We start from the raw sequence: 141,465 nt of genomic DNA on the forward strand, positions 1-141,465 counted from the left end.
ACAGCATTGAAGAAAAGGTATGAAACCATACATTCCTGAAGCAAAAGTTGACATTTTTTTAAATGTCTTATTTTATCGACGAACAATTGAAAACTTGATAGTCAATATACTTTTTTTGCCTTGCAATACTTTGATTTTTTTCTACCTTGCTGTGCTATGAAGTTTTCATGACATTTTATACTATGACGTTTTTATTCCTTCCTTAGTATACTAAGGCATAAAAACGTCACAGTATAGTGTGATGTTTTTCTACGTTTTTATGCCTTATTTTACTATGTGTTTTGATATTTGTATGCATTACTATACTCTGACGCTTTCATGACATTTTATTCCTAACCATACTATGATGTTTTTTGAGATTTTATGCCTTACTATACTAAGACTTTTTCATGACGTTATGCCTGAAAATACTAACGTATAATAACATCATATTATAGTATGATGTTTTCATTTATGCCTTACTATACTATTTTTTTTATATTTGTATGACTTACTATATGATAGTGTTTTATGAAATTGAATGCCTGAGTATACTAGGCATGAAAACGTCATAGTATACTAAGACATTTTTTGACGTTTTTATGCATTACTATACTATGATGCTTTCATGACACTTTATGCCTTACTATACTATGTTTTTTGATATTTGTATGCCTTACTATACTATAATGTTTTAATGCTTCAGTATACTATAACGTTTTCAAGAAATTTAAAGTCTACTAAGGCATGGAAATGTCATAGTATAGTATGACGTTTTTATGCCTTACTTTACTATTACATTTTTTGACGTTTTTATGCCTTACTATACTATGACATTTTTTGGCATTTTTATGCCTTACTATACTATATTTTTTCATATTTGTATGCCTTACTATACGATTATGTTTTTTGACATTTTATGCCTTACTATAATATGAAGTTTGTTGACATTTTTATACCTTACTATACTATGACATATTTTGGCATTTTTATGTCCAACTATACTATGTCGTTTTATGCCTTACTATACTATGATGATTTAATCATGTTTTATGTCTTCCTATTGTGATGGTAATCTAAAAATAAAAATTGGACAAAGTTATCAAGTTGTATTTGTGTCTTTTAAAACCATCTTTACAAAAGATCAGGCTACAGTCCCAACACAGTGTAACTTCAAACTGAGGTTGAATAAAGAGTTTCCATGCACTTTATAGAGAAAGGAATAAAGGAGGCATTTTTATGCCATACTATACTATGAGGTTTTTTGACATTTTTATACCTTACTATATTATGTTGTCTTATGTCTTACCATCCTATGAGGTTTTTAAGACCTTTTATACCTTAACATACTATGATATTTTTTTGACATTTTGTGCCATACCATACTATGACGTTTCTTGGCATTTTTATACCTTTCTACACTATGTCGTTGTATTCCTTGACTTACTATGACGTTTTAAAGGCCTTTTATGCCTTAATATACTATGACGTTTTTCAACGTTTTTATGCTATACTATACTATGATGTTTTTTGGCATTTTTATACCTTACTATACTATGTCGTCTTATGTCTTGCCATACTATGAGGTTTTTAGGACCTTTTATACCTTAATATACTATGACGTTTTTCAACGTTTTTATGCCATACTATACTATGATGTTTCTTGGCATTTTTGTACCTTTCTACACTATGTTGTTGTATTCCTTGCTATACTATGACGTTTTTTTGACCTTTTATGCCATAATATACTATGATGTTTTTTTGACGTTTTATGCCATACTATACTATGACGTTTTTTAACATCGCCTAATGTCTTACCATCCTATGAGGTTTTTAAAACCTTTTATACCTTAATATACTGTGCTGTTTTTTTTTACATTTTGTGCCACACTATACTATGACGTTTCTTGGCATTTTTATACCTTTCTACACTATGTCGTTGTATTCCTTGCCATACCATGACGTTTTTATGACCTTTTATGCCATACTATACTATGATGTTTTTTTGACATTTTGTGCCATAATATACTATGACGTTTTTTAACATTTTTATGCCATACTGTACTATGATGTTTTTTGACATTTTATGCTATACTATACTATGTTGTCTTATGTCTTGCCATACTATGAGGTTTTTAAGACCTCTTATACCTTAATATACTATGACGTTTTTTAACATTTTTATGCCATACTATACTATGACGTTTCTTGACATTTTTGTACCTTTCTACACTATGTCGTTGTACTCCTTGCCATACTATGACGTTTTTATGACCTTTTATGCCATAATATACTATGATGTTTTTTTGACGTTTTATGCCATACTATACTATGACGTTTTTTTTGCATTTTTATGCCATATTAAACTATGACATTTTGTGAAATTTTTATGCCTTAATATACTATGTTGTTGTATTCCTTGGAATACTATGACATTTTTATGAGCTTTTATGGCTTAAAATACTATGATGTTTTTTTTTTTTTCAAGTATATTTTTTGGGGCTTTTTATGCCTTTATTTGACAGGACAGTAGAGAGACAGGAAATGGGGAGGCAGAGAGGGGGAATGACATGCAGCAAGGGCCGTCCGATGCGGGACTTGAACCGAGGCCAACTGCAGCGAGGACTGTAGCCTCTACATATGGGGCGCCTGCTTAGACCACTACACCACACAACGCCCCAACCATGATGTTTTTTTGACATTTTGTGCCATACTATACTATGACGTTTTTTGCAATTTTTATGCCATACTAAACTATGACTTTTCTTGGCATTTTTGTACCTTTGTACACTATGTTTTTGTATTCCTTGCCATGCTATGACGTTTCTGTGACCTTTTATGCCATAATATACTATGATGTTTTTTTAACGTTTTATGCCATACTATACTATGATGTTTTTTGGCATTTTTATGCCTTACTATACTATATCGCCTTATGTCTTACCATCCTATGAGGTTTTTAAGACCTTTTATACCTTAATATACTGTGATGTTTTTTATGACATTTTGTGCCATACTATACTATGACGTTTCTTGGCATTTTTATACCTTTCTACACTATGTCGTTGTATTCCTTGTCATACTATGACGTTTTTGTGGCCTTTTATGCCATAATATATTATGATCTTTTTTTGAAGTTTTATGCCATACTAAACTATGACATTTTGTGACATTTTTATGCCTTCATATCCTATGTTGTTGTATTCCTTGAGATACTATGACATTTTTATGACCTTTTATGCCTTAATATACTATGATGTTTTTTTGACATTTTATGCCATACTATACTATGACGTTTTGTGACATTTTTATGCCTTCATATACTATGTTGTTGTATTCCTTGGCATACTATGACATTTTTATGACCTTTTATGTCTTAAAATACTATGATGTTTTTTTGACGTTTTATGCCATACTATACTATGTTGTCTTATGTCTTGCCATACTATGAGGTTTTTAAGACCTCTTATACCTTAATATACTATGACGTTTTTTAACATTTTTATGCCATACTATACTATGTCGCCTTATGTCTTACTATCCTATGAGGTTTTTAAGACCTTTTATACCTTAATATACTGTGATGTTTTTTTTGACATTTTGTGCCACACTATACTATGACGTTTCTTGGCATTTTTATACATTTCTACACTATGTCGTTGTACTCCTTGCCATACTATGACGTTTTTATGACCTTTTATGCCATAATATACTATGATGTTTTTTTGATGTTTTATGCCATACTATACTATGACGTTTTTTTTGCATTTTTATGCCATATTAAACTATGACATTTTGTGCCATTTTTGTGCCTTGATATACTATTTTGTTGTATTCCTTGGCATACTATGATATTTTTATGACCTTTTATGCCTTAAAATACTATGATGTTTTTTTGACATTTTGTGCCATACTATACTATGACGTTTTTTTGGCATTTTTATGCCATATTAAACTATGACATTTTGTGACATTTTTATGCCTTTCTACACTATGTCGTTGTATTCCTCTGCATACCATGAGGTTTTTATGACCTTTTATGCCTTAAAATACTATGATGGTTTTTTGACATTTTGTGACATTTTATGCTATACTATACTATGACGTTTTTTAAAATTTTTATGCCATAATATACTATGATGTTTTTTGGCAATTTTATGCCTTACTATACTATGTCGCCTTATGTCTTACCCTCCTATGAGGTTTTTAAGAACTTTTATACCTTAATCTTCTGTGATGTTTTTTTTGACATTTTGTGCCACACTATACTATGACGTTTCTTGGCATTTTTATACCTTTCTACACTATGTTGTTGTATTCCTTGCCATACTATGACGTTTTTGTGGCCTTTTATACCATAATATATTATGATGTTTTTTCAACGTTTTATGCCATACTAAACTATGACATTTTGTGCCAATTTTATGCCTCAATATACTATGTTGTTGTATTCCTTGAGATACTATGACATTTTTATGACCTTTTATGCCTTAATATAATATGATGTTTTTTTGACATTTTATGCCATACTATACTATGACGTTTTTTGCAATTTTTATGCCATACTGTACTAAGAAGTTTCTTGGCATTTTTATACCTTTCTACACTATGTCGTTGTATTCCTTGCCATACTATGACGTTTTTTTGACATTTTGTGCCATACTATACTATGACGTTTTTTTGAAGTTTTATGCCATATTAAACTATGACATTTTGTGCCATTTTTATGCCTTGATATACTATTTTGTTGTATTCCTTGGCATACTATGATATTTTTATGACCTTTTATGCCTTAAAATACTATGATGTTTTTTTGACATTTTGTGCCATACTATACTATGACGTTTTTTTGGCATTTTTATGCCATATTAAACTATGACATTTTGTGACATTTTATGCCTTTCTACACTATGTCGTTGTATTCCTCTGCATACTATGACATTTTTATGACCTTTTATGCCTTAAAATACTATGATGTTTTTTTGACATTTTCTGGCATACTATACTATGACATTTTTCAAATTTTCATGCCATACTATACTATGTGGTTTTTTGGTATATTCATGCCTTACTATACCATGTTGTTGTATTCCTTGCCATACCATGAGGTTTTTATGACCTTTTATGCCATACTATACTATGACGTTTTTTGCAATTTTTATGCCATACTGTACTAAGAAGTTTCTTGGCATTTTTATACCTTTCTACACTATGTCGTTGTATTCCTTGCCATACTATGACGTTTTTTTGACATTTTGTGCCATACTATACTATGACGTTTTTTTGAAGTTTTATGCCATATTAAACTATGACATTTTGTGCCATTTTTATGCCTTGATATACTATTTTGTTGTATTCCTTGGCATACTATGATATTTTTATGACCTTTTATGCCTTAAAATACTATGATGTTTTTTTGACATTTTATGCCATACTATACTATGACGTTTTGTGACATTTTTATGCCTTCATATACTATGTTGTTGTATTCCTTGGCATACTATGACATTTTTATGACCTTTTATGTCTTAAAATACTATGATGTTTTTTTGACGTTTTATGCCATACTATACTATGTTGTCTTATGTCTTGCCATACTATGAGGTTTTTAAGACCTCTTATACCTTAATATACTATGACGTTTTTTAACATTTTTATGCCATACTATACTATGTCGCCTTATGTCTTACTATCCTATGAGGTTTTTAAGACCTTTTATACCTTAATATACTGTGATGTTTTTTTTGACATTTTGTGCCACACTATACTATGACGTTTCTTGGCATTTTTATACATTTCTACACTATGTCGTTGTACTCCTTGCCATACTATGACGTTTTTATGACCTTTTATGCCATAATATACTATGATGTTTTTTTGATGTTTTATGCCATACTATACTATGACGTTTTTTTTGCATTTTTATGCCATATTAAACTATGACATTTTGTGCCATTTTTGTGCCTTGATATACTATTTTGTTGTATTCCTTGGCATACTATGATATTTTTATGACCTTTTATGCCTTAAAATACTATGATGTTTTTTTGACATTTTGTGCCATACTATACTATGACGTTTTTTTGGCATTTTTATGCCATATTAAACTATGACATTTTGTGACATTTTTATGCCTTTCTACACTATGTCGTTGTATTCCTCTGCATACCATGAGGTTTTTATGACCTTTTATGCCTTAAAATACTATGATGGTTTTTTGACATTTTCTGGCATACTATACTATGACGTTTTTTAAAATTTTTATGCCATAATATACTATGATGTTTTTTGGCAATTTTATGCCTTACTATACTATGTCGCCTTATGTCTTACCCTCCTATGAGGTTTTTAAGAACTTTTATACCTTAATCTTCTGTGATGTTTTTTTGACATTTTGTGCCAGACTATACTATGACGTTTCTTGGCATTTTTATACCTTTCTACACTATGTTGTTGTATTCCTTGCCATACTATGACGTTTTTGTGGCCTTTTATACCATAATATATTATGATGTTTTTTCAACGTTTTATGCCATACTAAACTATGACATTTTGTGCCAATTTTATGCCTCAATATACTATGTTGTTGTATTCCTTGAGATACTATGACATTTTTATGACCTTTTATGCCTTAATATAATGTGATGTTTTTTTGACATTTTATGCCATACTATACTATGACGTTTTTTGCAATTTTTATGCCATACTGTACTAAGAAGTTTCTTGGCATTTTTATACCTTTCTACACTATGTCGTTGTATTCCTTGCCATACTATGACGTTTTTTTGACATTTTGTGCCATACTATACTATGACGTTTTTTTGAAGTTTTATGCCATATTAAACTATGACATTTTGTGCCATTTTTATGCCTTGATATACTATTTTGTTGTATTCCTTGGCATACTATGATATTTTTATGACCTTTTATGCCTTAAAATACTATGATGTTTTTTTGACATTTTGTGCCATACTATACTATGACGTTTTTTTGGCATTTTTATGCCATATTAAACTATGACATTTTGTGACATTTTATGCCTTCTACACTATGTCGTTGTATTCCTCTGCATACTATGACGTTTTTATGACCTTTTATGCCTTAAAATACTATGATGTTTTTTTGACATTTTCTGGCATACTATACTATGACATTTTTCAAATTTTCATGCCATACTATACTATGTGGTTTTTTGGTATATTCATGCCTTACTATACCATGTTGTTGTATTCCTTGCCATACCATGAGGTTTTTATGACCTTTTATGCCATAATATACTATGATGTTTTTTTGACATTTTATGCCATACTATACTATGACGTTTTTTGCAATTTTTATGCCATACTGTACTAAGAAGTTTCTTGGCATTTTTATACCTTTCTACACTATGTCGTTGTATTCCTTGCCATACTATGACGTTTTTTTGACATTTTGTGCCATACTATACTATGACGTTTTTTTGAAGTTTTATACCATAATATATTATGATGTTTTTTCAACGTTTTATGCCATACTAAACTATGACATTTTGTGCCATTTTTATGCCTTGATATACTATTTTGTTGTATTCCTTGGCATACTATGATATTTTTATGACCTTTTATGCCTTAAAATACTATGATGTTTTTTTGACATTTTGTGCCATACTATACTATGACGTTTTTTTGAAGTTTTATGCCATATTAAACTATGACATTTTGTGCCATTTTTATGCCTTGATATACTATTTTGTTGTATTCCTTGGCATACTATGATATTTTTATGACCTTTTATGCCTTAAAATACTATGATGTTTTTTTGACATTTTGTGCCATACTATACTATGACGTTTTTTTGGCATTTTTATGCCATATTAAACTATGACATTTTGTGACATTTTTATGCCTTTCTACACTATGTTGTTGTATTCCTTGCCATACCATGAGGTTTTTATGACCTTTTATGCCATAATATACCATGATGTTTTTTTGACATTTTATGCCATACTATACTATGACGTTTTTTGCAATTTTTATGCCATACTGTACTAAGAAGTTTCTTGGCATTTTTATACCTTTCTACACTATGTCGTTGTATTCCTTGCCATACTATGACATTTTTTTTGACTTTTTGTGCCATACTATACTATGACGTTTTTTTGAAGTTTTATGCCATATTAAACTATGACATTTTGTGACATTTTTATGCTTAATATACTATGTTGTTTTGTTCCTTGGCATACTATGACATTTTTATGACCTTTTATGGCTTAAAATACTATGATGTTTTTTTGACATTTTGTGCCATACTGTACTATGACATTTTTCAAATTTTCATGCCATGCTATACTATGACTTTTCTTGGCATTTTTATACCGTTCTACACTATGTCGTTGTATTCCTTGCCATACTATGACGTTTTTATGACCTTTAATGCCATAATATACTATGATGTTTTTTTGACGTTTTATGCCATACTATACTATGACATTTTTCAAATTTTCATGCCATACTATACTGTGTGGTTTTTTGGTATATTCATGCCTTACTATACTATGTTGTTGTATTCCTTGCCATACCATGAGGTTTTTATGACCTTTTATGCCATAATATACTATGATGTTTTTTTGACATTTTATGCCATAATATACTATGACGTTTTTTGGCAATTTTATGCCTTACTATACTATGTCGCCTTATGTCTTACCATCCTATGAGGTTTTTAAGAACTTTTGTACCTTAATATACTGTGATGTTTTTTTTTGACATTTTGTGCCACACTATACTATGACGTTTCTTGGCATTTTTATACCTTTCTATACTATGTTGTTGTATTCCTTGCCATACTATGACGTTTTTGTGGCCTTTTATACCATAATATATTATGATGTTTTTTCGACGTTTTATGCCATACTAAACTATGACATTTTGTGCCATTTTTATGCCTCAATATACTATGTTGTTGTATTCCTTGAGATACTATGACATTTTTATGACCTTTTATGCCTTAATATACTATGATGTTTTTTTGACATTTTATGCCATACTATACTATGACGTTTTGTGACATTTTTATGCCTTCATATACTATGTTGTTGTATTCCTTGGCATACTATGACATTTTTATGACCTTTTATGTCTTAAAATACTATGATGTTTTTTTGACGTTTTATGCCATACTATACTATGTTGTCTTATGTCTTGCCATACTATGAGGTTTTTAAGACCTCTTATACCTTAATATACTATGACGTTTTTTAACATTTTTATGCCATACTATACTATGACGTTTCTTGGCATTTTTGTACCTTTCTACACTATGTCGTTGTACTCCTTGCCATACTATGACATTTTTATGACCTTTTATGCCATAATATACTATGATGTTTTTTTGACATTTTATGCTTAATATACTATGTTGTTGTGTTCCTTGGCATACTATGACATTTTTATGACCTTTTATGGCTTAAAATACTATGATGTTTTTTTGACATTTTGTGCCATACTATACTATGACATTTTTCAAATTTTCATGCCATGCTATACTATGACTTTTCTTGGCATTTTTATACCGTTCTACACTATGTCGTTGTATTCCTTGCCATACTATGACGTTTTTATGACCTTTTATGCCATAATATACTATGATGTTTTTTTGATGTTCTATGCCATACTATACTATGACGTTTTTTTTGCATTTTTATGCCATATTAAACTATGACATTTTGTGAAATTTTTATGCCTTCATATACTATGTCGTTGTATTCCTCTGCATACTATGACATTTTTATGACCTTTTATGCCTTAAAATACTATGATGTTTTTTTGACATTTTCTGGCATACTATACTATGACGTTTTTTTTGCATTTTTATGCCATATTAAACTGACATTTTGTGAAATTTTTATGCCTTAATATACTATGTTGTTGTATTCCTTGGAATACTATGACATATTTATGCCATACTATACTACCTTAATATTCTGTGATGTTTTTTTTTTACATTTTGTGCCACACTATACTATGACGTTTCTTGGCATTTTTATACCTTTCTACACTATGTTGTTGTATTCCTTGCCATACTATGACGTTTTTGTGGCCTTTTATACCATAATATATTATGATGTTTTTTCAACGTTTTATGCCATACTAAACTATGACATTTTGTGCCATTTTTATGCCTCAATATACTATGTTGTTGTATTCCTTGAGATACTATGACATTTTTATGACCTTTTATGCCTTAATATAATATGATGTTTTTTTGACATTTTATGCCATACTATACTATGACGTTTTTTGCAATTTTTATGCCATACTGTACTAAGAAGTTTCTTGGCATTTTTATACCTTTCTACACTATGTCGTTGTATTCCTTGCCATACTATGACGTTTTTTTGACATTTTGTGCCATACTATACTATGACGTTTTTTTGAAGTTTTATGCCATATTAAACTATGACATTTTGTGCCATTTTTATGCCTTGATATACTATTTTGTTGTATTCCTTGGCATACTATGATATTTTTATGACCTTTTATGCCTTAAAATACTATGATGTTTTTTTGACATTTTGTGCCATACTATACTATGACGTTTTTTTGGCATTTTTATGCCATATTAAACTATGACATTTTGTGACATTTTTATGCCTTTCTACACTATGTCGTTGTATTCCTCTGCATACTATGACGTTTTTATGACCTTTTATGCCTTAAAATACTATGATGTTTTTTTGACATTTTCTGGCATACTATACTATGACATTTTTCAAATTTTCATGCCATACTATACTATGTGGTTTTTTGGTATATTCATGCCTTACTATACCATGTTGTTGTATTCCTTGCCATACCATGAGGTTTTTATGACCTTTTATGCCATAATATACTATGATGTTTTTTTGACATTTTATGCCATACTATACTATGACGTTTTTTGCAATTTTTATGCCATACTGTACTAAGAAGTTTCTTGGCATTTTTATACCTTTCTACACTATGTCGTTGTATTCCTTGCCATACTATGACGTTTTTTTGACATTTTGTGCCATACTATACTATGACGTTTTTTTGAAGTTTTATGCCATATTAAACTATGACATTTTGTGCCATTTTTATGCCTTGATATACTATTTTGTTGTATTCCTTGCCATACTATGATGTTTTTATGACCTTTTATGCCTTAAAATACTATGATGTTTTTTTGACATTTTGTGCCATACTATACTATGACGTTTTTTTGGCATTTTTATGCCATATTAAACTATGACATTTTGTGACATTTTTATGCCTTTCTACACTATGTCGTTGTATTCCTCTGCATACTATGACATTTTTATGACCTTTTATGCCTTAAAATACTATGATGTTTTTTTGACATTTTCTGGCATACTATACTATGACATTTTTCAAATTTTCATGCCATACTATACTATGTGGTTTTTTGGTATATTCATGCCTTACTATACCATGTTGTTGTATTCCTTGCCATACCATGAGGTTTTTATGACCTTTTATGCCATAATATACTATGATGTTTTTTTGACATTTTATGCCATACTATACTATGACGTTTTTTGCAATTTTTATGCCATACTGTACTAAGAAGTTTCTTGGCATTTTTATACCTTTCTACACTATGTCGTTGTATTCCTTGCCATACTATGACATTTTTTTTGACATTTTGTGCCATACTATACTATGACGTTTTTTTGAAGTTTTATGCCATATTAAACTATGACATTTTGTGACATTTTTATGCTTAATATACTATGTTGTTGTGTTCCTTGGCATACTATGACATTTTTATGACCTTTTATGGCTTAAAATACTATGATGTTTTTTTGACATTTTGTGCCATACTGTACTATGACATTTTTCAAATTTTCATGCCATGCTATACTATGACTTTTCTTGGCATTTTTATACCGTTCTACACTATGTCGTTGTATTCCTTGCCATACTATGACGTTTTTATGACCTTTAATGCCATAATATACTATGATGTTTTTTTGACGTTTTATGCCATACTATACTATGACATTTTTCAAATTTTCATGCCATACTATACTATGTGGTTTTTTGGTATATTCATGCCTTACTATACTATGTTGTTGTATTCCTTGCCATACTATGATGTTTTTTTGACATTTTTATGCTTAATATACTATGATGTTTTTTTGACATTTTATGCCATAATATACTATGACGTTTTTTTGGCAATTTTTATGCCTTACTATACTATGTCGCCTTATGTCTTACCATCCTATGAGGTTTTTAAGAACTTTTATACCTTAATATACTGTGATGTTTTTTTTTGACATTTTGTGCCACACTATACTATGACGTTTCTTGGCATTTTTATACCTTTCTACACTATGTTGTTGTATTCCTTGCCATACTATGACGTTTTTGTGGCCTTTTATACCATAATATATTATGATGTTTTTTCGACGTTTTATGCCATACTAAACTATGACATTTTGTGCCATTTTTATGCCTCAATATACTATGTTGTTGTATTCCTTGAGATACTATGACATTTTTATGACTTTTATGCCTTAATATACTATGATGTTTTTTTGACATTTTATGCCATACTATACTATGACGTTTTGTGACATTTTTATGCCTTCATATACTATGTTGTTGTATTCCTTGGCATACTATGACATTTTTATGACCTTTTATGCCTTAAAATACTATGATGTTTTTTTGACGTTTTATGCCATACTATACTATGTTGTCTTATGTCTTGCCATACTATGAGGTTTTTAAGACCTCTTATACCTTAATATACTATGACGTTTTTTAACATTTTTATGCCATACTATACTATGACGTTTCTTGGCATTTTTGTACCTTTCTACACTATGTTGTTGTATTCCTTGCCATACTATGACGTTTTTATGACCTTTAATGCCATAATATACTATGATGTTTTTTTGACGTTTTATGCCATACTATACTATGACATTTTTCAAATTTTCATGCCATACTATACTATGTGGTTTTTTGGTATATTCATGCCTTACTATACTATGTTGTTGTATTCCTTGCCATACCATGAGGTTTTTATGACCTTTTATGCCATAATATACTATGATGTTTTTTTGACATTTTATGCCATACTATACTATGACGTTTTTTAAAATTTTTATGCCAAATTAAACTATGACATTTTGTGACATTTTTATGCTTAATATACTATGTTGTTGTGTTCCTTGGCATACTATGACATTTTTATGACCTTTTATGGCTTAAAATACTATGATGTTTTTTTGACATTTTGTGCCATACTATACTATGACATTTTTCAAATTTTCATGCCATGCTATACTATGACTTTTCTTGGCATTTTTATACCGTTCTACACTATGTCGTTGTATTCCTTGCCATACTATGACGTTTTTATGACCTTTTATGCCTTAAAATACTATGATGTTTTTTTGATGTTCTATGCCATACTATACTATGACGTTTTTTTTGCATTTTTATGCCATATTAAACTATGACATTTTGTGAAATTTTTATGCCTTCATATACTATGTCGTTGTATTCCTCTGCATACTATGACATTTTTATGACCTTTTATGCCTTAAAATACTATGATGTTTTTTTGACATTTTCTGGCATACTATACTATGACGTTTTTTTTGCATTTTTATGGCATATTAAACTGACATTTTGTGAAATTTTTATGCCTTAATATACTATGTTGTTGTATTCCTTGGAATACTATGACATATTTATGCCATACTATACTACCTTAATATTCTGTGATGTTTTTTTTTTACATTTTGTGCCACACTATACTATGACGTTTCTTGGCATTTTTATACCTTTCTACACTATGTCGTTGTACTCCTTGCCATACTATGATGTTTTTATGACCTTTTATGGCTTAAAATACTATGATTTTTTTTTTTTTCAAGTATATTTTTTTGGGCTTTTAATGCCTTTATTTGACAGGACAGTAGAGAGACAGGTAATGGGGAGGCAGAGAGGGGGAATGACATGCAGTAAAGGCTGTCCGATGCGGGACTCAAACCGGGGCTAACTGCAGCGAGGACTGTAGCCTCTACATATGGGGCGCCTGCTTAGACCACTACACCACACAGCGCACCAAATATGATGTTTTTTTGACATTTTGTGCCATACTATACTATGACATTTTTCAAATTTTCATGCCATACTATACTATGTGGTTTTTTGGTATATTCATGCCTTACTATACCATGTTGTTGTATTCCTTGCCATACTATGACGTTTTTGTGGCCTTTTATACCATAATATATTATGATGTTTTTTCGACGTTTTATGCCACACTAAACTATGACATTTTGTGCCATTTTTATGCCTCAATATACTATGTTGTTGTAGTCCTTGAGATACAATGACATTTTTATGACCTTTTATGCCTTAATATAATATGATGTTTTTTGACATTTTATGCCATACTATACTATGACGTTTTTTAACATTTTTATGCCATACTATACTACCTTAATATTCTGTGATGTTTTTTTTTGACATTTTGTGCCACACTATACTATGACGTTTTTTGCAATTTTTATGCCATACTATACTATGATGTTTTTTGGCATTTTTATGCCTTACTATACTATGTTGCCTTATGTCTTACTATCCTATGAGGTTTTTAAGACCTTTTATACCTTAATATACTGTGATGTTTTTTTTGACATTTTGTGCCACACTATACTATGACTTTTCTTGGCATTTTTGTACCTTTCTACACTATGTCGTTGTATTTCTTGCCATACTATGACGTTTTTTTGACCTTTTATGCCATAATATACTATGATGTTTTTTTGACGTTTTATGCCATACTATACTATGACGTTTTTTTTTTTGCATTTTATGCCATATTAAACTATGACATTTTGTGACATTTTTATGCCTTAATATACTATGATGTTTTTTGGCATTTTTATGCTTTAATATACTATGTCGCCTTATGTCTTACCATCCTATGAGGTTTTTAAGACCTTTTATACCTTAATATACTGTGATGTTTTTTTTTACATTTTGTGCCACACTATACTATGACATTTCTTGGTATATTCATGCATTACTATACCATGTTGTTGTATTCCTTGCCATACTATGATGTTTTTTTGACATTTTTATGACCTTTAATGCCATAATATACTATGATGTTTTTTGGCATTTTTATGCTTTAATATACTATGTCGCCTCATGTCTTACCATCCTATGAGGTTTTTAAGACCTTTTATACCTTAATATACTGTGATGTTTTTTTGACATTTTGTGCCACACTATACTATGACGTTTCTTGGCATTTTTATACCTTTCTACACTATGTCGTTGTATTCCTTGCCATACTATGACGTTTTTTTGGCCTTTTATACCATAATATATTATGATGTTTTTTTGACATTTTATGCCTTACTATACTATGACATTTTTCAAATTTTCATGCCATACTATACTATGTGGTTTTTTGGTATATTCATGCCTTACTATACCATGTTGTTGTATTCCTTGCCATACTATGACGTTTTTTTGACCTTTTATGCCTTAATATACTATGATGTTTTTTTGACATTTTGTGCCATACTATACTATGACGTTTCTTGGCATTTTTGTACCTTTCTACACTATGTCGTTGTATTCCTTGCCATACTATGACGTTTTTTTGACCTTTTATGCCTTAATATTCTGTGATGTTTTTTTTTGACATTTTGTGCCACACTATACTATGACGTTTTTTGCAATTTTTATGCCATACTATACTATGATGTTTTTTGGCATTTTTATGCCTTACTATACTATGTTGCCTTATGTCTTACTATCCTATGAGGTTTTTAAGACCTTTTATACCTTAATATACTGTGATGTTTTTTTTTACATTTTGTGCCACACTATACTATGACATTTCTTGGTATATTCATGCATTACTATACCATGTTGTTGTATTCCTTGCCATACTATGACATTTTTATGACCTTTTATGCCATAATATACTATGATGTTTTTTGGCATTTTTATGCTTTAATATACTATGTCGCCTCATGTCTTACCATCCTATGAGGTTTTTAAGACCTTTTATACCTTAATATACTGTGATGTTTTTTTTGACATTTTGTGCCACACTATACTATGACGTTTCTTGGCATTTTAATACCTTTCTACACTATGTCGTTGTATTCCTTGCCATACTATGACGTTTTTTTGGCCTTTTATACCATAATATATTATGATGTTTTTTTGACATTTTGTGCCATACTATACTATGACATTTTTCAAATTTTCATGCCATACTATACTATGTGGTTTTTTGGTATATTCATGCCTTACTATACCATGTTGTTGTATTCCTTGCCATACCATGACGTTTTTATGACCTTTTATGCCTTAATATACTATGATGTTTTTTTGACATTTTGTGCCATACTATACTATGACGTTTCTTGGCATTTTTGTACCTTTCTACACTATGTCGTTGTATTCCTTGTCATACTATGACATTTTTGTGGCCTTTTATGCCATAATATACTATGTTGTTGTATTCCTTGAGATACTATGACATTTTTATGACCTTTTATGCCTTAAAATACTGTGATGTTTTTTGACATTCTGTGCCATATTATACTATGACGTTTTTTAACATTTTAATGCCATATTATACTATGATGTTTTTTGGCATTTTTATACCTTTCTACACTGTCGTTGTATTCCTTGTCATACTATGACATTTTTGTGGCCTTTTATGCCATAATATACTATGATGTTTTTTTGACATTTTATGCCATACTATACTGTTTTTTTGACATTTTATGCCATACTTTACTATGTTGTCTTATGTCTTGCCATACTATGAGATTTTTAATGCCTTTCATACCTTAATATACTATGACGTTTTTTAAAATTTTTATGCCATACTATACTATGACTTTTCTTGGCATTTTTGTACCTTTCTACACTATGTCGTTGTATTCCTTGCCATACTATGACGTTTTTATGACCTTTTATGCCATAATATACTATGATATTTTTTTGACGTTTTATGCCATACTAAATATCAGCATTTTTTGACATTTTTATACCTTAATATATTATGTTGTTGTATTCCTTTCCATACTATGACGTTTTTATGACCTTTTATGCGTTAATATATTATATTTTTTTACATTTTGTGCCATACTATACTATGACATTTTTCAAATTTTTATGTCATACTATACTATGACGTTTCTTGGCATTTTTATACCTTTCTATACTATGTTATTGTTGTTATTTTTTGACATTTTTATGCCGTACTATACTATGACTATACTACAAAATAAATGTGTGAAATATATGATTTCAATTAAAAATAAACAATCCTGAAACCATTTTCTAAAAACTTGCCAGCTTTCAGAAACATGACTGGAGAATTTGGAGGATAAAAAAACAACACTGACACTGATGAGCGACATATTTCTCTATTATTCCTCATGAAATCTTTACAAAATTGACATTTACAGGGTCATCAGTGCTAACCATAGAGCAAAATCAAAAAGTATTGTACTGTTCTGAAGTCATAGCAAAAGGTAACAGTCTTTTACATCAGTCTCATTATTTACAGCCTTGACACCTGGACCACAAACAGATGACGGAACAAATGCACAATGCTTCTGATGAGACACGCATTACTACAGATGTGTACAGACATGATAATGGGTGGAACAAGCAGATAATAAACATCATTTGCTTATGAAGACAGTCTGATGGCAACGTGACAGGAAGTTGATAAAAACTGGAAAGGCATTTCTCAGCCAGTGTGGTTTAGAGTTTTTGGCTGAGGGAAAGATGAGTTACCTGCAGAGTTTAAGGCCAGTTTCACTATGTTCTTATGCTCATTACAAGATCATTTTAAGTGCAGACAAAAATAATACAGTCTGTGGGGACAGTCAGAGGCAGACAAGGACAGTTCTTTTTTTTCGTCTTGTCATTTTTTTGCCTTGCCTTTCCCTTTGCCTTTCCCTTTGCCCTTCCCAGACTCTTCTTTCTTCTCCGTCTTTGACTCCTTGGTGGCCTTAGCCTTCTTCTGCTGCAAGGAGCAACAAAAGACAGACGAGATATAAACTGAGAAACATAAAGAACACAATGTGGGTTTCAGTTTGCACATGCTTATCGCAGTTGGAAAGCTCTTACCTTGATCATAGCGTCAGCTTTGAGACCTTCTCCTTCATCCTCAGACTCCTGAACTCCGTTGTCCATGTCCTCTCCTCCCAGCTCTGATTCCCCACCACCTCCACCACGGCGGCCCTTCTTCACAGCTTGCAGGGAGTACGGCGTCAGGTGAACTTCTTTGTTGTACGCACGCGTGAAAGCTGCTTTGACCTGGGAGGATAGTGACAGCATAGATGTCAAAATTCACTGCTTGTTGAACATCAACCAGGGAAGAGATAAAGTCAGTGTATTTTATTTTCTGACGTGCGTTAGAAGGCGTAGGATTTGTTGAACGCAGATGATTGCAAACATGATCATCACAAATACTAAAACACAAAGCGGAGTGCAACACTGTGGAAATCAGCATGACAGTGCCAGTATCACACTGTAATCTTTGTATTTTACACCGCGATACATGCAGCTGTTCATTGTCATATCTTGGGTTACTTTTTGTGAGTTGTTATGATCTGCCTATATGTTGTGATGCTGACTCTGTGTACTGAGCATTTTTTTCTTCCATTTTGTACCAAAAACAATTTCCAAGAACTCTATCAACATTAACATAGGGCTGCAACAGAAAATCATTTTCATTAAGGATTAATCTGCTAATTATTTTTTTGACAAATTGATGAATCATTCTGTCTAAAAAAAATATATGAAAATATTTACAAATACCTGTTATAATTTCCAACAGCCCAAGGTGATCTATTCAAAAGTCTTGTTTTTTTTGACCAACAGTACACTTAGATATTCAGTTTATTATCATATATGACAGAAAAGTATCAAATCCTAACATTTAATAAGCTGAAACCGGCAAATGCCAAACAAAGAAAAAACTATAATGATTATTTAAGTAATCAATTAGTCAATGAATTGATGCAGCTGTGCTGCCAGCCAACCAAAAAGGCCCAAACTAACTATGGTATCATTCCTTACATTTCATTTTTAACCACTGTTTCAAAGCCAATCACTAGACTCCAAACTATACCCGACCCCCACCTCCTCCTAACCTTAGAGTCCAGTTTGGAATAGGGGTCAGGCTGTCCACCCCAGACGCTGATCTCCATGATGCTGTCCACGTCCTCCTTTATCAGCTGGTAGTCGTTCAGCAGCTGCACAGCTTGACCGGCGCCCTCTGCTCCGTGCCTCTGAAGTGGGCTCAGCAGCGCCTGCCTCAGGTAGTGCAGGTAGTCCAGGTTCACCGCCTGTCTGCTGCTGAACGTCCTGCAGGAGCCAAACAAGTTAAATATTCCGTGTGATTTTGTAATTGATGAACTGTAAAAAGTTTTTCTTTTCTTTAAAAAAAAAAAAAAAAAAAAAAAAGGTTCTACTCACTTTAAACTCATGTGTGAGGCCAGCTCCTGAACAATACGGGAATGTTTACTGGTGGAGGAATACTTGCCAAGCCAGCTGGGGAATGTGGGGAACTGACTCATGTAGCCTCTCATGAGCTCCCCTGGTAACACACTGGCATAGATGGCCTATGAACACAGAGCAGCACAATGATGAAGCTCTGGTGCCCCAACGCATGAGCTTGTGTCTGCTTAAATGCCATTGCAAGGTAATTAGGTCAGTGCAAGAATAAACTTGTGATAAGGTGCAAGTGTGTATTTACAATAATGTTATATTATATTACTTTTAGTGTTTGTTTTAAAAAAAACAAAAAACAAAAGCCAGTTTAAAAAAAGTAAATGCCAGACATCACATATCAATCTCACACAGAATAAAGAAGAGTAAATATAATGACAAGCTGTACTTAGAGTATGTACTGTTGTGCATTGAAAAAGAGCCTATTTCTGAGGCCTTTGGTTAGTCGATTATGTCAAATTACTGTTATCAAAAATATGCCATTCCTCCGCAGTGTTCCTATAAAGCATCAGAGACAAAAATGCAAACAGCTGCAAGTTATGTGGACCCCAAAACTGCAACTACACTTCAGAGCTACGGCGGCAATGTAGATACCACATGGAGACTGGTCTTAATGGTCCCAGACTTGTGAAGAGCTTTTCAGCCACATTATTCAGTCGTCTGTTTCATGCCTGTTTGACAGGAGAGATACACTTTTATTGTAAATCAAAATCGTGTTGTGCCTGAATGCATCCTGTGTTAGAGGGTGGAGTCGGATGAAGAATTTAGAAAGGATGTTCAGGTTCGTTCTCATAGGCCCTTTGACGGTCATTTACAAGGTGGCTACCCCAGGGTAAACAGGAAAGCTGAGATCATGGTAACAACAACTGCGTGACAGGGTAACACAAACTCAGTGTCTCAGCTTACACTAACGGCGTCAGGCTCGGTTCGGGTTTGGACATAAAAACACAGAATGCCTGACAGAATGGGGCCAAGCTCATGTACAACTCTCTCAGACTTGGGTCAGGTTGGTCTTGGCAGAAATATGCAGCCCGCACTGCACTGTATCCTGTGTAGACACTGATGGAGGACTGAAGCTGCTGCTGCTAATGTGCTGCTTTCACTACACCGCCTGTGTAGACATGCGTCTATTGTCTTCTTTTCAGTAACAAACAACTAGCATAGGCAGTTCCACTGCAAACTTTCAGCTCAGTAACCATCGCTCTCCACCACAGTGAATAAAAGACCATTAGTCTCCTCCTGAGTGGTGAAACAAGGCCAACTGTTCCATCACCATTCTATATCAGTAAGTGAATGAAACAATGTCATGTTTCCTTTGGGGTACATAAAAAAGCACATTGTGGCCTGATAATGAACAACACAACCATCTACTTTAATGTTAAAATATACATCGGTCCTCACACCAGAAAATGGAAATGGATAATTTCCCCTTAACCTCTTTTGTTTATATGTGTGCGTGCGTGCGTGCGTGCGTGCGTGCGTGCTACCTGGGTAGGCAGCAGTGACCAGTTCTGCCCAGAGCGGATCCGTCTGTCCACCAGGTCTCCGTCAGAGATGGAGTCCGCTGTCTTGCTGAGCAACACCAGGTGGGACTTCAGATCTCCACTGTGGCAAGAGAAAAGAAAATGCAGGAACATTAAAGGAATAGTTCATAATTTTTGTGAAATATGATCATTTGTCCTCAGCTGGAAGCAGCTGGCCTCTCTCACCCGGCAGCCGCTGGACGGACATGCAGGTAGTTCTCTTGGACGAAGAGTGGTGATAGCGAGTAGTCGTGGAAGAAGAGGTCGGACTTGTCGATGAGGCTCATGTGGGCAGTCTCCTCCCCCTTGGTAAACACCTTCCTGCAAACGTCAAATGGCCCCAGTTTCATGTCCTTGCGAGCTCTGGCTGCGTCAGACTTGCACTGGTCATACGTCATCACCTTGTCTTTAGCTGACCACATGCTCAGGTTGTGGATCACCTGGAGAAAAAACAGCAAGCATGGTTAGAGGGCAGACTGAGGAGTTAAAACCTCGGTATAAATGGACTTTTATGATGCTTTGTCGTCGTTACCTGTCGGACATCCTGATTAGAAGCGAGGATAATTTCATTAAGAGCTGGAGGTGGGATTTTAATTCCTTCTTTGAAAGCGATGGACATCATGGCTCCCTGAAAAATTGAAAAGGAAAGGGAGAGGGAAAAGAAATCATGAATCATGCAAACATCAAAGTGTAAGGAGACATCTGATTCCAAATGTCTGTATTAATAAGTATCTTTAAAAAAAACAGCATTATTTTATAGCCTGTTTTAAGATATTATCCAATTGCACCAGTCATTAAATACGCTACTTGGATGCACTCAGCGTTAGTGTCTTGTATCAAGTTTTAGGCGTTTTATTTGAATTTACTAACAGAGGTTGGACAGAATATTTGTGTGTGTGTGTGTGTGTGTGTGTGTGTGTGTGTGTGTACCTTTATCTGTTCCACTCGCGGCCTCTGGAAGCGCAGATCGAAGCAGTAGTTGGCCAGTGACCTGATCTTCTGGTGGTTACGATCGTTGCACATGCAGATGATGGGAATCTTTGAACTTCTGATCAGGCCGATCATCTCCTTCAGGAGGCAGGAGATCAGGAGGTCAGTATCAAGAACTCATTAGAAGCTTAAGGGCAGCTGGAGTGGACTTATTATCAGACTGAATTTCTATTTTGTGTCACTTCATTATTCAGTCTGACATTTTGCTAATGTTAGTCGTTTTCTAGACAGAGTTTGGAGAGAATTTTGCAGTTAACGATCAATAGCAAGTGATGTATCCATCTCCTAGCTGTTGCTAGGAGAAGGTAATTTTAATAAAACAGCCTGATTACAGAGTTTTTATTTCTGGAAGTGGAAATTTCTGGTCCGACTATCAGAAAAATATGTTTATTTACCTGAATTCCTCCTCGGTCCTCATTGCCAGCCATGCCATCAACCTCATCCATGATCAGGACATGTTTAGTGCTCACAGTCTGAGACGTGCCTGCAAAACACACACACCAACAGTTACATACACCACATAGCGTACACTTGAATGAATTACATGTTGCGTTAATTCTCCAGGAGAAAGGAATTTAACCTCTGCCTGAAAAAAACACATGAACAAGACAAATTTCTGCAAATGTTTAGATTTCAGCAGCAGACTGAAACACTAAGACAGGAGATGTGATGTGCTATAGTCAAAGTACTGTCAGTATTGTTTTTGCTCCCTTAAAAAACCTTGGGGAAAATATTAGCACACTGCATCACAGGAACAAGATGCTTTGCAGGAGTTGCAGCTTCACAATAAAAACCTTTCAATGTAAATTGTTTTTCTTGTGAAACAAGCATGAAAAATGTTGTTACAGTCAGTGGAGTAGAAGAGCTCAATGAAAAATTAACAATTTAAATCTGTAAAATTTAGCAGATAATACAGTGAGATTAAGCATTAAAATGTACATGAACCACTGTTTCTTTATTGCACAGTTATCCATCCATACCACTGTATTTTGGAAACACAGCTTGTCATTTTTATGTGCATTTGTATCTATTAAGGCTGATGTAGGTTCAAATGGACAGAAACACAGAAAGAGGCACCACCTTTGTAAAAGTTCTCGATGCTGGTGTTGTTAAGTGACTCTGCGACGACTTCCTTCAGACTGTTTTTGCTGCGAGTACAGCTGGCATTCATCTCCACATAGCTGAAGCCCAACTCCTACAGGCCGACACACACGCACCACGCGCACACACACACAGACGCACAGTTAAAAGGAGGCTGAGGTCAGAGCAAAAATAATTCCAAGGTTAAAACATTATTTGATATAGCTTGGAGTAATGGCTGCAGCAATACTTCAAAAGCACAAAAATGTGGATGTTTCCAGACTGACCTCACAGACCAGGGCAGCAGTGGTGGTCTTCCCAACCCCCGGAGGACCAGAGAGCAGAGCAGCTTTAAATCCTGATCCATCATCTTTCCCTCCTCCAAACTTACCAAACCTTGCTAATGTGCATTAAAAAAAAAAAACAGCACAAAGCACATAGTCTTTAGCACAGGTACATTTTTCAGGGCTAAACTCATTGAAACAAATTGAGTTCTTGTTTTTAGTTTGTATCATTGATACAAACAAAGATAAACTGCTAATCTGCTACCTGCTGGTTTGGAAGCAGTGCTCTGGTTGTTGTGCCAGTTCTTCAGCCAGCGCAGCAGTTTATTGGCACAGCTCTGGTCACCCTGCTGGCCAATCACAGTCTTCAGAGAGTGTGGGCGGTACTTGTCCACCCACAGCAGACTGGCATCCTCCCCGGTCGGTGAGGGGGAAGATGATGAACAGGTGGAGGAGGATGAAAGGCCCAGCCCCCTCCTGGCCGTGTGACCTGAGCCTCTCCCAGGTGGAGTGCTGCCAGCTCCAGTCTTGCCACCATAACCTTGTGCCAGGCCGGTCTTTGACGGGCTCGGGGTGTGAGGGGACCTGGAATTACCCTTGGAGGGAGAAATCTTCTGGGCTTTGGGGGTGCTCTTTGAAGTCCGGCTGGGTGGAGTCCTGGTCTTTGAGGCTGTGCTCTAATTGACAGAGGGGTAACAAGAAAACATCCCAAAAACAGTTACAGGACATCTGAATAAAATCCATCCATACATGTAGAGGTGAAATAATTAGTCATTTGATGAAATCACAGGAAAATGATAACATAATAAAAGCAACTATTTTCAATAATTGATTAATCGTTTAAGTCATTTTTCAAGCAAAAAATTCAAACATTCACTGGTTTCTGTTTTAAGTTTGACTTTACCATCTGTTGGGTTCAAATTTTGACACCACAACTTAAATTACCCTGTAGACAGCATGATACACTATATTTCAGTAGATACTCTGAGTGCTGACCTCAGCCTCTGCAGCAATCTCATACTTGGACTTCTTTCCTGGTTTGGTTCTGATCAGCTCCAACAGACCATCCTCATCCAGGATCTTGGTACCAAGACTCTCCGCCTGAGCAGAGTGGGACAACAGAGTATAAAGTCGAGCTCTAACAGGAGGACAGATACAGGGAAATAGCACAAGAAAGAGGCAGGAAAACGAAACAAAGTCTTAAACTGGTGTGATTGCTGCTGCTTGTGTATTTCTATTACTCTACTATCCGAGTCAAAAAACATAGATGCTAAATAAACTATTCATATATCACTATGCATGTAATTTCTTGCAGTTTGCTGGCTTTTAACAATATTTGCACAACAACCACAACATTTGAAAATTAGTAACTGCTGTAAGTAAAAACCCTGTACACATCCAGTGTATTTCCAACAGGTCACTTGTGTTCAGTAGAAACTAGACTCAGATTACAAAAACACTCAGTATTGCATATAGTAACTGAGTAAGCTCATTATAATGGCATGTACATCTTATCAGTTACATACTGTGAAGTATTAAAGCCTAATGTAGAGATATTTTACGCTCCCGTTCACTCCCATTGCATCTATAACTCAGTCAAGACATTAAGGTTGATTAGTTTTCATATGATTATAAAGTCATTAACTAGAATTACCGCCTTGCAGTTGTAAGCCTCCGCCAACCAGCCAAGTTGCAGGCATGTTCACAATCTCCCTTTCCTGTGTTTCAGCATTGAAATAATGGCCAGAAGTACATATGTCACAGTGAAGTTGACCTTTGACCATTTGGATATAAAATATCATCACTTCATTATTTTCTTATTAGACATTTGTGTTAAATTGTGTCATAATTAGTGTGTGAATTCATGGGTTATGGCCAAAAACGTGTTTTGTGTCGTCACAGTGACCTTTGAGCACTAATCAGTATTAATAATTCTGATCAGCTCATCTTTGAGTCCAAATGAAAGTTTGTGCCAAATTAAAAATTCAAAATTCAAAATTTCCTCAAGACGTTACTGAGATAGAGTTCACGAGAACGGGACGTACGTATGTACACACATATGGACGGACATGGATACCTCTGGCTGTCGCTGGCAGGGAGGCATAAAAAAATCATGCCAGTCAGTATCAGTGCTCACAGCAATCACACACATTTTCTTGAGGAAATTAATTTGTTTGTTGAAGCCAGGTTGGTCACCTTCTCCAGCTTCGAGACTCCGCTGTCCCTGCCCTGCACCACATAGGTGGTCTTTTTGCTGACGTTGCCCGTCACTTTGCCTCCATAGCGCTCAATGAGGGATTTGGCGTCATCTCTCTCCATGGACTCCAGGACCCCCGTCAACACAAACACACAACCCTCCAGACAGTTCTCTGCTCCCTGGAAAACACACACAATATACAGTCAGAGATTAAGACCGAGACAAAGACGGTGGTCAGCAGCTTTTCTCAAGGTTGATGTGTGCGTTGTTACCTGCGGGATTTCCTTGGAGCCCAGAGCTCGTGGTCCATCTCTGTTGAGGTAGTTTCTGTAAGCGGAAGAGTTGACTTTCTTCTTCTCAGGGTCATCAGGACTCGTGTTTGTGCTCTGATGAGAGACAGATAGGAGGACATTTAACTTGCTCTTTTAATTGTTTTAATGTGTACTTGTGTAGATTTTCACTACGTGTTTTTATGTTTAGTATTTTATCCCTAGTTTCTGTTTCAGTGCTGCACAGCCAATTGGCCTTTGGGGAAAAATTAACTGATTTTTTGATAGATTATGTCCATTATTGATCTGGATACGATACATTTCAGCTGTCAGACGAGGCATTTGCAGAACTCACCTCTGGTTTCTTGGGAGAAGTTTTAAGTGCAGTGGGTGTTGTTCCTGTTTTGGGTGTGAACTTCATGTCTGAGCTCGACGAAGTGAGGGGCTCCTTTCTGGGAGAGGTTTTAATTTTTGTGGGTGAAATGGGGGTTTTGCCCTTTGTCCCTACATCTTTCTCTTCATCCTTCTTCTTCATCATGGCCAGTTTGGAGCTGGCTTTGCCAGGGGCAGGGTTCTTCTTAGGAGACGGACTGATCACATCCTCCAACACGCTGCGGTTGGTCTTCGTGAGGCTGCTTGTGCTGCCAGCAGCAGAGTCTGTGCAGCTCTTTTTGGGAATTGTGGCAGGTGCTTGTTTTTCATCAGAGCCTTTACGAGCCTGGATGAGGACACACACAAATTGATATTTACCAACCACTAACATCAGTAGTCAGTTTGCCTTTTAATCGTTGTGTTCTTTACCTTCTTCGCCTGTGGCTCCTCGTCCAGCATGGCCAGTGTTTTGGCAAACTCCTCGTCCTCATGGACCTGCTTTTCCATCTGAGTGAAATCAGAAGAAGAAAGCGAAAGCATGAGAATGGAAAAGCAGAGGCCAAGTTCAACGACAATTAGCAGCAGCAGTAAGAAGATTTTCTTTCTTTCAAGTATTCAAGCAAACATTATATCCCCATTTAGAATTTCAGGATTCCTCTAAATGATTCATGACAACTTTTAAACCTTCACAAACATTATCAGGCTTGGGAAACACAGACTCCTCCAGCCATCATACTCCAACAGACACAAAGGGTCATTTTTAATTAGACAGTAATAAAAATTCTTTTCATTATCATTTAATCTGCACATTATTTTTTTCAGGTTAATCATTCTGTCTATAAGTTGGTGAAAATTTGTTCACAGTCCAAAGTGACTTCATCAAATAGCTTTTTCTAACCAACAGTCGAAAAAGAACAAGAACTGGTTCAACGAACAAGCAGCTGTTACGCCGATCAGCCTACCTCCATGTCCTCTTCCATCTGCAGCTGTCTGGCGATTTCCTCATCACTGATCAGATCATCTGTGTCCTGAGTTGGCTGTGGAGGAGATGAGTTTTTACAAAGTCAGTTGGTTGTAAAATAATGATTCATTTAAAACAGTAATGAAAGACTGACAAAAGCGGCTCAATAGGGAATCAGTGGGTAACACTCAGAGACAGTCATGACCTTGATTCTTTTGGATATAGAATCAGTGCATTATCATTAGTCTGTACTCACAGCCTTTCGTTTGGTGCTGGCCACCAGCTTCTTGTCTGAGCGCTGGATGGTCCCTCTACCAAAGTAGTCAAATACTGAGGTGGGGGTTTTTTTGGGCTGAGGGGGTGTAGCTGATTTAGGGGTGACAGGTTTGGGAGGAGACTTCACCCCAGTTTTCCCTTGTGTGGAGAAGGGCTTGACAGGAGTCTCGGCCCCTGAACGAGGACTCCCTGCATCTGACTTTGTCGGTTTGGACGTGTCGTTCTTCTTGGTCTTGGAGACCTTCTTCAAGGATTGAAAGTTGTCACTGTCCGAATCTACAATCAAAAAAGAGAAATACCCTATTAGAACAAAGCTTTTCCTAAATGAACCACACATCATTCCTCAACTTTAACACTCTTGAGTCTCCCCAGATTTTAACATGAATGTTTGAATGCTTTTATTTTGTTCATTGCAATTCTTTACCTATTCATTTTCATTTAAAAGCTGTTTGAAATTTCTCTGTAGTGATCGTCATTTTTATTTTTATATGTGTGCTAGAAATAAGATGGTGGATTTGACAACAGTAAGTAAATATCCATAGCAAGGACAGAAAAATCATGAGTGGAGATGTATCTAAGAAGATATATTTTCTTTTAAGTTAGCCAGGAAAATATGAGAAGTAATCAGAACAGCTCCAGCATGTACAATAAGTCTGAAATATGATGACAAACCATCACCTGTTTCGGAGACATACTGCACAGGATCTTTTTTGGGAGGTGGTGATGTCTTGCTGGTCTTTTGTTTCTCTTTGGGGGATTTCTTTGACTTCCTCACTGGCTCCTCCTCCGAGTCTGGACAGAAAGACAAAGACGAGTGGTGAAGAAAAGACACAGGGACGATGAAGAGCAACGTGTCAAGCTGATGCTGGTGTAAATCATCGCTGATGAAAAAATAGTCCACTAAGTGGGCTTCACTTGAAGTATCAGCTTTTTTCCAAAAACAAATCTCTGACAATCTTTAAAAACTCAAGAGATAGTTCAACAGCACTTCCATGTGTTTTAAGGTTTTTTCCAGTATCCTCAAAGACTCTTCAAACCATCTGGATGAAAAACAGTCATAAGGGGAATCATGTAGCAGCTCGAAGTCACACTTACCTGACTCTATGACTGCATGCTTCTTTCTTTTTTTCTCACTATCCTTGCGTTTCTCGTCAGTTTTGGGGCTTTTGACCTAAACATCATAAACCAAATTTAACCCTGATCAATACAACAATGAAACAGAGGAATCCTTATACAATAACGAAGGCAGAACATAACAATGATGCAAAGGTTATCTCACGATGCAGGAGTTAATAGGAAAGTTTAAGGACACTTTAATGACAATATGGAGCAATGGATTGTCAAAGTGTGCTAGAAATCTGAGTTAAAGCCTTAACCTGTTAGTTTGGTGAAATCTTTATTTTTTTGAAGATAAAATATACATATAATTTCTCCATCCAGACCACAACAGACCTCGTCTAGCTTAAAAAAACCTAAATTTATACATATCAGACCTGGACCTCCAGACAAGTCCAAACTAGACTGTTATAGAGTGTAAAGACTGTTCAAAATACAATTTGCATAATAGATTTGTGGCAGTGTCATAAGTCAATATTATTTCCTTGCCTTCTTGGTCTCTTTCTTTTTCTGTTTTACCACCTCATCTGGAGACTGAGGCTTCTTCTTCTTCTTCTCCTCCTCTGCCCTCAGGTTTCCATTGGGGGCTGGTTTCTGCACCGCAGCCTTCCCTGCAGTCGGTGCAAAGAACCGCCTGATGTCCTGTGTGCACACAGACAACATGTATGAGAAGTTCTCCATGAAATCAAGCACACAGCCAACCGTGTCCATGTGTTTACATTTTGAGGGGTTTCACTTTCTGGCGTGGGTTGAGGAGGAAAACGTATAGCGTTTAAATGAACACACCAGCAGATAAATATCAACACGAACGAACACGATCATTATGTTTTCATGGCTAAACTTAAAATAACAGGTTGATAAGTCTATCCTCTTTAGCTGCAGCTAACCCCGCGCAGCGTCGTTTTCACTTGAATTAACCGTCTACACATGTACGGCTCACCGTCAGAGCTGTGGCGTAGTATTAAAATCTGTAACGTACCATTGTGAAGACGTTTTTGTCGCAGCTTTAGTTTCAGGTTATTTATCAGAAAAGTCTGACAATCCTGTTTGCAGCCGCTTGGCGCGAAGCGGGACTCTGTGGTCGCCCGGAGATGACGAACAACCGGGAGTAGGTCTGTGTGCGCGTGGTGCGTCATGTGAGTCACTTAGCGTGTGTTTCGTTTTTTAATAAATGCAATAAAATAAGGAATCTCCAGATCAGTAAATGTCTCATTGTCACTCGGTGTCACAAAAATATTACCAAGGATTTGCAATGTATACACACACATATACATATATACATTAATATATGCACATTTATTATTAGAGATAATGATATATGGAATAAACTATACAGTAACAGTCACATAAACCTTGAACTATGAGTTGAACTATGTTACATTTCCTGCAAAAAGGCATATTGGTTTTCTATTCTGGGCGATATACAGTAGAAAATAGGCTTTCTGTATTCAAAACAAAAACTAGACAACTATAGATTATGTTTATGATTTTTTTCTATCAATAGGAAATGGGAATTAAAGTGCAGATTGGTGTATTTGATGTGATGATGTCTATTGTGAAGTTGTATCTTGTGGTTAGTGCAATACAAGTGAATTAGTGAGTTATTGTTGAACTCAAGCAATATGGCACTGAGAAAACTTTCATTGATTAATTCTCTTTCATTCACCAAGTGAGCGTGGCCTCACTAGACAGTTCGACGTGTTGGCTGGTGCAAACTTGACTGACTCCTGTGTGTTTGGTGTTTAAAGATGGCAAATGCTGGGACGCAGATACTGGAACCATGTGCCAGGATATCCTAATGATTTCTGAGATGACACAGAGGCGTTTTTTACCATAAAACACACATTACACATAAGATACTGTAACTGTTCAATGACTGGTACACGCCAAGATGCTCACAATGACAAAGTTGACATGCTGATGTTTAGCAGGTGAAATGTTTTGGCCATACTCACATGCACCAGGTGTGTTGTCATGAACCAAAGTATTGGACAAATTCGTATTTTGACCCGATGATGTGCTACATGAAAGATCATCCTAATAAAACATGGACGTCTGTCATTTGAACGTCAAGACTTCTGAAACATTTTAATTTAAAACCAAATTGTCAACCTCATAATGGGGCTAGAAGAAAGGTCAGGGAACCACCAAAGTATGGAGAATACATCATCTAGGGGCCACATATGTCTGTACAAAATTTAATGGCAATCCATTCATTAATTTTTGAGATATTAGACCAAAGTGGTGGGCAACTGACCAACATTGCCATTTCTAAAGCAAAAAGCAAAAACACTCCCAATTACAACCCTGTCTTAAAGAAATCACATTTGAATTAGATTTTGTAGTTTATTTTTTGAGCAGTGACACTGTTCTGAACTTTGGGGGGAAGCTGCATTACTGCCAGCGAGTGAAATGACATTCAATTTGTTTGAACATTTATCTACTGCAGCTACTACAAACAATCACTAGAGAGATGGGACTGAACTGTTGTTCACAAAGTATTGATGGTATGTAGCCTTGTTGATATAACCTCATAGTAAAATAGCACAAGCAGAAGAGAGGGGACACTGGGATTAGAAGGAGTTAAATCTGACTGAAGACTGGCCATGAAGATGGTCAGCTACAATTTACTTGGCCTTAAAAGTTGTCAATGAAAAAAAAATTATATTGTTTTACATTTGATCCATAAAAGGGTGAAATACTTTTAGGAAACAATCATAAATGTTCCTGTTTATTCACATTCACATGTCTAGGACACTACAAATGTGAACAGCAGTAAAGCAACAGGTTAATATCAGTTACCCTAACTTTTGATTCTAGGCTGCAGATTCAGTTTCCTTTGTTCATCATTTAACTATAATTTTGTATTAATAGTTTTGAATTGATGTCCTTTTTGTTCCATTTGTATATTACCTCGCATTTTTGTTCTTGCAAAACTAATTTCAAAAGGTGCCGTTTTAATTAAACCCACTTTGACCTGCAGCAGAGTGAGTTAAATAAAAAAAGGTGACAAACAACCAGGAGAGATAAATTGGAAAAGTTGGTAATTTATTGGTCATGAGAGAACATGGTGAATATTTATTCGACTTCTGGCTCCACCACAGTGGTCTTCTCGCTGATGTAGATGCCATCCAGGAACTTCCTGATGTCCTTCTTTCTGACCGTGGTGGCCTGTTGGATCAAGGCCGCTGAAAAACAGAAGAGCCAAGTGTGAGGGGAGAAGAATGATCACATGCAGCAAACGGGCCTGCATGGCATGAGCACCATTTAAGATGAGATGTTGAACTAAACATCAAAAACAACAGGGCATCTGACAGAGAAATAGGGCTGGGCAATAGTTTAATATTAGTAATCAGACAAATAAATAAATAAATAAATAAATAAATAAATAAATAAATAAATAAATAAATAAATAAATAAATAAATAATCAGACACTTGCTGACTCTTTTCTCAAATGTGAGGATTCACCACTTTGTAATATGAGAACCAACTGAATGTCTACGTTTTGGATTGATGGTCATTCAAAAAACAAATACATTTTTCTTTGGGAAATTAGAAAATCGGATGGAAAACAGTATCAGCATATTGTTTTTAATCATATTGCCCTGCCCTAAAATCAAAATAGAAACAGTTTCTTTGAAAAACCAAGAAGTTAGAGCCACAACACTTTGCATAACTTGAAATTGCAGACATCTCTGGAACAGAAAAGAAAAGAAACATGCCTTTACAATGACAGTGTAAGGAGCATGCCAAGGAAAAGAAAAGAGGGCTCCCCTGTAGGCTACAAGGGAGAGTTCGACGGCATTGTCTAACCTCTACGACTGCAGATGTAACTTTTACTGATCTGGTTCCACTACTGTTCCCTTCTCAGACACGTAAATACCGTCCAAGAACTTTCTGATATCCTTATTTTTGACTGTGGTTGCCTGTTGGATCAGAGCAGCTGGAACAGAGAGAAGTTGGGGCGATGAGCAGCACATCACAACACACAGGGATCACAATAATTACAGAGGGTTGAGGAGAGAGACAATGTCAGTTTTGTTGTTTAGGCTCTGTAACCAGGTATAAGGAATTTAAAATGAAACTACTAACGTTTAAGATGCAGCTTTAATGTAAGGCTATTTATAAGGAATAATTGTAATTAAAATATATCATGTTTTGTATTTTAGAGTCAGTTGTACTCAGTTTCTTTCCTGGTGATGCTCTGCCAGGCCTCTACAGCACATTCACTCACTGCTTGTTGAAATACACAGGTTACAGTCAAGAGATTACATTTTGGTCTTTGTTCAGGATCATTGTGCTGCTGTTTTCTCACTTCCTACACTGTTGACCTACAGCTCCTATAAAGCTGAAAATCAGCACGTCATCCACAAAGCAACTGTTGTATTTTAAGACCAATGTGCTGGAGTACAGAGCCAACAAAAAGGAAACATGTCACTGTCCTACTTACAAACAACAAATAGTACAGTTCTGTATACCAGTGGACATGGGGGGTGGGTCACTTCAAAATCTACATCAGTTGTGAAGGTGTTGGATTCTTACAGTGAAGTCTTACTGACTTGGTAAGAGAAACTGAACTGAGGTCCACTGATGGCATGTTCGTACAATATGTTCCAATGTAGAGAATTAAAACTGAAGTTAGTAGTTCAACCAGGGATCCAGGATCACAGCCCCCAAGAGGCAGCGAAGTACATCTGAGGCTTTGAGATGATTAGCAATTTCGTTGAGTGGAATTTTCAATTTTTTTGGACATTTATCATTAGTTTTTCCTGGTGAAATGATTATTATAAACTGTCAAACACCAGAAAAGTTTAGGAACCACTGACTTCTGATAAACACTAATATTGCTGGAATTAACTGAAATTTTACATCATGAACACCAGATCACAATTTTACATCTACATTCTACATCATTGTTCATGTCTCCTGTCATAAAACCAGAAAAGTAAAACTCAGTTCAGGGGAATAATCTGTTCTGTAGAACAAGAGGAGGGAGGACTATACATGAAATCAGGATCTGACAGGATTAATTACTACACCATGGGACTGATGTGAAATCACTCTGCCAATCACATGCCACCAAGTTCTTCATTTGTTTGATAAAACTGAAATTATTTCAGGTAACCTGCTTGAAGAATATTGATAATCTGCAGCATTCTACTGAATGGGGGCTCAAATATTGGGAAAGATATCAACAGGGAATAGTGCCGCAAATCATTCTTGTTCTAATGTGCAGATAAATTATTGTGCCATGTAGAAGATGAACAACGTACATGAGTTTGACACCAGCTCAACGTCGTTGCCCTCCAGCACCAGCTCGTCCTTCTGGGCGGCTGAGACTGAGCAGATCACACCTGAGATAAGGACAGGAAAAATGATCGTCACATGTGATCAAACAAATTATAGGAAGTGGGACAATTTTCAACCCAAAAACAAAAAATAAGTTGCTCAAAAACACCTCCACATGTTGACAGGATGCCCTGAGGATCTAACTGCAAACCCTCAAAATCTTAGCCACAGCCACCACAAAGAACTGACTCAATGGAGCATTGTAATTAATGACTTCTCAAGTATTTAATTCTAGACCTGAAACAATTAATTGGATTATTGAACAAAATATATTAAATTTATCACACCTTACAGAAAACACTAGTAGTTATGATAAGAATGCAAGTTCCAAAACTACAATATTACAATAACTGGCACTCACCAGGCCTCATTCTGACACGGCGGATGTACTTCTCTCCCAGGAAGTTCCTGATCTCCACCAGAGTGCCAGTCTCCTGAATGACAACGTTGATGGGGAAATGGGCGTACACGGAGCGCATTTTGTACCGGAAACCCTGCAGTCAGAGGACAGGGAGTCACTGAGACGGACTGTAAAGGCTAACAAAATAAACTGCTCAACAAAAGCCAACATGATTTTTACAGCTACACAGCAGAAATCATGACTACAAAATTATACTAACTTCACCATCAAGGCTGGGGTATAGAGATTATTATACCAGTTTGACACTTGTCAGTCAATAACTCAAGACACCATCAGAGAAGCTGAACTGAAATCTCACCAAAGTGACTCCCTTGATCATGTTCTGGACGTGGCTGCAGATGGTGCGCACTGTGGCCAGCTCCTTCCTGTTTCCCCACCATTTATCCACACGAAGCTGAGGAGGACAGCACAGCAACTCATGTCACTTTCATTAAACTATTTATCAAGTTTTATTGAACAAAATATTCATGTTTTAATCTATCAGACTGTTAACCCATTACAATAGAATGGATCAATAAGCTGAGAATTTCCAAATCAAGTAACTTCTTTCTAAACAACACTTTTGAAAAACACCATCTACCTGCCACTCTGCTCAAGTTGAGAAAATGTTAAGTTCACTTTAACGGTCATTTGTCTTTTTAAATAGCTGATTATTAGCTACTTGGGCAGAACAGAAATAAGCTGCTAGCACAACATATCATTAACCTTTAGGCTGATATAATCAACCTGTCAAGTACATCTAGAGCAACAGTACATTTGGAGTTGTGTTTCTGGGGACCTGGCAAATCTAAGCTCAGTTTTCATTCTTCAACGTTTTTGTCTCCAAACAACTCCTGAGGAAAATATCAGGCTATTTAGCTCCGACATGCTCTACTGTTTTCACCAGCTAGTGCGTGTGACTGCTCTTTGGTGCTGGACAGGTGTACAGTGGGTTATAAGAACTTTTTTTTACACTGAAAAGAGCTGCCTGCAAAAACAATGCTATGAGAGCTGCAGGCCGGACAACTAAACAATGAGCTGAAAGTCACTATAAAGCTGCATAAAGCCAAGGCCAGCTGCTGATTAAGGTGATGATTCTTTGTAGGTTTGTCACTACATGGGATCCCTCTAACATGGACACTTAATCTAAAGTACAGTATTTTTCCAAGTGCACTATATTTTCATGACATCTGCCTTCTTGCTCTTACCTTCTTCTGTTTCTTGCCCAGCAGGCTGAGCTCCAGGTTGATGTGGTTGAACTCCCTGACGAGCTTGCCACGGGGCCCTTGACAATCACTGTCCGCCCCTTCAACCTAATCTCGACTGCACCACCACACAGGAGCAATCAGTTAAAAAAAAAAACAACAAAGACAAAATGGATGAGAAGCCACTCTCCATACAAGTTATAGAGATTATAAACAAACTCTTAGGATCATCACGATTGACCAGTTTCTTACCATTGTCGGGGATGTCGACAGTCTGACTGCTGAGAATGGTCTTCATTCTGTTAAGAGACAGACACAGTGTGTTTAATGCTCTGAAGCCCTTTACACCTCACATGTACCAACTGTCTTATCTTATAAGCTATAACAGTGTGAGGTCAGGTTACAGCGTGCAGGCAGGTTATGAAGGGGTGGACTGGCATGTTGAACACCTGACAGCTAGAATATATAGCTTGATCTCATGTTTACTGATTTCTGATAGAAATGTGCTCAGTGTCAAACTGAATGCAGCCAAGCCTCACTGCGATACCTCAACTAGCGCTAATGCTAACGTGGAGCTACCGAAGGTAGTCAGACCGGTGTTTCACGTGTTATTACTACACAGTTAAACTTCTCTCAACACGTTAGTGGCCGTAAATGACAACTGGAGCCACCCGAAGGTCATCTTATATAAATAATATTGTTCAACAAGCTGAGGCCTCAGCAGCGTCAGGCCTGAAACAAGACAGCGGAAAACTACTAATATATTTCCTCACAAATCTTCAAGTAAAGCCAAAATACAGCCTGTGTTGTGAACCACAACGCTCTCCGTGACTGACGATTTGAAATTAAAACAAAAATATGTTTAATTGCCACAGATGGAGTTAGATAAAACCCGGTGAACAATTTCTTGGATATCCTCACCTCGCCGGTAGCAGAGGAAAGGAAGAAGGAAGGACGTCACGACGCTGTTGTAGAGCACGTACGTGTCGTCATCAGGCATTACCAGACGATCTTAGTGATGATCACAAATTGACGAAGTATGGATACATAATACTCCCGTCAAAAGTGTGGCCAAACCTTTTAGAGGTAAAACTGGCCGCAAATACCAACTAAACATAGAGAAGCTGTTAATTTATTTCTAGTTATTAGCAGCATTTTCTTCCACTTACCTGTGCCGCGTTCAGGTCATATCGGAAAAACTGCAAGCTCAGTGCGATCTTTAGTCTTCAGGAGATATCCTGATTTTTTTTTTTGTTGTTGTTTGAGCTGTCAACTATGTTTTGTATGCAACTTTTATGCTGCTGTTTTGATTGTTTTTAACCGTAAGACGTATTGATATCGATTAACTCGGAGGTTTTCATATTTTCCTACTCTGCAGACATTACGTGAATATAACACCAGACCAAAGCAGCCGTTCGTCCAGGGTTTGTGGCTAATGACAAGTCGCCTGCTAACTAAAGTCATGGCGTTGCTGAAACGAAGTTGCTGCGTTGCTGGTCGTTTCTCCACAAACCATCTGTGGCTGAGTCCCAGATGCATCCCACATGTGAGTATTACCACTCGGACATTGTCCAGTTCACGAACAGCGATGGTGTGGGTGATCTGTTGACGGGATCCGTCGGAGGTGAAGCCTGTGTCACGGGCCTTGAAGTACAACCTGCAGTGGTGTATGTTTTGCACCTAAGCTGCAGTGACTGTTCACATCAAAATAAGTTGCCGTGAACATTATGACAGTGTGTGAATTTAAGAAAAGACTCAGTAAAGTTGAGATACCAGAACTAACCCACCGGTCCTGCCTCTACAGGTTTATACCAGCAGTCTATCAACTGTGGCCAAATCCTCCCCAGACCGGGCTGACAGAAAGAAGGAGCTTCTGAGCGACGACGGGCCTGATCTGCAAGACTTTATTTCAGGGGATCTGTCTGAGAAAAGCAAGTGGGCTGAGTACAGAGGCACCCTGAAGAGACAGAAGGGAGAGAGGTAAGACAGCAGAGACATTGCAGCTGTGGTAAACAGGAGAGAGACAGTCGGGATTTCCAGCTCTTGCAGGTTCAAGAAAACCGTCTGTGAAGTGCGGTATGTTTGTTATCAGAAGGGTTCAAAGACCAGATCAGACTAAACCTTATCCCAGACTGTGTTCAACATGAAGGTTAAGTGTCCTTGAAATCATAGTTTTAAGAGAAATAGTTGAAGGCGGGATATAAAACAGGATATAACATTACATTGATGCAATCGTTCATAAGCAAGCAGACAAAGTTTTACCGCTCCATTTGGCATCTTATTTCTAGATCATCATTGTTATTTTAATTATTAAGTTGGACTCCTTCATGTCAGTATGGATACACAAGCTTTTTTAATCAGTGTAAAAAAAAATTCCTCATTGATTTACATGATTTTGAGGTTACATTACCATCTGATTATTTTATCCTTAAATATTTTTTCAGTTGAATTTCCACAAAAGTTACCCTACCACAATGCGTAGGGACATATACTATGATAGCACCGATGTCCACACATACATTGCACATTTACTGAATAGCTCTGTTATATCAATACAGGCTACGGCTTCCTCCTTGGCTCAAGACAGAGATCCCCATTGGAAAGAACTACAACAGGCTGAAGAACACGCTAAGAAATCTCAACCTGCACACTGTAAGTTTCATATCTGTGAGTGCATGAATGTCAGTGTTGTCCACTGTCCCAGCTGCTTTGAGCTCACTTAAAAATATAAACAACTAATGGTGTGCACAGACATATTGAGACGTCTGAAATATGACTTTGGTATACGAGAGGCCAGGCGATTACAAAACTACTTGCCTTTCAAATACAGTTAACAGTTTGGATATTGTTTTTCCACAGGGTGTCTGCCGGTCTTGAAACGTGGGTTTTGTAGTTGTTAAGTCTGTCTTTTGTTCGTTTTGTCATTTTACACCCTGGGTCAAGTTCTTGGGCATTTGAAGATGTGTTTCTCTCGTCTTTGTCCTCAGGTGTGTGAGGAGGCCAGATGTCCAAACATTGGGGAATGCTGGGGAGGAGGAGAATACGCAACGGCCACAGCCACCATCATGGTCAGTCTCCTGACAAACGGTGACTCTTTGATGTGCAGCTGAATTCACTGCCAGTTATGGATTAACCTCTGATTTTCAACAAAGGAGCACTTTGATATCGTTTTCTGTACACTTGCTCTCTCTCTGTATACAGCTGATGGGAGACACATGTACCCGTGGATGCAGGTTTTGCTCCGTAAAGACGGCCCGTAAACCCCCACCTTTGGACCCAGACGAGCCATACAATACAGCCAAGGCCATCGCTGCCTGGGGGCTGGACTATGTGGTTCTCACCTCAGTTGACAGAGATGGTAATGACCTCCTATAACAGTGTGTCCTCCCAACTCTTCCCTACTGTTACTGCTACTTTACATCATTGGCAGCAAAGAAACTCTCAAAGCTGGAAGATAAACTGATGTAAAATGATTATGTATTCTGGACTATTCTTAGCCAAGTAAACTCAGAGCTTCAGTCCATCTCTTTCCACACTCTTTTCCAACACACCATGCTTTATGTCCAAATGTTGTTGTTTTTTTTGCCAACAATATCTTCATCAGGATGGAATCTGGGGTTGTTTCTGATTTCTTTAGATCTGTCAGTCACATGACTTATAAATCAGTGTAAATACCAACTATTCAGAGACATTAGTTATTTTCCCACAGATTTTAAATAAAGTTCACAAAAAATACAAATGTCTACAAATTCAAAATAATGGCATTAATGGCCTGTTCTAATGCCAGTTTTTCCTTTTTGTGCAGATATTGCTGACGGAGGAGCAGAGCACTTTGCTAAGACTGTCTCTAACCTGAAGCAGAGGTAAAGTGTCCCATCCCTTTTGGATATATTGGGAGTTTGTATCTTAATATCTGTGCAAAATTAATAAATAAGCACCTTTGTCATCCTCATCCAGAAATTCTCAGATCCTGGTTGAATGTCTGACCCCTGATTTTCGTGGTGACCTAACAGCTGTAGAGAAGATCGCACTGTCTGGGTTAGATGTGTATGCCCACAATGTGGAGACAGTGCGTGAGCTGCAAAGGTACTTAGACTTTACATATTGCTTCTGTATTTTACCAGCTTGTAGTTTCTGTGTTTTTATAACATAATAATGCACAAAGTTAGAGGCTAAGAATCTATTTTCTGTTGAAAGTCTTAATGCCTTAAATTCATCAGATGTTCAGGCTGATATTAGTGAAATGAATCAAATTCATTGGATTAATGACAACAACAAACAGTTTCATTGAATTGTCTTTTGGTATCCTCCAGAGATGTTTCAAGAAAGATAAGAAATAATTTGCTCAGCAATATTATTTGTGTCTGATAGGTTTTTTTTTCTCCAAAAAGTTGAGTGAACTAGTTAAAAAATCCTTAAAATGAGATTTGCTCTTTTTCCCTCATTGTAATATCCAGAATCTATGAAATTTATGAATATGCGAATATTGTTCATTTCAAAATTTTAACTACTAGAGACGATATTTCCCACTGAAAAGTCCGTTCTCAGTGTATGTGAAATAGGGATTGATGGTTCCATGTCGCAGTTGTTTAAGTTGCATCTTGACCGCAACTGGCTCCAAATTTGTTTTGATGTCACAAAATCATCTCATACGCATCTTGTTAAACAAATGAAAACAAACTCTGCACAAACCTGAGTTTGCACAGGGAAGATCAAAGTATCCAAAGTATCTGTCATCAAGCCCAGCTGGTAAAAAATATAGTTAATATTTTCAAGATAGTCTTTTGTGTAGTTTTAGTCTGTGTATAAATAAAAAGTTATAGTGTTGGTTACAGCCCTGCCACAAGAGGGACGTCTGTCACATAGAAGGAAAAAGGTAATACACACTATGACCAGCAGGTGGCACACAAGAGCCATTTCCCTGCTGTTAGTATAAATACTAGATGAACTGCAGAAGTGGAAACCCAGAAAAAACACATTGTAGTGGTTTAGTAATCTTGGTATATGTTATCAGTGTAAGGATATACAGGATATTTACCTTCTGGATGATTTATTTCAATGGCTCAGGATGTTGTTCTGTCCCATCTCTTTCCAGGCATGTTCGTGACCCCAGAGCGAACTTTGACCAGTCTCTGAGTGTCCTGAAGCACGCTAAAAAGGTCAAACCCACTGTGCTTACCAAGACTTCCATCATGCTGGGACTGGGGGAGACTGATCAACAGATACGCGACACCTTGACCGGTGTGTACTTTCACTAGTCACACACACAGACACACTTAAAACATTCTGACGTAAACTACAATGATTTCCTGATCGCGCTGTTGTGCTGATGTTGCAGAGCTGCGAGAGGCAGGAGTGGACTGTCTAACACTTGGGCAGTACATGCAGCCCACTAAACGCCACCTGAAGGTAAGCTCCTTATTCTCTGTTTGGGATTCTCGATTTACTACGGCAGCGTGGAAAAAGCACTTTCAGTAAAATGACAACACGTGTTTTGGTTTAGGTGGAAGAATACGTCACTCCAGAGAGGTTCGCCCACTGGGAGAAAGTTGGGAATGATATGGGCTTTGTTTACACAGCCAGCGGGCCACTGGTGCGATCCTCCTACAAAGCAGGTGAGAAACTTTACATAGCACATACACCATACATGCACAAGTCATACAGAGCCCAGTCCAGTGCCATAAAGGACTACCTTATTTAAAATCCATTTTATTCTAGCTGAAACTCATTGCTAAGATTGAAGCAGCAGCATAAAAGGTCAATTTCCCCAAACTGGAAAAAAAAACCTTTGTTAACCCACAGTGACATCTAGACATGCAGTTAGTTTGAGTTTGTTTTGCTCAGGTTTTGAGATTGAGACCACGGTGAGGTCTGATACTCAAGACTACCATTAGTTATACTGATGTAGAGAGAAAAGGTGCAAAATACAAGAAGACTAAATTTGTACATTTTTCTAAACCAAATCCATCAGTTTTATTTTGAAAGGTGATACAGGGTTGTGGGGAGGGTGGGGGAAAGAGGCATAGAAATTATGATTTTCTGATTTCTTTGGGAAATTTCTTTAATTATTGTACTGAATAATAACTATAATAGTAACTATAAAATGAAAAGTCTCACTACGATAACACTAGCCACTAGACATACGATTCATGTAAAACTGAAAAGTAGAAGAGTCTAGAAGGACAAAGTTCATCTTTCTAATCAGTTTTTTTTCTTTTTACAGGCGAGTTCTTCCTGAAGAATCTACTTGAGAAGAGAAAAGCAGAAGTCACTATAGCAGAATGAAAACCAGCAGCTTCTACAGTCCGCCCTGCATATTACCTTCATATATACTTTTAACTACACGCATTTAGTTACAAAATCAGCTTTACACTTGCAGCGGCACAATGCATTGTTGTAAACCATAGCACAGGAAACACATTTATCATAATGAGTAGGAACAACTTGTGCAGTTAAAAAGAAGAAGCAGGTGGCAGTAAATAAGGGTACGGCAGTGAGTTGTTACTGTCTACCTGTGGCAACCCAGAGGTCTCCTGTACATTTTAGAAGGAGATCAAAGAGAACAAAGCAGTAAGAGGTCTGCAGATATGTAGATAACCAGGGTGCAGACTGTGTCCACGTGACCCTGCCAGGAGAAAATACAACCTGGTGTGAGCAGTAGCTGTAATTTGCCATCTCTGCACCTCAGGGGCCCCTAAATTACACCCAACATCAACTCCCTCCCCCTCAGGGGCCATGGACTTCAAGTAAAGAGCTACTGACCTTTCACAGCGAGCACTCTGTTTATGAGTGCTTTGATGTCTGCAGTTTCAGGACCAATGATTTAATCAAGCAAGAGGGGTTTTTTGCTGTTGGTTTGATGATTCTTGCAGCAAGTCAGAGGTAAAATTACATGATACTATAACAAATCTATGCCTGCTAAGGACTCCCTTTAAAAAATTTCTATTTTATTACACTAGGAAAAAGAACAAGTTGAGCCCAAATTGGCCTCTCGTCAGGTACTTCATATCAAAAGAGCGACTTTTGATACATCTGTATGTAAAGAAGAGATCATTTGGGCTCAAACAGTGCTTATTCTAATGTACTAAAATTTTAATTTTACACCTGGACAAGAAAGATGTATGTTTATTTTGCACACTGACTGTTTAGACAAAACGAATCTTTAAAATGTACATTTATATTTAAAGAATTAAAGCTCCTCAGTCTACATTTGCTGGTTTTCACTTCTGTGTCAGTTTTTTAAAAATCAGTTTAGAAGGAACAACACACCCAAATTAAGGACTCACATCACATTTTATTGCATTGGCCCTATTAGTAAACAGTCACTGATACAGAGGAGACATATTGATTAACATACAGTAAGATGATTTATAAAAATATTTTAAAATATAGTATAAAAATTTGCAATTTAGCAATAATACTTGATTATATAGTAAATACTGTAAGAAAGTAGACTAACACTAACTAGTGTTCCTTTAAAAATGACTACAACAGACTGAGCACATACGCTAAGTGCATCTGAAATGTTTGGTTCATAAAGGCTATTTAACATGAAATGTATAAAATGAACTGTTGCTGGAATGATTTATCACTGAATTTCTTCCACACAATTTCGTACCGAAGGCTTAACAAACCTCCCCTTTAGCAGTAGGCGTGTACTGACGTTTCACCAACAATAAAAAGGTTGAGAGAGGAATGTGTGTGTGTGTGAGACTGGTGAGGTCAAGTGAGGTTTAGACTTTGGCTTTCTTGGTGGGAGGTTCAGTGGCACTGATGCGAGGACAAACAGCTGCCGGGGTGTAGGGGATTCTTGTTGCTGTCACCTTCTTACCGATGGTCTCGATCTGTGGAGAGAAAACGTGGTGAACGGCAGATGTTACTTGTGGCAGTCAGTTCATCAGCTGACTTTTTTATATGAGAAGCGTGTGTGTGTGTGTGTGAGAGAGTGAGTGAGGTGTGTTTTCTGTCTTCTTACATGGAAGCCAATGTTCTGGAGGTGAGGGTGGAGGTGGTCCAGCACTCTGCGACCATCAAATATAAAGGCTGGCTTCAGCATTTTCTTATAGATCTTCTCGTAGTCCAGTTCCTATGGTGGAATTAAGGGGGTGTGACTTTGAAATTCATGCTCGCAGATTCCTCCAAGATGAAGCAATTCATAAGATGAAAAAAATAAGTTATTCTGACCTTAAACATGTCCCATTCAGTGCAGATGACCAGTGCATGTGCACTCTGGCAAGCCTCATAAGGGTCTGAGGTTACAGTCACCAGCTCCGACACTAAGAAAATATCCAAAATAAATGAGTGAAATGTTTGAATTCTGAACATCAAACAGTGTAGTATCTACCAAATCAATTACTGAGCAGTAAGTCGAGTGTCTGATTTTACATTACATCTACACGGCAGTTAAAATGTATTAGGAGAAACTGGCAACTACTTGGGTTTTGCTGATTTCAATTTCTGGAATTTCTTCTTAAAATACATAATAATAATACATAATGTTAATCAATCAAAATAAGTTCTATACAAGCTCTATCTTATGTAATAAAGACAAAAAATTCTTAAAAAAGAGGCTTTGCAAGCCTTTCAGAGCTGTATTTGAACCTTTGTAAACACACACACCTCTTTCTGGGTTGTCCTCTGAGATGCTGGGCTGGGAGAGGTCATGAATGATTTGTTCTTTAAGAACTTTGGGGTCGTAGATGAACAGCTTGGCTCCCTCATCCATCAGATACTTGGAGATGTAGATACTGGACGACTCCCTGGAGTTGCGACACAAACACACGCTCTAGTAAGGTAAGTGTTGACCTGACCGGGGCCAAAGTTCACCACATGTGCGCATTAAAATGTGATCAACTGTGACTGCATGTTTTGTATGTACAAAGGGTATATACAAGGGTTGATAGGGCTCTAGAGGCCTTTCATCCAAACAATGCCAAGTTAATGAATAAACTGACAAAGCTGATATGGAAGAAATATCAAAGATAAACAAATAACCTATAGATAACAAACATCTACAAGGGTGTGAGAAGGCAATGTAAAAAACAAACAATGTGAAAATAGGCTCACCTTGTGTCACCTGTATCTTTTTTGAAGGAGAAGCCAAGCAGAGCAATCTTTTTGCCAGTAACAGTGTTGAAGAGGCAATCAATAATCCTACAGGCAAACCGTCGCCTCTGGTACTCATTCATGTCTATCACCTGAGAAAAACATCGACAGACATTGAGAGTAAGGTGAATACAGATAGAAAAGACCTCCAGAAAAGTCAAATATGAGGTGCTAGCCTGTGTAGTTCTCACCTGCTGCCAGTAGGAGGCGACCTCAGGCAGGTTGAGGGCCTCGCACAGATACACCAGATTCAGCACGTCCTTCTGGAAACAGCTTCCACCAAAACCTGGTCAGAGTGTTACAGAGGCAAATATATGAAAGACAAAAATGTACCAATCTCTTTAAATAGAAGCTCACTTGAAACATCTTATTGCCGCGCCTCTTACCCACGCTGGCTTTGAGAAACTTGCTGCCTATTCTCTGGTCCATGCCAATTGCCTTGGCAACCTCCTCCACGTCAGCTCCGGTGGCCTCACACAGAGCACTGATACTGTTGATGCTGCTGATTCGCTGTGCCAGGAAGGCATTGGCTGCCTACATACACAGACACACACGCCATGTATTTTTTTTTTTTAAGATTGTACAACAATAAAATACAAGAGTCCACTCAAAGGAACACTCATTTAGAGCTGCAATGATTAGGAGAGTAATCAACAGAAAAAAAAGAAAGAAAAAACAGGCAACTATTAAGACAACCGATTCATAGTTTCAGTCGTTCTTCAAGCAAAAATGTGAGATGTGATGCATGAATGTGAGAATTTTCTTAGTTAAATATAGAGCTGCAACAATAAGTTGATTAGGTGTTTGAAAGAAAATGAACCACCAGTGTTTTTGACAATTTAAAAAATCTAAACAACTGATGGGTTCATGTTTCCAGATGTGAGATTTTGCTGTTTTTCTTGGTTTTGCAAAATGTTTTATTAGTTTGATTGGCAAAACAAGGCATTTGAAGACATACTGTGACAGTCAATTTTAATTGTTGGTATTATTGTTGTTTTATAAGCCAAATGATTAACTGATTAACTGAGAAGATAACTGTTACTTGCAGCCATACTCATATATGATAGTAAGCTGATTATCTTTTGGTTATGCATTGTTGGTAAGATAAAACAAGCAATTTAAATCTGTCATCTTAGGGTCTGAGAAATTATAATGGGCATTGTATAATAAAACTGACTTTATTGACAAAAAGATTCATTGAGTAATGGAGACAATAACCAGAAAATTAACTGATAAAATAATCATTAGTTATAGTCCTACACTCACCAGTTTGGAGAGCTCGGATGACCATGTGTTGGTGGTGATGATTCGTGCTTTGGGAACCCAGTGTTCATAGACGGCACACAGAGCTCTGATTGCTCTTTGACCTTCAGCTGTTTCATCTCCACCAATCAAGACACGGTCAGGCTCCTTCAGGTCCCGCACCGCTGTTCCCTCTGCAAGGAACTCTGGGTTGGACAACACCTAAAGCAGCGACACGTCTTTAGAAACATGCGACAACAGATCAGAGAGAGTTTTGTACATGTAATAATACACACTTGTAGGTTGAGGCTGGGTTTGGTGTTGGCATCAAATATCCGTCGAATGCTTTCAGCAGCTCGAACTGGGACAGTGCTTTTCTCTGTGACAATCTTGTAACCATCAGAAACCTCAACAATCCGCCGAGCACACGCCTCGATAAACTTGAGGTCAGCCGCACGACCCTTCCCCATCCCATAGGTCTTTGTTGGGGTGTTCACCTGTGGAGCAGGTGCAACCATGGTGTGTTAGAAATGTCAGATTTATTTCTTTAGCTATCCAAACAGCAGAAACAGTGTTGCCATGTGTTGTCAGGGGGAACCGATGAACTCACAGAGATAAAGACGAGGTCAGCTTCCCTGATGGCTGAGTCTATATCCGTTGAGAAAAACAAATTTCTCCCTCTGCATGATTCAACCACCTCTTTCAGACCCGGCTGAAATGAGAGGAAGTGGGAAAACGAGAAATAGAGGGTGTGTCAGTGGATGCGTAGGAAAAAACATGGCATGGTTACAAGTATAATACAAGTTCATAATGACTTGTCACCAATTTCCATTTACACTACTTATCCATGATGACGCAATACCTCGTGGTTCTGGTTGACGTAGAGAAGTTACGAAACAGTCTGGAACTAATTTATGTTTCATTTTAGCCCACGATGGAGTAATACAATACAAAAACAGTGGCTTTGCCTAGCAACATCTACTTTTTCAACAAGTTTAAATAATGAAGCAACAGTTATTTCATAGATGTCAAAGGTGAGATAAGAATGTAGGGGAAACACACACGGCATATCAGCGCTCCTAGAAAATTATGACTCATGCCTTGATAAAGTTTCACAAGAAATTACACATTCTGCTGCTATAATACCTTTAACTCTGATTTTTTTTGATAATAACATTTAAATGCTACCTCATATATGGGCAGAGTGTCTGAGTTCCAGGCTTTGATGCGGGACTCATTCACATCCACGACAGTCACTGTGATCTCTGGACACATCTGGGCGATCACACTGCATGTTGGACCTCCTACATATCCAGCACCAATGCAACAGATCCTTTTTATCTGGAACATCTGGAAATGTAAAGACAGGATAAAAAAATAACATAAAGCACTCGAAACACAACTTTTTATTGGGCTGATTTAATCCTAAAGCCAAGGCTGCATCAGAAAAGTTAGTTTAGTTTCTTTCAATATCACTATTCTCAGTCAACAGTTCTCATTTTGAATAGTTCTGCTCAAATCAGTTAACATGGTTCACCTTTTACCTTGCCAAGCCTTTAGAGCCTTTAAGATTAGTCGATTTATCAGTTTGTCAGGTGTTGATATTTTGATAATTGATTAACTGAAAGATTTGCTGCCTTTCTGTGTCTTATATGACTTTTAATTTCATATCTTTAGGTTTTTTAATGTTGGTTGATCAAAAGCAATTTAAACACATTACCTTGCAATTTAGGAATGTCTGATTGTGAAAACAATTAGCACATGAACTGATATTGTTTTCAATATCAGTTCATGTGCTAATTGCTTGCTGATTGATTTGATTGATATTGATTAGTTACAGCCCTAGGCTACACTGTACAGAGTATGCTCATTCTGTCCATATACACCCAGATGCCAGTTCATTAGGTACACCTGGCCAAAACTAACCTAATACAACAGAACCAATATAAACCCTGCCTTAATGAAGGTTATATTGTTCAGTTTGTGTGAAGTGTTGATTAAACTTTATGATAATTGCGGAAGCTGTAGTTTGTCTTTCTGTGTTCAGCAACAATTATACATTATTCAAAGAAGAGTTTCTGTTATTTAGGCTACACTCATTGAAATGAATAGGGTGGACAAAATGATAGAAACATCCGTCAGTATAAAAGTACGACATCACCACAAACGACACACTCCAAAATTGACCATAAAGTTGAAGCAACACCTCTTTCTCTTCCTCTAACATCATAATCTTCATGGTAGGATTTATTGCAGGGCTACTGTTTTAGACTGCATTCATTTTAACTAGGTGTTCCTAATAAACTGCCAACTGAGTGTATTTCACTTTGCTAATAACTGTCTCGACATCATGAATTTAAGCTACATAGAGCTGATTTACTACAACATGCAAAGCTGTATCAGAAAAGTTTAGTTTGGTTTCTTTCTAACACTGTGGTTTTCCTTTCGTCCTGTTCAGGTGTAATAGCTGACCAGTGCTGCTTAGTACCAGTCGTACCGTTACAGCCTGGTAGAAGATAAAGAGCCTTTCATTGCAGTTCAGCCACGTCTAACACAGATGAAAAACGACCTTTTATCCCATGTACCTTTCAGCTACGTTCACGTTAGCTGTGCTACAGAGCAAGTGTCACTGCTTGTAGAGTAACATTACACATGCATAAATATCACATTTAAGATACCATACCTAATTTTTCTTACCGCGGCAAGAGCGAACTCATCACAAGAAACAAATGAATGGACGACTGTGTTGAATCAGCTAGCTATCTTAGCTAGCAACCGTTAGCTAACGGTACATTACCTTTGCCAACTCGACAATCAGTAACTTCAGGAAAGCGCAGATTTTGTTTTCTCCTGTCTTCACTGTGCCTTGTCGAGACAAACGTGGAGTCCGGCGCTGCTGTTCTGTCCCACACTGTAGACGTCTTTAACTAAAGGTAAACCAACGCCCGACGAACAAGTAACTCCTGTTTCAACTTTTTAAAGCACCACCGTCCCCTACAGGCACTTCTGTCAGGGACAACCACATTCTCCATAACACCGAGGACCAGAAGAAGCTTCCGGAATGGTATTTTCAAAGTAAAAGCAAATAATTATTCCGCCTTTCTTGATATAAATGGGTTAAATACTATCACTTTCATTAGATACACCTATCCAGCCCTGCAATAAAGGTTATTAAGTTCAGTTTTGCTGACACCATCTCAGAGAGGTGCTGATACAATAGTCATTTTTGAAAATCAACACCTCTGTATTGAGCCCCTTTACCCCCCACCTTCTGAATATGGACCATGCCACCCCTAAATTCCCATTAGAGGTAAATAAGTACTTAAATCTGTGTAAGAACAATAGTCAGCTGTGGATATGAACTCTGATATAGGTTCTGCTTGCTGTAACCTTTCCTCCTGTTCATCCTAGCCATGAACAAGTTTCTTCTTACATCCTTATATTCAAAGTGTATGAGGAGGGGATTGTTTAATGAACAGTTTTTGTTTCAGTGTTCATATGGACAGCTGACAATTCATTTGAAAATGTGAAACTATTCTTTAAGTCTAGAGCAACTGTGCTGGAACAACAACTTTGAGATGAAATTCAAAGCCAACTATGAGGTAGGCCTTATCGTCCATCATCCATGCCGGATTTCATTGCACCTCAGTGGCTGAATCATTACAGTCTACAGTCTATCTCACCAGAGTAGATGCAGGTTTTAGCAGCAACGAGAGGGGCAACTCCATATGAATGGCTATATTAATGACACAGGACTATAAGATTATGTTGAATGTATATATATATATATATATATATATATATATATTTTTTTTTTTTTTTTTTTTAAATATATGTTTTACATTTCAACATGCATTGTTTTCATTAAAGTCAAACAACACTGGCATGGATGTGAACATTTCCAAGCTTTGTGGGAGTCTTTTACTGAATAATGGAGTAGGAGCAGACCTAATAGCAGGTCATACACAAATGCCCTGACAGCACTCATTCCTTAGCATTCAATGTATTTAAGCTGTAAATTGAAAATGCTTCTCTCTATTGAAATTTGTTTAAAGTGTCACCCCAATGCTGAGAGGGAGAATTTTAGTTTATTGTGTTGTTGCATCACCTAAGACATTATTAAAGACATTTTTTAAATCAGTGGACCTTCTACATCAACGTGCTTGCTGCGCCACATTCTCATGTACAACATGGTAGTAACGTACCAACACATTTGTAAAAAGGGTTGTGATACTGCAAGCAATCACGTTAGGTTTCCTTTCATATTGATATATCACCCTGTCAAATATAATTTACATTTTACCCCTTTTCTAAACATACTGTAACAGTTCATCAAAAAGCATAAAACATAAACTTGCACTAGATCTGCCGGCTAATACAAAACCCTGACAAAAATATAAAATTTAACAGGTTTCATCAACTATGTTTAAATGCATACTTTTGATACAACATACAGTACAAAACTTATAACTTAAACTGTAACATAGCACCCAGATAGTCAAGCGATGCTATGTCACATTTCAAATGTTATTTTCGAAATGGTATCGTTTTATTAGGAGGGCTCCACGGCGGAGGAGGACTGTCTCTGAGAATCGCTTTTATACGCCTTTCTTCTCTTTGTCTCTTTTGTTCTAGATCTTTTCTTGCCTGTTGGGAAAAAGAAAATCAATAATAAGAACTAGAGACATTTACAAACACCACCACCATAAGCACCTCTGAGTACTGGCAGATCTAAGAGAACTGTCAGCATTATGTAAGAAGTCACCGTCAAGAGCTCACAACGCAGGCTGGTGGGGACTTCTTATGAAACCATCTTCCCCAAAAACAAATGAGCAAGCAGAAGCACCTTGGGTACCATTAATCATTGGTATCCCATGTCATTGCACTTACCAGCCAGTTTTCATACACCTCTAAGGCCATTTTATCTTGCTCTTCTTTCATGTATTGTTCTTCCTCTGCCTTATTTTTGATTTCTTTGCGCTCCATCATGACTTTATCATGGAGATCATCTTTCTTCTTTTCACACCTTAATCATTTCAAGAAAAAGGTAACAACAGATTTAGAAGAGGGTTACTTCACTTTTCTTGTTTTTATCATAGAGATTTGGTGATGACACATCGCTAAACATTGGACTTTGGCTGCCATCTAGTGGCTGATCATTTTCACACCCAAACTGATTTGAGTGTAATGGGTTAGTACTATTTTTGACCCTGTAAACACTGGGATGTTTACTTTCAGAGCCCAGTAAAAATGTTTAAAATCAAGAAAAATAAAGTGATGCAAACAACAAAAGTGCTATCTCTCTATTAAAACGTTGAATATTTCACCACTCTTTAAATGAGAGAAATAAATAATAAATGAAAAAGTAAATGATTTACACTCACCAGTTAGAAAAGGCTGATTTACTCTCTCTCTTTCTTTCCTCCTCCTTTTCTTGCTTTTTTAGCTTCAGTTTATTTTCCGCTTCTTTCTGTTTTCTGCACTTATCTTTGAGTAGATGATCATGCTCATGTTTCCATTTTTCAAATACCTGTAATGGTTATTAAATTATTAATTAACTTTCCTCATACACACAGAAAGGCTTGTTATATCTTTCAGAGTAATACACAATTGATCAGTGACATACCTGTTTAGCAGACTGCCTTTTTTCTTCTTTCTCTTCACTCGCTCTCTGCTCTTTTCTGATCATATCTTCCTTTTCTTTGGATTTTGCTTTGAGACTTTCTCCTTTCTTTTCTTTCCAAGCCTCATATGATGCAACAGCATCTTCCTTTTTAGCTTCTTCCTCCTGTTTATTTTCAGAAACATGGTGAGGATATATCTTTAACCAACACGTGTTTCTTGTAATCTTTAGACATGGTATGTTGTACTGTAATTCCTGTCTACAAAATGGATTATTCACCCTTTTCTTTTTTTCTTTCAGGATTTCCTCTTTCTTCTTCAGTTTCATGTTCTCTCTTGACTTTTCCTTTTTCTTTTTAAGCCATTCCTGGTAAGAGTGGACAAGGATTTTTGCTGACTGAGAATGCAGTGTAGATGCTAGAATTCTTTCTATTGACATAAATAATCAGTGTGCAAAACTTACACATATCTTTCTTGTGGAGAAGTCCAAAAAAACTGTAACTGTGATTTCTGCCCACCTGGACTCGCAAGACTGTTAAATGTTCCCTTTAAATGTTTTATTTTAGTATATCAGTAAGTACAATGTTGTGAACCCAAATTCTGTACCTGATACATGAGAGTAACGTAATGAAACCTGAGAATAATGTGATAAAATAGAAATTATAAAGGAAATTATAAAGGGGGTTTTTAACAGGATCTAGTCCTTGGATAGCAATCACAGTCTACTTGCAAATATCGACAGTATACTCTATATTTCCTATATACCTGTACTGTAAAGGTATAAGCTAAGGGAAACTGCACAAATTCTGTATTGTTCTTATGCATATAACATAGAACACAGAAAAAACACGTCTTATTTTAGACTCTTACATGTGCGATCTTCTCCATATTGTTTACATTCAACATACTACTAGAAAAGAAAACACCGGCTTGTTATCACACTGACCTGGTAAATGGCAGCTCTGAGTGCATCTGCTGCTTGTGGCTGAGACTCTTGTAGTGACACCTTACGGTCCAGAACTTTGAGAGTTCCCAAATACCTTGATTCCACGTTTCTGGAGCATGCACTCTGAGATCTATGGGTGGTCTTTGAGTGAGAACTTGAAGTCCTAATTCAAATAAAATAAAATGATGGTGATTCAAGTTATTATCCTGTTTTATCCACGATCTGTGCTGCTACTGGTCTAGTTTGGAGAGAATTACCTACCTGGTGTCAAATGACTTTTCCTGCGTGTGAGAGAGTTGAGCAACAGAACGATCTGAGTGATCTCCTGAGCCTTCCTGAAAGAAAACAATTAACAGATTTTATGAAACTAAAAATAATACGAACAAGAGGCAGAGTATATCTTATATTAGGCTAACCAAAAGGTCAAAGGATAGCATGAAGAATGTCTTACATGAAATTCTTCAAATGATGTAGAGTACTTTCTCCCATGCTCTTTGCTGTCATCGGAAATAAAGTCATCTGAAATGAGAAATCAAATATCAAGAGGATTAATTGGTTGAATATACAATTAAAAAGAATAATGTTATTGTGCTGAACATGCCAATTATTACCTCTGGATCCAGAATCAACTGTGGACTTGGTGAAAGGCTGTGACTGGTCACTCCTATATGTAGAGGATTTGCTGAGGCTATATGAAACTGCGTGATCCCCGTCTGTCCACTACAATCAAACAACATAACAAATGTGCACTTATAGGAAAACCATTCTGAAATATAAAATGCAGAATAACCAAGCAATGACACACACTTGTGGACTGCAGCTCCTCATGGCGGTGTTGCTGGATGTGTCAATGGAGAAGGGAATGGATGCAGAGGAAGTCTGGGGCCTGCTGAGATCCTGAGACTCAGTATCTTCACCCGGCTTCTCTGCAGCGTGAAGGTTCAATCCCAGAGTCCGTTGTCTTGGTTTGGGTCTGGGTGGCTCCCTCTCGGTAGCACTGTCTGAATAATAACATAATTTGTGGAAATATACTTATATTCAAAATTAGCATTGATAGTTAGAAGCATGAATTGTAAAACAGTGTAAACAGACCTGCTGCTGGCACATGTTTGAGGTCTGATCCTGATAGATGTGGAGTCTGGGAGATTTCTTCCATAACATGGTTGCTCTTCTCCTCAGGACCTGGAGTTTCTGTCACACTGCTGTCAGATGGTAAAGGCAAAGACATGTCCAGAAGGGCATCATCTGAGGTTTGGTATGACAGAGATTTACTTGAGCTCTCTCTTGTGAGTTGGGGATCAACAGACTCCACAACACTGTTTTTAAATTGTGTGTCATCTTCGCTGAAATTTGTGGAGTGTTGTGAGGAAGATGATTTGGTGTAATTATCGTGTCCACCAATGGAGGACTCTGGTGGCTTGTTTTCACGCGACTCTGATGCTGTTGTGTCTTCTGAGGGTGAGTGGATTCTTTGGGTTTTCAGGAATGAAACTTTCTTTGTTCTCCCATGTTTTCCTTCATCATCTGAAAGCTGAAAGTCGTTGATTTTGGCTTTACTCTTGCCAGCCTTAAATGCATTAGTCCTCTTCTTTCTTGATTTGAGGAGTTCATTCAAAAAATCTGTGAAATATAGAAATTTAGTAAATGAAAAAAACAGACCTAGAGGTACAACAATTAGTCAATTAATTAATTAGCTGATTGATAGAAAATTAATTGGCAATATACAAATATTTTAATAATAGTTTTAGTCATCTTTAAAGAAAAAACATCAACATTTGGTGGTTGCAGCTTCTCAAATATGAGGATAGACTGGATATTTTTGGTTTTTGGACTGTAGGTCGGACAAAACAAGACATTGGATGACATCACCTTAGCCACTGGGAAATTTTTACAGGCATTACATTTTAATAGTATGAGATATATCAGAGGTACGTATATGAGAAAAATAATCATTGTATCAATTGATAATGAAATCCATTGTTAGTTGCAGCCCGAAGATAGAGCCATCCATTAAACTGATGAATTTACAGGAAGTTGACAAAACAATTGTGACTGAAAATCCTCTTGCTAGCTTTTTTCTCGAGCTTTCAACTGCATCACAACATCCCTCTCAAAGCAGGTGCTTGCTGGCCAAATGAGCAAATTCCATCCACTGAGCAAGAGTGAGAGATGTGGTTGGAAACTACAGATGTATATGAGTAGTAGACTGACAATGAGTTAAGATTTCTTAGTCACACAATTCCATCAGGGAGGTGTCTGATTGGTCCCAAATTAATTCTGCAGCATGACAACAATGCCAACCATACAACTAGAGTCATAAAGAACTATCTTCAAATACTAGAGGAACAAGTAGATCTGCAACAGTTGGTCTGGCCCCCACAGAGCCTTGAACTCAACATCATGGAGTCAGTCTGGGATCACATGAAGATAAAGAAGACTCTGAGACAGTCTAAATCCAGGAGGAGGAGGAGCTGTGGAGGAGCTGTGGCAAATTTTCCAAAATGTTTGGAACAACTTACCTGCAAAGTACCTTTGAGAAGTAACTTTGTGCAAGTACACCTGGGAGAATTGGTATTGTTTTAAAGCAAAAGGGTGGTCACACCAAATGATGATTTAATTTAGTTTTTTTCCCGTTTACTGCACTTATTATACACTTATTATTAACTATTCATAGCATTATTTTTGAAAGCATCCTTGCTTTACTTTTAGTATTACTATTCCACAGCACTGTAAGTACCCCCTAGGGTACCCTAGAATGATTCATAGCTGCTTAAAAGGGAGAGACAATAAAGCACCCTAAATCTCGATCTTGTGTACGAACCAGTGTTGTATAGATATTTTGATGTTCTGCCATCTTACCATCGTCATCCTCATTGAAGTCATCAGAGTAGGAGTAGTGATCTGTTTTCGTTTTGCTTGCCCTGGCAGAGACAGCAGCCTGAAGTTCATCCTACAAAGACATAATTTCAGATTGACATGACACCTCATAAAAAGCTCTTCAGAAGGCTGTCGGTTTAACTACTCCACTCATTTCATCATTTCGCTTTTGGTAGGATATCCAGAGTACATGCAATATTTTTTTCTTACCTGAAATGTTGTTCTTTTCGATGTTTTCGGGCTTTTCGTGTAAGCCAGTGTGCTGAACCGCTGGTTTGACATCCTCAAAACTATAAACACGTTCCTCTGGTAGCGCTTACTGACATTAGCATGCTAGCTATTGTTCGTTAAGTTCACTGTAACAAGTAGACAGCTACTCGAGCTTCCCGTGCTACCATTGTGGTTATATCGCCATTGCGCAAAGTCTGACTGCCACATGATTATCGTCTGGTTCATTACATACCATACAGCTACATAAAATTTGTTATCGAAAGGCACACTCACATAGCTACAGCATGCTAGCTAACTTGTTGATGGTAACCCAGGGAAACCCGCTTCCACACTGCGCATGCTCAAAGAATACCAAAACAGATTGGACTTGGAGCGGCTGAGTGAAATGACCATGGATGTATTATAAGAATATAATATAAATATAATAAGTTCTCGCAATACATCTATGGAAATGACTCATGCAGAATGGCCGAGGTTAGTATAATGTATATCATTCTGTACCAATTATTTATGCATTAATATGTACTTTTATTTTCTTGGTATTACATCATAATTTATTTGTTGATTATGTTTTATATAATTAATTTGAATCTGCACAGTAACTAAAGTTACTGTTAGTTGTAGTTGTGTAAAGGAATGAAGTAGCAGAAAATGGAAACACTCATGAAAGGTAGGAGTTCCTCAAAGTTGTGCTTTAATATAGTACTTGAGTAAATGTACTTAGTCACTTTTCCCTACAGGCCCAGACAGAGCAAAGGAGTGAAGTTATCCTCAGTCTCGCATTAATACACCAGTGTATTATACTGACATTTTCAGGTCTTCTACTTAAATAAAAGTGGAGATACCACAATTCTCCATTACAAGTCAAAATTTTGTGTTCCAAATTTTTCTAAAAGTATAGCGGTATCAACAGTTATGTGCAAATTCTATAATCAAGTATCAAAAGTAAAGGTTTTGCAGAAGAATGGCTCCTATCAGAATTAATAGTATGTGCTGCATTAGTGGATAACTACTACTGATAAATGAGTGATAGTAATGATAATGTGTAAAAAATCATTCTATTTTTATGACCATCACAAGTTTTGTATGTGAAATCTTAATCTGCACAGTAATATAGGTATACAATGAATGTAGCGCAGTAAAAAGCAAAATATATTCCTAAAAATCTAGTGAAGTATAAAGTAGTTTAAAATGGAAACACTGTACACTAACATTACAAATCTTCCTGGTTAAAGTTCAACACTGGTTATATTCTTATATTGCTTTGACAAAAAATGAATAAAATACAAAGTAAGTAATTCAGCAGCAGCTGTGTGCGATAAATTCCAGCCAGAAAAATAACTCTCTTTTTCACAAACAACACTACGGGTGTGTATATATGCTTGAGTGAACTGAGGAATACAAGCTTCAAACAAAACAGAACCAGGCAGTAAGACTGAATTCTTTTTATTTTTTGTTTTGTTATAGGAAAAGTGCATAGTTGAAGCCCTTTTACTCTTAAACAGTAACAGTGTAAATCGAGGTCTCCTGTGGTACCAGATAGTCCCGCTGTTCATCTCAACCATCTAATATGGCTTCCCCTTCATTAGTTACAACTACTTATGGTTTACTGATTATTTTCCTTCTCATATCTCCTCCCTGCCATATCCTTTGCAAGTCTAGTAAGATGTATTAAAAAAAATTGAGGACATTTGCTGATATGGAAATGAAGAGTAGCCAGCCACTGAAGACAGTTGGTATGAACTCAGCCCACAGTTGTTGCAGATCATATCCTTCAATTGTACAACTAATCCAAGTAATTTCTGGAATCACAGATACCTTGGAAAGTAACACAAGACCAAGATACACTTTAATAACCATGTTTCCTTCACAGGGGCATGACAAAGATCTTGACAAAATACAGTCAGTGACTAGAAAAACAGGAAACCCTTTGTCTTAAGATTGTACCAATTGTTGATTGCCCTCTGTAATTCTGAGACTGTAGTTTGTGTTGCTGTTGCACTGTTATAAATATGCACCCACATTTACATACAAGTATCTTTCACCACTGGGGTTTCTATTTTTCTGTTCACTAACTGCATTTCAACCTTTAATGTAGCTGAAACACCTATAAAACTGTTTACATTTAAAATCAATCACATATTTAGCAGAGCTCTGAACCAACTGAGTTAACAAATATAAGAAAATAACCCTTTGATGTAAACCATGCTAATAATAAGGAAACATCACAAAATTTCTACTGCAGATGATTCCATCGTCCTTTCCCCAACATAAATCTAAAAATAAAAATGACCTCCGATATTACTGTTCTTTCACAAAACGTTGTTCTCTATCAGTACTGAGACCGGAACCATTAAACTACACTGGCACTGTTTGAAAATGCACCTTTTCATTTCTTTCCTTTTCATTGGTTTGACATTAGTTGTGAAGTATAAACTTTGGATTGCTCCCGTTAATCACAGACTGCTGTGATTCTCAGTAAGAGAAGAACAGGCCCCCATCCCCACAAGGCCACCATTTTTAGACAGTAATCAGTACAACACACCTTCAAAATGAAATAACATACCACAACAAAAGTGCTAATAAAATATGATTCTCAACTACTAATAAGTCAGTATACAATGACCATTTTCTTCTTTTAACCACAAAATAATTACAGTACACAGAATCACCTTAATATGATTAAAACGTATTTTGTTTGTGCCAAGTATACTGTTTTACTGTTTTTACTGTTTTATGACCAGACCTATTTAACCATGTTTACCTGCAGTTTGTTTCTTTTGAATCATTTAAAGAGACTCTTGACTGAGGGGGATTGTTATCTCTGTTATGTGCATCAAATATTTTGTTCACATTTTATACAATAACCCATAACTTATTGGAAATGTATTGCCCTCTTCATCACTTATATTACAGGAACCAAACCATCTGATACTTAAAGTGGATGTAATCAATATTCTTATGATAAAAATGTATCAAATGGCAATGTGAAAACAATGTGAAGACAATGTGAAAGGGGTTGCTGGTAGTGATGAACATACACAGAATTATCACCTGAAATCAGCAGCTCCAGTCAACTTTACAGAGTTTTATAGCAAGTTCCAGCTCATTGTTTAGCTGTCTGGCTAAAAACCTTATTGTTTTGGTTCACTCTCACCGCTCTCATAGTGTTGTTTTCTGTTTTCAGAGAAAAGCTCTAAAACCCCACTATGCACTACCTGCTCAGCACCATTTAGCATTTAGCAGCTAAAGAGCCTGACATTGCCCTCAGGAGTTGGTATAGACCAAAAACAGAGCTAAAAGAAAAGTGAAAATTAGGCCTATATTCATCAAGTGGATACAAACAGGACTCCATGTGAATGAATGCTAATGTTGCTCCATGACTGCTGGATGTGTAAATAAGCAACCGTTTGCCATATAAACATTATAGGGTGATAATATGTCATTGTTGAGCTCACAACCTGTTTTTGAGTTGGCAAATAAAATCAGTTTAAGGGACTGGCATGTTCTTGGAAATATAGTTTATAGTATATTAGAGATCTGAGTATTTGTTGGCTCAGGAGAATATGTAATCTGGATGTAAACACATAAGATTGATTAACTGCATCAAAATCAACATGCCATATTATCGTGCATGAAATACTAACTCAGACTTCAATTTAAGCAAATAAATCTATTGAAGTCTGTCATTGTGCTGGTTTGAATATGCTATTAAATGTGATATGACATAATTACTATCACTGTTTAGAGTTGTAACTTTAAAGTGGAAAGAGAGGAATGTTTTAAAGAGTCTGAAGAACCTGCCACCCTTCATTACTCAGCAAAAACCAGAACAACAACTTAACTGCCCAAAAACTTGTCTGCTGCCCCTCTCCCTTCTCCCCCAACCCATGTGACACATTCCTTCAATTTGAGCTCATGTCTGAGTTTCTGAAGATCTGTCTGCACCAGAGCTGCGAAAAGGAACTAACTCAGAACGATGCCACACCTCTGGATTAAAGATGTGATGAAATACAACATAGAAACCCAACTGATGCATTAACACACTGATATTGTTGGCCAATATTATCGGTCAGAACTGGCTTATCACAGGTACATTATATCACCATATATGTTGGCAGATATGCAAAACCAAGGTTTTTTTTTTTCTTTTTAAAGATGTGTTTTTTGTGATTATTATGAAATTTCAATTTCAAATGTCAAAAATGAACAAAGCTGGAGCAGAAGCAGAATAACTGCCACCATTGTTCATGTTGTGTGTTTGTGTCAAAAAATTAATATTGATCATTATATCATCTGATGTTTTTCAACACTCAAATGTCATATCTCCATTGGCATCATGAATCCATTATCAGTTGGGCTCTAGTAACAAGAATCAAAGACAGATCTACCCAACAAAGATGTGTTATTAGAAAAAGAAAATAAAGCAAAAGATATTTGTATGAAGGTTGACAGGGAGATGACGCTGTCTTGGTCATAGTTACTAGCTAACTGTGCAGCTCCAGTCAGAGCAGGTGGAGGAGTGCTGGTAGGTCGGCTCCTCTGCTAGTCAACAGGAGGTGCTGGGGGCTCTCTTCCATCGCTCTGTAACCCAAGACAGGAAGATATTTAGTCCGTCAAATAAAAACAACTGAGCTATATTTGCAGACAGATTATCCAGTATAGCTGATAATGTGGCTTATATCTTTTAATTTATTTTTTTATCCAGTGTTAATATAAATCAAATAGAATTTTGTTTTTGCATTTGAACAAAATTCCACAAATTATCTTTTATTTAATTTCATGAGAAGCAGATTTCCATTCCCTCCTACATTGTGAGTCATTGTCCATGAGATGCTTTAAGTGCCAGGCAAACCAAAGTGGAGCAGTGACTACATGTGAGATGACATTGTTTGTGATATGAAATATGTGCGGTAAGTACTGACATTGTGGGGTCCAGTGGGTTTGCCTGTGGGACGGGGACCCCTGAGACTGGAGGGGCGCAGCAGGAACAGGACCAGAGCCACCACCACCCATCCCATCAGAACCATGGGAAGGGTCAGATCACCTCCTCCGCCCACTTGCCCGCTGGGACCTGGCACTGAACACACGCACATCTTGGTCACATATACAATCTACACTAGTATTTCTGATTTGCGATCATGTTTGAGTGCGGCAACGCGTCCGCATGCTATGACACAATATGAAAAAAGATAAGGTCTAATGTGAACTAAGTGAAGACGTAGTCATACATACATTCTTGAGGGCACTCTGTATCTGTGCAGTAGGACTGAGATTGCCTCAGCTGTAAAAGAAATTGCAGAAGAAATAAAGTAGATGTAACAGAGAAGAAGAGTAGGAAAAATAATATCATTAATTCTCCCACTCTGACTTTAATGACAGCATTATTTACTCTGGTTACCACTGCCCTCATCTGGGGAGAGAGAGAAACACTGCTAGAGACACTGCCAATAAAACTTTGTGAGTTCCTTATTACATCAGGTGTGCAAACACATGACCCCCTCATCGCTTAATATTACCAACGGCACGTATTCACATGTGGATGGCGCTAAGCAACCAGCTGAGTTTGCCTGCTTTCTAAAACATACTGTAGCTTTCTGACTAAAAATGCTGTGCAAATTCTTTCATTATTTGGACAACACCCTTTCCTGCTGCTAGCAAATCAGAAAACCCCCAGGGTGGCTTAAGCTCTGAGCCAACCGCAGCTTGCCATGCAAGTTACACCTGTGCACAAAGAGCCAATGAGGTCACCAGAAAAGTGACACACATAACTACAAGCTGTAATCTTTGATACCCTCAGAAACTCATTTTAGCCAAACAACACTTTCCATTAAGAGGAACAAGAAGATATTTCCAGACACAATGCAAACCTGACAACAGACAGTGCAACAGAGTGAAACGACTCTGCGTGGCAGAGCTGATAGGTTCTCAAGATAAACACTGAGCAGGAACCAGGATATGTTGCCTCAGTGTCACTCGGTGGCTTTTCATTTCCTTCTCCCCTGCTTTTTACCTGACAGTTGTTAATCTCTTTGCTTCCTTCTCTCGACTTCAGCAGGAGATATTTTCATTTCACACTGCAAACTTGGAAATACTTTGACCTGTCCCTGCACCTTATTTCTGTCACAATGAAGTCTGCCACTTAGATTTCCAACTGACAGTTCAATTACTTACCAGGTTGATGAGGCGCCTCATAGCATACTCTTGGGTGCAGATGCACTCACAAGGGTCAAAGCCTCCCTCTGCCATTTCGGACAGTGTTGTCCACCTTGGATCAAAACAAAAGTACTGTATTGAACTAAGACACACATGAACATGAGAGAGAAACCTAATGCTGCCTGTTGTTAGTGCTGTGCTCTATTGTTGTTTCACGAGCACACACGTATTAAGGGAGGAGACTGCTCAGTTAGGACAGTCAGCAGACTCTGTCGCTTCATGTAGTATAGATTCAAGAAATCATAAATCTCATTGTCGAGATTTATGTACAGACATTACATTTTCCATTTAAAAAAATAAAATATATAATGTACAATATGGGGAATTTTGTACTGTTGTCTTTGCACTATTTTACACCCGTTTGTTTCTGTCTTAGTGGTGTTATCGTTTTGCACTTTATGTTGACTTCCTTGTCTACACTGTTAAATGTAGTATCATTTGTCTCTGGGAAATGAAATGTCTTCCCTTATCTGTCCTTGCATATGGATGCATTAACAATAAAACTGTCTTGAGTATTAAGTCATGGTTTATGCATAACCTTAAAAATCTTTTTCATTTTTGTTCTGCACTTTCTTGTTATTTACTGGCCAATGTACAGTGCTGTGCACTTATCCATCACACAGTTCCAGTTACAGTCAGGGTTATAAAGAACTATCTTCAAAGACAAGAGTAAGAAGAAGCCCAGCAACAGATGATCTGGCCCCCACAGAGCCTTGATCTCAACATCATGGGGTCAGTCTGAGATCACATGAAGAGACAACAACCTACCTGCCAAGTAGCTTTGAAAAGTATCCGTGTGCAAGTGCACCTGGGAGAATTGGTGCCGTTTTAAAGGAAAAATGTAGTCACACCGAATATTGATTTAATTTAGGTTTTTCTGTTTACTGCACTTAGTATGAAGTTAACTATTCCTGGCATTGTTTTTGAAAGCATTGTCACTTTACTTATTGTGCCTCAAACTTTTGCACAGGTCAGGTCAGGTCAGTGTGTGGACTGACTGACAATACAGTTGTGTTGAGTCTTGAATCACTGTTTCTACATAACCTTAAACACATCTTTAGTATTTGTGCTCTGAAGCTTATTATTTTTTTGACCAACGATTATACCCACAGCAATATATAAGCAATAAGCCTATCTCGCCCGATATATCAGTCCGCCCACTTTATCCGTTTAGCTGAACAAGTAAAAAGGTTAAACATGTTTTAATCAACATAAGTATCGCAATTTCTTCGGTATATTTCTATGGTCAGTGTTCGTACAATGGAGTATCGACCCCAAAATGCTAAAAATGTAAACTGTACAAAAAACACACAGGACATGCATAGGTTGATCTTACATACATTTTGACCCAGTTACAGACAGTTGCAGTTGCTATGTACACATGTACACGTTATATTTTCCGTGGGTGGCCGCCTGCATATTTCTAGAATGACGAACAAACCAAGTGCTAGTTTAACTCGACCCTGCAGAAATCCAGTCAAAGGCAGCTGTAATCACTTCTTAAGAACCAACTCCGGGGTTTTACATCTTACTCTCGAACGAATTCAGCCAACGTTACACTAGCTGCTTGCTAACCTAGCTAGAGAAAACTCACAGCCATGTCCTTTTCATGAACATATGATTGGAGACAGATGTGGCTGCGAGCGGCACTGAAACCCAAATCACTTACTTGAGCTTCGTCGATGTTCGGAAAAACGTCTCCTGTTGTTGAAAGGGTCTGGGATGTGGAGGTGCTGCTGCTCCTGCTGTTGCACTGTTGCTCTCCAACGACACCGTTAAATCGCAGACATGTCAACCGACCGTCTGTGTTTTGTTTAATACACGTGAACCAGCCAGCTATTCTTCACGACGCACATCCGGGACCTTCTCCGGTGGGAGGGGTAAACGTTTCTTATTGGGCCAGAGGTTTGATGAGCGGGCCTTTGGGCCAATCACAGTAAGGAACAATTATAACGTCTGCATAGTAAACAAACAGTGCAGCTGTCTGTCATCATACATAGGCAAATAAAGACTTCCAACATCTGCACAGCTGTTTAACCACATATACAATGGTGGGATGTAACTGAACTCATATAGACAGCGAGTCCAACTCTATGTATAAATTAATAAATGGTTATACCAAATTCTGTAGTTGTAAGTGTTAATAAGCTGTTTATAAATGGATTTCGGTGCAGATGTCATACAGCCCTTTACCAGAACTGTTCAAAGTCCACTGGAGGGATCCACTGTTTAGTTTTTTAACTCAACTTTATTTATATAGCAACTTTCATACGAACGTGTAGTCCAAAGTGCTTCACAGAGCAGGATTAAAACAACACACACACACGCGCGCACACACACACTATAAAAATGATTATGTAAGATTAGAAATTTACTACCATAAAACAGTAGAATGATGAATAAAAGTCAATAAAAATAAAACAAACAAGGTATAAAAGTCAATAAAAAAAAATCAATAATAAGAAATTAAAGCAAAAGTTACAATATTACTCTGAATTAACATTACTCCAATTTAACGTTACTCCAAATTAAAAAAAAAAAAAAAAAAAAAAAAAAAAAGGATTAAAGGATAGGTTTTTAATTTATTTTGGAAAATACCAAGAGAACTTGCTGTTCTAATATCCACAATTTGGGGATAAACAAAAATAAAAAGCAGTTTCACCAGTATTTCTATGGGATACATTTAAAAACACAGTGACTATCACTGTCAAATAAATATATAATAAGATTGTTTTGATGAAAGTTTATTACATTAAACTGTCATAATGCATTTTGGCTACATCTACCTTAATGTATTCAATTTTTAGCAATTATATTTCACAACCATCTGCCAGCCTGTTTATCAGTCAGTGTTATAACATGTGATGGTTAATAAACATTTCCGTACCATGTAAAATGAGAAATGGTTTACACAATTTCATATGAGAACTTGCTTTATTTTAACAATTATTTTTCGTGCGATGGACATTAGTTTCTTAATGACATATGATAGCTCCTTATGTCAAATAAACACACTACCTTGTCAGGGCAAAGTTATATATTTTACCTCATGGTATGGAAGCCTAATTAAATGTAGTAATACCGCCATGTAAAAACACTATTACAACTAAAGGTTCAACATTTTACTAAGGAAAAGTACAGAGATATCAAGAGCATATTGTGTTGTATCAAAGGTACATACAAATCAGAACAGTCATTCAGAGTTTTACTATATTATATTATTGGATCACTTATCCATTAATGTGTAAGTAGCATTATAATGTATCATCTCAAGGAGGAGATAATTCTGTTGGGTAGTTGTAACATATTATTAAATATCGATTCATTCCCCCATTTCAAATCACAACTCAAAACACATCTGTTTAAAACTGCCTTTTCCATCTGATGCCAATTGCTCTGTCACTTTTGTATTGTTCTTATTTTTATATTTAATTTTTATTTTTGCTTCTTCTTAATGTGTTTTTAATCTCAATTTGTGTAACTCTGTACGGTGTCCTTGAGTGCCAAGAAAGGCGCCTTTAAATAAAATGTATTATTATTATTATTATTATTATTATTATTATATTTTCCACTGGAATGGTCTCCCTAAATAATTAAAGACCTAAAGACAAGAAGAGATGTGCCATGCTGGAGGAGGATTTTCCACAATCTGGCAACCCAAAAGTTGTTATTATTAATGGTTTCTAACTGGTCTATACAGCAGAAGGAAATGATGCATTAACACTGAATAAAGTCATTTATTACAGCTTATAACTTCACAAATGGTGCCGTATCAGAGAGTGTTACACGTCTGTCATATTTGTTTACTTTTATTTTTCTCACTAATTCTAATTCATAAAACCATAAATAAAATGCCCACAACAGATCACAGTCAGAATGAAAATACTGAGTGTTAACAGTGCTAGAAATCAGATGTGTTCAGCACATGATGAGAAATGTCCTGAAGGCGAGTTTGAAAAGAACATAAACCCATGTTACTCTACCCCCGGAGCTCATTAATGAAAGTTCCAGCTTGTACTGTATTTAGCCGCACTGTGTGTGCATGTTCTGGACTGACTGACTGACGCTGTCCGCTGGCAGGCAGGCAGGCAGTCCAACAGCAACGGTGAGCTGCCTCTGAAGTGAAAAGAAGCGGTAGACGGTGAAAGTGAAAGGAGGGCTACATAACTGTGAAAAGCACCGCGCACGCAGTCCCCATACAGACAGACAACACAGGGAGAGAGGCCCCGGGTCTAACGCTTCCAGGCAGCAGCAGCAGCAGCTCAGCGGACACAGCCATGGCTAACATCGCGGTTCAAAGGATCAAGCGGGAGTTCAAAGAAGTTCTCAAAAGCGAAGAGGTGCGGTAACGTTACTGGCTTTTTTAGTTTTTTACTCAAGCGCAGCTCCTTCTTTGTTATTGTTTGAACTCTATCGCAACGTAAAGTGTCAGCAGACCTAAATTACCTTTGCTAACGTCGGGTCCCAGTCCTGTGTAGCAGTAGGTCAGGCCTCAGCAGGAGAACTTCAGCTATAGCTTTAGCTTGATTATCAGTGTCTGGCCGAAGCACTCTGATTATGTCAGGTGGGTGTGTTCAGGAAACACCGGGGATCCAGTTTGACAGGCCCTCTGTTCCTAACGAGCAGTACCGCATACCTTTGGCTAATTACCTAACAAAAATAAACCTGGCTTATATGGGCTACAGCACACGCCTCATTTGCGACACGGTAGCTGTCTATTAACGTCAATTTAGTTACTGTCAGCATGGTTGAGCAGCCTTTAGCCTGCTTACGTTATTTTGACACCTCCTCCACAGTTAGCATTAGCTTGTGGTGTTGTGCTATAATGTTCACCAAGTTTACAAACTTATCAAACGTTAATCAGCTGTTGGTTTCAATGCAGAGGGGTTGTGGATACTAAAAGTGTGTGTTTTGTCTGCTAAGCCTCGTTTTTGTGGGTTTGTAGTTAACTTTTGCTAGCTTGGCTCTACTAGCAAGCTATCTGTGTTGCTAACGTAAGTGTCCTAACGCTTCCTCCGAAACTATAATAGACTGTTATTTCTTCATACAGAAAATGGCAATTGCTTTGTCTTAAGCAGCCAACATGTCTGTCGCTCCACATTTGTGTGTGATTTCATACTTGACAGAGATATGTCAGGACTCAGGCTGAGACCTGTGAGTCCATAAATACCAGGGTATTTCATTGTGTCCCTCTCATTTGTCCCAACTTCTAGACAAGTAAAAACCAGATAAAAGTAGATTTGGTGGATGAGAACTTCACAGAGTTGAGGGGGGAGATAGCAGGTCCTCCAGACACACCATATGAAGGTACTGCCACATGCCTTATGACTGATATTTGCTACAAGACTTTCCTGTTATGAATTCTCATTCTAAAACATTTTTTATTGTTTTTCTTTCTTTTTACAGGTGGCAGGTATCAGCTTGAAATAAAAATCCCAGAAACCTATCCTTTTAACCCACCAAAGGTATATGCTTCAGCATCATTCATGTGGTCCTCTGTAAAATTAAGTACTTGCTATATGTCCTTTGCCTCTTTCTCTCACTCCTGCCTTTACATGCACACTATTATCCTGGTCAGCATAATGGTTTTGGAGAAAATGTTATATTCACATTTCATAAAGCTTGATATCTTAATCTGTTTTTGAAAAACTTAAACATGCTAGTTGAGGTACTCTCAAAGAAAACAGGATACTCTGGTTTGTAAACATCTTATTCAGGTTTCTGATCGCTGTCTGCCATTTGCGCAAGTTTGTAACTCCACTGAAACAATTGTTTGTTGGTGGAAGAAATACTATAGTAATAAATTATACAGAGACAATCTGAGAGTCTGATACTAACAATGTGGATGCTAAACATTATTGTTTCTCCAGTCTTAGGGAATTACTGTTGATCCAATGCAGAAACCAAATCAATCAGAGCCCGGCAATGGAAAATGAAACTGTGATTTATCCTGCACTGTAGAAGGGACAGAACAGATGGTGTCTGAGATCTTGAGGACTGAAAATCAGGATACCGCTGTGCATGTACATGTACCCAATGTAACTAACACTAACCATTACCTCACTATTATTATCTAGATAACCTCTCCCATCTGTCTTTCTTAGGTGCGTTTCATCACTAAGATCTGGCACCCTAATATCAGTTCTGTGACAGGAGCAATATGTCTGGACATTTTAAAAGACCAGTGGTGAGTGAGATGTGTTTGATCCTTCTGACCTATAGTGCTCAGTGTTCCAGCGTTTACACTAGTGAAAAAACCCAACTTTTGATCTGTGTCACCCAGGGCAGCTGCTATGACACTGCGGACAGTGTTATTGTCTCTACAGGCTCTCCTTGCTGCAGCAGAACCAGACGATCCACAGGATGCAGTAGTAGCCAACCAGGTGAGAGAGACATTTTGTGTTGTTTGATACAGTAATACTGCCCAGCACAGCAGGAGTACAACGAGGGAGCTTTTTGTAGGATCATATTTCAGTAACAATGTCTGGTGCTGTCATTTTTTGCCAGTGTTGTTCTGTGGACAATTCAAGGCATCAAAACACAGTCTGTCTCTCTCTGTACTTTGGTGGAAATCTGAAAATAAAGAGTTGACACATGACCAAGTTGTCTTTGTGTCTTTTAATAAGAACTTTGCAAAGGATCAGTGTACAACAGAGTGTAATTGCAAACTGATGTCGAACAAAGAATGTACATGCACTTTATAGAGGAAAGAATAGAGGAGGCAGCGTCAGGATGTGTGTGTGTACAATTCTGGGTACCATCAAAACTGTCAAACTGTCAAGGAAGAAGCTGCGTTTTCAAGGAGAAGCAACTCCTTAGTTCGTACCAGACAGCACCAGATAAGGAGCATACATGTGAGGATAGATTTATGTCCTAGATCATATACAGTCAGGTCATGAGAAATACAAAACCAGGTCATACAAAGTATAAAAAATGTGATTTTTCTATCACAGTACCTTCACTTGTTGCTGTTTTTTTTTTTTTTTTTAATATTTAACCATGCTCACTGAGCTCTCTCTCTCTCTCTCTCTCTCTCTCTCTCTCTCTGCATCCTCAGTATAAGCAGAACCCAGAAATGTTCAAACAGACCGCGAGGCTGTGGTCTCATGTCTATGCTGGAGCTCCTGTCTCCAGTCCTGACTACACACGTAAAATAGACAAACTCTGTGCCATGGGCTTTGATAAGGTCAGAAGCACTTTCTTCTTCTCTTTTTGTTGCACTGTAACATTCATATATTGACCATGGTGTAGGAGGGGAGAATTTTTTGGGGCGGTGTTGGTTTGGCAGTAGAGATTAGATCAGTTGATTGTCAGAAAATTAATAAGCAACAGTTTTGACAGAAATTTAGTTTTGACTGAGTTTTTTCTGACTTTAACTGAAGCATTTGAGTGTAAACTTTGATGGTAAACATATGATAGTAAGTGAATATTTTGGGGTTTTGGACCATTGTTTGGGAGTCACTTTGGACTTTCAACTTTTTTTGATAGTTTTCTGACATTTTATAGACTGAGCTACTTAATAGAAGTGTTAGTTGCTACCATATTTGATAGCATGCTAGTCAGAGTGAACAAGGCCTTGTGTAGGCTCATTGAAGTTAATATCAAAGGAATTACTCATAACGAGGCACAATTTATTCAGACTTAATTACCATGGAAAGCATTTCTTTCACTTGTATCATAAGGTTCACACAGTTGATGGTCATGAGAGCATGCAACTTATTTCCTTTCAAATTGTTCCTTCAGTTCTTTATGAGCCTGACATTTGCAAATGACAGAGGTTACAATAATTCTTAAATTCTTGTTTCCCCCTCATACAGAATGCAGTAATAGCGGCCTTGTCTTCAAAATCCTGGGATGTGGAAACGGCGACAGAGCTGCTCCTCAGCAACTGAGAGCCAGCCAGGTGTGAGGATCCCAAACCGACTCCCTTCATCACAACATCAGCTCCTCCCCCGGCACATTCCGCCTTTGCCTTTTGTTACACAGACAACACCCCATTCACCACAGCAGTCTGAGTCTTCTTTTTATAACAAAATTTATTTGCTACAAACCTAACACCGGTAGCACCACAATCGCCAATATGCACACTACACTGTTGCCTGTCTGATCCCATGCCGAGTCTCACAAAATCCAAAAAGTTTACCCTTGTAATAAGCCCTGAAAACTTCGTCATGCATCTTGTTTTCCATGCCTTTTAATCATATTGGCTCTGAAACTTTTTTCACAAATTCGTGTTCCTTATTATTGCTAAGAATCAAATGTAACTGCCAATTCCTGGTGGATTTTCCAGGGTAAAATTTGAAAGGAAATCCTGCACACTGCTCTCACAGCACATCACCATTTACTCTTTCAGCAGCGAGTTGGACCTTGTGTTAGATTATTATCTCTCGTATGGACATTTAATACGTTAAAGGTTGTAATTTACGTTTACTTGACGGGATAGTGTTCTGTATGAGCAGTGTAACGGATTTTTCCTGAACAGTTTAATCAGAGATGCTTCAATCATCAGCAGATGTTTGGATGTACAAAAGTTTTTCTTTCTGTCTGTAGAAGTAGAAAAGATCACACAGACATCCGCACACATGCACAGAAGAAAAAGGTTATCTGTAAATAGATGCGTGTAAATTTGAAAATACAATGGGGATATACTTTTTTTCTTACATGGCATTGTAAAACAAATTATTTTAAATATAAACTATGCCTAGTTTACAACAATATGGAAGAGATATCTTTTTATGCTTTTGTGACCCATGAGAACTCCCTCTGAATGTCCTGTTGTGTTTTCTCTTTAAGATTGTTGTTTAGAGGTGGCACAGCCAACATCCTGGCCTTAATGGCACAGAAGGTGACAGCCAGCTCTGGCCCGTGAAGTTCATTACATGCCACCTTCTCTGCTACACCACCATCCAACGTTTTTCATGTGTCTTTTATTGTCCTTGCATGTTCTACGCTGCCTTTATATTTTGTTTGGCTAAATGATGTGGTGATGGGGGTGTCTGTTCGATTCAACATCCCTTCAGACTTGTGGAGCCCGCAAGACTCTCTAATGTATGGAAAGAGACACCTGGAACTTCTGCTCGGCAAACCACTCAAGCACACCCAGTTTGGCGTGAAATCAGTAGGGAACCAAAGCCTTTTCTGTTGATTTTACAAGTATGTCGCTGGAAAATTTTCTCCTCTCTGAACAGATTTGTCTGGCACACCTCAAGATGAAATGAGTGTTTCTGAAAGTTATTAAGGATTTGAGTTTGCAATGCAGTGGTTGTATTTATTTATTTTTTTTGTACTCATTTCAGAGCAATCATTTTCAACAATAGGCACAGATTAAGGATTTGCTCACCCTCTCAGTCCTGAGGGGAAGCTTTATCACTGCAGTGGTGCAGCAGTACTCAATCAAAACTTTGGCCATATATACAGGTAATATAGGTGATGTCCTATATTCCCAGACATGCTTTACTATACAGCCAAATAAAGTGCTCATTGAGGTTGTCTTTGAATGATGTCTTCTGAGTTGTTAAAGAGGCTGGAACTCCTCTGTTAATCTATAAAGCAGATAGCAGGCCTGTATAGTGTTTTCACACATTTTGATTTGAGGTACATGGACTGTAAAGAAAAGCTTAGTATATAGAGCAGTGGGGTGTTGGCGCATCCTCACACATGGCCTTTCTTTTTTTTTTTTAAAAAAAAGAAAGAAAAGAAACAATCTTCCTTTTGCTTGCCCACCAGCTCAGTTCCCACCAACACAGTGGCATATTACAGTACTACATGGAGTAATCATGCAACCATCTCCGCTGACATTGAACGAGTTTCCAGCCAGAGCCAAAAAAAAAAAAAAGTTCATAGTTAGGGGATAGAATGCACACACTATCTCCTTTACTTGTAAATAGTCAGGTCCTTGATAATGAGCCATCTCATTATCACTAGAGTGCACCATTGATGGCTGGATCTATATTTTGTAAGAAAAAGAAAGGACAAAAAAAGGAAAGAGGCCCCCCTCCTCCCCGTCTTCCTGGTGTTCTCACTATGTACAATATTGCACGATGATGAAGCATTAAAAAAAAAAAAGAAAAACGGGGCTGTTGCATCTCAGTTTCTCCATTTGGATTGAGACTTATTTTCCTCTTTTGTTTCCTTGGAAGCAAGCATCAGCAGTATAAAAAGCATGGTTATTTATTGTGACAGTGTCATGTTTCTTTGATTAAAAAACTGGAAAATCAAGTTTGCTTGTGTTGTGCCTCTTGCTTCCACAAGTGCAGCACTTCAACAACACAGTGCTCAAGACAAATGCGCTACACAATAACATCTAAAAGCATTTATTTTCTGGAAAAAAAAATTAAATATGATCATGAGAATAGGCATACTTTAACTACATCAAAAATAAGTTGTCATCAACACAACCTGCAAAGTTTCCACTCACTCAATGCCTAACACCAGGCTTTAACCCAACAGAAAACTGACAAAAGTACAAAAAATATTTCATTGTAAAAGATGAACAAAAACCTTGAACACATACTTGTATAGTAATATATCATTTATGCATTCCAAAGTACTGTTACATACTTCAGCAGTAAAAAAACAAAAAGGTAATTCAAACCCAGCTCGGTTTCAGAGCCCCTGACCAGTCTAGGGGATGAGGAGGCAAACAGAGCTTGGAACACAGTATTCAGAAAAGTTTGACAGCTTAAATTTGTCCATGAATACACTGGAAATGAATCAAAAGGCCTTCAAAAGCATTACAGGTGGCAGTTAAGAAGCCACTGAAAGTTTCTACCTGGCCTTGTAACGCTATAACCAAACTAAAGCACCTAAACATACCAAAGTTAGAAACCTAAACATACCAAAGTTTATAAAATTTTGGTGCCGGTACATCTGTTAAATGTATCGATGTTCCCATATTTTAGCCATTTGCTGCTATTTTTAACTGTCTTGGATATTTAAAAAGTTTTAACTGGAAAGTTGCACATGGTTATTTACAAAATACAACTGTGTTAAGTAAAACGGGTGAACTCAAATAAAACTATTGTGCAACAGAAGACACGAGGAGGAAGAGGTCAGGAGACATACGGTAGGATTTTTCCCAGGGAATTTAATAAGCAACAATCATAATCAGATTAAAATGTTTGTAAAATGTCCATCCTGTTTTTTTTTCATAAAAACAGCTCCACAAAAGAAGCAAAGAGCAACAAACACAAAGGAAAAAAAATAACATGTTTTTTGAGTAAGACCTACATACAATGAGCTTCAAATCATGACTACAAGGTGTTCAAAACCTTCTAGGATGTCAGTGGTGTGTGTGTGTGAGTGTGTGTATGTGTGTATGCATCCTTTATGTGTGTGTTTTACGAAAGGTCCATAATGTGTCCAGGAAAGCTTTAAGAGTCAGAGGAGCATGTGCGTAGGGTTGGGAAGGTTATGAGGAGGAGTCTGGCCCATTCTCTACAGTCTGGATTTCACCTTCACCGGTTTTCTCTTTACCTGAAAGACAAAGTTTGAACTCAGCGTTGGTCTCGGTGATTTAAAAGACCATGTCAACAAAGACAGTTTGCAGGTAAAACAAACTAAATAAAATGTGTTACTTAATAAGCTTTTGAGGAGTTAGTGTATTTCTAAAAGTGGAATCGCAAACTCAGTGTAGTACTGGGGGTTGATTGACACATACAAGACGCAAGAGCTTGTAGCTGTAGTGAGATTCTGTGTTTAGAGACATCCTGGACTAAACCACCTCACTGCCAGTCTGCCTACGTTCTCTCCACTCTGGTGTTCTCCCTGCCTGCCAAAGGGAACTCTACTCCATGTGGACTTCGTATCTCCCTGGCTATTTGTGTTGAACCTGGCTGCACAGCTGGTCTGTCCTTGGGTGAGGGGGTATCTCTCTCTGTCCTTCCTGCCACAGATAACACACCCCGGGCTGGACTCTATCTCAATGTCCCCTTCGCTGCCGGCGACTGTCCCTACAGCTTTCCCTACATCTCTCCCTGTCTCCTCTCCAGGCTCCCTTCCTCACTTTTTCCTTCTCTCTGCTCACAAACGGCCCCCACTGAGAAAAAGGTTGACACTTGAAGGACAGTGGGACTCCTGTGTACCCACAGGATTAAGTTATGTTCATTACCTAATGATTAAAAAGACACAAACTGGGACTAAAAAGTTAAAAGCACCACTCTGAAGCCTTTCCGTCATTTTTCTCTAGTCTATTATTTATCCGCCAATATGGACTACTTTACTTTATGTAGTCCACATTGTGCCTGTCGTGCCTGTTCTTTCATCAGCTCCTTTTTTCACTCTTACCTCTGTAAGTCAATCTGTCTCTTTGTCCCTTCATCATTCTGCGGCTGCTGTTTTGACATCTTGATGTTGATTGACTCTGCAGACGGGTTGGAGTTGGGGTCAGCTGCTCTCTTCCTGCCTCTGCCAGCTCCGCCTCCTGTTGGTGCCGCTGCTCCCTCTTTTTCAGCCGCTACAGGAGCGGCTGCTGTTTTAGGTGGACGGCCACGTCTCTTGACAGGCGACGCTTCTGTCCCGGCATCCGTGGTCACATTTTGACTTGGCTCCTCCTGAAAGACAGTGGCAAAAAGCTCAGTCAAGACAACACAGCTTTAAGCTTGAGTATGTGTAGTTCCACTTCCCATCTGGTTCTCCTTTCCGAACTTACTTTCTTCACCTCGTCATTCTTGATCACTGGGTTCTCGTTGTTTTCCTGCGCTCTGCTCTCTGATGGCTCGGTGGCAACATTGCTGTTACTACAAGACAAATTTAAAAATCCCTCAGTTGAAATATACATTATTCTCTGTTTATGTGAACATGGGAGTGAGTGCTTGATTACCTGTTCTTGTTGATGGTTGAGGAGCTCAGTGGAGAGGAGTTGGTGCTGGTGTTACTGGCTGTGTCTGAGGCTGGGGTGGTCTTGGTGAAGATCCGTCTTCCCGGTACTGTCAGAGGCTTGTTCACAGCTCCCAACACTGGAGCTGTTTTAGGCTGCTTAAAGAAAAGGAAGGAGTGGTGAGGTGTAATGATGGGGCTTCAATATATCACTCAAGTCTATATTAATGCTCTACACGTAGCCCCCTCTCAGACATGATCTTTGTACCTGTATAATACAAATGTTTTCATATGAATATTTGAACAGTCAAAATAAAATGATAAGATATATTTTCCCTTCTTTAGCTTGACATTATAATGTACTCCAGTTTCGCAAATTAATGCTAAAAAGGTGGTGGTGCCATCTTGTATTCCAGCCCTCCACCCACTCTTAAAACAAACCTAATATTCAAGCATTACAAACTCTGATACGGATTGCTCAGCACTCTCCTGACAGTATGATACTGTTTACAGTGGTTATAAAAGCATGAAGTGTTTTGTATTTACCTTTCCAGTGAGCAGCATTTGTCTCATGTCTGCCAACAGATACTCTTTATCATTTTTGAAGTCCTGTTTAAATAAATTACAACAGAAAATTTGATTAGTATGAACTGCTAAACCACAAATATCAACTACAAAGGTCATGATTCTGGCTTTAACCCTCAAAGCGTGTGCCCGTATTCATCCAACACTGAGTGGATTTAAGTTTTGCTTAAGAATTGTTTGAAATGTTCGGTGTTGTGGGGCCACTTCCTCCAGAAGGAGAAGCAAAGGTTGTATTTATGTTTCTTTTGAACAAGACTGAATACATTATGATTACACATATGATTGTGTGTGTGTGTTTGAGTCTGTGTATTGCCTTGTCCTGTATGAGGAAGAACTTGGAAGGTAAGACGGGGTCTTTCGGAGAATCCAGGTGACATGCGGTGCTCTTGTTGGCGATCACGAAGAGAGCGACATCACAGACAATATACAGCTTCTGTAGCCACAACAACACAAGAAACAGGACAATAGTTTGTGCTTCCTTTCTTTTTAGAAATAATACCTACCATAAACATAAAACTCTTCACATTTTCAACAGCCTTCTGACCCTGTATGCTCACATGCATAGCAATTTTCATGTTGGTTCTTTCACTGATTCAGGGTCGTGTTTTATCCCTTTTTTGTTTTAATTTATTCATGAATGAAAACATGTGTTAGTGTGTACCTCATTGGCCTTTGCATCATCAGGACACTGTGCGTCCTTGGTCTGTTTGATGTTCTCTACCATCTTTCTAAGAAAGGCATGACTGTTGTTCTCATTCTTGGTCATCAGCACTTCAAGCATGAACCACAGGCACCTACACAACATAGGCACGCACACAACAACACGTTGTATATCACAGTTGTAATCACTATCACTTGATTATTTGTGCATCTTTATTGTTATCAATCTTATAAAAATAGAAAAATTAGGTTACTTTTTAAAAGATTCTCAGCTGTATTCTGGGAGTCAGAAACAGTGTAGGCCACAAAACCAAAACACAGTATGTCAACACTCACTCTTTGATGTCTTTGAGCTGTTCATATTCGTGTGGTTTTGTGAAGTCTGGGTCATGGGCCAGCAGGTGGATCATATAGGGAACGACATACTCAGGAAGGAGGGAGACAAGTTTTTCTGAGGGGAGACAGAGAATAACTAATTTTAATGTCCATAAGTATGTTTCCATCCAGCCATCCTTATGTGTCTGAATTAATGTGAGCTGAATATGAAACCGTGACATGCCAACAGATTCTGGGTTAAAAAAAGTACTTAAAGAAAGCTTGTCCTAGATATAGTACTTTAAACCTTAGCAAACTTAGCTTAGCAAATTAATGACATACATGTGACTTGAATATAAACTGGTACAATTTCTGTTCCACTGGAGAGATGAGAAATCTATGTGGAGCAATAAGGAGACTAGCCTTCCTCAAAATTATATATGAAATAAATTCAAATGACATACTTCCATCATATTTTCGTTTGTTCGAGGTTTGACTGATGCTCTTTTAATGCAGTTGTTTAATGACCTCTGACTGGAGAATGAGCTTAGCTTAAGTCTTCGCTGGCGTCCAATAAAGACCAAGTTAAAAACTTCAGAGATGTTGTGTTTATGCTCTTTAAAATGAGAACAGTGTGTAATCATGGAGCACCAACCCTGAGCAAGTGGGTTTTGTTTGATGTACTCTCTGCGGACGGAGATGTTTTTGAGGAGGCACTGTCGGGCGTGGGCGCGGCGCTCCTTCACTGGGTCCTTGGCACAAAGGGCGAAGACAGCCAGGTACTCCAGTGGCAGCATCAGTTTGACAAGAGCCAGGTGCAACTTCTGAGCAAAGATCTGACGAACCTGGTAGCACTCATCCTGTAAGCAGGAGGGGAGAAACGTAGTGTTAAAAGAAACTCAAATAATGTAAAGACTAATGTGGATGTTTTCTCCCCATTAGGCCTGGAAAAAAGGATTTAAAGTTGAGACTGACATTGATAACAAGGCCGCAGAGTTGAAATTGTTCAGGTGTGATGATGTCATGGTAACAGGGCTCCTGGGCCAACTTCATTATGGCTCCACCTGCGGCCAGCCTCAACCGAGACATGTCTGATTTACTACAAGAAGGAAGGAAAAAGCAAAGGGAAGAAGGAAAAATTAAAAATTAGAATACATTTATAACTCACAAATCTGTTCCCTAAGTGTTCATTTCAATTTGTAATAAATCAATAAACTTTATGGACACCAGCTTGTTTTTTTCCTAAGGAGCTGTTACCTGTAATATAACTCCTAAAGCGCAATGCTTTAGAATAAATGAAGACTATTGTTAGGGGATATTGTAGTCACACACAGAGGCCTGCATCTAAAGTTCGCCATTTTTGAAATCTCCCACATTAGCTCTAACAGCTCTACTCTGACCCAGCACAGTGACCTTCAACCCGGGAGCTACCTGATCTTCTTCTGCTCTGTGAGGTCTCCCTCGCTGACCAACATGGCTGACAGCAGGCGCAGGGTGGAGTTTGCTGACTTAGATTGGTTGTTCTTCATTCCTAGTAACCAACGCACCAGCAGCTTGATGGCCTGCACCTGTCGAGACAGGAAGAGCATGAATAACTAAATACAGCGGGGCCCCTTCATCTCGTACAATCAATCTTCTTCTTTTAAAAAAAAAAAAAAACACAACCACCACCACCACCACCACACAAATTGGGAACCTTTGTCATCAACACTAGATCATCCATGTGCATTCATTAAGTAAAAACGAATAATCAGATTGGACTAAAGTGAAAGGTGGAATGCAACATGTTTGCATCTTACCTTAGCTAGAACCTCAGGTGAGACTTCCTCATCAGTGGTCCACAGCTTGCCATTTTTGTTTCCCACTGACTGGAGAGACAAAGGGATATAACACACATTACAACAATCCTCTGTTTATTCATGGCTGGGCATATTTGTTAAAGGTTGTAGTTTATAAACTGTCTCCATGACATTGCTATGAAAATACAAATACAATACCAAGTGAGTGATTATATATGCATGTTATCTTGTGTCTACTTTGGAGCAAAGATTGATCTACTCATACTCTGTCATTCATGAGCAAGTCCTTCACGATGAAGTTAGCCACAATGGACTTCATTGGTGAGGCAAACTGATCTGGGGCCAGCATGGAGATGTGGCCCAATGACACAAGGGGAGTGATAAGCTGTTCCGGGACGTCTGCGTTCAGACTACGTGACAGAGGCTGGAGGTGAAACAAAACACAAAAAAATGTCACTGCAATAAATGATGATATACACGGTGGAAAAAGAGGAGACAAGAACATAATGTACAATGCAAGTTGGCATAAATAAAAACATTCAAAAACACTATCTTCCATCTGTAACACAAGTGAGATCTTTGCAGGTTCAGTAAGTTGGGAAATGGTCCCCTACCTCAAAAATTTGTGCCAGTTGCACTTCCTTGTTGTTAAAGATGGCATGGATACAGTGGACAGCCTGCTTGGCCTGGTGAGGTGTGCCCCGCTTAGCTTTCTGATGGAGGATGGGAATCAGGGTCCTGATGGACACAGAAGATATTAAAAGACTTACACAAAGCAGACTCTTAATTCAGTCTACATCTGGACTGGTGTGGACCCAGTTGCTTTCACTGTACAGTTGTCATAGTGAAACACAATTCTCCTCATCTGTAGTTATATAGACAGACTCCTTAATAGATCAAAAAGAAACCTGTAAGTCAAAGTTTGATTAGACACTGCCCTAGAGAGATGTTCAACACAGGCACATTGTATAGTCTCATCATTTGCACATATTCACTTCATCTTCATTTCTCTTACGATCTTATCTGTTGTAACTCCGTCTCGATCTTTTGCCCAGTGTTTCTGAAAATCTGGATGGCTGCCTCTGCCACTTTATCATCCTCCATCTTCAAACACTGGAGCAGAGACTCGTAGGTCTCTGCTGAGTGGAACGCTGTGGGGTGGGTGAACGATAGGACCTAGGAGGAATAAAATAAGGTAGATATAATTTACTCTCTTAAATTTATTCATAAGATCACTTATCCAGAAATATGTAATCCAGCCTTAAAAGACAGTAGCAGTGTTTCTTTTATGTTAAAACCACCCCATTTACTACAAATCATGCACTTTGCAATATGAAAATGAACTTTTGCAGACTTGAAAGCTCCATGCTTGGTCCATGTCATGTACCTTAAGGAGCTCCAGGCCTGAGCGGATGGCTGTATCAGGGGTAACGCCCTCCTCATCATCATCAGCTGTGCCCTCAATGGACTTGTTAAGCAGCTTCACCAGAGCACTAAAACAAAACATTGTAAATTATTACCATCCTTATATTAACCTTATCTAAACCTTTGTTTTCAGACAAAATGAAGCACTTTTAGGTATCCTAGGACAACATAGTAGCAAGAATTAAACATTAAAAAAGCCTGTTACGCTGCGTAACTTAAGCACTGGGAGTCATTCAGTTCGAGTGCTTCCTTTCTCATGGTGTTTTTCCATAAAGCAGAAAGGGTTAAATACGTGCCCTCACTGAGGCTTGCAGTTACACCTCACCCCCACTAGGTGTCTCAGTGAATGAGAAAAGCCTGGAAATGGTATTACACAATAGCACAGACACAGAGTACATGAAGCAATTCATCAGATAGGGGAACACACACTACTGGTTGTCCTGTGTTCCGGTGTGTTGTACAAAAAGCCACTTAAATCTCATGAAACAGGATTTACAATGTAACTTCATGCCTTTCAATTATAATTATTTGGGATTAGAATTTAGCCTTGAACATGTGCAAATATTTTTGATTTGTTGTGAAATTTAGAGAATAAGACCAAACCAAAATACTTGGTGTGTTGAAAGCACTGAGAATTTTTCTGACCTGATGGCCTCAGAGTCGATGTGGACAGGAGCGATGCGCTCCAGCAGGAACTTAACCATCTCCAGGAAGGGGTTGGTGGGCTGTTTGGGGAACGTCAACTTCCGAGTGATCTCCCTCTGCACAAAGCACAAAAAGCAATACAGTTAATACTAACATTCATGGATTTGTGCTTGTATATGTGCATGAGGCTTTTATTCCTACATCTGTGACAACCTTCACGTTTGATCATATCACAGTTTCATATTAATCTAATTAAAATTGAAACACGAGGACGACAGGTACATCCGTTAGTTTCTTATCTCTGTACCGGGTTCATGATTAACACACTTCACCATGAGAGGTGATCTCAACAAGTCTTTTATAATAATTACACGATAGCCGATTAACATTATGAGAATAAAAACAAACTAATGTCATTTTCTATGTGACCACAACATGAAAAATTAACTATTTTCAGTTTGTAACACAATTTCTCTTTCTCTGAGCAACAACATAGTCCCCTGGGATTTAAACCTGCACTGATTAACTTCTGAATTAGGTCAACTGAGCCTAATCATGTTTTTGTGGATGATGTGTATGCAATGTTAACACTTGTGTGTATGTGTTAAAAAGAAAAGATTGGCTGTCAGTCTGTGAGTGAGTGTATACACTAGATAGACAAGTGTTCAGTGTCCTCTCACCACACAGATCTCGGCCTGTTTGCAGGAGCAGGTCGGACTGATGAGCATCTCCAGCTGGACCCTGAGCTTCTCGTCCTCTCCGAGAACCTGGTTGAACTTCTTCATGAAGTCCTGGGCCTTTCCTGCATCTGGCAGGTTCTCTGGAAACACCGAGCAGGGTTAGGATTAAGTGTTAAGATTAAAGTAATGAGGATGCCACTCACATAATTAGGAAGAATTAACCTTTACCAATTTAAAGAAGTGACAGAGTGCGAGAGTTGAAAAGTTGTTTGTGTTAGTGTGTTTCCAACTTACTGGCAATACTCATCAGCTTTCCAAACATGGCTGTGTTATTGGCCTCAGACTACCAAGGGAAAGAGAAAGAAACTAGTCATAGATATGTTGAGACATTTGCTTCAAAAGACATGGAGGAGATGATCAGTTTGGTGTAATTGAGTGAGGTTGTCAGCGCACCACTGGCAGCTTGTGGAGGTCCAGCAGCTCTTTGACGAGGCCTCTGAGCATGTTCTGACACTTCCACATCTCATTCAGAGCCCTGAAAGCAAAGATCAATGACAAAGAAAAACAGGAGAAACAAGTGAGACGTGGCGTTATGCAAGTCTTTATATGTACTTGTTGACCCATTAGTGTCATGTTTGAGTTCATGCTGTTTAAATGAAACTGAGTCGGGTTTTATGCCATAGAGCAGTTTGGTGTTTTATAAAAAATATGATACATTTACAGCAAATATACATTAAAACAAACAGGCCAGTATTTTTGTGTACAACCTAAAATGTGTAGCTGTGTGTGTGTTAAGAAGTGTTGATATTGCAGGTTTACTGACTTGACAGCATTTGTGTCCAGGCAGGCATACAGGTAGTACAGACATTTCATCTTCTCTTCTGTGTCAAGACTGTGAGGCACCATGTACTGGGCGAAGATCTTCTCTACTAATAATCTGTAGAGAGGAGGAGAGAGCTCATAGTGAATTATGTGAAAACAGAGAGAATGAAACAAGTAAAGATTCTACATTAATTTCATTGCACAAATAAACATGACATTTATCAAGATCAATAAAGATTTGCATCCTGTATCACCAATGTTAACTGGTGTACTTCAACGCTTTGTCTCTTTCATACTGGCTGCTCATAGAGGAAGAAGATTTACTACACATCAGATGCAAAGTCCCTGTACTATTGGCTGTTTCTCTAAAAGTTAACGCTGTTTCTAATGGCAACAGCCACAAACTGCATGCTGAACAACACAAACAATCATCCATCTATACATGCAGTTGAGCTGATATGTTCAGTATGACTCACTTGTCATCAATGCTGTTCTGATAGTATATGTGCAGCAGCTTGTCCTTGATCCAGCTGATCTTCTGGGCAGACTCCTTCCCGGCCTCATGGTGCAGACAGTATTTCTTATAAAGCTGAGCCAGGCCCATCATGGCCTCCTTACGCACACGCCACTATAAGAGGAGGGAGAACAGGGAAAAAACAGATCAGGCAGGACAGTATTAAATTACGATGAGGAAAGTCAATTTACTTGTCTTGTTTTATGAAATAAGTAATCTGGTGTTGGGCGGAAATTCCTGTAGTGTTTGTATTCTCAGACAAAAGCAGATTTTAACCTAATGAGAATCTACATGTTAATGTGGGTGAGATGTGATTATGGCCTCAGAAATGTTATTTTCTATGTCTCCAAGGTCCATGACTGATGACAACCAGAATGAAGCAACATAATATTTGTAAACTGCTTTACTACTACCCAAAATGCCATCTGAATCATCTCCTACATGGCTATAATAATATCTGCACCACTCAGCCACCATGTGAGTGCACAGTCGACTCACCCTCTTGTCCAGAGTCCTTTCCCGTACAAAGCCCAACAGCTGATCATTGACCAAGTTGAGGTCTTTCTTTCCGGCGTTAATGATGGTGACAATGACATCATGACGGATGGCTTCCTCTGGGTCATGGGAACGTACCTTCAAATACTCTGAAAGATAAGTAACCACAATATTATTCAGAGAATGATGTGAAAGATAGGACTGAATTAAAGGGGAGAGCAAGTGTCAAGAAGGCACAGTAAGTCAGAAAAACAAAAACACACAAACACACCTGTCAGGTCTCTGGCCAGGTCTGGGTGGTTCATGAGGCAGTGGCTGGCAAATTTTACACACTCTAGCCTCACTGGAACATGGATGTCATTGAACCTGGAGAAAACACATCAGTTACACATCTAATAAATTCAACTGAATTATGCATCATACTTTGAGAAAGTAAGTGAAGGAGCAAGTGAGTGATCGATCAAATGCAGAAAAAGGGTCTCAAAGAAACTAAGCAATTGTTGTACTAGGAATACTACTCTTCATTTACTTGCTCCTTTTGTGAATATACACACTCCCTGCAACTGATTATGAGGGTTACCATGGTTTATCTCAACCAATACTCCATTAAGGAAACATCTTGTTTGGTTGGCTGACAGAATTTTCAGCGTTTCTTCACTGGGATTCTTTCTGTTGTGATTTTCACCACCTTTTTGTCCTCTAAATGATATTGAATTCAGATCTGATTCCAGCGCTGACTTTTATTTTTCAAATCAAAATTTGTGTAATTCACTACACACCATTCACCCCTTAAGATAACTTGAGAAAGATGCCTCGTGAATTAGCAAATCATCTCCAGATATCAAAACTCCACGGGGGGAAATTCCTACTCTGGCTCCATGAGTTTGCCAACCCTTGAAAACTACAATGACGGTGTAAAAATATTTTATATATCTTCAGAAAAATGTAATGTGTATTCAAAAAGATATAATAAAGATATATAGTTATAACATATCTTCTCACTTTTCTTTTAATTTATTGTCCTGTTAGAACTGGCACATCTTTAAGCATCTCTATGTGTTTGTGTGTATATGTGTAACTCACCGTCCCAAGAAGCACTGCCACAGTGGTCTGTTCTGTGAGGCCAGCTCTGAGTCTTTGGCCCCAAACAACTTAGCTAGCAACCGTACAACAGCTAGACGCTCCTCGCCATCATTGCTCTGCAAACACAACAAATAAAATTTGAACAGGTTGAAAATTGGCAAACTGTCAACCGCCTCCATACAGTCTGAGATGAGGTGTTTAGGGCCGTGTGTATGTGTGTGTGTGTGTGTATGTGTATGTGTATGTGTATGTGTGTGTGTGTGTGTGTGTGTGTGTGTGTGTGTGTGTTGTATTTACCTTAAGTTTGAACTCCAACTGTGGCATGACAGAGGTAAGCAGCATAGGGTCGATGGCAAACAGTTCCTGGATAAGGTCAAAGACGTGCTCTGACAGGTCGCTGACAGATGACTTACCCATCACCAAAACCTGATTGAAGAACTGAGGCAAGAAAAAAAAACAAAAAAAAGAGGCAGTATTAGATAAAGACTTAGTTTGAACAAGACACAAGGCAGATACAGAAAGCTGTTCGTGTTGACAGATTCTGAGGACAAGAGCAAGAGAAACAAAAACAAACAGTAAAACTGAGAATAGATAACTGAGACGTGGAGGGAAAATAAAGACAGTGGAGTGCAGGATGCGACTCACGTTTGCGATGCACGTCTCTATGGTCTGGACGGTCCTCTTAAGTAGAGTCTTGGCAAGATCGTACGCTTGCTTGTTCAAATTCTGTTCCAAGGAAGGTTAAAACACTGATTAGTTCGTTCAATTATGCACATTGTACTCTTTCACTCTTTCGCATTCAAAGATGTAAAGAATTTCCAAGTGTTTGTTGCATGACATCAGTGAACAGTGGTTGAAAAATATGCAAGGTTCATTGTTGTCATTTTTCTAAACAGAAAGCTGTGTTTCTTGCTCCAAAAACACACTGTTCAGTCATAAGGGTTCTCAGCTCACGCTAGGTTCCTATTAACAGAGTTGTTGTAACAAGTTGTTGATGTTCTGCCTCACACAAAGTATTATAATATCAAAATGATCTTGTGTGCTGAACACTGGAATTTTATAATCTCATTTTAATCCAGAGTTTTTTGGTTGTTTTGTAATTTTCAAAATACATTTTTGAAAATTAAAAAGACAAATATACAAATATGACCATGAAGATTACTCTAAACAATGCAAAATGAACACAAAGAAATAATATAATTTGTGTATGTGTGTGTGTGTGTGTTATGCTGTAGCTGACCTTGTGTGCAGGGATGAGGTTAATGAGGATGGTATCCAGGAGCTCCTGTGTGACTCCATCTCCCTCCATGATGATAGAACTCATCAGGTCCATCATGTGCATCTGAACCTTCTGGTTATGGCTGTTACTGTGGACAGAGGAACAGAGAGACTGAGACACAGATATTCTGCCCTTGAGCGTTACCTGATGAAACCAGGAAGAACAAAAAGAAAAGAAAAACAAAATGACCAATAAATTAAAAATAAAGAACTGTTTATTGTTTTTTTTTTTTTTTTTATAACCCCGTCCTACACATGGTGTTAAAAACAGTACTAGTGGTAATAGAAAAAGATCATACACACTAGGACTGGCCGATAAAACGTAAAGTAACCGAAAACAACAGTTTTACGCTCTAACTGACCTAATTTTAGTCCTATCAATATCTTTGATAAATTCCATTCCTTCATAAAGGCTGCCACCAAAGTACAAAGAATCTCATGGGTCGACTCTTCCATCAGAGGTTAAGTGATGTAATTAACCACGCAAGTCCCCTATAACACAAAGGTTAGCCCCAAGGTTAGCTACAACTGTGCCCTGGCACTGTAGAGGCACTGTGCCCCCGACCACAGTCTGGAGGCTGAATAAGGTCATTTCAGATGCAGCACTATATTATACAAGCATGTGTTAAAATAATGTAATTCCATGTCGTAAAAGTCTTCATGTTTCATGGTAAGATGTTAAGACATGTTAATATCAGGTTTCAAAAAGGAGAAAGTGACAGTTTCAAGGGCTACCAGAGGGAAGATCTGATAAATAGGGATATTTCAGAATGTAGAAGGAAAATAATGTGAAGGTGCAAGCTATGAAGAGGAAAAGACAAAAAGGACACAGCAGGAGGTATCAGGGGCCTTACTTGATGACAGAGAAGAGTGTTTTGAAAAGCTGGATGAAGATCTCATTGCAGTCCTCCAGTTCAAAGCATATGTTGTATGACTTCACCCATGCCAGGTTCTATGGAGATGCATGAGAAAAATCCACAAAAATTAGATTCTTTCATCAGTGGTCAATAATTCAACAGCATGCTTTCTCTTTGAACTACAATCAATAAAACACAAGGAGGACAAAAACTAATTATTATTTTCATTAGCAATGAATATGCTGATTTTTTCTTTGATTAATTGTTTGGCCTATAAATGTCAAAAACCTGTGAAATAGTGCCAATGACAAATTCACAGAGCCCTAGGTGACGTCTTGAAAGGCGTACACTTTACTTTGATATATGACAAATAAAAGCAGCAAATCCTGCCATTTGAGAAAATGAAACCTGAGAACTTTTAGCAATTAATTGTTTTTTTTGCTTGAAAAATGACTGAAACAATTGATTGATTGTCACAATAGCCTTACTTCCAGCAGGTAGAAGTATCTGTTGAACTGAGGGCTCTTCGTGTCCTCTAGCCCCTTTAGTTGTCTGGTGATGAAGAGGAAAATGTCCTGGAGAAAAGACAGGAAAAAAACTTGAGCATATAAGTTAATTGTTTTTGATGTTGAATATCGGTGATAGCTCAAAAAAGAAAGCTCTTAACACAGCAGATTAGTTCAGAGGAAGCGGTGACAAAGCTGATCTCTCTGGTTTTGTAGGAAACGCTTGTTAGATGTGGATAGCACCTTGACACCGTAATCTTGCTGCAAATTCATTTTGCAAATATGTGTCATGCGTTTAGACCAAAACACTACAATAAAACCAGTTTTAAGCAAATTGAAGATTAATGATTTAGGGAGGCAGTCAGGGCCTTCTTCCCTCACGCATTATGTAAAATTATTTGGGACAGGTGAACGTTAACTTCCAACTAGTTGAACACACTTTTACCTATGAATTAGTACAGACAGTGACTTAGATTAACCAACAACAGCAAAGATTCTGCTCATGTTAGCGTAAATTAACTACAGCTCATAAAATAAAAAAATTCATTTCAACTGGTGTAATCAGCAAATCCTCGAAGCTTGGACTACTTTTGAACACCATTTCTTTGGGGTTAGTGCTTAGTCAGTTCCTAACCTTGAGTTTGTCGTGGGAAGTGTAGGGAGCCTCGGGAGCATAGATCCTGAAGATGTCAGCCAGACAACAGGCCACCAGTAGCCGTACATCTTTATTGGGGTTCCTGAGGAAGAACTCTGAGGCGAGGTGGAGCGCCAGGCCGAGATACTGCTGCTTCTCCTCTTCAGAGTCTTGATCCATGTCCATGTAGGTCTTCACCACCATCTGTCAAACAGAGCGACAAGAAAAGAGATAAAATTAAAATTTGAATTACTAAGGTGAAATGTTTGGCAGCTCTGCCTCATAAAAAATCAAGTTGTCCAGTGTCCTTCGTGTGAAGGAATTCTCTTACTTTTCGGCTTCTTTCCTTATTTTGTAGGCGTCACCAACACTCAAAGAGTTCAGATCATAATGACAACACATTGTTAGACACTGGTTCAATGTCTAGCTTCTTCTTTAGCCATCTTTATATTCCATACTTACAGTAACCTAGGTCTTATAGAGCTTATACAATGTAGGGAGAAGCACAACTTAGTAGCACAGTAGCACTTAGTAAGTATAAGTGAAGAAGGACAAAAAGAAGAACACACGTAACAATGGTTAGATAAGGACATGTGACATCTGGGTTACATATGCCCTGCTGGACAAGACATCTTCAGAAATTGGAGTGGCATTACTCTGATTCACAGGCTGGCTTTGTATTGCTCATCATTTTCTTCTTTGCACCAATTTTATAATAAATACTTCTGTCTGAGACATTTGAACTCCTGGGATCATCTTTCTCTTCAGCTCACAAGATTTCAACCCCACATAGTGTTCTGTAAATTGCCTGTTGAGAAAGAAGTCTTTGTAAAACTGTTGTGGCAAAAGGTTTGGACTGGATCTGGACAACCTCTTTGTCTCTAGCCTGAAATACTGAAATTACTTTAGATTAGGGGTGGGCGATATGGCAAAAATATCATATCACGATTTTTTAAAAATAAAATCACGATTTCGATTTTATCATGATCTTAAATTGGAAAAAGAAAAACAGACAATTTAGACCAAAGAACCTTTCTTAACAGATTTTATTTCAAATAGTCGCAGTTTTGCCTGCATGTGCAAACAACGTAAAGTTTAAGGTAAACAACAACAACAACAGCTCTCAGCATACTGCTTGGGGTGCTTCCTCTTCAGGTGATTAAACAAGTTTGTCGTGTTACCACCCGACGTGCAAACGGTTTCTGTGCCAATTTCGCAAATTACATTTGCTTGCGCTTGATCAGTTGCGGAAAATCCAAACCAATTCCATATAATGGAGGTGGAATTTTTTTTTAGCGACCAACTCCGTTTGGCTTTCAGCCATCGCTCTCAATGTGCTACCGCTACACACACAAACAAGGAGGCGGGTAGGAAAGCGCGTTACTGCCCGTAATTCGCTATGATTGGTCGGTCAGGTTGACGACGTCAATACGTCTGGTGCGTCGGTAAATCAGCATAGAACTGCAATTTATTTACTTTATTTTTTTTTAATTTATTTTATGTGCCCTAGACAATCCCACGATCTCTGCAGTTTGAAAAATCGTCTTCACGTTGTAATCCTTCACGATCCATCGTCATATCGCCCACCCCTACTTTAGATGGAAAATGTCACTTGAAAAAAGGGGAAAAAAAACTATTTTTTAACCCACAGAGGCTCTACTCGCATTGCTGGCTCGCAGGAATTGTAACTGTTAGTTTCTTTTTAATCATTTTGTTTAGCTAAACCCTCCAGAAACATAGCTAGCCTTTTTATAGTGGCCACAGTTGGAATAGCAGGTCATGAGCCCCATTACATGAACATTGTAAAAATAATGGTTGAAAAATCAAAAATTAAGTTGTGACTTTAGTTTATCCCAATTTTAGCCACTAAATCCAATTTAAACAAAATCTCAAACACTTCATCATTATAATATTAACTAGCTCTAGTCAGATAAACAATATTTGCATATTGCAAAAATATTGGGATCGGCACTACTCGCTTTATGTACCAGATACTTCTTTTTCCACTGCAGATAATCCCCTCTCAATGCGGCATCGTTATTATAGCGACGATACAAAAAGCTAAGGTGATGTCATCTTCAACACAATACACCCATTACCAATGGTACTTCAATATGTACCTCTTTTTGGTGTAGCCTCAGCTCATGTGGAACCTGGTGATACCTAACAAAATATCAGGTACTAGGTAATATCCACTACTTTTGTCCGAAGGAAAACCACATCAAATACTAAATAGTTCCATACACCAGCTTTGGCCTATTTTTCCCCCACAAGTCGCAGCTGAACTGTTGCTGCACTCTCACTTGCTGCCAATCAATGTGTTGTTGTTATCGTTTTCTGTGCCTGCCTCCTTCTTCTCTTCAAGTTTGATGTCAGACTAGAACTTACATGGCAATTATACTGCCCTTGTCAGTCCTGGAAGAATCAAATGTACAGTACCAACATTTTCTGTACCTATGCTACTGTGGAAAAACAAGTACCAGAACCTTTTGAGAATTTTCTGCATCAACTTGTCACTGAAGAATCTGTGGCTTTTAGAGGGTTAAATCACCAAAATAAAGGATTTTTAATTAATTCTTTTTTTTTTTTTTTTTTTAAATCAGCCTTTGCCCATTTCAATTATCTCATAGCAAACAAATAATGTTAAAATTATAGGATTTTTTTCCAGTTTAAGCATGAATACTAATATATGAGGAGGTTGTATGCACACCAATCTTATAAAACACCTTAGTTCTTCTGGATAGGAACTAGGACACTGTGCTTTACCCTACCATTTCCTCTACGAAAATGTGTGTGTGTGTGTGTATATGAAACAGAGCAGTGGAGCTCACCGAACAGCCAGGCAGCCAGCTGGGGTGGGGGATGGGCCAACGCTCCAGCAACCTGCAGAGCACCACACTCACTCCTACACACACAGACACACACACTCTCCCTAACCCTCTGCTGGTCTTACCAGAAACAGTCACAGCCCAGCCGGTAAAGACTCTCTACAGAGATGAGCCTTTTGACCTGCAGATTGTGTGTGTGTGTCTCTGAACCCTACATTTATTGCAGTTTATTTGGACAGTATTTTAGCTCTGTCTGAAAATATAAGTGTTTTCAAATATAAGATGTTATCAAATGGCTGATAATGCAAAGACTGGGGCTCTTCAACAGTTGTGCTTTTTCTGCACGCTGTTGGATCGAAATTAAACCACAATTTAACCGTTTAATTCACACAAGCAGCTTTGATAGCATCTAATAAACTGTAAAGCGACAACCATTTCCTTCCACAGGGAGAAGTCAAAAACATGCCCCCTCCCCTCCTTCATGTCTTTCAAACAGGTTAACAAGGACATCAACCCTTCGGCTCTGTTCAAACAGACACTGGAAAAAATGCAGCCCCTCATTCATTTCAATATGGCCAGCACAGTGGAGTGCTGGCACAGCAGGCTAGGGAAAAAAGCAAGACCTGGCTCAAATTTTGCCACAATGCAATGTAGTGTTGTATTTGGCAACGCTGCTTGTGGGCTAATTGAATACATGCAAGCAGGTACTCCTGGCAGATTACTTTGGTTAATACACAGGGCAATTCTCTTGTTTACCACGCAATCATCACCACAGAGGATAAAATTGTTACTGTGATAACTTTCCAGAATTGTAAATTTGTTCCCCTTAATATAAATATCTGGGCAGAGATATGGCACCTGGTACACCTTTAAACTTACTGATCTGTTACTCAAACCTCCTGGATTGTATTTCATTGTTTAGCTGGTAACCAAAGCAATAAACCACACCACCAGAGACACTTGCGCTTTTGAACACAGGGCTGTTTGTTCAGAGCAACATGCAATCATTATAAAAGTATCTAAAATAATATGAAACTAAATTAGATTGTATACACACAGGTCTTAGTCTTAAGGGAATATTTCAACATGTTGTGAAATACCATCATTCGCTAACTTGCCCAGAGTTAGATGAAAAGATTGATACCACTTTCATTTCTGTACAGTAAATATGAAGCTACACCCAGTGGCTTGTTGGCTTGGCATAGCTTAAAAACTGAAAAGAGGGGCAAACAGCTATTCTGGTTCCGTTTAAAAAGTTACAAAATATTTCTACCAGCACCTCATCAGTTCACTAATTAACCAAGAGGGGGTTATGTGGGGCACCATGTCTTGGCTGGGTGGGGGTATTTCCCAAAATACTCAGAGCTAAAGGAACTGTTTTCCCTCTGAGAAATAAATGCGGTTTGAAACAGCCATCTCTACAATATAGTCAGATCAAGCGGATGTTGTGTCCCGATTCTGCATCCTCCCTTCTTTCTCTGAACACAGAGGTTTTCTTTGATAAATCAAAAGAAAACATGACCAGTCTGTGCTGGTAAAAATACTTTGCCACTGGGTAGGCCTAGTTAGCTATTACCCTTTCAACACAATAAACATCCTTATTTGGTCTATTTCACCAACAATGTGAGGTCTGATGATGTTAACAGTTCATATCTGTGTACATGCCTGAAACAATCTTTACAATATCATTATTTGAATTAAGGGCTGGAAATGACTGTTACTCACTGTACACTTCTATCATGATCCAAAACAACTACCTCATTACAATACATGCAGTTCTACAAAACCCAATGTGCACAAACTCATTAAGATAGTTATGCAAAGAGCATTACATTAACCATCTTTATTTACTGAATTATTAAGTGGAAGTAGATGTTCATGTACACAATCATCAGTGATTCTGTATAGTGGTGGGAATCTCTGCCTAGGGACAACAGATGTAAATTAACCACTAGATAAAGCTGGTGCATTTACTTTAATCATGTGCTATCCCTGCAAGAATAAACAATAAAGATAAATTTCGCCTGAGTTCTGACTTGTGGTGTCCAGAATTGATTCAGAGTTGATACTCGATTCACAACTGATTCTTGATTGAATAAATAGAAAGGTGGACACTGCTTCCAGGAACTTATTCCATTGAAATGCAAGATGACACATAACTGGCAGTTAAGTCAACTCGTCTTCAAGAAGGTCATTTTGAAATGAAACCGGCTACAAATTGAGTTATTTTCATCACCTGAACAGTTTCACAAAGTGCAGTAGTGTGTATTGGTTAATCACAAATACTTCACCTTGCTCTTGGTCTGGCTGACTAAGAAAACGTTCCTACAGTGGCCATGATGGGTGCACATTATCAAATGTTATTAAATGTAATTTTTTTCCCAAAGTAAATACATCCTTATTTTTTAGAATTGGTTCAGGAAAACCCCCCAAAATAATCCTTTAACGGGAAAAATGATAGAAACCTTAGATGAGCTACAGGGGAACGATCCCTCTTCCAGGCAGAATGCAATAGATCTTGTGTGTACAGAATACAGCAACATAGTAGATTTATAGTACGGACAACCAGAATGAAAACAATATAAATAGCTTGTAAACACACGTGAGGAACATGATATTGAAATATGTCAAGAAACTTCCAGGTGCAGCAAAACAGACCTGAGCCATATTCAAAAAAGCAGTCTTTAGTGTTTCGACAAAAACATCAATTCAATTTCAGTGAGTAGAGAAAAAGTTGGAATTCATTACAGGATGAGATATCCATTTCTCATTCGTTTATTCTTTAATGCTTAACACAGACTCAGCCTGTTAGTTACACTCTCACAAACACATTGACCTGTCTGTCATAGTGAGGCAGGCCATTGGGAGTACTAGGACAAATCCTGCCACATCCGTGGGCTGGTGGACTGTGAAAAAAAAAAAAAAAAAAAAAAACCTTCTACCGCCTCTGTCTATCTCTCTTTACCAGCTCTCTCTGTGTGCCTATCATCCGGGCACTTAATTGCCATTCTGGCCATTAAAATATTTGCAGCCGAGCACCATATATAGAGCATTGTCTAATTATGAATTTGGTGGTCATCTACCACCACAAACAGAATCTAATTCTGTGGGAGACACTGCATTCTACATGTTGCAGCACACAAAGTGGACAAAGCTCTGTCTAAAAGGAAAGAAAGAGATTAAATGGAGTGTTGCATCTGATGAAAGCCAAGGAAAAGTCAAGGCAAAGTTTTTTGTTAACAACAAAAATGCAAGTCCCAGACTCCATATAACTCTTCCTTAACTTAATGCAAGCAATCCAGGCACAAGGCCAACACAACCGAGGGCAGGGTGAGGCTCATAATGAATGAACAGTCTCTACAAAACAGACCTGTGGTGCGAAGACTATGCTTACAAATACACTGATAACAAAGCAGCTTGGACATATATTCTCATAAACATTAATATTCAAATGTAAGAAAGACCTATTTGTTACATTAATGAAAGCTGTGACAAGCCTGGTGCTATACGTACTCCCTCCGAAATCAAAGTCTTAAAATCTTAAATCCCTTCCACAAAACGATCAGCTACATAACTGCACATGTAATTAGTCCCAGCTTTTCTAACTTTCAAACAACACACCACAGAGATTTAATGTATCTGTAAACATCTACATAAGCAACAACACAGTCAACAACCTGCTATTCAGCACATTTGTCCATCGTGTTAAAACCAAGGGCTGTATACTTTATGGCTACTATGTAACACCATAAATACAGTTCTAGGATGTCAGGAGACAATTTCTGTATTGGTGTAGTAAACAATCTAATGTGATTATGAAGAGTCACAGGATCTCATAAACACAGACAGACACACACCAACTTTGAAACTGCTGTGAGGGTTTGAAGTGCTGTTCGAAGGGGAGGGGTTGGATATCAGCATGCACTCTGAGAAAGTTTAAACCCCTTGTCTGAAGTGGTTATAATCAATACCTCTATAAAAGCAATGATGACAGTGTGAAAACACTGTGAAAGGGGTCACTTGTAGTGATGAACCTACAGAGTATCATCACTGGAATCTACAGCTCTCCTAGCAACTTTACTGCTGTGGTTCACTCTCACTGCTCTTACAGTCTTGTTTTCAGACATAGCAGGCAGCAGCCAGAACCAAACAGAAGACAGTCACAGCTAAAAAGGCCCGATGTAGCCTTAGGAGTTGGTAGAGACCAAAAACAGAGCACAGGAGAGTGAATATTGGACTGTATTTGCCAGAAGCCCAGAAACATGATATTTCTCTGTAACTCATGAATGTGTGAATAAGTAACTGTTAACTGACAAGTTTGCCATGTCAACTTAAATGTGATGATATGTCATTGTGGTATTGACACTTTGTTTCAACTTCCCAAATGGCCAAAAAATAAATTCTGAGTGATAGGGTGATATGGTTGAAATCGATATTGCAGTATTGTACGTATTTCCCCAATACGGAAATATATCGCAGAATGACAAATCTGACAAAATCCAATATAAACTTATTCAACATGTTCACTGAACCGAGTTATGTATTACACAAGACAAAACTCATTAAATACCTAAGACAACAACTTCAAAAACTAAAATTTAGATGGACTGTATTGATCTTGTGACTACTACCCAATCTTACCTTATGGTGAACTTGGGCATGGACGACAGCTTACTCCAAAATTGCAACAAAACTGACAAACAGACCAGTGCCTCTTTGTAGGTTTTGCATTTCCCCACTTTGCTTTTATGAGTTAAGATTCAAATTTGAGGGCATGCACTTATCATATAATGCATATTTTGAACATTTTAATATTGAACATGCTGGTATACTACATTTAGTCCTCCTCTGACTACTTGAGTCCAGTTGATATTCAAAACTGTCAACAAAATCTCAGTTATCTGTTTCCATTAGTGCAGCTGTTTTCTTCAATCTCCCTTAAATATGAGTCACTGTTTTGTTCCCTTACAGTAAAAATAGCTTCAGTGTGTAATGTTTGCTTTTCTTGTGTTCACATTTTGGGATCATCCCATTTTTCCAAGCTTGAGGGGAAGGGTTTGAAAAGTTGGAGCCATCAGCACTTCTGAACAATACTATCTCGTGCTTTGCATCATGTCACACTCAAGCTCAACATATTAATAATACTCTGTGATGAAATGATGAGTGTTGTGGTACAGATTGAGAGGACAGAGGATTGGGAAAACAGCCTGCCATAAGTGAGAGGTCTCTTGTTACTTAATATCCAGTAGTTTGCAAAGTTAGAGGAGTCTTGGCATTGTGCCAGGGGCTGGACATTGATACATGAGGATAGGACTTGCAGCAAAAGTATCTTGGCAGCAAGAAACCCCAACAACATACCTTCAATCGCTTGACCACCTCATCGTTGCTGATTTTGTCCGTAATCTCTTTTACTCCTGGAGGATAGACGATCTTTCCGTCCCCCGCCGGTTTCTGCTGTTGCGGGAACTCCATGCTTGTTGATGTATGATCCACACGGTCTTCTACTGGCCTCTATGGGTCAGAAAACAAAAGTTCAACACAACCATGCTACCGCACTTACCAAAAACCTCGTTTTAACCATCATTCTTATTTGCTAATCATCCATTTTCCCAGTTAAAATTGACAAAACCGTGCGTGTATGTTAAACGATATCCTAGTCCAGAGAACTTTTCAAACAGAAAGCCAACATTAAACCAACACTGTGCATATTATTAGCTTGCATGCTAAAATGCCCCAGCTAAACATCAGCTCCGTATTTCCCGTAAATTTCTCACCAAACACCGTGTAGCTACAGAAACAAGCTAAACTGCTATTTCGGTAACCTTACAGCTTGTTGCTGGAAACCCACTTTAAAAACAGCAGGGGACCCGCCAGTGTGTGGCTACTGTCATACAGGTTATCAAACGAGCTAGCTAGTTGCAGTGCAAACATCATTGGCTAGCGCCTAGCATTTTGCGGGAAGGAAGTCGTGTTAGCAGCGAGTGGCTAATACACGTTAGCCGCTCAAGCTAACTGGTTAGCCTACTTTGCTAGCCTAGGCCGCAAACTACTCAGGTACCCATCACATCTCCAGCTACAGACAATCACAGAGGAAGTGAAGTACCCAATCATCTCTGCCTCAAATAGCTCTGCTCGTGGTCAGTTCCTGTGGTTTCCGACAAATGCAACTACTTTGTGAAGTTTAAAAATGAAGCTTATTTACTTGTTACTGTCTTTTTTCAACTTCAACGCATCGCTCCGTACTGCCGCTAGTTCACAGGCGAAGAAGGGCTGCTGCTACCGTCGCCCTGAGCCCTCCTGTCTCACCACTAACTTGCCCCCACGAAGGATTTTGAACACCCTAACAAATGCAGAATGCATCTGTTTTCAAATATACAACTACGGCTAAAACCCCCAGGATATTTGCCAAGCGATTCCTCGTTAGTATTTACCTCTCAAGTGGGCCGTTTTAATTCATTAGTCTGACACAGGTTGGGTTTAGTTTTCGGCACAAAGCTCTCTGTCCGTTCAGTCAGTGCTGTCTGTGTGAAGGCTGGGTGCAGAGCGCCCCCCTCGGTCCCACAGGAGTACTGCACCACCAAATACATGGCGGGAGTCAGGCAAAAACAGCTCCCTTCAACTTTCTGTTTGTTCACCACAACGTGGGGTTTATTCTTGAATTATCGCCCTGTCACCCCACCATCCCACTACTAATATTAATCATCATCACTATTATCATCACCAGGATTGTAGTAGTTGTTACCAGTGCAAAGTTTTATTTCAAAGGGCTGAACTGATAGTCTTCAGACACTTATTACTCCTAGCTATACTTTTACTCGCATTACTACTTGTTATTACCGCTAATAATACTGTAACTGCTAGTGGCAGTGACAAATTGAGCACCTTAACTTTCTAAATGAAATAGTAAATTGGAGAGAGTAGTGACACCTAGTGGTCAACCGGCAATTAACTGAAAAAGTGATTCAACTTTAAAGCAGGTGATCTACTTTTGTTTTAGAGTTGAGTGGATTTACAGCAACGACCCTGACAAACTGGTATTTTATCATTTACTACCATCTGACACGAAACAATATTCATTTTATTATATGCATCAGTGATAATAGGGTCTAGCTGAACTGAAAAATGGACTAAGTTCCCAAAGTCAGGTAGAGAATTAGAAAAAAAGACAGAGAGAGAAAAAGAAAATAAGATATGGCTGAGGTGAGGCGTCACTGTATTTGTCATAACTCTTTTCGTAATTTCAAAGAAGTACAGTAATATGTGTTCCACGTAGTCCATTTAGATGGGTGTTGATCTATCACGAATAATAATCCAGTATAATAGTTTATAACACATTCACAATAACAGGCGGCATGTGGCTGCATGTGAGTACTTTTTACTTTTGACACTTTACGTTTTGCTCATAGTATAGATAAGTATTTTTAATTGTTACGTTGCTTATTAGATTACCTCCAGACGTGTTTCTCAAGACATATAAAAATATTCTTTGAATAATAATTTGTATTGTAGTTTTTTTTTTTCAACAAACAGTTACCTAGTCTAAAAAAAAAAATCTAAAATTACATCTTATCCTTCTTTATTGCAAAATGTACAATATATGACTATGCAGATATATTTAATTTCAGAACTTTTAACCCTCCTGCTGTCCATTCAGTGTTTGTACACTGGAAGCTTCAAGTTTCTACTTCTAGTGTTAACTGCATTTTGGACCAGGGCTGACGTCTAAACTAGTTATGTTACAAAATCATGTTTGTAAATACATGCCTAAACTGAGATTAAGGGTGAACATAAAGAAACGTTCCCTCTTCTGCAGATCAATGACAAAACAGCTTCTAGTTGTGAAACTCTGCATATACCTCAGTGTGCACGGCGAAGATTGAACGTCCAAGACACGTTTTTGAGTGAAAGCGGAACCACTGTTCAATCCTCAGCAGTTACACATTTTAAGAAAAGCCAGGGACCATGCGTTTTATTTTGAAATCACAATCTGGATTTCCGGTGTTAAGGTCCGTGTTAGAGTTGGCACAGTTTATGTTTTCCAATGTATTTCCACCACTTGGAGTGCTGTTAGTTATCATAACCTTGAGTTGCTGTACTTTCACACTCTAGCCGATACGACAGTAGCATGTTATCAGCTCCGGGCCACCCTTTTGTAGCTCATCGGCTACTTAGTTAGCTCCGTGTAGCCGCTAATGAGAGCAACCGGCGGTGACACCTGGGCCACGGAATGCCTCGGAGAAAGAAAAACGGCCAAAGCCCAGCCAGAGTTCCCGGCGGGCCGTCAGAGGGGGGAAGCCTCGGCCATAACGTGGGTTACCGACTACCTCAGGGATCTGACGGTGCCATGGCGAACAACTTTCCATCCAGCGACTCGCTCTCCAGCTCCGCAAAAGAGAATATCGTTAAAAGCATGCAGGAGATGTTCTCACACCTGGACCCCGACGTTATATACATCGTGCTGTCCGAGTGTGACTTTAAAGGTAACACAAAACACGGAAACTAGGCTGTCCGACCTGCGCATGTGACTTTTGGGAATGCTATTTTGGTTAACCAGTTAGCTTGGTAGCTTGTTAGCAGTGTGTTTCTGACAGGGTTGTAGCATTTTACTACGAGATTACTTCACAGTGGAGGTCCCATGTGTAGGCCTATTATTGACAGTACCTGCAGTCATGTAAAAACTGCACCAACCCGCTCATCTTCTTCCACCTGTTGTGCGTGTTCAGATCAGATGTGGAAAGGCCAGCCCTTACATTCCCAATACGTTTGAATGACAGATACTTTGTACTTCGTGTACTTTGGTAACTCATTTTAACATCTATAGGTGACACCATGTGCTTCTCAAAGCAGGAAAAATGCAATTAGTCAAGACCAAACCAAACCCATGAATATATGTACAAGGCATTTTCCAGACACTAGTTGAAGCTGTCCACGCTGCGGACTGACCTAATATTTATACAGAATAAGATTGTTCCAGAGTCTGGGGGGCACAACAGGAAACATTTAACCAAGGTGCAATCAAAAGTGCTCTAAAACTTAGTTTTGATTTCTCAGGAGAGAAATATTAAATTAGTTACACTTCTCCTGTCTTATAAATGAACAATGTATTAATCTTGTCTTTAAAGACACAGTAATAGCATGAATATTTATTTCAATTTGAGTATTTTATTCACAATCAATTATAGTTAATGGTTGTCTTTTTGTTATTGTTTTTACCCCTTGTACTGTCATGCCCTGATGTTTCTGTTTTTGGTTTTGTTCTACATGAGGGGACCAGTCCAAATCCCTATCAACTGCATTAAAATGGCAATCAAGAAAGAGTCATGAATTGTAAAAGGTTAAATATTGTGAAATTGAATCTTACTCTCTTCTTTTTTTTCTTGGCGTTTTTGTTTTTTCTGTTTTTGTTTTAGTTGAAAATGCAATGGACTCCCTCTTGGAGCTGTCTGTGGCCGCTGAAGTTGCAGCCCCTATTCCCTCTCCTGTCTCTGGCTTTGAGCGCACTGCTGCAGCCTTGCTCAGCCCTGGACACTTTTCTGAGCCTAGACCAGTCCCAGACTCCTCCAAACCATCACAGCAGCCCTCCTCTCCTCCCTCCGCCAGCCTCCTGACCGAGGAGCTGGACCTGCTAGTTGACCAGGAGCTAGAGACACTGACCGCGCAGAAAGATGATAAGGAAGAGCACCACAGCAACCAGTATTATTCTGCTGGTGCATCCCTTTCCTCTTTCCTGCCACCACCGTTTCCAAAGCAGCCCCTTCCTGAGCTACTTCAGTCTAGTTTGAAGCCTAGATCTAGAGGGCCCTCTGCTGAGCAAGCATGCCCAGAGGGACGCTTGGTAGAGCATATGTCTGGAGCCTCCTCTCCACTCGACCAGCTCAGCTCTTGGGATGATGAGACCTCTGAGAGGCAACAGTCGGTGGTGGATTTCACACATCTGTTGATAGAGACACCTGCAGACAAGCCGAAACCTCCTTTGGACCTTGCAGCTTCAGGACGTCCCTCGGCTTTCCAGGTGTATAAAAAGAAAGACTCGTCACACAGTCTTTCAGAAGGGGCTGGGGTCATGCCCTCTGACGCGATAGTTGGAGGAGCAAGATCTAAGGTGAGCATGTTGAATCGGGAGCCGCTTGACTACATTTCATCACCTTGGAACCCGGAGGCACCAGTGTTTTCTCCCCGTATCCATGGAAACCAGGGGCCAACCTTCATTACCCCTGTGGCTCAAACGCCTTCCAACTGGCCCAGGCATCCCAGGCATACCTCTCCCTGGATGAGCCATGCTCCTGTCAGTCAAGCGCCTCTCAAACCTTCGGCAACTATTCCAAAGTCCTGGGCCCTGCCTGCCGCGCCACAGTTTCCTGGCCGGTACAGCAGACTTCACTTGGAAGGGAAGGTGCTTGTGCTGCTACGTGGTGCTCCGGGATCTGGCAAGTCAACCAAGGCAAGGTAAGAATGTTGGGATAATCTAAATAGCAAAACACTAGGCTCTATAGTAATGTGTGTTGTTTAGAAGTATAGTCTGCAGTGGTATTACAGCTACAGCTGGCAGAGTGAAGACTAGGTTGTGTGTCAGTAATGCCAGAATATTGAGAAATAAATGAATAATTCACTAATTTTCTTGGCTTGTTAAGATTTTTTTTTTAGGATTGATTTTTAAATTTACTTATTACATATAAGTAACATGGCCAGGGACCATTTACCAGTGGGAGGGGCTCAAGGTATTACAAGAGCAGTGTGATCAAGGCTGTCTAACTGAAGGTGATTACTCTTTGGATTTTTATATCACTCTGAAACAGCCTCCCACAAAGTCTTTGGCTTTTTCTTGAACATTTATATTTTGTGGGCTTTACACTTATCACAATTGTGAGCAGTGAGCCGCTGTAGCTCAAGAGCCATGGACTTATATTTCAGCAGTCACAACCTGTGATCCATCACTTGAAACTCTTCTTTGTGTGTGTCTCTCTGTAGAGCCTTGTTAGAGCATAACCCAGGTGGAGTCATACTGAGCACTGATGACTATTTCGCTCGCCATGGAAAATATCAGTTTGACCCCACTGCTCTGGGGGAGGCCCACGAGTGGAACCATAAGCAAGGTTAAGAATACACACAAGCACATACACACATATATACACATGCACGCACGCACACAGTTTTGATAAGAAGTGATGCAGCCGTAGCAAGTCAAAATTCCTGTTCAACCTCTTTAAAGATATTTTTTTATCTCTATAATTGATTGCTAAATTTCCAAATACCATCTGTTTGACCCCACTTGTACTAAAAAAAAACAAATGTTTTTTTTTCTCTTGTGTTGTCTCTTATGCAAACGTTATCCCATAGCCAAGGAAGCTTTTGAGAGGGGCACTAACCCCATCATCATTGACAATACCAACATGCAGGGCTGGGAGATGAAACCTTATGTGGTTCAGGTCAGTCAGCTTGCCAGCAGTTCATCCAGTACTGTAACAAAGCTCATGTGAATAAATTTGCTGTTGCACTAATTGCTCTGGAGAAGAGCTTATCTATCAAATTCATGATACTGTAATTGTGTTAGGAAGTGCTCAGACCGACATTAGCCCTGCTTCAAAAAACACAGCCTTCTCATTAATTTAACAGAGCCATTCAGGCAATGTAAGAGGATGCCAACGCAGGGGGCTCTGGCAAAACCATGCAGAGTCATCGTGCAAAAAGATGAATCCGGCTCAGCAACACAAGCCTCTTTTAAACAGATATCCTGCTATATTACATTTAAAAGGAACTGTCATTATGCCTGCATTGCTTGTTTACCCTGAACCAAACAAAGCCAGTAAAATGCTGCCTCAGTGTGTGATCTTACACAGACGTAGATCCAGCTCTGTGACTACTTTTCTACCAATGCAGTTCGGGGGCTGGTTCAGAGCAGGTGCCTACCCTTGAACCAGTTGTTCGCGTTTTGACAGCCAAAGAACTGGCTCTCAGCCAAGCAAAATCCTTCAAGAGTGGCACCAACAATTTAAAGAACCGCTTACAACAGGGGCCAGGGTCAGGATTATCGTGCCCAACAAGACCAAATAAAACTTTGTGAGCTTCAACATGGATGTGAAATTGAAGCAAAACACAACAGACGTGATTGTTGTTGTTATGCTTAGTACTAGTGTTGCCGGTCACGTTGGTGGAAAGGGGGCATTCCCACTGTGAACATCCCACAAAACACTGCAGTGGCTAAACAAATACATGCAAAGTGATCTTGGTAGATTACTTTATAATTTCAATGTTATATTTCTACCATTTACCTTATTATCATCTCAACGAAAAACGAAATACTTACTGTCTTGATAACTTAACTTTCGAGGAATGTTGCTGAACATTGTTCACATAACTTTGCTATGAACAGCAAAAAATGATTGGTGATCATATCTGTTCTAGGCGCTGAAACATGGATATAAAGTGCTGTTCCAAGAGCCAGACACCTGGTGGAAGAACAAACCCAGAGAACTAGAGAGGTGAGAGAGAGAGAGAGGAATTACAGTAGTATCTGTTTTTAATCTAAAATGTTAATTGAATTTTTTTTTGTTTAGAACATAAAGTTTATGTATTCCTGTTTTTGTGTCCTTAATCTATTTGTTTCTGTGTGTCTATGTGCACGTGCAGACGCACTACACATAACGTGCCAGGGGAAACAATTCGCCGCATGCTTAATGGTTACGAGCGCTTTGTCACAGTTCAGTCTATTATGGGTTCACATATGCCTGAGAGGAAACAGCGCCTCCTTCTGGAGAACAGGTGTTCACAGTGAGTTTACCGAACAAACATCTGTTCTGATACAGCTCAAATTTCATCCATTTGACAATTATATTGTTAAAATAAATGAAAGTGCATTTTTATGCACATGTAATAATAATAATGATAATAATTCTCAAAATATCCTTGATCTTGCATAATGTTATTTGTTCCAATGCAATTATATATTTCTAAGAAATTATTGTCCACTATGGACCAATATATTGCACAGCTCTCGTCAATTATGGTAACTACCATTTATACCTCTCTTTTTTCCTCTAGGCTGGTCTCTTCTGAAACACCTTGTCCTGATCTGGTAGGCCAGCATGGATTAACTGAGGCGTGTAAGAAATCACGCCCTCAGCTGTTTTCCTCTCTCCCTGACGTGTCAGCTATTGGTCAGTCTAGTGAGGTGGGAAAGTTGGAAGACGGCACACACAAATCCACTGAGTCACTCAATTTCCAGCCTACTGGAAGACCCACAGAAAACCCTGAAATTTCCGATGGGGATGATGACATGGATTTGGGGGAGTTAGATTCTGAGTTGGATGCTCAGTTACAGCTGAATCATTCAGAAGTAGATCGGAGAATCCCCGACTGTATTGTAGAATCGGTGATGAACGAAGATCACCATGGGGATGAAATACCTGTGGCTTTCTGTGAGTCTATTGGACAGAGGGTGAGGAGAGAGAGGCCAAGCAGGAGGTCGGGTTTTGACAGGATGGAGCCTGCAGATCTGGTGAAAGATGCTAACCAATCAGAGAGCGAGGCAAAAGAGAAAGAAAAGACAAATGAGGAGGAAGCAGGAGGAAGGGATGAGGAAGAAAAGGGAATGCCTAAAATGTTGGATTTTGAAGGGGATTGGCCTTCTGAAGGGTCCCTCCAGCAGCGACAGGTGAGGAGAAGAGAAAGGCATAAAGAAGGAAATGGGAGGGAAGATGACGGTGTATCTCAAGAAGTTAACGAAAATAAAATGACGGCTCAGCCTGGACCCGATGTAACAGAGTTTCAGAAGGTTCTCGATCTCATTCAGACAGGTGTTGGTGCCATTCAGACCGGTTCTTCCCGTTCTTCCTCCCTTTCCCTCAGCTCTGGAGAGGAATTACCGAAAGAAGAGGAGACAGGTGGCAGGTTCGAGGAATCCTGTGGCAGTAAATCTAACAGTGAAGAGAGAGAGCAAAACATGAACAGGGTTAACAACAGCAGAGGTGAATTACCTGACTGTGTGCTAGACTGGAAAGCAGCTGACTCTTGTAGGGACAGGGAATCGAAAATTGATAATTGGGAGGAACTTAAAACTGAAAAAGAAGTGAGCAGTACACATCCTCTCTCAGCTGTCTCTGCTTATTCATTAGGTATGTCCGAAGATGTACTGGAAAGCCACAGTACCGAGGGGGAGGTTGGTATGGAGTCTGGTGATATGGACACTAATAGCTGCGGCGAGGATGGAAGAGAAACTAGAACTGAGGCTGATGGCAGCCACATTAGTGAGGTGTGTCAGAGTCCTATGTGTGAAGGCTCCATGGAAGCAGAAGGCAGTGCTTTCAGTGGAGGCAGTCAGGAGAGAAAGCAGCGTCAGGGTCGCAGATCGGGGAAGCAGTGCAGGCTAGCCCTCACCTTCACTCAAAACTGCCCTGGTAGTTCACTGAATATTCTTGATTCCCCCACTACCACAGCTGAAAACATAGACAGTTGTCAGAATAGCTTTAACACAGATGTCGAACCTAGCTTTAATCCTAACTGTAACACCAGCGATAACCTTAAACCAAATGTTGACCTGTTCACCGAGTCCAAATCTGAGGCACACCTGCAGCCTCCCTCTCCGCCTCCCTCTCCTCCTCCCTCTCTGGTAAACACATGCTGCGTCACCCAGACAGAACCTCAAGACTTTGCTCTTCTTTGGCGTCTCAGTCGTCAAGACAGCCCTGGTGATACAGTCGTCACTGGCTGCAGCCACTTCAGTGACTTCACAGTACTCTATGGCGACTCTTCTCGCTTTGTGCCGGAGCTGTCCTCTGCAGTTTCTGCAGCGGTTGCAGTTCACCCATCTGGCCACAAAGAGGTACCCTACCGTGTGGTGCATGAGAGAGGCACACAGGTGGAGGAGAAGGAGCTTGGGGAAACTCAAGACAGGCTCGAGAGCTTGTGCATCCTCAGCCGTCATTTTAAACTAGTTAGTTTTGATACGTTAGAAGATCTGTATGACAAATGCAACCAAGACCTAGAATGGACGACCAACCTGCTGTTGGACTCTGGAGAGAGGTTCTTTAAAGATGAGGATGGCGAGGAGGAAAGGGGGGAGGAGAAGGCTGAGGATGTTGCTGGGGTTCAAGATGATCAGAGAACTTTAGGCGATGTTGCAGAAACAAGGTTGAGTCCTAATGTGTTAGATGAGAGCCACTCTGAAGAGTTGCCAAAGGAAGGGCCAGCTGGGTTTGAGGAGGGGACTCGGCAGTCATCCTCCGGGACAGTTAGTGAATCAAATGAGAGCTCCAGTAATACTGACTTACCAAGTTTTCAAGGTGTAGCTGCTCCAATTAGAAACAAAGATCGTCCTGATGCGACCCCACACTCTGAAATAACTTCTAAAACAGAGCAAAGTCTGCCGCCTACAGCCACACAAGAACGAGATAACACTGAGCACAGAGCGATATCAGAACCGGACCTAGAAGGTGGCGCTTGGGGTGGGAGCTTAGATGATGGAGTGATAATTGAAGAGTCAAGGACTGAGATTGAAGACGAGATTGCCAGCATGGATGAGGTTCACCGGCTGCTCCAGGCTGAGCTAATGGAGCTAGAGAGAGAGGACAAACAGAGGAAGGAGGGGATGACTGAAAGGAGGCACATGGAGGAGAAAAGGAGCAGACACCTGGATATTCAGAGTGTGGAGCTGAAACTACCCACTGAGCTGGCGCTACAGCTAACTGAACTGTTTGGACCTGTGGGATTAGACCCAGGTAACTAACACACAGGTATCACACTGAAATGTTTTGCAAGCAGTACATTTAATGTTCAAATGAATATACAAGCCTTAAGGCGTTAGTATGACTCAAATGAACTGGGTTGTATGATGTGTTGTCCCTTCACATACAAAAAGGAAAGTGTTTACACCCAATCTGATAGGTCACACATGGAAAGGGGTGAGATGTGGTTATTTGTCCAGATCGGGGTAATGGCACACACACACTTTGGGACAGTCTCTCCTTACAAGCGTTCATGGTGTTACACTCGGCTGTACACACCAAAAATGATGAAAGTAGTCGTGTGAGAGCTTTAAGAGAAGTTCAAACTCTGTTACAGCTCCAGTTGCTCCAAAAGTACATTCTTACATGATCTGACAAGCCTTTGAAACATACCTCAGTATGTTTCAAAGGCTTTGAAACATACAACCTTTGGTGTTCATTAATCAGTTGCTGAACCAACAACCTTGATGGTCTTTATCCTTCCCTGCTACTCTGAACTGACGTACCTGTCCTCTCTGGTTCACTGTGTTCAGTTACATGCTCCTTTGACGACTATGCAGTACAGATGGACCTGAACCTGGCTAAACTGCTCCACCAGAAGTGGAAGGAAACAATCCAGGTGAGTTCTTTACCAACATCAGTCCATCAGCTGTACGTCCACACTACTACGTTTTCGTTTTAAAACACATCTGTTTGGCTATGTATGTACAGGTGGGGAAAGCAACTTGGATAATGAGAGATAAGGAGATTGTTTCTGATACTGAGCTAATTCGGTCATCAGGACAGAGATCGTTTTCGTTTTAAAATGCAACTGTTGCACGCTGTTTCAAAATGAAAGAGTAGTAGTGTGTACGTAGCCTTAATTGATTCACTGTATGACTTTTAGTAGGTATTTGCTGGTTAATCTGACTGCAAATGGTTTATTACAGGAGAGGCAGAGACAAGCAAATCTTTCCTTCCACTTGCTTCAAGAAAGTAAGTTCACACAGTCACGCACGCTTTAAAACACAAACGTAAAATCCATGAAGCATGATGGAATCACAACAGCAGCATGCATTTGCTCAGTATATGATTAATACTATGTTACATGTATACACATTACAAACACTTATACACCTGTTAAGTCAGTACATCGAAACACACATGTTTTTATCAGCTTAGTTGTTTAACCCTAAATCTTTTAATCCATAAAACTGCCTCATCAGAAATTTGGGGGGGGGGTGTAACTTCCAAATAAAACTGTTTATATATTTGTTTGATAGGGACAATATATACAAAGTACACCAAGTATTTTGATTTATTGGATTACTTTGGGGAACAACATTTTTCTGACATAACTAATTTTTTTTCACAACCATTAAATGTCGACTGAAGGTTCATCACACTGGGGTGACTCACAGGCGACCAAACCTGGGCAACAAGAGCGAACACCGCCACATTTCCTCATTAGTGCAGATGGTTACATGTCACAGGACGGCCAACCAGAAGCCCGTGGTCGGATTCCATTCATGGATCACTGGAGCGTGTCTCGTCCACATGTCTCTCTTAGAGATATCATCAAAGAGGAGCAGGCTTTGCAGGAGAACGTGCAGAAGGTACTGCGCACATCTACTGTACCTGTAGACGTTACACAAGCATCTTGAATCATATTATCTTCGGTTGCTCTTCTCTGTTACCATCATATCATCATCCTAAACACTCTCCAACCCTCTTTGTTTCAGACCAGACAAAGTCGCACAGACCTGGACCGGCGGGATGGAGCCACGCTGTTGAAAGAGAAGCAACTGTTCTCCCTCTTCCCCACCATTGACAGGCATTTCCTCCAGGACATCTTCAGAGACCACAAGTGAGACACAAGCGTATCTTTAAGGCTGTTACTATTTGACACACTTCAACCTCATTTACTCACAAGACCAGTAGTAGATTAATCTACTGCAACTGTTGAAATACATTTAATAGATCATTCCAAGGTAATAAATGCAAACAGACTCTAAAATGCTCTGAATTTTCTGCTCTTTTAATAGCAGGTTAAAAGATCATTGTCTTCAGTGACAGAACCATATTTGCTCCAGACTAATTTCTGTGTGCTCACACTTGTGCAGTTACAGCCTGACGCAGACTGAGCTGTTTCTTCGCTCTTTACTGGACGAGGAACCCGTCAAGACGGTTGTTGCCCCAGAGGCTCCTCGGTCTGACCACCACAGAGCAGCCAGCAAAGAGAGGGAGAAGGTATTCACAAACACAGGCAGAGAGAAAAACAAACAGCGCAACAGACCAAATGTATACATCCGTTTTACATGTGCAGTAACTATGTATTTTCATCTTTAAACTCTGTATCTTTACTGTTTACTTTAGCACTTTATTTGCCATCTTCAGTTGTTGATTTTGGAATCACATTGTGTGATACTGTTAAGATCTTTTGACATTAATGTTACCACCGTATTTTGTGATGCATTGCAAGTTTATCTACAATACATCAGTACTCAAATAGTACATGTAAATGTAGTAAATGGCAATACATCTAGGATGAAATGGTGAACCGCAGTAGAGAAAGAATGAATTAAAGTATTTTTCATTTACACACAATAACTGAAACACATCATTTACATCTAAAAACAGCTACAATCGTGCAGTTAAAAAAGTAAAATCACCACCTCAGTATCATTACAAACAAGCTAGGGACCACAATATACAAGTTGTTTGTGACATTTTCCACCCTTAATTAGCTGTCAGTATCACTCTGTCCTTCTAATCTTTCAGCGGCAGAAGCCTCTAGAGTCAACCATACCCAACTATCAGGATGTGGAGGACCCAGAATATGACGACTTCCGGGCCGAGGCCAGCCTGCAGAGGAGCCGACAGCTTGAGAGTTTCGCCAAGGCTGCTGAGGCCTACAAGCAAGGACGCAAAGACGTGGCCTCATTTTACGCACAGCAGGCAAGTGGCTGAAGCCAAATGTTTCACTTTAATATTATGTTTTCCATCTGTGAAACACTGAGTATTTTTCAAGTGTTATATTAAGTTTTTATGTGAAAGATTGTTTGGGAAGATATTTTGTGTTTGAGGTAACATCTCTAACTTTATTACTAACATTTTGTCCTTGTCTGTTTTGAATTTGTAGCGTGTAATTTATTCATGGTGATAAATGCTCTTCTGAAGAGTCAATTAATTTGCATCAACTCTTTTCTTAGGGACACATGCATGGCCAGCGGATGCGTGAGGCTAATCACCGTGCAGCGGTTCAGATTTTTGAGAGAGTCAACTCGTCGCTACTGCCCCAGAACATCCTGGACCTCCATGGACTACATGTAGATGAAGCCCTGGAGCACCTGGCCCAGGTCTTACAGGACAAAACCACAGGTATTTAACAATGTACTGTATACACTTGCTATAGCCCCTTCCAAACTTGCACCTTTATGTTAATCTGATAGCAATTAAACATGTTCTCAGTTTTCATCAAGGACCACGGTCACTTTTACATAAAATTCACAACATCCATCATACCCAGTTGGACCCATTAACATTTCTGCAACACTTTCAGCAAGGCACAAGTCTAAATGAAATTCTGTCAAATTCACTTAAAGGCTGTCGCAGCACAAAGGAAAATATGCAGAGATATGAGACTTCATGTGCATCTTATATCGTTACCGCCTTCTAAGATCACCGTATAACATTTATTATCTCAATCTTCATCTCGTCTCAGTCTCTCTTCTGCTCCCTCTCATGCACCAGGTGCCAACTACTGCACAAGCATAGTGTCTCTTTCCACAAATGTGCTATCATGTCTGACAGAAGCTATAAAGACCATTAACGTAACAATCCCTCATGTCTGAGTGACAAAAAGCCATCACTTCCACAGATAGTTGAAACCAGAAATGTTATATATTCCATGTCTGATATTGACTTAAAAGTACAACATTGGCTTCTTAGGTCACTTTCACACCTAAAGTACTGTTCACCTGGTCTGGACTAAAGAAGTGAGCCAGGGCTATTTAGACGTCTAGTCCTCGGTACGGATCAAACTCCTAAAAATCCTACACGTTATCAGGGTGATATTGTCAAACTTTGCAATCCTTCCTCCTGAGAGACAGAATATATTATTAAACAGGTTTTACAGGCAGCATGGCACTCCTCATGACAAGTTAAGAGTTCCCCTTTAAGTCCAGACTCCAACCAGGGGTTTGGGGATGTACATCTGAACCATAAGTGCAATCAGAATAGCCAGCAAGCACCACTTTCTATCATTACTTTCACTTACAAGTTTGTCGCCCCTTTCACAGTTTATGTGTATCCCTCCAGTTAACGCTTCTGTGTTTTGTTCTTTTTTGCCCCCTTTCTGTGTAGAGTGTGAGAAGGGTCTGTGTCGACCTCAGCTCTCTGTCATCACAGGAAGAGGGAACCACAGCCAGGGGGGCGTGGCCCGCATCCGCCCCGCCGTTATAGACTACCTCAGTAACAAACACTACAGGTATACTCACAAACTCACACTCACACACATTCACACTCACACTCACACATATGCACAATGTGTTCATTGCCACCCACCTTTTCTCCTATCTCTTGATCTCTCAGGTTCACTGAGCCAAAGCCAGGTCTCGTGTTGGTCTCTTTGAAGTGAGAAGAACCTGGTTTATAGGATTTAAACTAAAGCAGCTAAGGAGGACAACACACTCTCTCTCTTCATCTCATCCACATATAGTTATTACAGTATGTACAGTATGATACACTCAGCCTTCTTGTTTCTTACTTCTGACAGTCAGGTCTGGTACTTTTTTTATACATCCACTCTTTCTCCATCAGTCATTTAGCCGCCAGAAATTTAATCTTAATCTTGGTTAAATTGAGGTTAATTTTAGTTAAGATCTTAATCTAAATTCAGATGTTAATCACCATAGTTGGCATGGAACACAAATAAGGTATTTCTATGAATCTGTACATGTACTGTATATTTTATATTTAAAATGTTACATATTGTGGTGTATTTTGCTTCACATTTGTCTTTATGCCTTTTAAAGAATACAAAAGTCCCTACGTTTAGAAGGCTCCATGTTGGATAAGATGTTGTTTTATCTTTTAAATATTTACTAATTTGGAGTATTGGAGCAAGTATTTTATGAAACTTATTTGAATCATGGTCACAATCTGTGTGCGTGGAGGTTGTTTCCCTGGTTTTTAAATATAACATCCTTTTGTTGTTGTATTTGGTACAAATTTTACATTTACTTACAGTAAATTTAGTACAGTAATCACATATTGTCCTCTGAGAAGTCAAATGCTTAGAAGGAAGTTTTTTCTCTTGGTTGAAGTGTTATAGTGCGTCATGTTCAACATGAGGTGAGCCTGAAACTTTTGAGATGATCAAAAGGCAAATAAATAGATTATCAATAGTTTAAACAATCTCCACTGTAAGTTCTGCAGGAATCACTTTGTCTTAGCAGCTGCCTGTGCAGCATACACTGCAACTGTTCATTTAGTTTAACTTAAGTCCAAGCCAAGATTAGCTGCTAACGTATTCATACTCAAACTCAGGTAAAGATTCAACAATGTTGAATCTTCTTCAATTTAAATGCCAATTGATTGTTTCTTTGTAGTTTTTCTTTAGCACGTTGTGCCAAATTTTGTAGCAGTTCTATTAATCAGGTGGCTACACAAATTTTGTGGGTTTAAAATCGCTTCTGTTTCTCTATATGTACAACAGCAGTGTTGACAGATTTTACTGATTGTACATAATATTGTGAACACATGAATTATAAAGAGAATATTGTATTTTTTTATTCATTTGTTCAAATGGTTTTATATTATACTGTTGAATAAAATTCTATTTGTTTACAGTTTAACACGTGTTTGTGTGGCATCAGTATTTCTCTTGAGTGAATCCAGCTTTGATAGTTGTTTATGACTGATCTGTAATTTTATGACCATATAAATTACAGTTTTCTTCACTCACAATTGGACCGGTTTGTATTTCTCAACTGATAATAATGTAAAAATATAAGTATTTGTGTATTAGTGCCGTGTTAATAAAACAAACCGTCACAAAACACTGATAACTAGATTTTGACATTTAATATTGGTCTGTGCATCAAAACAGCTGCCAGTTTGTGATGGTGCCTTTAAAGTGGTAATGATACTGATAAAAGGAAAAGTATAATTCATGCTATTTACATCTTATATCTTGCTTTCCATCTCCACTTTGCATCTAACTTCATTCTGAAGAAGATTTATTAATTTACTACTAATTTTTAGGCTCACTGTCCTGCTGTACCACCCAGCTTCTACTGAGCCTGAGCAGGTGGAAAGCCACACTTACATTTTCCTCTAAGATACCTTGATAAACTTAGGAGTTCATTTTCCCCTCTCATCCTGGTAACTTAGACGAAATTCTGACTGAATTTATATACATATACATATATATTTCTTATAGATTTGTACATAGTTATATATGAGCATAAATTATTATTATTAAAAAAATATAGCAATCGTTCCTACTGTTGTACGCTATTTTAATTACCTGACTTGTTGCTCTTAATAGTTTTAAATCCATGAAAATATGCACTCAACCTGACATCCCTGTCACCAGTATCAACATAATTTCAGAGTAGAAAACAGATGGTTGTGTAAGAACTGTTTAATGTCAGTGTAAAAAAAAAAAAAATTTTCATTTATCAGCATGCTTACCATGAAGGTAACAAGCGCAATATAAGACCTTTGTAAATCCTTTATGTGCGCCAGCTGCAAACCAAATGATACGAACGCACAACAGAGAGAGAGAGAGAAAAAAAAAACCCACCCTTATTGTAAAGCACAGCTGCTGTGGGGGAGGCGAGCTGAAGCCTCAGTCAGTCACACCTCCACACTTTAACAAGCGGATGCGTTGTGCTTGTCTTTGCTCTCCTTCTTCCTCACTTCCCTCCTCAACTTGCACCAACCTCGTCGCTGTCAGGCAGGTGCCGAGATATTTCGCCTGTGTGTGTGTGTTGGCCCAATTAATGGATGACCTGCAGTAGCTGTGGCGTCCTAGGGTCTGCAGTTCAGCAGGTTGTCGTGATAAACTTTTTCTGGAGTTTGAAGGCTGTTTTTTTATCGGCGCCGTGAAGTCTTCAAAGGCGGCAGCCAGCATCCGCCCGTTAAAGACTGAAACCGACAAGAAAGGTAATTTTCTTTTTCTTTGTCCCCAGTTTACGTTACAGCGTGTTACAGAGGCCCTTCGTGGTTACTGTTCCTTTCTATTTTATATTAGTTGAAATATGCAACATATACATCAAGACATAATGTGGGCACAAAGCTAAACCTGTTTCAAAATTAAATCTTTAAAATGAGCAAGTGAGATGTACAGGATGTGTTCATACTCTCAGCATAAAAATACAATTGTTAAAGTGTAAAATTACATTTCATTGTAAACTTACAAGATAAACGTTTAGTTTGCAGGCCAACATGAAGTAAGAGTTGAACAGCTGAATAAGTTGAACTAAGGATTTGATCCTTGTTTTCTACTTTTTTAAAGTTATTTTTTAATTCCTCCTCTGACAGACTGAGAATATAAAACTAAGGCTTCTCCTTGTGACATAATTTAGAAAGTTCAGGTGTGGAAAAACCAATGATTAAAATGTCCCATCTACTTTTCAGGGGTCTTTCCATATAGATGACTATGTGCAACATGGCAGGTGGTTTTGAGGTTATGACTTGTTGTCTCCGTTACTTTTATACAATTGTCCAACTGTCAGAAACATGATAAGTAACCACTAGTAGAGATTATTTTAACATAGCTATAAGAACCATGAAGATTTATTTGTATCACTTTCAAACAATAACACACAGAGACATCCTCATACATTATCAGATGTTCATTTATGATGTAAACTGCAGAACCAGGACTGGTTCTTCCATAAGGTATATTATATATTAAAGTTACAGGAGACAGACATGTCATAAGGTAAGAGCTTAATAATACAACACACCAATATGTGTTGATATAGAGCACCTGTTAATGTCGTCAGAACCAATCTCTGAATTCTGGGTCACACCCAAACATACAAATCTTTACTTCCGTATTTAATCAGTACTATGTGTCATATATCTGAAGCTTTGTACTCTTACATTTCTCTGTGAATGTATGTTTTTGCTGTTACAAAATGAAAAGCTGATGCCATCTGCCACATTCAGTAGCGTAGCAGTTGATTACGTCGATATTGTTTAAGCAGATATTTTGGATGTGTCACATAAAACGTATTGTATTGAGAGCTAGGCTGCTGTTATCTGCCACATTAGGCTTCATGTTGTATGAGAACAATCTGTCGACTGTCTGGAGACGCGTCTAAATAGGGGTTCAGTTAAATGAACAATTTGCTGAATAATTTCAGTTTCTAACCGTTCTGTCTTTTTTAAGACGACTTCCACAGTACAGATACCTCATGTTCATAACCTCCCTTCGTTCCCCTTCCTCAGTAGATTTCCCTCGTCAATGCTGAGAGGTTAGACTTGTCTGGACAGAATGACGGTCTACAAGATCATCAGAGAGAACGACCAGAACCTGGTCACCACCCTGCCGTGAACAACCGGAAGTGCAGCGAGCCGAAAGGGCCTCAAGAACTAAGAGGTTATGTGAAGCTGACAGCTGGAGCTGTACATACCTACTGTGTACTAGAGATGTTCACTCTGAAAACAGACATTATAGGTCAGTTTAACAAGCTGAATGACCACTGAAATATCCAGGAATGGAATGACCACAAGGCAGGGCTGCAAATCGCCTGGTATGAAAACTAACACCTGCACGCGGAAGAACAGCACACACGAGTACCACCAGAGCGATTACTGGATTTGACTACTGTGTAGACCCTGTGTCTCACCAGATCAACAAGTCACAGAAAAACCACCTCTAAGACTTATTCCAAAGAATCACAAACATCTAGAGGAGTGAGATTACCAGTGGCAACCATGAACGGCATAACAGAGATGTCGGTCAAGTGCGTCCTAGTTGGGGACACTGCGGTCGGCAAGACAGCCCTGCTGGTCCGCTTCACCTCAGAGACCTTCCCCGACACCTATAAGCCCACAGTGTTTGACAACACAGGGGTGGAGGTGTACATGGATGGGGTTCAGATCAGCCTGGGGTTATGGGACACGGCGGGTAATGACAACTTTAAGCAAATCCGCCCGAGATCGTACCAGCAGGCCGACATTGTCCTCCTCTGCTACTCCGTGGCCAATCCTAACTCGCTTGCCAACGTCCAGCACAAGTGGATTGCTGAGGTTCGAGAGAACCTGCCCAGGGTGCCAGTGCTGGTCGTGGCCACCCAGACGGACCAGCGAGAAATGGGGTCTCATCGGGTGAACTGCATCTCAGCAGCGGAGGGGAGACGTGTGGCTCATGATATCCGTGCTAAAGGCTATCTGGAGTGCTCCTCCTTAAGCAACCGAGGCGTGCAACAGGTGTTTGAGTACGCCGTGCGGACAGCCGTTAACCAGGCCAGGAAGCATGCCAGGAGACGCATGTTCAGTATAAACCAGTGCAAAGTCTTTTGACCTTCGACCTTGACCTGGTGGCGTGGCTTGAACTGTCATGAGATGACTTGTTCAATAATGCGTTAGTGTGCTGTTCAAACTCAGTCAGGGTTTGTAAAGATACAAAAACCCGAAGTTCGATTTGTGTCCTCTACATCGGGTTCTTTTTCACTAACAGGGCGTCCTGTCCGCCCATGACCCAAGACTCAACCCATATTTATAACTGAGAATACATTAATTTCATCATAGACCTAATACACACTCATGCAAATGTACAGATGGAAGTTGTACTTTTGTTTGATCCAGGGAGCGATGGAAAGAAAAGAGTTTCTTTGATTCTTCTGATCTGTTTTTTTTTTTTAAGTGAACCACATTACATTACATGGAGGTATTTCAAACAGGGTATCAGAGGAGTTTCTTTTTTTCTTAGGACTTTTACCTAAACGAGAGCATGTAAAGCTTTAATGGTGACATACAGCATAAGTTTTTTCTAATTATTTTACTAATAACTAATGCAAAGAGAAAATAATATTAATATGTAAGTTTGGGGCTGCATCAGCAATGAACTTTTGAATTACAGCATAAACCAAATAAGTGCATTTACTACCACAAAGAAAATTACACAACACACAAGTATTTTTTTTTTCTTTTACAGTTGTATGGAGCTTTTCCAGTGTGATTTGCATATTTGCATCAAACGAGGACAACTCTAGTCCTATGCTCCTAAAACATTTTATTCGCTGAATCAGTAAGTAGTAGTGTGTACGTGCTGCCATTTGTCCGCAATTAATTCAACTTTTATGAATAAGATAATGTGGATGTTGCTGTATCAAGTTCGAAATACAGCATATTCTCTATTTTCTTTTTATATTAGACATGATTAGTGATTAATGTCAATAGGTCAAATGAGTGTATGTATGCGTGTGTGTGTGTGTGTGATTTTAAAAGATAACTGTATTTGAAATGTTTACTCAGAAATCAGTTGCATTGAAATGAACTAATACATGACTGTATTTAAAAATAGAAAATGCGCTCAGTATAGCGCAGACATCCGCCATGGCCAATGTCGGAAAGCGGTTCTTTTAACGTAATTCTGCTGAGAATTAAACAAACACGGGGGAAAACATAACCTCCTTGGTGGAGGTAATGAACCAAAAAAATCTAATGGTGTAGTTGAGAAATTTATTTTATACCGTTAGAGAAACCAAACAGTTAAAACATGTTCTAAAATAAAACAAAGGAACATGTAACATCAACATTTTTTGTGCATTGTAATTTATTGTATTGAACTGTATACCTCCTTTTAAAAATAAAAGAAAAAAATATTAAGACATGACATGCTACTTGTGTATCTTGCAAACTGTCCCTGTCATTACTGGTTACTGGAGTGACTAATTTTATGACATAAATCAAAACTACAGACTTTACCATTATTGAGCAACTGAATATAAAGGGAAGGTCAAACATCTGGTTGGTTTTTGAAATACATCTGGTTATTTTTTCCATTAATGTCTGTGTTATCTTACTGTCATGGCCAATTTCAACCAGATTTGATTATACTATATGTCTGATGTACATGCTTAATATAATACATGTTTATCACATACATACATACAAAACGTATACATTATGGGGTTTTTATGCTACCATTTGCCATACCTATAGTATGAAAACTGTATTAGAAAATACATTATATTGTATGTTTATATACAAAAAATGTATATAAATTGTACATATGATTGTCATTGATTTTTTAAGGTGTGTAGGCTGCAAGAAAAGTGTCACATCATTGATTTTGACTAGTTGTTCCAGGCTATTTCTTGAACGATGGTTTGGTCAAAGAATTTTGAGCATAAAGCCATCAAACAATGCTTTTAGACGTGTGTTGTGTGTCTGTAGTACAGTACTCGTAAATGCAAAGTATGAACCATGAAATGAATGGAATGGCTGTATACGTAGATAAATAAAATTTTTCATGAAGGCAATTTCACAAGGATTTCAAGAGACAGCTTGTTGAGAACAATGCATCACACAACAGATAAGGGGGTTGGCGACGTAAAGTGATTGCTCAGATCACAGATGAGACTTTAAACCTTTGTATCTATCCTAGTCAAGTCAGTTTTAATTATTTAGCCCATATTAAGAAATTTGCCTGAGAGCGTTTTAGGACTTGTACAACACATGACAATGGTTTATCCCAATTAAAATAAAGAAAAAAGCTTCCAACATTTAACAGTCTTATACTTTGAAAATTGAAAATTGATAATGAAGGCGTAAAGAAAGACGACCAGGAACAGCTACTAAACAGAAAAAAAAAAAAAGCTCCCCCCCACCCCCCAATGCTTTCACCCACTCTTTCTCTACATATGTGTCTCGTGGTGTTTAGAGCTCCTAAGGATGAGAGGTACAGCACAGGCTTGTCAAGGATATACTGAAAAACACCTAACCACATGCCAGCACACACTCAAATATGTACATTAAACTGTCAAAACTGTGAACACATACATGAAACCACTTGTTCACTTTGACATGCACTTACCCATACACTCTCGCTCATAATAGATTTATGTAGATCACACACTCAGACCGCCTAAACAGAGTATGAACTTCATGAGAGTCTGCATGTCCTCCTACTCTATTGCTTGACGTAATATAACAGCGGATATCAATTAAAATATATTATATATATATATACTAAATACTAAATATTAATATATATTATTTTTACTAAAATAAACAAATGATTATTGTCCCTTGCACATTGTTTGTGCAGGGCACTAAAGAATGTGACAGAGATGGAAAGAGATTGCGGACAAATTCATTTGGAAAACAGCTCTCTTGTTCAAGAATCCAACAATAGTTACAAAATCAAGAATGAAGTTAGCGCTTAAGCACATTTGACTGGCTGCTGTCTCTCACTGTGCTCTCTCCCACAGCTACCACAATACCTTACCCCTCTCGCTCTCTCTGTCGCTGTCTTACACACACACACACACACACACACACACACACACACACACACACACACACACACACACAGTGTGGTTGCACTTACTTCTCAAGGGCCTCTGATGCGTTGAGCTGGTTGATGAGGTGGTAAATAGGCCCTTTCCACAGCAGACACTGTCATAGCAGAAGAGCCACAGGCGTGACTAATAACATTAATAATGGCTGCATTTCGTTGAGGCGGTGTTTATTCACGGCTCCTGCACTGTGCACGCTCGCTCACTGACTCGGTTTTCACTGGTACAGCCAAACTGAGGAGGGCCATCGTTAATGTTATTCGCCGCACCTGTGCTTTTCCTGCTGTAGTAAATCAACATGTCTGCTTCTTGACGACAACTTATCAGCCTCGTACTGCTCTACGTTGCACGTACATCTTTACACTCGATTGCCTTATTATTGACAAAACAGCAGTGCTGCTTTTAGCATTTCAAAAATAACATAATTACTTGTGAACGAATCCCATTAAAGACCAAAACCAACAACTTGTTCCGTCTCTCAACACTTTTAGTTTTAGTTTGTGTTGCTCAGGATAAACTGGCAGCTGGAGTTCCCTGCAACAAAAACAGGCATTTGGACCTGGTACTAATATCATTAATGATGGCTCTGTTCTGTTCAAGAGTCCCAGTAAACCATGAATGAACTCATTGAATTGAGCCACCAATTCACTTTATTATTTACACCTGTGCTTTTCCTACTGTAACATGTCAAGGGGAACATGTTGCCCAGTACAACAACATGGCTCATTGATGTATTCTGTTTCTGGACAACAATGGAGCTCTAAGGCAAAGAGGAATAAGATACATCAGGCTTTGGCTCCACAGACAGTACATGTTGGTGGGCTCAGTTGATTGTTGGTTTCACTCTTTTCACAGGATTTGTTGACAGTATGAAAACTAAAGAATATCACCAGACTTGTCCTCTAACAGTCAAGTCAACCGCATTTGTGTTGCTCACCCTGCTCAAGTTTACTTAAGTACTTTATAGGTAAAATGACTTCTATTCTACAGGCGATCAATTTTCACCAGACATTACTGATCATTGTGGGAGGGCGATAATCATGGTATTACACAAACACACTTCCTGAGCTGTTACACCAGTGATCTTTGCGTTTTCTGCCGGTCTCTATGACCCTACCTCCGTGTCTTTCTTTCCTTTCTGCCCCTCATTTCTCTGCCTCATTTACTGCAAGAGCACAACACCCACACCTGATCTGTCATCATCATTTATTGCAAACTCACAGTTTGTACAGTGCATACATTATACTGTGTGTTTCAAAGTTCAGCATACAAAACACAGTATCTGTCTGTCCCACTCATACGCACAGACACACACCAACAGCACACACTGAGCCCTTCACACAGATTTACGAGAAACCCAAAAACAAACCATGGTTTACAAAAGCTCATCTTCAACTTTAACACTTGTACATTGACACTATTTCTCACTTTCTTCCCTCACACTCACTCACACACACACACACACACTCACACACACACACACACACACACACACACACACACACACAGGAAACACCTGTCCTATGCGCGCTTAGTACCACAGAAACTCAGTGACACATTAACACATCACATGTGCCTTACTCTGCAGAATACGTGGAACAATGTCAGTAATTTCTCTTACTGAAACAATAATTGCGTGAGAGAAAATACTAAATTACTAAAAGCTACAAGGACACAGTCTGCTCCTTTTGAAGTGGTTTAATCCCAGCTCTGATACAACTTAAATTATGAGTTAAATAAAAAAAGACTGCTGAAAATGAATGTGATCTTTTGTTTTTTCAGGTTTTTAGTACAACTAAAATACATTTGGCCTCAGTAGTCCTCGTATTAAAGACACATTATAAATCACATCCAAATTCTACTCTAAAACTATATTGACAACAATACTGATTTCTCTGGCCTCTGAAGATATACTTCATATTTATACATACGTATATTTCTGTATATTTACGTTCTACATAGATTGTAAAACTAAGAAAACACATGCAGATACACACAATACAAGCAAATTAAGAAAGCATGTTCATCAATTTGACGACACATGCACTACAAATACACACAACACAACCAAAATTTCTCTTTTGATCAGCACATTAAATCCAGAAATTCTGACCGCATTCACCAATTTTAGCTTCCTTTCACTGGCTCCCTATCCATGTCAGATCAGACTCTCTTTTTTAAGGTGCTTCTAACAACATACAAAATCTTAAATGGGCAGGCCCCTTCTGTATCTGTAGGATCTCCGTACACCTCATACTTACATCCCGTGCTCTGCGGTCTCGGAATTTGATTCGAGGATCTAACGACAGAGGGTGTCGCAATGCTGCACAGATTGTTAAGCCTCAGATTTTTTAAATATACATAAATAATTAATGTTCGTACAAAAACTGTTTCCCTCTAATTTTTATAGTGAATTAACTTCCTGTACATCCATTCTTCTCCCTGCTTATCTTTTTTCCTTGTCCAAATGGAGACTTTGGGGGTTTGAACATGCACATTTCTGCATTTTCCTCAAAGAATGACACTTTGAATATTTTCTTAGTTCTTAGTTCGTAGTACTAATTTAGTAGTATTATTTAGTATTGTCCTTCAATACATGATTCATCTGAATCTGACAGGTTTTTAGAAAAAACAAAACAAAACAAAAACCAAAAAACACAGATTCAATAAAGCATGGGACATGGACATGTGACGATAATGAGATTGAATGAAATAAAACAAAGTATAAATATGTATCAAGAGTGCTTCTCAGTAACGGTTCTGGCTGTATGATTAAAATATTCCATTTTCAACTGCAAATAAAATAGTGTAAACATTTTTACATTTACTCATTTGGCAGATGCTTTAATCCAAAGTGATTTACAAGTGAGGGACAACACTACATCTATTCAATAAGGTGAAGGCAAAGGTAAGGTGATCAGGTAAAGAGGTGAACTGACAGGGCCTAGTAAGTGGTAGTTAGGCCTGTTAGGATGTTTGAGGTTTTAGACATTTACACTGCTACGTTTTAGTTTTAAAATGCATGACTTCTGCGTTTTAGTTTTAAAACTAAAACATGGATGGAAGAGATTAATCTTCAAGAGATTTTTTAAAGACAGAAGGAAATCAGCATGTTAAGATACTCCTAAACCTTAAAGATGTCCACACACAACTGCTGGACAATATAACAAAGTTCAATTAGTTGGCCTCCGTTTCTGGTTACTGATCTCTTCAACAACTACAGACAAAGACAGGATGAAACCCACTCTTATCACCGATCTACAACCAGTGCACAGCTTTACTGTCCTTAAGTTAAAGATTCGTATTTACAGAGTGAAACCTGATCCTGGATCTGTGTGAAGTTCATGCCATGCGGCATGTATGACATGTGTCACATCGTCACCGACATGTGTGTGTGTGTGTGTGTGTGTGTGTATTCATCCTCAATGACCTGAGCATGAGTAAGAAAGTGTCACTGTATGTGTGTGACTGACACATGTCATTACCTGTGTAATGCAGTAAGGTTCAGTGTGTACGTGTGTGTGCCTGTGTGTCGTACAGCTGGTTGTGGTCATGTACACAAGTGGATAAGGCTGCAGGCATCACATTTCACCCAGTGCCTGTGTGCTATGTGATACTGCAGTGTACCTGTATGTGTGTGTGTGTGTGTGTGTGTGTATGAATGATAGCCCCCAGGTCCTGTTCCAGAGCAGCGATCACACACAGAGAGACACTGACAGAGGCGAACTGCAACTAACAACCAGTGAAGCATTCAGAGCTTCTGACAGGATGTAAGATTTCGAGAATTTTCTGTGGTCTCGGCTCGCTCCGCCTCAGCAGGGGAAGATGGAGATCAGAATAGAGTGACGCTCTGGATTTGGACCCAGGCTGTCTCAGCGACTGCTTCGCTGAATAATTGATCCCTCGGCTTGTGACTTGTTGAAGATGAGGAAGGCAGCGTTGATGGTTTGGATCAGCCTTTTGGTGCAAGGTCGGTTCTGCACGATCAGTTTGGTGTTTATGACTGATAGTTCTGTTTTGTCTCTTTAAATCCTACTCTGCGCTGTTTGTTTGTTACTTTCCCTGTCTCTTTGCTTTTGTCCTCACCTTTTTTTTTTGTCTATCATAACCTTTCTTTCCTCTTCATGTGCCTTTTGACCTCTCAGTGTCCCATGGTGCCCAGGGTCATTATGCCCGCAAACTTCTGAATGACCTGATGGAGGACTACTCCAATGCTCTGAGACCTGTGGAGGACACAGACAGTGCCCTCAATGTCTCGCTGCAGATTACGCTGTCACAGATCAAAGATATGGTGAGCAGAGAGGAAACTGAAATAGATTTAGAGCTACAACTGCAACTGCACATGCCTGCCACAGATACAATTTAACCCCACATAAAGTTCCCTTTCGATTCTATATGTCTATAAATTCCTCCATTCTGGTTGAGAATATCAAATACACATATATTCTGTACATTGTTGTGTCAACCCTTAAAGTTACAGGAGACTACACTGAGTTATCCAAGACAGCATGTGTTTCATGGCTGCACCATTACATCACATAGAAAATATACATAATATTTTGTGAATCAAAATATAGTGGCTCTTCTAACTGCCACAGATTCAAGGTCCAAAGATAAAAGGTTGCATTTGTCACATGTTCATATAATATGTGCAGTGAAACGTAGAGCGGCATATTCTTGATGCTGCGTTAAAGAGGCCAGTGTGCAATGCAGAATTATCACTAGAGTAAGAGTGGAAAAAAAAATAAAAGTAATCAAGATTAATCAGCAAAGATTTATCATACATTAACAAATCACTCTAAGGTGAAGATGCTCCAAACAGCAGAGATGTAGATATAGGTCTTTCCTTCCAGGATGTATCAAACATATGGCAGGATTGACAGAATCATGTTGATGAGGCATACACACTCAGTATCCACTTAATTAGTTAAACATGTACAGTCTAATGCGATTCAATGATATATGACTTTCTCCCATAAAGTTTACTTTTATCAAGCCTATGGTTTTCAGTTTTATAGTTTTTAAGAACATAGGTCATAGATATTGATAGTGTTGCTTGATATTCTAACCTCATGTATTTAATAGGGAAGACAAAAAAACCCCCACACTTCTCAATATAATGGAGTCCAGTACAACACCACCTTTAACCATGCCCTCAGGAATAAACATATAATTGAATCTACACATTTCTAACAATGTCACTAGATTGTCATTTGATGTCATTAGACGTCTAGATGTTTACCTAATAAAGGGGCCACTCACTGGAAATTAAAATCTAGGTATAATTAGATGCAGCACTACGTCCAGTGCCAGGAAGTATTCAAAAAGTATTAAAGTATTGCACTTTCAGAGAGACAGGGAACTTGCTAAAGAAATATATAAAAGAGAAACAGTTGAAACTGATCAAGCAAATTATTTTCGTGCCTAATATTTTGTAGGTGAAGCTCCAAAAACACATTAACACAACTCTGTGAACATAGACATTTTGTCTATCTTCCCTTTTTAATGTTACCACCAGTCTCTCTGTAAATGTTTTGTGTGTGTGTGTGTGTGCGTGTGTGTGCAGGATGAGAGGAACCAGGTTCTTACCACGTACCTGTGGATCAGGCAGGTCTGGCATGATGCCTACCTGAAGTGGGAAAAAGAGGACTATGACGACTTAGAGATGATCAACATCCCCAGCGACCTGGTTTGGAAGCCGGACATCGTCCTCTACAACAAGTCAGTAACAAGAGATGGACGTAAAACAGGGAACAAAGAGAGGAAAGTCAAACAAATAGAAAGAGACAGAGAGGGAGATATGAGGGGCAAGTGTTGAATGCAAGCATCTACAAATGTGTACTTTCCACTTGATGTCCACGCAGGGCAGATGAGGAGTCAGGTGCATCCAGCACTAATGTGAAGCTGCGTTATAATGGAGAGATCGTCTGGGACTCTCCGGCCATCACGAAGAGCACATGTGTGGTGGATGTCTCTTACTTCCCCTTTGACTGGCAGCAGTGCAACCTCACCTTTGGCTCCTGGACCTACAATGGCAATCAGGTGTATTAACTGTTTCTGCTTCTCTGCTGTGCGTCTGTACAACTGAAATACTCATAGTATGTATGTGCAAAAACTGGTAATTACTTAGTCACTTTCAAGTTTTGAGTTTCAAGAAGGGCAATAGTAAAACAAGGAAGCAATAAAAGGTCAAATGACAAAAAAAACCCACACTTTCTTTCATATCTTATGTTTTATAATTTTGATGAACCAACATTTTAAGTGGCAAAAATCCAAATAAGATCACAGAGAAAGATCTTTTTGTGTGCGATTACCATCGTACCATCTTGGTCTGTCTGTCCATATTGTTCTTTTGGTGGAATGGAAACTCCAACTTGCTTATTGTGTCTGTTTGTCTGTTAGGCCTGGTAATCAGTACAGGGGATGTACCAGCCTCTTGTCCTTTATGTTCTCCTCAATATTTCAATTTTTCATAACTCTTGATTTAAAACAATATTTATGCGGGATTTCACATTAAAAACTTTCACTATATGTGTGTTCTCTACACAGGTGGACATCAGTCTGGGCATGGACAGCGGAGACCTGTCTGACTTTGTGGAGAACGTGGAGTGGGAGTGCCACGGCATGCCTGCAGTTAGAAATGTTATGATGTATGGCTGCTGCTCTGACCCCTACACTGAAATCACCTACACCCTGCTCCTGAAGCGCCGCTCCTCTTTCTACATCTTCAACCTGCTCCTGCCCTGCTTCCTCATCTCGTTTCTCGCCCCGCTGGGTTTCTATCTGCCGGCTGACTCCGGGGAGAAGGTTTCCCTCGGGGTCACGGTGCTTCTGGCGCTCACTGTGTTCCAGTTGCTGGTGGCTGAGAGCATGCCTCCTGCAGAAAGCATGCCCTATATAGGTTTGAATTATTATATACTATTCATAGCATGAAAGCCATTTTTCCACCAGGAAAAGTAGAAATTGGATGAAAAGTTTATATAAAGGTCAGAATGTTGACTCAGTGTCTTATAATTTAATTAAATACTTTATTTATAATTTTGACTTGATATCTCATATTATTGGGCAGCATGGTGGTGCAGTTGTTAGCACTGTTGCCTGCAGCAACAGTTAAAACAAATGGAGGTTAGATTAACTGGTGTCTCTAAATTGCCCGAATGGACGGATCTCATGAAGTTGACTTAGTAGGTCATGGGTCATAGGCTTCCATTTAAAGCACAGTTATACAACTTCGAGACAAAACTGGCAAAACCTCTCAATAACCTGGTTAAGATAGATGGATATGTCTTTGTATCATGATATAAATGGGACTACAGATTTCCAGATCACTGGTGATGAAGTGAGGGAGTTGAAGGAGTATGTAAATGTGCAACCCTGTATTGTACATATCAGAGCTTCTATGTAGGTGTTGCCTTTCAACTAATTCCCCTTCATAAAATTGTCTTTTTCTCTGTTTTGTTCCCAAGGGAAATACTATATTGCTACCATGACTATGATCACAGCCTCCACCTCTCTCACCATCTTCATCATGAACATTCATTTCTGTGGTGCTGAGGCCAAGCCAGTCCCTCACTGGGCTAAGGTGCTCATCATCGACTACATGTCCAAAATCTTCTTCGTCTACGAGGTGGGGGAGAACTGCACTACACCGGAGAGCGAGAGGACCCCACTGTACCCCGAGGAACCCTTGAGCGATAAGGACTGCTACCATGACGACCGTTTTCACGACAGCATCTACCATCACGACAGTGACTCGTACAAGTACAGCAATAGCCACAGCGTGCACCACAGCAACAAGCATCACAAAAGCCAGGCGAATGGCACCGCCAACGGCAGGAGTCATCATTATAACAACCATAACAACCACGCTTCCAGATTGGAGAGAGGTGACGCAAAAAGAGAGCCAACCCAACGCTACCACATCAGGAGGGATGAACTGGACTACCAGGCCCCCCCCCATCCACAAAACCTCCAGCACCTCAATGGTGGGCTGAAGGAACAGCTCCTCTATTCCACAGAGAAACATCAAGTCCCTGCCTGCCCCTGCTGCTGCCCCTGCCTCCAACATAAACAGGTGCATCGCCACCGCACGCCGTTTCTCCCTTTACTCACTTTACCTACTTATCTGATTACTGCTCTTCTTCTAAAGTTTCTTTAAGTGCTTGCTTGAGTTTACCTTTCTGTCTCTTCCTCAGGTGGTGAAGAACATCCAGTACATCGCCAACTGCTTCCACGAGCAGAGAGCGACGTGTGTCAAGGCAGCAGAGTGGAAGAAGGTTGCCAAGGTGATGGATAGGTTTTTCATGTGGATCTTCTTCGTCATGGTCTTCCTCATGAGCATTCTCATTATCGCCAAGGCCTCCTGACAGCCTCCTCCTCATCTTTTCACCTCCACTGTAACATTCATCCTCCAACACTGCTGGACCTCAGTGTTCCTCCAGAGGCACCTCATTTCTACTTTAATGCGACATCAGATGAATCAAAACAGTTTTGTCTACAAGGAGACATTTGATATGTCAGTATTGTGTTTTGTGTATGTGTGTGTTTGTGTAGGGTTAATTGTTGTTTTTATCTTGCTCTGACATAAAGAGCACAAGGTCACTGCACACACATTGACCATTTAACCACACACGCACAACGAAATTCATCAAAGCCTCTCGGTTAGTTAACATCAGGTGTGCTTGCATGTGTCGCAGAGCAGTGGAGCGGTAAGACAATCTAGGCCTCACCTTGAACATGCATGGGCTCTCCATTATTGATGAGCTAACAGCCAGACATCCAGCTATAGGCATTATATTACTTGCATTACGTTTTAAACAACCAGATGATGCTGTTTTCCAGAGTCAGTTACAACGAGAGCGCCAGCAGAGGAACCTTAAATACTTATGACACAACAACCTTGTGTATGATCGAAAATAGGGCAAAGGGCGGTGACACCACACAGAATCACACACGTCCTCATAAGGATTGTCAATAATAGAGATAAAAACGAGGTTAAGACATTAAAACCAGGGGAAACTGGTGAAGTGTTTTTTTAGTTTAGATGTCAGAAATCAGTTTACATAAATTGTGAATACTTGAATTTGAGAAGTCAAAGGATGAACGTTTACTTTTCTTTCATAAGATCCCTCACTTTTTAATGCAACACTTGGACCTTGAATCGTACCTCCAGAGAATGAATGGTGGGTATATTTTACCTGTTCACATTTTGCTTATTGGTCCAGTAAAAAAATCTTGATATCTTGTTATTAAAACAGGTTTTACTCATTGTCCCAGCAGTTTGCACTGTGGTACAAACCTAATTTTGTTATGTATAATGTGTGTATACATTTTTGCAAAGCTGTCCATTTGTTTTGTTTTTTTGCATATAAAATGTTATTTCATTGCTTCATACTTTTTTCTGCAAAATCATTGCTTTTATGCAGGGTGTCATTTCCATGGATTTGTTTAATGAACAAAAAAAAAAGAACAAACATCCAGCATTAATGATCATACAGATGCGAGTATAAATCACTCAGTAACAGGAAGGTGTGAATTAGGTGCCAATTGCAGGTGAATGAATGAGCCTGGGTTTGTGTCCATTACCAAAATAGCCTCTAGAGGGCAGATAAGCTACAATCCACACGGTAGTCGGTTACTGAATGACTGAATAAATGAATAGATGACGGTATAAATGACCGAAGGAATGCATGAATAAATGAATGAATGAACTCCATGCATAGCAAAGTGAACATCTAAGTACATGTATACAGAAAGTGCCCAATGGACGGCTCAATGACACCAAAGGGCATAAAAGACAGAATCTGTAGAGTATCAGCTCATCCTCTTAATGGGCTATAACATGTAACACCGATAAAGTATATTTCAAAAAATGGTTTTAAGGATACATTAAATAAATCAGTAAAACATTATTACCTCCACAAGTGAAGTGTATTCTGATTATGATTTGAAACAATAAACAAGAGGGTAAACAGGAGGATAACTGATGCAAAAAGGATTTTGTTACAGTAAATAAAATCTCGCTGCTGGCCTGATTATTTCTAATGTAAGAAATAACTTCAGATAATCTGAATAGTCCAAGCTCAAACTGAAGTTCATTACTTTTTCTACAAATAGGTGTTCCCATTTACAGACTCCAAATATATACCCTCCTAAACTCATTGAATATCTTTCTTTAGGCAGAATTAAAATATATTAAATTAATAACTTCACAAAAAACAGAATAAATACCGACACAACTGTTAAAGAAAGGGGAATCCATTTAAAGTTTACTCTCATAATCTTGAGTCACTTTGTCCTTGTGATACCAAAGTATTGATAGCAGGCTGTCTGTAGTCTCAGCACCAGCTGCATCAACATGATAAAAACTGTCAATAACTTGTCTCGTCACATCAGGCAGACTAACCTCTGCCTCCATCTAGTGGAATTTAGTCAAAACAAATACACAGCTGTACACTCTCCTGTATTAACTCCTGGGTTAAAGGGAAATGCCACAAATTTCTATTTGCCATTATAGCCTATTTACAGGTCCTGGGAAGTACTACTGCTTATATGAAAAGAAAGCATTTTGTGTCTCCAGCTGCAGCTGCGTGAAATGCAACTGCAGTCAAAAAGTCTCCAGTGAGATTACATGAAAGTATACTGTACCTACAAATCATTATATTCATTTGAAATTTTTCCTCTCTTCTGTATTACATTAATTATCAGCAGTTTTGTCTAGTCTCTAGAGTTCTGCATGAAATCACTCAACACTGACAGTAAGGTGACTCACTTATTGATTCCTGGTGGTTTGTAAACAGCAGCTAATCAACTTATTTTCAAGATAAAGCAACACAACAATCAAATGACCCCAAATAATCACATTGACCCCAACTTACTCATACAACCCCCGACCTTACTCTCGGGCTTCTTCCTGGATCGTTGACTGTGCTGGACAATGCCCCCGCGATAGAGTGTGTATAGTGAGAGATAAGGCCTGCTGTGCTGAGTGTTAAAGAGACAGACTATTGGGCCACACTTTCTCCAGAGTGACATTACAAACATGGTGATGACGATGGTTAGAGTTCAGAGGGGATTCATGTGTCCTAAGGGCAGACACACCCACAATGTTGGGATCTATATAGAGATGCACTGCTCTCATTTGTTCTCAGTTTATGGAGGATAGCGAGCAGAAACATGTCATCTATCAGCAAGCAGCTGTCTTCCATCACCTGCACAGGTAAGTTCTGACTTTTTGTTTGTTTGTTTGTTTCTTTTTCGTTCTTTTGAACATAGCCTATCATTTCTCTTTTTGTGTCTCTTCAGGCAGGAGGCCATCTCCCTCCTTCACTGAGATCAGACTGGTTTTACTTGGGAAGACTGGTAGTGGAAAAAGCTCCACTGCCAATTCCATCTTGGGGCGTAAGGTCTTTGACGCAAAGGTCAGTAGCTCCTCAGGCACTCAGCGTTGTCGCAGGGCCAGTGGAGAATTTCGTGGGCGACACCTGACACTCCTGGACACCCCAGGGCTGCTGGACACTCATCAGACTCCACAGGAGGTGCAGAAGGAGCTAAGGAGGAGTGTTAGCCTCCTGTACCCTGGGCCCCACGTGTTCCTCCTTGTTGTTCAGATCGGGAGGTTCACTCAGGAGGAGAAGGAGGCGGTGCGGCAGATCAAACAGGCGATGGGCTCTCTAGCTTTGAGGTTCTCAGTGGTGGTTTTTACCCATGGAGACCTTCTGGAAGAAGGGACATCTGTGAAGCAGGGTCTGATAGACGGCTGCAGGGATCTGGCTGAGCTAGTGGAAGAATGTGGGGGCAGGTATTGTGTCTTCAGCAACTATAGCTCCAAGAGCAAGGAGCAGGTGTCTGAGCTGCTTGCCTTAGTGGACAGCATGATGCAGGGTAATGAAGGAAGCTACTACACCAGCAAGATTCTCCAGATAGCAGAAGAAGATCTGGATCGGGAGCTGCAGGAGGAGAGGAGGCTGCTGGAGGAAAAGGAGGAGCTGTTAAAAAAGAAGCAGGAGGCTGCAATCAAAGAAAGGTACAAAAGAGAGCTAATGATTTGTCAGCAAAAAAGCAAGATGGAGATGGAGGAGATGAAGAAAAAACAGGAGCTAGAGAAGCAGAATGGGGAGAAACTGGCGAGAATTCGAGAGGAGGCCTTTAAAAGACAGTTGGAGGAGAATGAAAAGAGGGAGAAGGAGAGGAAGATACAAGAGATGGTGAGAGTGATGGAGATATGCAGACAGGAGGAGGAGAAGAGGGAAGTGCTTCACGAAAAGCTTAACAAAGTTACTAAAATGCTGGAGGAGCAGGCTGAGTGCGAGGAGAAAACAATAAGAGCAATGGAGGAGAAGATGCAAATGGACAGAGTGGAAAACCAGAGGAAAGAGAGAGAGAAGGAACTTCAGCAAATACAGAAGGAGCAGGCCATCAGGCAGAGGGAGGAGATGAAGAGAGAAGCTTTGCAGAAAGAGCTGGATAAACTCTTGGAGGAGCAGAGCAGGAAGGACGAGGAGAGGAAAAAGCAAATGGAGGACATGCTCAGGCATGAGAGGGATGAAAATCAGAGAGAAAGAGACATACAAATGGAGAACCAGAGAGCAGAGAAAAGGAGAACAGAGGCTCTGAGGCAGGAGCTAAAAGTCCTCAAAATGAAGATAGAGCAACAGAAAGCAAGAGAGGAAAGCCTCGAGAGGCAGCTGGAGGACAACCAACGCAGGGGGAGAGAAAAGTGCAACAAAGAAATCACAATGTTGAAAAAGCAGTGCGACAGGAAGTGTTCAGAGACAACCCAGATGAGATCTGCAGGGAAACACAGCAAAGTGACAACTGTGTCTGGATATGCGCAAGAGATGGGACTGGTGGTTCTGAATGCAGCTTTAGAAAGTATTGGAGCTCCCTGTTGTATACAGTAACAGGGAGAACATTTCTAGTCTATTTATTATTTTACACTTACTGTATGTCAGGACAAATAAACTCGTTATAACTGTGTCTCCTTCATGCACGTTTGGCCTGTGACCTTAATTACGAGTAATTTTTCAGGAATGTAATGGCACAATATGTTGTGACTTTTAAATTATCATTATTATTAGATACAACCATTAACTCACAGTTAGGAAAAGAAAGGAAATTAATGCCCATGTGAAAGCAAATCATTTCAACAAATGGATGTAATTCCAGTGTGTCCTAAATCAGCAAATGCATAAAAATAGTACAAATTCTCAAAAATGATGGAGATAATCTGATTATCAGATCCCGCCCTCTGCTTCGGACTATCTGTCTCTGTCTCCATCAGCTAAATCTGTATTCAAACAAAACCCTGATGCCATTAATAAAGATCAAATATTGCTTGAGTGCTATTTCAGCATTCCTCACTGATGCTCCAACTTCAGCAGCGCCATCTGGTTCTGTCCCTGGCCAGAAAGTCTGCTTTTATCTACAGAAGTGTCTTTTGTGTGTGTATGTGTGTGTGTGTGTGTGTGTGTGTGTGTGACAGAGAGAGAGAGAGAGAGAGAGTGTTCCGGAAGCAGGGGTATTAAATTTAGAGTGCAGTATCATGGCAGTATGTTGTTTGAACAATACTGCCTAAAGGCAGCAGGCAGAGGAGGGGCGACGCGGTCATATTACAATTCACTGTATCAGGTTAAACAAAACTTAAAGGAAAAGTTTGTCAATCTGGAAAATATGCGTAAAGACTGGAAACAGGGGGAAACAGCTAGCCTGGCTCTGTCCAAAGGGTGATTTGTGGAGTACCACAAAGACTCTGTAAGACTCTGTGACGACAAGTCTCCAGGAAGTTATTGCTTCTAGTCTGTCACTTCTGTCCAGGTGCTGATAGGCTGATTTTGTTACTTGTTTGCAAACAGTTGCTTAAACACATCCAGCAGCTATGGAACTAAATTATCATTAATCTAGAGTCGGGTGCTGACTACAAGGTAAACGCAATATTCACTCCCTCATGGCTCTGTTTTAAGACTCTACCACCTCCTGAGGGAAACATTAATTTACTTTGGTTCAATTGTATTTATATAGCGCTAAATCATAACATACATTATCTTAAGGCACTTTATAGAGTACGGTCAAGACCTTACAATATTATAGACCCAACCCAACAGTTCCCACCATGAGCAAACACATGGCGACTGTGGAGAGGAAAAACTCCCTTTTAACAGGAAGAAACCTCTGACAGAACTGGACTCATGGTGGGCGGCCGTCTGCCTCGACCAGTCAGGTTCAGAGGAGAGAAAGGGGATGGATAAGAATGAGTGCAGAGAGGGGGAGAGAGAGATCTGAACAGCTGTATATAGCCTATTGTCGTATTGAAGCACTGTCAGACTGGTAGCTATGATAATAATAATATTAGTGATACTCCGTGTAATAATGTTATTTATACTGTGTTCACCATTAAGTCACTAATTGTGTGTCTGCTGATTGTTGCTTAGCAGGTGGTTTACGCTGAGGTTTTAGAGCTTTTTTTTTTCCTGAAAAGAGTTTCCTGCTGTGGCAAAACACGACGGTGCAGTGAGAGTGAACACAAACAGTAAAGTTGCACGCAAGACAGTTAAACAATGAGCTGAAATTTGCTATAAATATGATGTGATAGGATATGAGGGTCGTTGAGCTGGTTTTATACGCTTTTGAACATACCCATATTTTTTAGGAGGAATGGAAAGTGCATTAGCAACAAATGCTCTTGTAAGAAGGAGTGCTCTATTTGAAGAAAAGCGTTTCCAAGAATCTGGAGAAAATCATCATGTCTGCTGCGTCCGAGAACCTCAGTCTTCAGAAGATAGTCAAGAAGCACTATCTGTCACTTGCCAACATTGCAGAGTGTCAGGTCACATAAGTCTGGATTGATGAAACTAAAGAAAATCTACAGGAGGTGTGATTATGAAAATATTGAGCTACAAAAACCTATTGTGTATTAAGAGTGTTAACAATTCATTTTTATAGTTGAAAAATGTAGTATGTAATGTTATAGCAGCAATGATTCAAATTCTTATTGTGTTTTGTATTTGTAACTGTTTCCCCATCAACTCGTTTTGTGTTAGTTCTACTCTCAGTGGCTTGTGCTGTGGGCATTAACAAAGTGTATGGGAGAGACATTTCCGTGTCACTACAGAGCCTGCCTATATGCTGGTGGCAAGGTCTGTGGCACCAATGCAGAAGATTTTGCCTCCCAGGTATGAACAGGTTGTCTGACTGGTTTTGAACTGTTTTACCACCATCATATACATGGAGCACAGACAGAGCTTATATTCAATAATAAATTAGCAACATTAATTTATTAAAAACTATTTTACTACTTTTGATTTGCTCATACATTTATTTGAGCCTAACCAGCTGCAGCTGAAAACGCTGAGAGTGGTGAAAGTGAAAAAGAACAGTGGGCTGAGCAGCTAAACAGTGAGCTGAAACTCACTTTATCCTCCATAATACTGAACATAGCTGTATATTCAGGTGCTAATTCTCTGGAGGTTCATCACTATGAGTGACAGTGTCACATTGTTTTCAGTAGTGGACAGGCAAACATGGAGAGGGGAGGGGGATGACATGCAACAAAGGCCCTAAATTAACCACTTGAGTTTCATATGCACAGGAAAAGAAATTGTGTTAAAAATATTGTTTCATTTAGTATCTGTTAGTCCAGTGGTAAAGAAACATACCATAAAACTTCAATGTCCCCGAATCAATTCTGGCTTGGGACCTTTGCAAATAATTTCCCTCTCCCCATATTTCCTCTCTGTGTCTACACTGTAAGGTCCAATAAAGACCAAAATAAATGCCAAGTAGATCAATAAATAAAAAAAATACTTCAAGGCCTCACACAATTTACACTCCAGGACATTGTTGTGTGATTGTGCGCACAACCAGAATGAAGGACACGAATTACAAATCCTCAAATGTCTCCTTTGCAGTGGGAGTTCCAGGTCGGCCCGTGTGAGGGGGCTGAAATGGAGGATCATCTGTGGATGGCCCGCTACATTCTGCACCGTCTGGGAAGACTTTGGGGTTGTTGCCTCCTTGGATGTTAAACCCATTAAGGGAAACATTTACACATCAGGCTGTCACATCAACTTCAGCACCAAGGAGATGAGGAGCGAAGGGGGACTTAAGTAAGTTTCAGAAAATGGAGTCTCTCACACACACACACACACACACACACACACACACACACACACACACACACACACACACACACACACACACACACACACACACACACACACACACACACACACACACAGTGTTCTTAATGTATAGAAAATAGTTGTTTAGAAATAGATGTATATATAAAATCTGTTCTCCGGGATGTTATAGATAGAAGAAGCGATAAGAAGACTGGGCAAGCGTCATTCTCAGCGCCTCCGTGTCTACGATCCACATGGTGGTGCTGACACAATATTGTTCGCCTCACGGGTCAGAGCACTACCTGCACTTTCCATGACTTCTCTACAGCCACAGCCTGTTCGTAATGTTAGTGTTCGCATCCCTGGCCATGTCAGCCTCATGGGCTGCGGGTACCTTGAGGACAGACGTCCTGCTGCCAACTGCGACCCCTACACCGTGATGAGGGCCCTGGTTGAAACCTGTCTGCTGGGAGCCACTGGGGAAGATGATGAGGAGGAGGAGGACAAGGAGACCACGCCTGCCTGTAAAGGGCGAAAAGGCATCTAAGACACCACAAAGTGCAACAATGTATTACACACTTTGCATGTAGTTAAGTGCCTTTGTGAGATTTTAAAGACATTTTTTTAAAGAAATTTTAAAGAAATCTCACAAATTTGCAAGTTCAAATCCAGAAAGTTTGTGTTGCATGAATGAAGTAAAATAATTGAAAATAAAATAAACTATAAATCAAGCTAACATAAGGCCTGTTTTTTTTCCTGCAAACTCATTAAGTCTAGTCAAGTTTATTTGTATTGAAAACAACTCGAGAATACAAAGTAAAAGCAAATACACGTGCCTTACTACATCTGTATTTCTGGCAGTAATCCTGATGAACTCTTGCAGAAGTAATAGATTTAGTAGCAATGGAGCAAGCAGCTTATGGCCTCCAACAAAATCACACTGGACAATATGAATTGTGGACACATATAAATACATACTATAATCAATAACAAGAGCTGTGGCATATTATGTGCTCAAGAAAGAAGGATAGGTCTATAATTTAATAAGACCTTCTCCTCCTTGGATGGCTGGTGAAATAAACAGAAAATTGCAAAGTTAGAAAATACAAAATACTGACAAGCAGATTAAAATGCAACAATAGCATTATCATAAGTCCAATACCTGCTCTCGTCCAGAAAAGATAAGTTCAAGGAATGAGTCAAATGAAATAAAGACAGGTCTTTTGTCAGACACTACACAGCCTGTGGCATTTATATGCAGTTTATTGTAGATAAATATCAGGGTAGATGGGTTTGTGTTTGCTCCACCTTGTTTCATCTTACTTTGTAGTGTTTCCCTTAAATAAGGAAGTATCATCTGTTTCATTTGTTTATTTCACTCTTTTTTCTTTTTCTATTGTTGGGTATTTCTTTTTCAGTACCCGTATTTACCTTTTTTATTTAATTATAGTTCTGAAATGTAAATGTAAATGTTATTCTGAAAGATCCAGTATTCATAAAAATGACTAATTATTATTCTTTGATGTGGCAGTGTTTTTACAGCACTTTTTCACTTTTAGCAAGTCAGTCCTAAATTACAATGGAGCCACTAATGGCGTGTCTTTTCCCGTGCAGAGTGGGAATCAGGAGAAGTGGGACAAAATCATTGGGATGAGAGAGGGGACATAAAACAGTAATGCAGAGTGAAAGTAAATGAATACAGACATCATGGCTTGACACGGTTGTCTCCTCTCTGATGGGAAACTTCTCTCTGCCCTGTGCGTCTCTGCGCTGTGTTGTCAGCCGTGAGTAGCAGCTGGTGGTGCATGTGGTCCCCAGTAAATCTGCTCTGCACTCAGAGCGGTAGCACGGAGCAGTCAGGACGCGCGGTCCACGCTCCCGGTGACTATTTTGCCCCTCGTCTTTTTGGAGTTCATGGCAGGAGTACGTGGCAATCTCGTCCTTGCAATTTGACTTATGGCCGAGCCCAGGATCAGGCGATGAATAACACAACCGGCTTGGCACTGGTAGGAGCTGGCAGCCGGGAGGAGTTACCGGCACACCGAGCTCTAACGGGCTGTGTCCTGGCGCTGCTTATCATTTGGACGCTTTTAGGCAACTTCACGGTATGCGCAGCCGTTTATCGCTACCGGCACCTGCGCGCCAAAGTAACCAACATCTTCATCGTGTCCCTGGCTCTGTCAGATCTCCTGGTCGCCGTGCTCGTGATGCCGTGGAAGGCTGTGGCTGAGGTGGCCGGTTTCTGGCCGTTTGGCGGGTTCTGTAAGACCTGGCTGGCCTGCGACATCATGTGCTCCACGGCCTCCATCCTCAACCTGTGCGTCATAAGTGTGGACAGATACTGGGCCATCTCCAGCCCTTTCCGCTACGAGAGGAGCATGAACAAGAAAGTGGCTTCTGTTATGATCGGCGTAACCTGGACGGTGTCCGTGGTCATCTCCTTCGTTCCCGTGCAGCTGAACTGGCACAGGGCGGAGATCGGTGAACCAAGTGGGGAAGATTTGGCGCTTCACGGTGAGAGCATAGATGGGAGCTGTGACTCCAGCCTGAGCCGCACGTACGCCATCTCCTCCTCCCTCATCAGCTTCTACATCCCCGTGGCCATCATGATTGTCACATACACCCGCATCTACCGGATAGCCCAGATGCAGATCCGCATGATATCCTCCCTGGAGCGTGCGGCGGAGCACGCGCAGAGCTGTAGGTCGAATGTAAACCCTGAACTAGTATTTCCTCACCTGTGCACAGAAATCGGTGCCAACTCATATCAGTCTCATATCAGTCTACATTCAGTTTCTCCATGCACTAATCAGTCACACCGGGAGCTCAAAGTCTCCATCAGAAAAGAGACAAAAGTCCTCAAAACTCTGAGCATCATCATGGGTGTTTTTGTCTGCTGCTGGTTGCCATTCTTTATCCTGAACTGCGCTCTGCCCTTCTGCCCTGGACCAGGGGTCCCGGGGGCACAGCGGGGCCCTCACTGCGTCAGTGAAAAAACCTTTGATGTCTTTGTATGGATCGGTTGGAGCAATTCATCTCTCAACCCGGTCATCTATGCGTTTAACGCGGATTTTAGAGACGCCTTTCTGCGCCTGTTGCGCTGCCGCGGACGAGGCTGCTGGGCCGCTGTGAGCGCAGCGGTGGAGACAGTGATGGCGAGCAACGAAGCCGGGAACCTGAAGCAGGAGAGCCCGCTGAATGTGACGCTGGGCGTCTCCTGCGCCACGAACACCAGGGGAAGTCAGGACAGCGGGAACACCACGGTGACTGTGTGTTACCACAGAGGGACAACCTCGGAGCAGGTGACGGACACCGAGGAAAGCAACGACAAGGACAGACTGACGCAGATACCGATATGACGGGTCAGGGAGCCGGTCAAATATGCAAAGAAGGTGGATGGTGTGCACATCCAACCCCAAGTGTAGTTGTGGGACAAACAAAAAAGGCAATACAGACAAAAATGACAACTCCACTTTGGGTCTCCTGACAGAAACAGCTATTATTCATATTTTACAATGCATATGAAAAACACATAATGTCATTTTCTTTCTTCAGGATGTGTTTTAATGAATTTGGGGTAATTGTAGGTGGAGTTGTCACTTCCTATTTATCTATAGGCTTTTTATAGCTTAATTTTTGTTCATACCCAACAAAGATTTTGTGGGTTGTGGGTCATAAAATGTATTGCCAGACTGAAAAATTCAGTGAGGACTACCTCTCTTTTTTCTTAAGATGGACAGATGAGATCTGGGTAAATATAGTGAGGCCCTACAGCAAGATTAAGCAAGGAGTGTTGTTCAGCAGGATTTACAATTATTTTTCTGTAGCCTCAGTTAAATCAAGTGGAAAAGCAACTTCATTATTCCTGTATGTGTTACTTATTTGAGAAGCAGTCACATATGACAAAAGGAGTAAGGCAGATGCCTGTATGGGCCTCAAGCAAGATGGGGCAGGTGTATAGTTTTCTTACTCTGTGTTAGATTAGAATAGATGTTGTACATGGATGATAAAACACCTTAAATTCACATTGCTGAAGTAATTTCAGTAAATTCTCAGATGAAACTTAACAGCAAACAAGTGAAATTATATCACCCACTTTTACATGAAAAACACTGAACGTTAGATCTACCAGGGACAGGGTTTTGCAGTATATGGCCATTCAAGGCCACGTCGTTGGCTTTGCTCACTCTCTCTTTCCCCATCATGGAGAGAGAGTTACCAGAGGTCAGGATTTCTCTGAATCTCTAGAAATGGGATTATGTAAGTAACTCACATTAGCACCCGTCAGCTGTGCGTCTTGGTGAATGCAGTGTGCACTCTGTTTCCCCCCTCTATCTCCTGAAAGAAACAAACATGAATAATTTGTAAAGGTTGTTCCTGTGAAAGATGCCCTGACCAGTGAGAACACAGAAGCTTTTATGGTGACAACCCTCAAAAATACAGGATGTGATTATTGTCTATGCAGTGAGGCTGACGCAGCTTCATATCCTGCTCCGTGATGAACTTTCTACAGATTAACTGATCATTGTTGTTTAATGAGACTTCCTTGTTAGTGTTAAAAATGAAAGCGTGTGTTATAACCTCAAGGAGCCATGAGCCTTAATGGAGTCAACAACAATTATGAGCTTATCCTGAGCTGCAAATATTTTGTTGGAGGTTGTGATTATATTAAGATTGAGAGAAATAGTTCTGTTGGTAAATACACTTATTTGCATTTTTGTTGAGAGTTAGATGAGAAGACTGATGTTCCTCTCATGCCTATACGCTAAATATTAAGCTACAACCAGCAGCTGGCTCTGTCTGAAGGTAAGGAAATAGTTTGACACATAACCTCCAGTAACACAAGAAATTACCATTTTTTACACTTTGGTACAGCTACTGGCTGTAGCTTCACTTTTAAAAGGTGCTATATGTACGTTTTTTCTATCGCTGCATAGCCAACGTTAACATTAACAGCAGCTGTTAACTCACCAGTCTAAAAAACATTGCAATTAGCGTCAAACTTCCTTTCTTTACCCACCAGAACTGTCTCCACTGTCGGAAAGCAGCACCAATGCTAACTTTTATCTCTTCTTATCTCTCTTCTGTACTTGTACTGACGTTAGCATGCTAACCAGCCCTAGCCTGTCCCATCGTAGCCTATTGAGTCACCGAGCATCCAGTCTGTTCTCAGTTCAGCATGAGTGGATGAAGAGATAGTACTGATCACAGGACGTATTCTAACCTCTTATCTTGTCAATTCAACGACGATTGAAGCTCTTGGCTAGCGACCATCACCACGCAGCAGAGAAAACTGACATATGGCACCTTTAAAGCAATACTTTGACATTTTCTAAAGTACACTTATTTGCTTTAATACCAAGAGTCAAGTTAGAATTATACTTGCCTAGGCTACAACTAAGCAAACATGCACAGGGGTCGTTTGCATATGTTTGCGTCGCTGCTTCTTTTAACACAAATTACATACAATTAGTTGCTTTAGATTTGTTTTTCGTCTATGTTTAGAACGCACCTCCTTCCGACAGTTTAATCAAACAATCAGCTTGCTTAACATGCAGGTCTGCAGAGTGTGTTGATGAGATTTGGGAAGTGTGTGTTGGCCCCTCTGCGAGCCACCACTGTTATCCGTAACACACTGTGCAGGTTCTCAGAGACATTTACATGTATTTTTGGAGAAGCATAATTACAGCTTTAGTTGAGAAGCCTGATACCAATATCACGTCTGTACAATAATTACAACAATTAGCTTAGCATAAAAACTGGAAGCAGGGAGAAATAGCTATCAAGGCTCTGTCCAAAGGTAACAAAATCCACCCAACTCATTATATCATTTTTGGCTTTACAGGGGATTAGGTGCAAAGCTTTTGAGAGCACTTGGGTTTTTGAAGCAATTAAATGAGCTGGCTATTACTTGTTAATTGGAAAACTTTAGTAGTTCTTTAGTAGTTTTTTGTTACCATCCAACTCTTAGCAATAAAGCAAATAATTGTATTTCCCAAAATGTCAAACTATTTCCTTAAATTACACATATTATGGATCAGTGCAGCAACAAATAAAAAGACATATTTTCCATTTTTACTCAAAACATATATAGTTAACACATGTATGATCTGTATTAGGCACCAGTGATAACATGTTTGTGTCTGTGTTTATTCTGATTATGCAAGAGCAGAAAGACACAGAGATGGTACAGTATACTGTACAATTGTTTCCAGATGGGAAGTGTGTGTGCAGCCTTATGGTATTGGCTGTGTAATGGGCTTGTAACCTACATAGAACATCCATCAGCTATAGGCATCTCCAACTGTATGTAAGAATAGTCACCATACCAAAGAAGATTAATAAAACAGAGGTCAAATGAATTTTTAAAAGCGTGTCTCCCATTTACAGAAGTTGCATGTAGGTTACTGAGTGAGAAAAGTCATTACAGGCCTGACTGAAGCGCAGTTCAGAGAGAAAGTGTGCAGGGGTCTTTTCTCAGAGGAATGAAAAAGTGATTACACCTATTAATATTGACTGAATAATGACTGCCTTTATTTCATTCTGTTTCCATCTCATTCTCATGTGGTCCAAAAGGAGCTCACTGCATTAATGTGCCTCCCAGGGTAGTTGTGTCCACCTGGGGATGCTTTTAATGGGCTACATCTACCCAACTTGAATGTGCGAGAGTCAAATGAGCCCTCCATGTCGCAGGTAAGACATACAGATTGAGAAAGAGTTTCAGAAGGAGGTGAGAAGAACCAGTTATCAGCAGCCTATTAACTATCATGCATTGGCCAATGGACAAGATCACACACAGTGTCTTGTGACCCCTCCTCACAGGTTACTCTAATTGTCTGACTTGAAAACCTGTTACAAGGCTAAAGAGATCAAACTCAGATTTCACAAAAAAGCAAACCAATGTCCAAAAAATGAATAAAATTTTATTGTAGCAGAATAATGTATTTTCTTTTTTCTTTTACTATGAATCATCTTGTGACTATTTATCTCGTAGACCCACTGGAATTTGGAAAGCACTGCTTTAGCAAACATGTTTCTGTACATTCATGTTGATTCATCTGAATACAAAGTAACATTAACATGTCGAGCACTTTAATTGTTGCTAGCAAATAAAACTGGACAATCAGATTAGTTTATAGGTTTACAAAGCACTGAATGGTTCATCCTATCTTTTCACTTAAGACACAATTTTGAAAGCACTGATTTTAGGATCTACAATTTTACTGAACACATATAAAGGTTGTTTAAAGAACACATATCCTTGCAAGTATCATAATGGATGTAGTGTCCCTTTATATGTCATACACATAGATATTGGCTAATGGATTTGCTTTACCTCACACAGACTGTCTTTTCTCCTTTGATCCAGTTTGT

At 39.0% G+C, this 141,465-nt stretch overlaps 13 protein-coding genes and 1 pseudogene across 21 annotated transcripts in view; 8 read left to right on the top strand and 6 right to left on the bottom strand.

The window, feature by feature from the left end:
- Positions 1 to 17,409: 17,409 nt before the first annotated feature.
- On the bottom strand, positions 17,410 to 29,707 carry rfc1 (replication factor C (activator 1) 1). Its single transcript, XM_056372624.1, has 23 exons — positions 29,574 to 29,707; positions 29,084 to 29,236; positions 28,574 to 28,649; positions 28,157 to 28,270; positions 27,459 to 27,754; positions 27,204 to 27,278; positions 26,671 to 26,748; positions 26,225 to 26,587; positions 25,873 to 25,986; positions 25,600 to 25,779; positions 24,400 to 24,504; positions 23,669 to 24,080; positions 23,407 to 23,519; positions 23,120 to 23,234; positions 22,435 to 22,523; positions 21,980 to 22,117; positions 21,582 to 21,677; positions 21,236 to 21,489; positions 21,014 to 21,131; positions 19,494 to 19,639; positions 19,169 to 19,382; positions 18,141 to 18,329; positions 17,410 to 18,036 (listed from the first exon to the last, which is right to left on the bottom strand). Exons 1-23 carry the CDS (start codon positions 29,574 to 29,576, stop codon positions 17,935 to 17,937), a joined length of 3,543 nt encoding a protein of 1,180 aa, XP_056228599.1. The 5' UTR covers positions 29,577 to 29,707; the 3' UTR covers positions 17,410 to 17,934.
- A 1,914-nt stretch (positions 29,708 to 31,621) lies between these two features.
- rpl9 (ribosomal protein L9) lies at positions 31,622 to 35,862 on the bottom strand. The gene is given in 8 exon segments (XM_056371289.1): positions 31,622 to 31,782; positions 32,409 to 32,538; positions 33,869 to 33,949; positions 34,306 to 34,438; positions 34,664 to 34,759; positions 35,553 to 35,632; positions 35,635 to 35,667; positions 35,802 to 35,862. Coding segments are annotated over 7 exon segments (576 nt in total). The 5' UTR covers positions 35,848 to 35,862; the 3' UTR covers positions 31,622 to 31,782; positions 32,409 to 32,431.
- A 1,075-nt stretch (positions 35,863 to 36,937) lies between these two features.
- lias (lipoic acid synthetase) lies at positions 36,938 to 42,758 on the top strand. The gene is made up of 11 exons (XM_056371288.1): positions 36,938 to 37,095; positions 37,354 to 37,529; positions 38,108 to 38,201; positions 38,537 to 38,617; positions 38,751 to 38,907; positions 39,355 to 39,412; positions 39,507 to 39,635; positions 40,645 to 40,790; positions 40,888 to 40,958; positions 41,053 to 41,164; positions 41,773 to 42,758. The coding sequence occupies exons 1-11, from the start codon at positions 36,985 to 36,987 to the stop codon at positions 41,832 to 41,834; spliced, it is 1,197 nt and encodes a 398-aa protein (XP_056227263.1). The 5' UTR covers positions 36,938 to 36,984; the 3' UTR covers positions 41,835 to 42,758.
- A 65-nt stretch (positions 42,759 to 42,823) lies between these two features.
- Positions 42,824 to 49,619, bottom strand: ugdh (UDP-glucose 6-dehydrogenase). Of its 2 annotated transcripts, XM_056371285.1 has the most exons (12): positions 48,694 to 49,182; positions 47,085 to 47,246; positions 46,507 to 46,608; positions 46,193 to 46,393; positions 45,921 to 46,118; positions 45,041 to 45,188; positions 44,846 to 44,940; positions 44,616 to 44,746; positions 44,169 to 44,308; positions 43,734 to 43,825; positions 43,525 to 43,635; positions 42,824 to 43,393 (listed from the first exon to the last, which is right to left on the bottom strand). In XM_056371285.1, exons 2-12 carry the CDS (start codon positions 47,244 to 47,246, stop codon positions 43,283 to 43,285), a joined length of 1,491 nt encoding a protein of 496 aa, XP_056227260.1. In that variant the 5' UTR covers positions 48,694 to 49,182; the 3' UTR covers positions 42,824 to 43,282. The 2 variants fall into 2 exon arrangements, with proteins under 2 accessions (XP_056227260.1, XP_056227262.1); XM_056371287.1 differs by lacking the exons at positions 42,824 to 43,393; positions 43,734 to 43,825 and having other exon boundaries at positions 43,600 to 43,685; positions 48,694 to 49,619.
- Positions 49,620 to 49,965: 346 nt separating this feature from the next.
- Positions 49,966 to 55,906, bottom strand: map9 (microtubule-associated protein 9). Its single transcript, XM_056371284.1, has 13 exons — positions 55,552 to 55,906; positions 55,324 to 55,414; positions 53,557 to 54,084; positions 53,272 to 53,465; positions 53,076 to 53,184; positions 52,916 to 52,983; positions 52,726 to 52,799; positions 52,465 to 52,627; positions 51,799 to 51,885; positions 51,523 to 51,684; positions 51,281 to 51,426; positions 50,787 to 50,922; positions 49,966 to 50,543 (listed from the first exon to the last, which is right to left on the bottom strand). Exons 1-13 carry the CDS (start codon positions 55,621 to 55,623, stop codon positions 50,424 to 50,426), a joined length of 1,950 nt encoding a protein of 649 aa, XP_056227259.1. The 5' UTR covers positions 55,624 to 55,906; the 3' UTR covers positions 49,966 to 50,423.
- Positions 55,907 to 57,002: 1,096 nt separating this feature from the next.
- smim14 (small integral membrane protein 14) lies at positions 57,003 to 63,635 on the bottom strand. Its single transcript, XM_056372145.1, has 5 exons — positions 63,458 to 63,635; positions 61,747 to 61,840; positions 60,808 to 60,856; positions 60,498 to 60,652; positions 57,003 to 60,156 (listed from the first exon to the last, which is right to left on the bottom strand). Exons 2-5 carry the CDS (start codon positions 61,819 to 61,821, stop codon positions 60,118 to 60,120), a joined length of 318 nt encoding a protein of 105 aa, XP_056228120.1. The 5' UTR covers positions 61,822 to 61,840; positions 63,458 to 63,635; the 3' UTR covers positions 57,003 to 60,117.
- Positions 63,636 to 65,801: 2,166 nt separating this feature from the next.
- Positions 65,802 to 72,006, top strand: ube2kb (ubiquitin-conjugating enzyme E2Kb (UBC1 homolog, yeast)). Its single transcript, XM_056371324.1, has 7 exons — positions 65,802 to 66,128; positions 67,002 to 67,095; positions 67,195 to 67,253; positions 67,893 to 67,975; positions 68,072 to 68,171; positions 68,846 to 68,974; positions 69,606 to 72,006. The coding sequence occupies exons 1-7, from the start codon at positions 66,066 to 66,068 to the stop codon at positions 69,678 to 69,680; spliced, it is 603 nt and encodes a 200-aa protein (XP_056227299.1). The 5' UTR covers positions 65,802 to 66,065; the 3' UTR covers positions 69,681 to 72,006.
- A 79-nt stretch (positions 72,007 to 72,085) lies between these two features.
- On the bottom strand, positions 72,086 to 96,266 carry pds5a (PDS5 cohesin associated factor A). Of its 7 annotated transcripts, none has more exons than XM_056371318.1 (33): positions 96,162 to 96,266; positions 95,089 to 95,241; positions 86,903 to 87,106; positions 86,251 to 86,337; positions 85,760 to 85,857; positions 84,868 to 84,994; positions 84,273 to 84,353; positions 83,925 to 84,065; positions 83,628 to 83,743; positions 82,816 to 82,910; positions 82,548 to 82,693; positions 82,012 to 82,163; positions 81,537 to 81,650; positions 81,167 to 81,248; positions 81,008 to 81,056; positions 80,714 to 80,853; positions 80,034 to 80,149; positions 79,351 to 79,456; positions 78,979 to 79,139; positions 78,578 to 78,701; positions 78,229 to 78,387; positions 77,964 to 78,032; positions 77,596 to 77,732; positions 77,140 to 77,263; positions 76,820 to 77,024; positions 76,186 to 76,300; positions 75,851 to 75,983; positions 75,503 to 75,622; positions 75,151 to 75,213; positions 74,609 to 74,763; positions 74,438 to 74,525; positions 74,074 to 74,339; positions 72,086 to 73,263 (listed from the first exon to the last, which is right to left on the bottom strand). In XM_056371318.1, the coding sequence occupies exons 2-33, from the start codon at positions 95,200 to 95,202 to the stop codon at positions 73,260 to 73,262; spliced, it is 3,891 nt and encodes a 1,296-aa protein (XP_056227293.1). In that variant the 5' UTR covers positions 95,203 to 95,241; positions 96,162 to 96,266; the 3' UTR covers positions 72,086 to 73,259. The 7 variants fall into 7 exon arrangements, with proteins under 7 accessions (XP_056227293.1, XP_056227295.1, XP_056227296.1 ...); XM_056371320.1 differs by lacking the exon at positions 96,162 to 96,266 and adding an exon at positions 95,933 to 96,071; XM_056371321.1 differs by lacking the exon at positions 96,162 to 96,266 and adding an exon at positions 95,834 to 95,850.
- Positions 96,267 to 97,564: 1,298 nt separating this feature from the next.
- n4bp2 (NEDD4 binding protein 2) lies at positions 97,565 to 111,286 on the top strand. The gene is made up of 16 exons (XM_056372308.1): positions 97,565 to 98,210; positions 99,141 to 100,176; positions 100,699 to 100,823; positions 101,068 to 101,156; positions 102,133 to 102,209; positions 102,358 to 102,498; positions 102,769 to 105,443; positions 105,983 to 106,068; positions 106,379 to 106,424; positions 106,824 to 107,044; positions 107,171 to 107,295; positions 107,552 to 107,678; positions 108,210 to 108,386; positions 108,641 to 108,809; positions 109,794 to 109,917; positions 110,022 to 111,286. The coding sequence occupies exons 1-16, from the start codon at positions 97,958 to 97,960 to the stop codon at positions 110,065 to 110,067; spliced, it is 5,517 nt and encodes a 1,838-aa protein (XP_056228283.1). The 5' UTR covers positions 97,565 to 97,957; the 3' UTR covers positions 110,068 to 111,286.
- A 1,046-nt stretch (positions 111,287 to 112,332) lies between these two features.
- Positions 112,333 to 117,543, top strand: rhoh (ras homolog family member H). Of its 2 annotated transcripts, none has more exons than XM_056369718.1 (2): positions 112,333 to 112,601; positions 113,895 to 117,543. In XM_056369718.1, exon 2 carries the CDS (start codon positions 114,384 to 114,386, stop codon positions 114,969 to 114,971), a length of 588 nt encoding a protein of 195 aa, XP_056225693.1. In that variant the 5' UTR covers positions 112,333 to 112,601; positions 113,895 to 114,383; the 3' UTR covers positions 114,972 to 117,543. The 2 variants fall into 2 exon arrangements, with proteins under 2 accessions (XP_056225693.1, XP_056225703.1); XM_056369728.1 differs by having other exon boundaries at positions 113,898 to 117,543.
- Positions 117,544 to 120,647: 3,104 nt separating this feature from the next.
- On the top strand, positions 120,648 to 129,281 carry chrna9a (cholinergic receptor, nicotinic, alpha 9a). Its single transcript, XM_056372757.1, has 7 exons — positions 120,648 to 121,943; positions 122,119 to 122,264; positions 123,540 to 123,694; positions 123,838 to 124,015; positions 124,523 to 124,874; positions 125,440 to 126,047; positions 126,169 to 129,281. The coding sequence occupies exons 1-7, from the start codon at positions 121,898 to 121,900 to the stop codon at positions 126,337 to 126,339; spliced, it is 1,656 nt and encodes a 551-aa protein (XP_056228732.1). The 5' UTR covers positions 120,648 to 121,897; the 3' UTR covers positions 126,340 to 129,281.
- Positions 128,709 to 131,308, top strand: LOC130162932 (uncharacterized). The gene is made up of 2 exons (XM_056366838.1): positions 128,709 to 128,730; positions 129,197 to 131,308. Exons 1-2 carry the CDS (start codon positions 128,709 to 128,711, stop codon positions 130,873 to 130,875), a joined length of 1,701 nt encoding a protein of 566 aa, XP_056222813.1. The 3' UTR covers positions 130,876 to 131,308.
- A 1,405-nt stretch (positions 131,309 to 132,713) lies between these two features.
- LOC130162941 (glutamine synthetase-like) lies at positions 132,714 to 134,638 on the top strand (annotated as a pseudogene).
- A 166-nt stretch (positions 134,639 to 134,804) lies between these two features.
- The window catches only part of LOC130166911 (D(1) dopamine receptor-like), a 6,780-nt gene continuing 119 nt past the window's right edge, over positions 134,805 to 141,465 (top strand). Inside the window, exon 1 of the mRNA XM_056372756.1 lies at positions 134,805 to 141,465. This exon is cut by the window's right edge and continues 119 nt beyond it. Within this exon, the coding sequence (XP_056228731.1) occupies positions 135,897 to 137,450 (1,554 nt within the window). The 5' untranslated portion in view covers positions 134,805 to 135,896 and the 3' untranslated portion in view covers positions 137,451 to 141,465.

The sequence above is a fragment of the Seriola aureovittata genome, chromosome 3 (genome assembly GCF_021018895.1).
Source record: "Seriola aureovittata isolate HTS-2021-v1 ecotype China chromosome 3, ASM2101889v1, whole genome shotgun sequence".
Classification (NCBI taxonomy): domain Eukaryota; kingdom Metazoa; phylum Chordata; class Actinopteri; order Carangiformes; family Carangidae; genus Seriola; species Seriola aureovittata.

What these genes read in the sequence shown, in the direction of transcription:
- smim14 (XM_056372145.1), bottom strand. Translation starts at nt 61,821, where the DNA reads ATGGCAGAGGGAGGCTTTGACCCTTGTGAGTGCATCTGCACCCAAGAG. An exon ending in TGAGGCGCCTCATCAACCTG is followed by an intron (nt 60,857 to 61,746) that starts GTAAGTAATTGA and finishes TTTCTTTTACAG; the next exon opens with CTGAGGCAATCTCAGTCCTA. An exon ending in AACCCACTGGACCCCACAAT is followed by an intron (nt 60,157 to 60,497) that starts GTCAGTACTTAC and finishes CTTGGGTTACAG; the next exon opens with AGCGATGGAAGAGAGCCCCC.
- rfc1 (XM_056372624.1), bottom strand. An exon ending in GCATGCAGTCATAGAGTCAG is followed by an intron (nt 28,271 to 28,573) that starts GTAAGTGTGACT and finishes CTTTCTGTCCAG; the next exon opens with ACTCGGAGGAGGAGCCAGTG. An exon ending in GGTCACTGCTGCCTACCCAG is followed by an intron (nt 19,640 to 21,013) that starts GTAGCACGCACG and finishes CTGTGTTCATAG; the next exon opens with GCCATCTATGCCAGTGTGTT.
- map9 (XM_056371284.1), bottom strand. Translation starts at nt 55,623, where the DNA reads ATGTCAAACCAGCGGTTCAGCACACTGGCTTACACGAAAAGCCCGAAA. An exon ending in CTTCAATGAGGATGACGATG is followed by an intron (nt 54,085 to 55,323) that starts GTAAGATGGCAG and finishes TATATTTCACAG; the next exon opens with ATTTTTTGAATGAACTCCTC. An exon ending in AGTTGATTCTGGATCCAGAG is followed by an intron (nt 52,984 to 53,075) that starts GTAATAATTGGC and finishes TTCTCATTTCAG; the next exon opens with ATGACTTTATTTCCGATGAC.
- lias (XM_056371288.1), top strand. Translation starts at nt 36,985, where the DNA reads ATGACAAGTCGCCTGCTAACTAAAGTCATGGCGTTGCTGAAACGAAGT. An exon ending in AAGAGACAGAAGGGAGAGAG is followed by an intron (nt 37,530 to 38,107) that starts GTAAGACAGCAG and finishes ATATCAATACAG; the next exon opens with GCTACGGCTTCCTCCTTGGC. An exon ending in ACAGTGCGTGAGCTGCAAAG is followed by an intron (nt 39,636 to 40,644) that starts GTACTTAGACTT and finishes ATCTCTTTCCAG; the next exon opens with GCATGTTCGTGACCCCAGAG.
- chrna9a (XM_056372757.1), top strand. Translation starts at nt 121,898, where the DNA reads ATGAGGAAGGCAGCGTTGATGGTTTGGATCAGCCTTTTGGTGCAAG. An exon ending in GATCAGCCTTTTGGTGCAAG is followed by an intron (nt 121,944 to 122,118) that starts GTCGGTTCTGCA and finishes TTGACCTCTCAG; the next exon opens with TGTCCCATGGTGCCCAGGGT. An exon ending in AGAAAGCATGCCCTATATAG is followed by an intron (nt 124,875 to 125,439) that starts GTTTGAATTATT and finishes TTTGTTCCCAAG; the next exon opens with GGAAATACTATATTGCTACC.
- ugdh (XM_056371285.1), bottom strand. Translation starts at nt 47,246, where the DNA reads ATGTTCCAGATAAAAAGGATCTGTTGCATTGGTGCTGGATATGTAGGA. An exon ending in CTGACCTCGTCTTTATCTCT is followed by an intron (nt 46,394 to 46,506) that starts GTGAGTTCATCG and finishes CCTGCTCCACAG; the next exon opens with GTGAACACCCCAACAAAGAC. An exon ending in AAAGATACAGGTGACACAAG is followed by an intron (nt 44,309 to 44,615) that starts GTGAGCCTATTT and finishes TCGCAACTCCAG; the next exon opens with GGAGTCGTCCAGTATCTACA.
- ube2kb (XM_056371324.1), top strand. Translation starts at nt 66,066, where the DNA reads ATGGCTAACATCGCGGTTCAAAGGATCAAGCGGGAGTTCAAAGAAGTT. An exon ending in GACATTTTAAAAGACCAGTG is followed by an intron (nt 67,976 to 68,071) that starts GTGAGTGAGATG and finishes TGTGTCACCCAG; the next exon opens with GGCAGCTGCTATGACACTGC. An exon ending in GTGCCATGGGCTTTGATAAG is followed by an intron (nt 68,975 to 69,605) that starts GTCAGAAGCACT and finishes CCCCTCATACAG; the next exon opens with AATGCAGTAATAGCGGCCTT.
- rhoh (XM_056369718.1), top strand. Translation starts at nt 114,384, where the DNA reads ATGAACGGCATAACAGAGATGTCGGTCAAGTGCGTCCTAGTTGGGGAC.
- pds5a (XM_056371318.1), bottom strand. Translation starts at nt 95,202, where the DNA reads ATGGAGTTCCCGCAACAGCAGAAACCGGCGGGGGACGGAAAGATCGTC. An exon ending in ACCTCCACAAGCTGCCAGTG is followed by an intron (nt 81,057 to 81,166) that starts GTGCGCTGACAA and finishes TTCCCTTGGTAG; the next exon opens with TCTGAGGCCAATAACACAGC. An exon ending in AACAGGCCGAGATCTGTGTG is followed by an intron (nt 80,150 to 80,713) that starts GTGAGAGGACAC and finishes TGCTTTGTGCAG; the next exon opens with AGGGAGATCACTCGGAAGTT.
- LOC130162932 (XM_056366838.1), top strand. Translation starts at nt 128,709, where the DNA reads ATGAAATCACTCAACACTGACA. An exon ending in GAAATCACTCAACACTGACA is followed by an intron (nt 128,731 to 129,196) that starts GTAAGGTGACTC and finishes TGCACAGGTAAG; the next exon opens with TTCTGACTTTTTGTTTGTTT.
- n4bp2 (XM_056372308.1), top strand. Translation starts at nt 97,958, where the DNA reads ATGCCTCGGAGAAAGAAAAACGGCCAAAGCCCAGCCAGAGTTCCCGGC. An exon ending in CTTCCACTTGCTTCAAGAAA is followed by an intron (nt 106,425 to 106,823) that starts GTAAGTTCACAC and finishes TGTCGACTGAAG; the next exon opens with GTTCATCACACTGGGGTGAC. An exon ending in TGCAGGAGAACGTGCAGAAG is followed by an intron (nt 107,045 to 107,170) that starts GTACTGCGCACA and finishes TCTTTGTTTCAG; the next exon opens with ACCAGACAAAGTCGCACAGA.